The sequence below is a fragment of the Chelon labrosus genome (genome assembly GCF_963514085.1).
Source record: "Chelon labrosus genome assembly, chromosome: 15".
NCBI classification, from domain to species: Eukaryota; Metazoa; Chordata; class Actinopteri; order Mugiliformes; family Mugilidae; genus Chelon; species Chelon labrosus.
The window spans coordinates 11,850,607-11,994,785 of record NC_140348.1 but is presented as its reverse complement, the minus strand read 5'-3'; the positions used below and the strand labels follow the sequence as shown (position 1 = coordinate 11,994,785).

General features: G+C 40.3%; 4 protein-coding genes and 1 long non-coding RNA gene across 6 annotated transcripts; 1 reads left to right on the top strand and 4 right to left on the bottom strand.

Annotated features, from left to right (window-relative positions):
* Positions 1 to 69,483: 69,483 nt before the first annotated feature.
* hmx2 (H6 family homeobox 2) lies at positions 69,484 to 71,511 on the bottom strand. The gene is made up of 2 exons (XM_084562362.1): positions 71,036 to 71,511; positions 69,484 to 70,440 (listed from the first exon to the last, which is right to left on the bottom strand). The coding sequence occupies exons 1-2, from the start codon at positions 71,307 to 71,309 to the stop codon at positions 69,893 to 69,895; spliced, it is 822 nt and encodes a 273-aa protein (XP_084418488.1). The 5' UTR covers positions 71,310 to 71,511; the 3' UTR covers positions 69,484 to 69,892.
* A 5,239-nt stretch (positions 71,512 to 76,750) lies between these two features.
* hmx3a (H6 family homeobox 3a) lies at positions 76,751 to 80,230 on the bottom strand. Its single transcript, XM_084561515.1, has 2 exons — positions 79,324 to 80,230; positions 76,751 to 78,433 (listed from the first exon to the last, which is right to left on the bottom strand). Exons 1-2 carry the CDS (start codon positions 79,610 to 79,612, stop codon positions 77,811 to 77,813), a joined length of 912 nt encoding a protein of 303 aa, XP_084417641.1. The 5' UTR covers positions 79,613 to 80,230; the 3' UTR covers positions 76,751 to 77,810.
* A 9,034-nt stretch (positions 80,231 to 89,264) lies between these two features.
* LOC311500238 lies at positions 89,265 to 98,634 on the bottom strand. Its single transcript, XR_014699481.1, has 5 exons — positions 98,520 to 98,634; positions 97,511 to 97,554; positions 90,862 to 90,925; positions 89,567 to 89,617; positions 89,265 to 89,452 (listed from the first exon to the last, which is right to left on the bottom strand). It is a non-coding gene; the product is annotated as an uncharacterized lncRNA (long non-coding RNA).
* A 169-nt stretch (positions 98,635 to 98,803) lies between these two features.
* On the top strand, positions 98,804 to 116,818 carry ikzf5 (IKAROS family zinc finger 5). 2 transcript variants are annotated; one of them, XR_014699476.1, is made up of 5 exons: positions 98,804 to 99,225; positions 99,413 to 99,572; positions 99,869 to 100,042; positions 100,135 to 101,299; positions 116,697 to 116,818. XR_014699476.1 is itself a non-coding variant. In XM_084561283.1 (4 exons), exons 2-4 carry the CDS (start codon positions 99,440 to 99,442, stop codon positions 101,097 to 101,099), a joined length of 1,272 nt encoding a protein of 423 aa, XP_084417409.1. In that variant the 5' UTR covers positions 98,804 to 99,225; positions 99,413 to 99,439; the 3' UTR covers positions 101,100 to 102,802. The 2 variants fall into 2 exon arrangements, 1 of the variants encoding a protein (XP_084417409.1); XM_084561283.1 differs by lacking the exon at positions 116,697 to 116,818 and having other exon boundaries at positions 100,135 to 102,802.
* Positions 116,819 to 118,417: 1,599 nt separating this feature from the next.
* Positions 118,418 to 119,724, bottom strand: LOC311500488 (CUB and zona pellucida-like domain-containing protein 1; the record flags this gene model as incomplete). The annotated part of the gene is made up of 4 exons (XM_084561921.1): positions 119,189 to 119,724; positions 118,941 to 119,101; positions 118,552 to 118,796; positions 118,418 to 118,464 (listed from the first exon to the last, which is right to left on the bottom strand). Exons 1-4 carry the CDS (start codon positions 119,312 to 119,314, stop codon positions 118,418 to 118,420), a joined length of 579 nt encoding a protein of 192 aa, XP_084418047.1. The 5' UTR covers positions 119,315 to 119,724.
* Between the last annotated feature and the right edge of the window lie 24,455 nt (positions 119,725 to 144,179).

The following is a 144,179-nucleotide window of genomic DNA, read 5'->3' as shown; positions in this document are numbered from 1 at the left end:
AGGTTACTATTTACTTTAGACAGTGTGTCAGTTAATTGTATGACTCACGTGACCACCCTATGTAAATGGTTTTCCAACACGGTTCATGTTGAAAATATTTGCAACTGATGTTTATTTTCATGCCGATGCAATGCTCATTAGGAACAGCACAGTGAATCTTCTGTCTCTTTGCCAGTAACTGGTGTTGTTTACAGTATGATCAGTACACAAATAGACACGAACAAACCATTTTTTCAAGAACCTCATTTGTTACTTTACAGTGTGGTATGCTGCTTTAGCTGGCGTCCAAGATCCTGACTCGTTTGTTAGGTTTCTCTCTGAGTGAGTAAAATCCCCGTGGTTTTGTAGAACCCCGACTCCAGGTGAAGTAACTACTGTGCCTCTTGACATCTTTCTTGTTAGAGTCTCCTAGCACTCTCCTGGAACAGCTTCTGATACTGCTACCTATGTCCTAATTCTGCTCAGCTTCTTTAATCTTGCTCCCTGAAAAAATCTGAAAAATGTCCCAGACACAGGAGCTCGGCCTCCAAACACCCAGGTTCATGCTGATCACGGACCCACAATGACAGCCATGTCACTTTAAGAATGCTAGGTCTGACCAATTTTCTGATTTTTGTTTGTTTTTCTCAGCTACTCGGTTTTCAGCAAAAGGTCAACTCTTCTGACCTGCAGTCAATTGGTCCAGCAGTCCATCCTTCCTCCTCAGTGTGCACCATCACATTACCTCATTGGGCACTGGATTTGTTCTCCAGTACTTTTTCAGGTTCAGCCACGCAGACAGGCAGATCTGTTTGTGGAGCTCTTTACTTAGTGCCACAAATGTGACTGCTAAGATACTGGAGGAAAGCTACTGTTGCATTACTGTCTACTGTCTAACACCCAGACATGTCTAACTTGGAAATGGTGAATTAAAATATGTCAAATAACATAATAAATTTAATATTAATAACAAACAACGGAAAAGAAGAAGAATCAAGTCCACATAAATCCAAACAAACACTTTCTCAGCTGTGTTTTATGAGTTTGGTCACACATATAAAACTTTCATCGTCTTGACCCTCATCAAGCGCCACCCCAACTCATCCCCACCGAACCGAACATCAAGAGATTCCTGCGTTAAAAGCGGAGTCGCTCGCCATCAGAGAGCCACCATTTAATTACAACACACAGGAAATTATCCCTAGAATGGGCCCAGTGCTGATAAGAGGCCCAGGCCCTCTGGATGACAGCTCTAGAAACCTGAGAGAACTTATCACCAAAGTGGGGGGTGGGGGTGCACGACTGGGTGCCTGACAATCTGATTGGACTGTCATCCCCAGGTCATAATTAATATATTTATCAAATAATAACTGAAAGGAAAATCTCGGCATCATTGGCGCTATTGTAAAAAGAGGCTTGCCCCTGCCCCGTAGGTGAACAGTGGCCAAATTCATGTGCCGGCTGGTTTCCCTTGCGGCTAATAAGGCTGCTGTCAGTATAATGGGGCAGACGGGTGAGGGGAGGAGGGGCAAAGTGAGCTACTTCTTTTGGAAGCCATGACAGATAAATTGCCTTCCCCTGCGCAGAATGAAACAGAATTTAGAGGGAGAAAAGAAATATGTTACTGTCTGCTGACAACCACAGTCTTTGCAAATGAATACTTGTTATTGTGTAGAAAGCAATACAAAATATGCACTCGACATCACAACATAAAAAGTGACTTGATTTTTCTTTGTGACGTTGCTTGTATTTGCATTGTACACTGTTGAAATCGATCATAAAATGACAGGAATTTATTGTTAGAATATTACAATTCTGTGAATCGGTCCTTGTGGAGAGCCTGGAGAAAGTGGCATGACCATTCATACCAGATTTTCTCTTCTGCTTGCTAGTTAATTGTAAAATAACAGCTAAATGTTAACAGTTCTCGTTCACCAAAGGCAACATACCTGCACACACACACACACACATATATATATATAAGTGTGTGTGTGTGTAAAAACTATTGACATCTATTGTACCAGTATGATGACAGATTTGACTAAACTCCATATGTTTTGTTATCTGGATGAACAGATCTTTAACCTAGAATAAGCGATGGATGGAAGAGCGTAATACACCAAGCCAACAGTTGTTGGCCAGTGTTGGGCCGTCAGTGAGCGTCTGTGGTCCTAGTTTTTGCAGTGAGTCCCGCATTGTCGCCACTAGTCAGATGAACATGTTGGCTCGCAAGTGTGTCAGTGAGAGAGGTCACCCCTCACGCTTAGCCAACCAGTTTCCAAGAAAGGAAATGGATGTTTAATAAAATAAGCAAATGATGATGTCAAGAGGGCAAACACAGCAGTCTATTTTCATATGCTCTGTCTACTGTCTCCATCTGATCTGAATATTCAAATAAATATTTTTTAACACGATCGACGTGATCATGGAGAACAAATAAAATGTAGATCACATGAACAGCAAGGTCCAGGAGAGTCCAGCACTCTACTACTCTTCCTGGAGTCCTAGCCTCTTAGATAATAGAAGCTTTTCTGGTTTCCCCTTTTAAATAACGAATACAGACTAGTGTCACCTGCTGGTATGAAGTGTTATTTCCTTTCATGGAGGCACAGAATGTACGTGGCAGCAAGCCATTTGCTTCAGGAAAGTGCAACTTTTTGGTCAGGACACTGTCGACCTTTTCATGCCGGCATTTCTTTGATGTCAGTTTAGTTTGTCCGGATCTTAAGGGACAGCAAAGACGAGCTGTGAACCAAAACAGCAAAGTTGCAGGTAATTAGACCAAAACTGTGAGCTGAAAGTCAGCACAGCTCCAAAGACAAGTGAGTAACACAGGCAGGTAATAGTCCTGTGTGTTTAAAGAGCAGTGAACGACCCAAAGAGTAGTCATGTGATGAACTGTTATTAGAACAATACAGAATGTTTGATTGGTGTTACAACAAATTTGCCATGTTTGTCACTGTTTTCACACCTTTGTTTGCTTCCAAATCATTTTTTATGTCATTAATCGCCCTGACCTCTTAACATTTGTTGCAGAATCTACCCTACATTGATTGCCCGTGGGGCTGCGTCTTAATTCTGACCCCATTCCACTGCCATACCCTCTCCTGTGCAGGTGGAAAGGCACGGTGGGGATACTTTTATCGGGCATTCCAAGGGTACAAAACAGGAAGGAGGGGAAGCCGAATTGTAAAGGTAACACAATCAGCCGCTAAAGTAGTCACAGGAGTATCAGTTTCTTTAAGCTGCGCTGAGCGCGGCACAAGATTAAGATGTGGATTACTGAACATTTACTTCATGTCACACAGACCAAGGCATGTGGTTGGTTCTATAAAGTGAAACGGCACGCTGACCTTCTTGCAATCCTGTCACGTGATATAATTATCCAAAAGGAGTCTGTTTTTTGTTTTTTTTTTATTCTATTTTTTCTTCAGAGCATATAGTTAACAATAATCCACTAAAAGCCACCTCTGAAATGTCACATCTTGCTTATGCACACTGACTACAAAATGTTCAGTATTTCCCCACAGACTGGAATCTAATCCTTTGGGGCAGACTTCACCTTTGACTCTTGTACTTGACCCTGTACCTTGGGAATGAGTTTGTGGAAGTCAGACATGCTCGGACTTTGCTTGACCGTTTTGGGAATGATATAGGAGATGCAGCTGGAGAGAGGAAGCAGTAGAAGTGCGGGTGTGATGAAAAAACACTGACACAGGTTTGTGAGACACAAAATACGATATACTCGGTCATTTAATCTGGATTTTATCTGGCTCTTGAATCATCATCCTCTAACAAACTCCACAACGTAGCTGTTGAACTTAACTGAATCAAACCCGCACATGCAAATCAATAAGTGGTCTGTAAGTTGAACCTGCTATGTGTCATATGTCAGTCACCTTTTGTTCTGTTTCCTTGGAGTTCAACCATTCCCACTCTCCTTCAGTCACCGAATTTACTGCCGCTCCGTGTAAGTGAGTGGTTTGCACAGGTGCACACTGGCGCACAGTTACACAGACCCCCCTCATGTCCTGTGTGCATTGTGTCTGTTTTCTTTCGGCCCATGCTCCATAGGGGGCAACAATATGTGCATTTCAAAAAGGCCTTTGAGATCCTACCCTCTGCCCACCTGCCCTATTTCTTGTTCCAAACAAATGTACAGCTTTCCACCAACCTGGGGAAAATGTGGGTGAAGATATAAAGTGAGCAACAGAGTGCGGGTGAGGAGGGGTTGGGCCCCCCCCCCCCCCCCCCCCCCAACCCACATCCCCTACGTACAAACCGACCCTACAGACTTTCTTTCTGGTTCTTGGTGTACAGAGAGGCCGGCCGGCTGTCCCAAAGCGTTTCGCTTCGGTGAGCACGCACAAGATGTCCATTCATGCCCCATGGCCCTACAACTTTGCTGCTCCCCCTTTCCTCCCTCCCTCCTCTCCCTTCAACTCCAGCTGAGGCAATTCAACTCGGGCCAAAAGCAGGGACCTTTAATCTAACAGAATGTAGCAGGCACCTGAACTACTTAACCGCTGTGCTTGTTCAAGGGGGTGGGCACAGAGGCTAAGGTAACTGGCGTGTAACAAAAAGCCCCGAACTTTATCCCTGGCCAGGATGAGTACATTTCCTTTCTGTTGTTCCCAACAAAGGCCAGCAGGCACAAATGGTCTGCTATCTGTGTCACCGGGAAGTGGAGAGCAATTTGTTTCTATTAAACAGGACCGTCTTCATCTTCCCCAACCAACCCCACTCCCTCCCCTCCCATATTGATTCAGCTTTTGTGCTGCAGGTAAAACGGTACCAGTCCGTGGGTTTCATTTGAGCTCACCTTGACCAGGTGGAGACCTTGTGGTCGTTGCTGGGAGGGGGGGGGGCTGAAGAGAGTGAAGAGGACTCCTTCATTTTGTTGTACAGGTTAATGAGAGAATTTATGGGGGACACATTGGGCTGCTGGTAAAAAGGTCGGGGGAGAACAAAAACTTGACTGCAGCGTTCATACAAAAGTTGTACTGCTACACTAGCTGCTGCTGTCTCAGTGACGTACAGTAATTCTGCGCTCCACATACACAAAGCACACACACATTCACTCCACAGCATAACCCATCCCTTTGCTTCCTTACTACATCATATTACTGGCAACTTGACCTCTTTGATTTATCCACAATCCTGCAGAGGGCAGAAATACAACGGCGAGCCACTGTATTTCACCCACATTGGTACCAGCAGCACACAGACTCATTCCCTGACTCTGACAGAGCCAAGATGGCTGCTTTCATAAGAGGGTGTTTCTCTTTTTTATTTAAACCTCAGCCTCAGCCCATTCATCCAGTCCTCGCTACGGATACGAAACCTTTTGAGTATGATTGTATATCAGCCGCGATACCACAAATCAAGCCAGAGGAAACCGTACTATGATTTTTGTGTTGTGTAAATGTGTACCCAGCGTGTGAAACAAAGCAATGGGGTTATAGGTGGATGTCTAAAGGAAATCCCATAACAAAAATAACTTTACAGCAATTATGATTTCGAAATGTTTAGGTGGAATAAATATAAAATAAATAAGTAATGCTAGTAAAGAGGTCAAAAACGTTAAGAACTGTCTTTAATTTCTTTTCCTTTCCTTTCCTTAATTAGGAATTAGCCACATATGCATCAATTCATTTAACTAATGGACATCTTTAAATGATTAAGGCGAGACACTCCTCTCTTTCTCTTTATCCGTCTTTCCATTTCTTCATTTCTTCCTCCCTCATCCCTTTTTATTTTGCTGCCTCCCTCCCTTCCTTTGTATTGACGCCCTGGGACCCCATCTGGGCCCTTTGGAGGCGTGAAATGCACAGTAATTATTAGTAATCATCACACACCATCAGAAACGGATCCTAGTGCTGTAATTACATGATAAATGTCTGCCTAACACATGCCCTCTATTTAGCAGCCCCCTGGAGACCGTGGATAATAGACAGCTAACAGGGATCCGCAGAATGGGCCTTTCAGCGCTGGCCGGGGCTCATTGTCTACGCGCCAATACACCCTCACCCCCGTTTGGCAACAACGCAGACCCCGATCAATCCCCTGCACTGCCCCCCTCCCCAGCCTACTGACCCCTCCTCATACACACATATCCCTCGTCACTGCTAAGTAGACAGCGACGTCAATCACTGGCATTGCACTGCATTGCTAATGGCTGCCAAACAATTTTGCAGGGGAGAAAAGAGTTTTGTTCAGCCATTTATCAGGTAATGGTGACTTTGTTTAATGCTGTTGCCGCTGACCCCTGAGCAAAATGTGATAATTGCCGCTATCATTATCACCGTGTCTTTTGTTGCTTTTTCACGTATCGTTCTGATCAGAACGCAGCCGACATTTGACTGTTTTTGATTGGCGCCGCCGTTGCCTACCTAAGTGTTGCATCTCTGTGACGCAGACAGCTCCAAGGAGTGCAATAAGCTCAGTTCATGTTATTGGACATGCAATCCTGGCATGCAATCCTTGTATGCTAGATAAGTATCTTAAATCTTCAAACATTCGACCTCATTCCAGTTCTCTGAATGTATATATCATCTTCTACGAGCATATTTACATCGACAGACATGCATGCAATAAAACCCAAAACATGACAGGACTTGACTTGGCCCCACATTGTCACTCTAGTAAAGGTAAACTAAAGTGGCAAATGTAAGTTTTGTGGTTACAGGTGTGGGTCTTGCTTACTTACACATTCTAAATTATTAATATATACTCCACACTGCCATCACAACATGACTTATCACTTTCGGAAAGTGGCCACGCTGCATAAAAAGCTTTTGATACAGAATATGGGCTACAAAATATTCAGAAACACATGTTTAAAAGATAAAAAAATATATATTTAAAACCATTAATGTTTGTTGTTGTACTTCCATGTGACTTTTAGAAAATGTTAGGATCCCATTGCTGAGATCCAAACATGCAAAGTCTCCGACAGGTTGGGTGTGACACTGAAAGCAGCAGTCAGAGCTGACAGTGACAGTTAGGAGAATGAAAGAGAGGGGCCACCAAGCCTAAAGGAAACTCTGTCTCTTTGCAGTTTTTAATGCAAATAAGGCCTAGGAGCGTAAATAGACATGTGCGGTGCTACTTTCACACAACGCTTTTATATTCGTTCTTCATCGACTCCCTCTGTATTTGCGATGGAGGTCATCGCAGTTTGAATCTACATATGGAATGATCAGATATGCATGCAAAGAGGTCCGCTCTTATCTAAATGCATAGAGTGAAATGAGGAATCATGTTTGTGAACAACAAGGGGAATTTGCCTGAGATTTGCCTAGCTGGCTCTAAACAACGGTCGGCTCTTTGGGCATATTTTATTTATTAGCCAGGCAAGGCCACAAGGGTGTTGGCTGTTAAACAAATTTTATATACTGTCTTACACCTCGTCAGAACATTAACCGAGTGATTGCTTTAGATTTTGGCATACGCGCTGTTTATTTCTTGTTCCTGTTAATTCATGAATACGTGAAATAACTGATTTACTGGTCGAGGGGTGTCAGTTGGTGCCATGGAAAGGCCAGTTCACCTCCAACGACAGTTGAAATGGTCTCTTACTGGGAAAGGGTTGTGTTTTAATAAAACAAAGGCAGTTTGAGTTCAAAACAAATGCAACCACAGATGCTCACGGTTTGCCATGCTGCTGAAGACTTTTATCAGCAGATTCTGACAATACTTCTTTTTACCTCCAGATGGCAACAATTTTCCCTTTAGCTGTTTATGAGATGTGGCCAAAACAAATAAGACACAGTTTCACATTTTAATATTTTATCTAATAGTTTAAATTACTCTGGCTTACTAATCAATGTTTATCATTTTACTCTTCATGCCCATGACTACAATGCCAAGACCACACACACACAAAACTACAAATGTAACAGCTCTGCCTGAGCACAAAACCAGAAGCAGACGCTGAATGGAAAGCAAAGCAATCTCAAACAGAGTCTGACAATAACAGACATATCAACTATCCCCTAATTGATACAGCTAGGCGGTCAGTCACTCACTTAATGAATTGCTAATAGCCCTCAGCAATGCTATGAGTGACAGGGGCCAAGCATTCCACCTGGTGAAGGCTGCCTGGGGACTGCGGCGGATGGGGATGCTTCTCATTAACGGAGGCAGGATGCCTGGCGATTGTTCAGTCTTGTGTGGAGAGGCCTCTTCCACGCCGAGGCCACGCTTCTCCCTCGGCTAGCCCCCTTAGCGTCAAACGGCCAAGCTTCACAGAGTCACAGATAATGAAGACCTGATCAAAGAGACACAGCATTCCATCGGGCCTGGCTGAGCAACCAAACAGGACGAGAGAACGGGGCAGAGAGAGGGACTGAAAGAAAGACGTGCAAAGAAAGGAATAGAAAGGCAGGGGTGGTGATTTGAAGAAAAAGGTTATACTCCACTCTGCATAGTAATGCTGCAATTAGAGAGTTTTTGAAGCATACTTCTGCTAGCAAAGGAGCAGGCATTGATCTAGAAGCCTAACCAATGAGATTGGGAATGGGTCATCAGAATGGTTGGTGTGATGGTCAGTCAGTTGGTTTGAAGGAGTATGAACTATATGTGCATTTAAGTATGTGTATATGCTGTTTTTATTTGTTTATTTGTCTGTTCCACCGAGTCCAAAGGTGAGACAAAGTGCGTCTTTAAGGGTTACAACATTTTAAAAACACAAATTTTCATATATCAAAGCAATAAACATTTACAATCTTAGAATAAAAGTTGTCATAACATATTATGGGTAGAATTAGAGGTCCGCGTGCTGCTCATTCATTTGCTGTGCTTGCCACAAGCTGCAGTGTTATTTATCTTAATGCATATAACTGCGAGCCCTTCAACTGACCCATAATTTCCTACTAATAACTGCTGTGGGCAGAGTGATTATAGCTTTTCATTAGCGCCGGCAGCTTTTACTAGTGCTATCCCAGCTAAAGGGCCCTTGCCGTAATTGTTATCCATTATAAATATAGTGCGTTGAAAGTATAGGGGGGCCAGTGACGCCTCTTTGTTAACTGCTGATGATTGAGCAATTAAACTTTGGCAACTTAATTACCTCTCCACAGCAACATGGCTATGAGGCATTAAGACTTACATTATGGTAAACATTGTTGTCAGAGAGAGCAACGGCCTTGAACCGGATGATGTAGGGTCAGTGTTTATCGCCAGCAGAGGCATATGCTGGGAGGTGTCAGGTGAAAACCAACACAGTGAAGTTATTTTTTAAATGTTTTATTACTTATCTTTTTTAGTTAAGCTAAAAAATCTTGCTCATTATTGTAACATCTACAGCTGTAATTATGTTGCAGTATTAAAAGTAGAGTAGAGCAGTGGGAGTAGTGGTATTTTGTATTTGTATGAGCAGCGTTATTGCATTATTGATTCATACCTGACCACCAGCCTATTAATTAACTGCCTACTTATTGCAAAATACGGAGGGAGAAAAATCAGGACCCACAATCACAGCCGCGGCTAGTTTGCAGCATAGAAAGGCTAACAGATGTTGTACGGAGCAAAACAAAAACCACCTGAATAAAAACCAACATCCATCCATCAGCCCAAGTAGGAATCACACTATGCAAGCTCCTCATTAAGTGGCATTAAAACTGTGAAGGTCTATAATTATCGAATAAATCCTTTCCCACATGAATGAATTCATCTGCGTGCCATAATTCTTCCCCACACAGAGCAGCTCTGGCGGTGAATGAGCCTTTTGTGCACCACTGTGGGAAGGCTTTTGTGAAATTACACTACCGCATAATGATGCTAATCATAAATTAGCATTTCAAAATGGAGCAGCATGTTTGTGTGTGGGTGTGTGTGTGCATGTGTACACATCTGAAAAAGAAAATTTAAACAATCTCATTTCTTTTTCTTTTCTTTTTTTTTGTTTCATTACCAGTTTGCAGAATATCACAAGAAAATATTATAGCCTTTTTTCTTAATTTTTGTTCTGGCTGGGCCACGTTCTTGGGTGATATTACTACAATTAATCCACATATTTTGTTGAGTAAATATTATCACTGACTCTGTCAACCATAAAATAAAATAAAAAATCCCAGGGAAATTAAGCTCAGAGTTTGCTTCATGTCTTGGTAAATGTTATGTTCCTGTAGCTGTGGGCCGTAGAGGACACACTGCAGACTGTGCTAGAAGTTAAACTGAGTGCTGACTTCTTTGCTTGGATGTAAGTTTACTCCTTCCTTTCCTTTTGCTCTTTTATCCCTCTTTCACGATATACATCTTCTTTGTCTTAAAAGCTGCAGCAGCGATAGAAGGAAAGGCGTGCACCCTGCAACATAAACACAAAACACAGGCATTGTAAACCCTAATAGAAGCCGCATGACTGTGATATTAGATTCAAGTTTCTATTCAGTGCCTGAGAGTAGCAGGTGTGTGTTTCATTACCCACCAAAGAAAACACGACTCCAGTGTGGGCTTCTTAATGTAGGGGCTTGACCCACTAATGAAAGCAGACAAAGAGACCAATCTAGAGGCAGCGCCCACTCCGTGTCCACTTAGCACCAAGCTAGAACCTTTGTCAATTAGGACCTGTTTTTTTGATGTGACAATTAACAAGGAGACGCTTGGTCATTAATCCCAATATGGTTTCACTCTGCCTACTATTAAGATGTTACAAACATGCAGAGTAGAGGGGGAAAAACAAACGGACAAATGCAGTTTTAGGTTAGTTTGCATAGTGGTATATTTTGTGTGTATGGCTATTTGGATTACTCATTTTCACAAACGTTTACAGCCTCAAAATGATAGATAGCTAGTTTTATTAATGGCTGGCTCTGAAAAGTAGGTGTGTTAGCCCTGTTAAGACAGAACTTGTCAGTCATAAATGATAATCCAAACTTAGCTTGGTCATAGGCTATTGTTTACCCACAGACTCAAAAATTTTGCTTTCAATTACTCGAACAATGCCTGTAGATACCGTATGCGTCGGGCTTATACTGAACTCATTTGCATGAAAAAGATATTTGAACCTCAGAATAAGGAGAACATGTAAATGATAACTGATGCTGCATGTGGCCTAACAAAAGGATACTGATAGACATCCACATTTAAATTTCAAAACTATTTACCTAACCACAGCCTTTCTCTGGAAGGGAATTATTATGAAACACATTGTTGTGCACAAGTTATCAGTTGTTTTCGTCTTTGTTGTTTTGCAGTGGCCTTATTTTGGAGTCGCCATGACCACAGTGCTTTGCATCTTTCTTAGCTCAGCCAAACAGACGGGGTTTGTATATGCAAAGCGTTTGGCTTTTCAAAGATAGAACTTGACACAAACAAAGACTTCAGTCGTGTTCCTCAACACCACCGCCGCTCCTGCAGTGTTTTCTAATCTGATTATTGAACAGAGTTTGACAGGCACCTGGAATCCCTCCTGTGTTTTTGATGTTCACTGAAGCAAAAGCAACGAGGCATGTGCACACCTGAGCACGCGGAGCTATCTTAACCACCCGGGAAAGGGTTGACAAAAACGAAAAGGTCTTCATTTTACCCCAGACACGTTGCATCTGGGGTCTTAATTTTACCCCAGATGCAAAGTGTGACCGTTGAAGTAGCTTGTATGTTTGAATGCTAAAGATACTGTGTGTAAAAATGTGTTCGGCCACAAAGGTCTGAGTGGATGGAAAGACGTCTTGACGCTGTAGCGGTGACTGTGCACTAGGTGGTGCCCCATCTCTTCACCAAGATCAGCGCATATTCTAATAGGTTTCTGCTAAAGCTGTAATGACAGTGCCGTGCATGTGAGCAGAGGGATGAAGTTTGAGCTATAAATGACAAGTCGCCAACACCAATAGAAAGACGTTGTTTACCAGCCTGTTTGTTTTAATTCATTATTCAGACTAGATTAAAATTTACAGTCGGTTGTTTAAACTATAAAGCAATAAGGTGCCAGTCCGTGAGCGTATGTGAACATTTGCAAATGCACTAACACATACTTTTATACCTCTCATATACACACACAGCTCGATACACAGTGCATACATTTCCCTTTCTTTCCCTGTCTTTCCTTTTTTCTGTAATAATACGATCAGCAGAGAGAAAACCAGTGCTGGCTGATTAAAAGGGATTCAGGTGATGAACGCTACAGTACTGCTGCTGCCGAGGGCCTATAGTTTCAGGCTGGCCCTAGGCAGCAGCTGGAAGCGTAATTACACGGGCTGATTTATACGTCATTAAGGCCTCCATATAAGTCACCCCTTTTGATAAGAGCAGTTAAGCTACTTACACTTTTCACAAAACAGCGGCAATTCTGTATAAAATGAATGTATGCCGTTCTTCTGAAAGCATATGGTATATTTCTCACCTATTAATAATTCAAGTTGAATGAGCAAAAATTAGTTGGCTCGGTTACCGCTGCGTTTGTCCCACATTAATTTCACCGACGTTTTGTAAATGGGGCTATTACGCTAAAAACAAAGCAAAAGTGAATGACCACGGTTTGCCGTACTTAGGAAAAGAGAGGGCCTCATTCGTACACCTGTCATTTTCAAAGAAGGCACCATTGTGGTTTGCAGGGGGGGTGGTATCACACCTTTCATTGTGGCCGCGTCCTTTCTGTGGAGAAGCAGCAGCCTTGATATTGTGAAAATCTGTCAGGGAAAGCTATTTGTAATCCAGAGATTTGCTTTTCGCTTCGGAGTCTGTCAAATGACTGTGTGTTGGTTGGCGTTTCAAAATAAAAAAATGCAAATAATTAGCATTTCTACTGAGGTAATTACAAAGCCTCTGTGTGCTTTACTCTTCATTTCCTTTCATTCTACACAATGCACACTCTGAGTTTGTCCTAAACTCTTAAACTTATAACTAGGGTTTGATTGAAATCAAACGAGGCTCTCTGTATTTGGGTAGCTGCAGAATACACAAGTGAACAGGTGTTCTTTTAGATATATCAGAGCATATACATTTGAACAACCCTTGACACCTTACACACACACTTATTTTGAGATGCGCACACACACTCACGTACACATTCACCGTCAGCACAGAAGGAGCAGCTCAATGGGGCTGAGCACATTGTTGCTTTAACCTTCTGCGCCAGTTATCCCTCTCAGAGCTCCAAGCCTTGGCAGCTAACTCTATTGGCTTTTTGTCATGGAGCCTTGGCTTGTACAGTGGCTGGGGGTGGATAGCGAGGGGGGAGAGATCAGGGAGAACAAAACGGCAAGAAAAAAAAAAAATCTTTTCTTTCACATTATTTCTGGAGTGAAGTGAGTGTGAGCAGGGGCTGGAGGAGTCCTAGTCGAGGCTCGTAGAGGGCCCGTCATCTTGGGGTCATTATGCTCAGCAGATCATTAGGCTCTGAAGAGGAGGCACAAGACGTGGCCCCACCCCCACATCCCCTCACCTGACCCCTCCACTCCTCACTAAGGCTGAACGGTGAGTAAATGAACTGACCCGTGGCAAGCCCCCTCTGCTAAATACTTGTATTTGGGTATCTATATGGCTGTTTGATGCTGAGATGAATGAAGGAAGGCTGGCTTTATTTCTAATCCCCAGGATAGCATAAGGTGCAAAATGGGATTAGAAGTGGGGGCACACATTTACTTTTGTCCCCTTTATTCTCAACTTTGGTGACCTTCCTCACTGAGTGGTTGGAAAGGGTTTTTTTGTTAAGGGCGAGGGTTCCCCAGTTGGGTCAAGTGAGCTAACGCGGAAGTAGACTCTGCAGTTCAAGATTCACACGAGAATGCTGAGCGTGTTTGTGTCATTGTGATATTTTACATGATGAATTCTGTCCTTAATGGACCCATTAGTGTGCAGGAAGAAACCAGTCACACAGAGGTCATACCTCAAATGGTTCCCGCTCATAAATAAAAGGGCAGCGACAATTGAGGAAGTGTTAGATTCGTATTGGCTGATACATTTACAAACTCGGCCCTCTCTCTGCCACTCTCCTCCTTCCTGCCTTTGCTATCTCTTCCTCCTTTGCTTGAATGTCACCACTCTGAGGGAGGATTTAACGTTGCTTTTAACCCTCGCTGCCTCATAATTACCTTGACATTTACCCTGCATTCAATCAAGTTTTTAACAGCGGATTTATTGCAATGACTTTTTTGTATTGCAGAAGGCAGCAGTAATTATGCAGGTTATTAGGAGTCTCCGTGTTAATGCAGTTTCACATCTGTAATATTCGCCACTCTCTGTTTTCCTGTGTGGAGGAGCGCAGTGTCAGCTTCCTTAAGACAGAGTGACACAGGAAAGGACAGAAATACTATTAGATGAAGTATCAGATGACTTGGGGTATGAGGAGTGGAACCGGGTAGCACTGCCTATCCCTCCTTTATTGCTCAGGTTATTATCACAACTGCTGGGGAATTGTCGAGACGGGAAGATAGGAGTGGCAACGATCCATCCGGGACTCGTTCATCACTACGCGCCGCAGCCCCCCGAATAGAAATTACATCTGCATCTGAATTAGTAACATTATTCGCCAATTTGGCTCAGAGTGAACATTGTTCCATTGAAGGTGGAATTAAATTAGAAAATGAGTGAGTCTTTAATTTTCAGATTATAAATCAGAGAATATAATTCACCTCCCTGTACCTTAAGGGCAATCACATTATCCTAAGCGACATTTTATCCTGAGCCCCGCCAAGTGATCTCATCACGGTACACAGTCACACACCAATCATGGTTCCCGGGGAAGCAGGAAATACATCTTCTCCTCCAGAATTAGACATAAAATATGAGTGTCCTCTGCTGCATGAGAGCTTATTTTACATCATACTTGACGGTCCTCCTGAACCCACAAACACCATAAAGATTTACATGGTTAAAATGATACGGTGTCCCCTTTTATCGCTTCAATTTGATCATTTTGTTAGTTGAACATCAGGTAAACGCGCACAACCCTTTTTATTTATATTATTTGGCATGTGAAGAGTTTTACAAAAGGTACTTTGCTTTTTGCTACAGTAGTATTTTTTTTAACACTGCACTACCCTTCTAGAGATCCCAACAGGAAGCAAAATTGCTTCTGCAGAAGCCACACTGCTTCATCCCTTTTCTAAACAGTCCTGTAATGTGACAATGAAATGCTGCTTGGCTGTAATAAACAACTTAGCATCTTAGAGCTGATCACAACCTGGTCAAATTAGAAAGAATAGACCGACCTTTTACTGCCAGTCTTTCCTAGCCTGTGTCCCAAAACTCGCTGGCCGTTCATTTCATTCTGGCCAATGCCCAGACCTCATTAAAAATGAATGCACTCCTTAAACCCCAACACTAGGCCTTTTCCATTAGGGAGAGAGATATGAGGGTGATAAACATTATTTGTGATCGGATATGAATCGTGCGAGGATTGGCTGCAATATTGGAAGCCACATTGAAAAGTGATTGTGCTTGAATTCCCCCATGCAGTTTCATGCCATATCACAGCTCTTGTAATTTGATTCCTATTCACTTCGTCCATTGTTGTGTATTATATTGAAAGCTCTATCAAGCTGATCTAGACCAACCAATTTGGATTTTTGTTATTTTGTCCCACTTGGTTGATTTTAAACTGATCAGGATATTTGCTTGGCACAGTCTTGGGCATTCTGAATGGCCTTATCTTCCATTTAATTACCATACAGCCTTTGTTGAAGCAGAATTCATCTATTTTGGTGTGCAGTGGTGGGGTGTTTTTTCTGCCTGCGTGCATTAAAGCGCGAGGTGGGGGTGGGGGGTTTGGGGGCAGTGTTTGGTTGTCTTCACTTTCTGTCTGTCAGCCTCTTTGATATACTGTACAGGTGTATTTACATGGAAACTGTACGATGGTGGTTCACCCATAAAAGGCAATAAAGCCAAGACAGGCTGTTGGAGATTCACCCCTGAGCGCTCCACTGACAACCTCCCAGACATATACATCTAATATTCCATTGATTGATTGATTTTATGAGTCATGGTTAACATCATCATCAATACTGCCCTCAGGACAATGACACCAACATATTCTGGAAATATTTGTCATATGTTGTACATCTGGTAAACATCCAGAGGGATTTTATTTACATATATGGCATACCGTTTGATGCGACTGTACAATTAGGGAAGCATGTGTGTTGGTAAACCGGAATGTGTACGTGTGCAGGCCTTAATCGTGCATCCGTGAAAGGATGCATTTAATACAAAATTGCTGTACAAATAGATGGAAGAAACCCAAGCACATATTAGAATATCCTCCCCACTGCAGGTGGTTTGAGCTGTATTAGCCTGACTGTTTGACCCCAGCACAGTAGTCAACGTGCCTATCTTACTTTCCTCCGGGTTCACTGACAGTCAGAACAGGATGATAATGGCCGCCCTTGGACACTCTGCACCACAGGGCAGGGATGTGATGGGCTACAGCTCAGGCACATATTAATATTAATACGTATAAAAGCCAGCCGACTGGCACAGAGTCATCAGCTGTGGACACGCAGGCACACACCAGCATGCATAAAGACACACACTCTCAGACAGACATCTGCGTGCTTGATACAGAGATACACGCATATACACAAACAAGTAAAAGGCCCATTATGGATGTAACAGCGCAGCGTTTGTGGATGGACCGCTTCCCGAGGTCAGTTTGAAACATTTGCCAGCAGGAAACCTACACAAAGTGCTGGTTGTTCACACCGTTTGGGGAAAACACACATTATGTAAATGATTCGTCTTTTGGAATGAAATGCACACAACTAGAAACAGTGTGCTAATGGCTACCGTGTCAGGCAAAGCTAAGGGTTGTTAGGTGTGTTGGATGATGTGTGCACTGTACTACATACGTTTTGTAAATACACTATATTGCCAAAAGTATTCACTCACTCATCCAAATAATTGAATTCAGGTGTTCCAATTGCTTTCATGGCTACAGGTGTATAAAATCAAGCACCTAGGCATGCAGACTGCTTCTACAAACATTTGTGAAAGAATGGGTCGCTCTCAGGAGCTCAGTGAATTCCAGCATGGTACTGTGATAGGATGCCACCTGTGCAACAACTCCAGTCGTGAAATTTCCTCACTACTAAATATTCCACAGTCAACTGTCAGAGGTATTATAACAAAGTGGAAGCGATTGGGAATGACAGCAACTCAGCCAGGCCACATAAAATGACAGAGCGGGATCAGCGGATGCTGCAGTGCATAGTGCACAGAAGTCGTCAACTTTCTGCAGAGTCAATTTCTACAGAGGGTAGAATATAGTGGATGGATGCTTAATGTACTTGCTCACAAACTCTTTATCCATGAACGGATGATGAAACTGTAGCGTGGAAAGAGGCAAAACGCTGGCAACAAGGAAAAAGTTTGTTGCTTTACATATTTTGGTTAATTCACAATAGCAGTTTGTCAAAAGAGGCAGGGAGAGCAGAACCGCCTTCAGAGGGAAAAACACAGCTTTTATTCAGGGACAAGAACGGTGACAAAGGTGTACAATGTCACCCCTGTCTCTCAACCAACAGAAGGCTCTGTAAGTACTCAAATTCTATTTGCATACTTTTATATTGGCGGAATAGTTTGGTATCAACAGCATCTACAAACAGTCTAAAGTAATGGTGCATACAGACAGTTCATTTGGAATAAATTAAAGGAAATATTTCATATGAGAGCACTGGGATTATACCTTTTCTATATTTGGGAAGAGGCCATGACATTCAAACACAAGGGCAACAAGGAAATAAAACTGATATGATCTGGAAATGAAGTTACTGATGGGTATCTGACTCGCTGACATGTACAGTGAACTGAAAAGCAGTTTTCAATGTCAATAAGCAAATCGAGGAGCCAGTGTCTTGTTTTCCTCGACGCTTCGAACAGAGATGTAACCGCTGAAAGGGAAAATTAAAAAGCAGATTATAAAGCATTCTCTGTGATATCTGAGAGGAGTAAGTGTGCAGGGGCATATAATGTTCATCCCATGTCACTGAACTGCTTGGCTGAAGTTTATTAAATTCTATTAAATCTCTCTAATCCGTACTCAAACAAAAATGAGTGCTGGAATATTTAGTAAGGCTTTGTTGAATCACAAAGGGATTTAAGAAAAAAAAATGCTGCTCTCTTGACTAGAAATAGAAATTGAGGTACAGTTTCAAGAACAGGGGCCTTTGAATTTGACCCCACCTGGATGTTATTGAGTCCTCCTTTTCATTTGTGACTTCTGAAGATCAACATGGGGTGTAAAGAAAAGAATGGACACTATTATTAGTTTAATACCTTGTCTGTAGGGAGGCACACTATAGTCATATATGAGTACAGACCACCTAAGAACACTTTTTATTGGGGGAAATTAAACTATGGCTACCTGGGGCTTCCAACATAAGCATGCTTGATTCTGTCACTCCAGCTAAACAAAGACACACCGAGACCTGTGATTAACCCAGAAGATGACGCCTTGTGACAGTGCAAGTGAAATGAAAATAACAGAATTAAAAGAGGAACTGCACCTTCGCAGCTCTCTCTGCGTCTGTTCTGATTTAGACTGAAAAATAAATGGAACAGCGGCTGTAAACTGTTGTTTTACCTTTAGACTAAAGAAAACTCTGGTCCTCTCCAAAGCAGGGGGGTGTTGGACTGGGACGGGTCGTTTTTCACTGTCAGACTGACTTGCCCTAACAATGTGACAGTCGGTGACAAATAACCTGGCTCATGATTGAAATCTGACAAAAATAACACTGTGTTTTATAATAGCGTCCCCAAGCAGAAATATGGCAGCCGCAAACTAAACAGTGCTTCATCACCTCCATGCCAGTCCCAGCGGTTCTCCATTAAGGGCCAGATCATTGTGTTTTGCCCCCCCCCCAACCCCCCACCCCCCTTCGTCCCAGCTGACCGCCGAAGTGACAGCCCCGGCTTGCTGCCGTGACATTGAAAAATATTTGTACTGACAAGGCCACAAATCACATGCCGACAAGTTTTAAAACTCAATGTTCACTCAATGTGCATCTGCTATATTCTCGTTAAAAGTGTAATATGGTAGTCTCTCCCCTCCGCGTTCTTTTATTATTACGGTATTGACAGCGACTATAATAAAGTTGTGCTGCTTTGATGCCAGGGAGGGAAGCGCGGGAGATGGAGAGATTGAAGGAAAGGGTGGAAGAGATGAAGAGAATAGCTGAGATGGTTGAATGCTCGCATGGCACTGTAACAAAAGTGCTCCATTTTCATGACAGAACTTCATCTGACGTGTTTAGTTTGATGGTCTACCTCAATAAGTCCAAAGACCTGCATCATGCTGCATGTCCAAACATAACTTTTCAAGCATCAAATGTAATATCTCGCCTGATGTATGCATCTAAATCACTCTTTAACCCTATTTGCACCGCCGCTGCCTTTCATTCTGCATACTGTAGTTGCGTGGAGTACAATCAGTATAGCCTACCCTTTGCCTCCTCTAGACCGCTATGCTCTATTATACTAGTGCTATCGAGCCAATGGTTACTCTAATATCCCCTTAGTTTGAAGCCTTGTCGACCATGTAGGCCCTAATGTGTGCCCAGTGCACACGAGTAAGTGTGCTTTAGGCTCATTGTTAACATAAGGCCAAATCTGTAATATAGCACGGACAATTAAGTGCACAATTTTTGTATAAATGCAAAATCCCTCACTGTGAATTATTTAATCCCCTCTCTACAGTTCATTTAATAGAGCCCTTTTGGCGGGCGGTTTGAGTCACAGAAAACTAATTTGATTCTGCTCCTTGATTTAATTAGATTTTATGATGTATGGTATTGCTAATTCGGTGGCTCACCATGCGTTGTCGGCGCCTGTCCCTTGCACTGGCGGTGAGCTGTCAGAGCCCCATTTTTAACAGTATTGAAAAATTCAAGCTTTATTATTGCCCCCTCACTCATTTTCCCCCATCAGAGGGAAAGTAATGAGCTTTTAGTCTCTCCTCTTTTACTCGTCTCCCTCTCCTCTTTCTTTTTTTTTTCCTTTTCTCTATCTTCATCTCTTTATGGCTCTTTCCTTTTTTTCCCCTTTTCTTTCACCCTCCTTGAAAACAATAAGAGTGGAAAAGGAGTTAGGGCGAGCACGGGGAAAGAACCGTAAGAGCACGGAGGCAGGAGGTAGAAATGATGGCACCAACAAGTGCAATACAATAGGGGAACACGGAATGAAGAAAAAAAAAAGTGAAATGAACAAATAAGATAGCAGGGCAAGGGACGGATGGTCGTGGAAAAGAGTGAGAGAAAAGAATATATGTGTCAGGGAGAAGTGGAATGTGAAGATAGCAGTAATAGTGTATATGAGAGCAAAGTAGCAGTTAGAGAGGGAGAAGGAGAGAGAAAGAGGGGAGTTACTGAAGAAAATGTAGATCAGAGAAGCAAGAGGGACGGAGAGTGGAAGAGGAGGGGGGCAATGGAGGCTGTGCTGTACGCTTACAGCGCTCCAGGCTTGCTGCTCCGGCATTAGCACACTGATTCATGAGTTAAGTTTCCCCAACTGCCCACGGCTATTAGCTTTCAGTTCCTTCGGCTGTCATTTAGACTCCAAAGAGTCTTTTGGTTAATGCACTGTTTTAATGAGAGTGCACCACTCGCTAATATATTTGACTGTATGAAAGGTCACAACAGGAAGCTAAACAGATTGAAAAAGAGGGAGCACAGTGGCGGCGGCGCTGTCAAGAGGCAAGACAGGTTTCCGTGCAAACGGATTGGAGCGGGGCGGGGGTGTTCAGGGTGGGTTAGTGTTAACCTGTGAGGCAGCCTGCTATGGTGCAGCCATTCCACGCCTCATACCCCTTCTACCCAGCATCCAGCTGTGCATAATACGCCTCGGAACTGATGGGTTACTGCTCCCTCTAGTTACGCCCCATCCATCAAGGGCTTTAACCAGAGACAGAAAGAAAAGTTGGGGAACGAGATGGAAAGAGACAAGCAATGGAAGGGGCAGACACCACGAGGAGGCACATGTTTCATTACCCATATAATCACCAGTCTGATTGCCACACAAGCAATATAAGAGTGTCTTACAGCAGCCCCAAGACATTTATAGCTGTCTCACTATGAGATTCCCACCTACCCATTAAAGATCTCTGGTACACTGAGCTGGTATGAGGGCATGGTTCCAGAAATCTTCAAACTTTTATTGAGTCTTATGCCAAATAAGAATGACTGCTAAATGTTTCTATATAAAACCACTTTTTGTTTTCTATTTCTGTTTAAGCCCACTCAAATCTCCAGATACAATATCTCAATACCATGAGATAACTTTTAAATGGCAGTTGTTGAAGTTTGAAGAGAGAGGCAGCGACAGCGCTATAAAACATTTTGACAACTCTGCATAAACAAGCCTGGCCTCTGCCCTCCCCCTTTCCAGCTCTTTGTCAACACGCTGCCACTGTTTTGTCGCAGGACACCCGTAAGGGACTGCCCCAGAGCCGCAGAGCTGTGTCTAGGTTTGGGTCCCAAACCCGATAATCTAACAGTAATCCATTCAAAACTAATCAAACATTTACAAAGGTGCCATGATGTGGGGAGACTTCCATTCATCAGCCTCCTCCATCACCAAAACACAGGCCGACCTCGTTACGCTTGCGGCGTCTCAATCTACCTATGCAAATGAGACAGAGGCGCACGGGGTGAGCGGGGGGACTGACAACCAGACTTGTGTACAGAAATTATAAACAAATATCCATCCATTATGGGTGGAGTTGCGTGTGCCGGGAAGTGCCTGGCAGTGAGGCTGCATACAAACTCTTCTTCTGCTGAACAATTATTCATTGCGCAGGAAGTGACAGTGTTGTCAAGGTGAATTAGCAGCATATGTCAAGCTTTTGTTATAAATCCTGGCCTACTGTAACCCTTATTTCCCCCCTCCACGATGTATGGGCTCGGCTGATGATATATCAACACTGCTCCGAGATTTATAATTCAGCAAGGGTGATTCCACAGGGGGAGTTGTGGCGAGACGTGGGACAGGTCTTGTTGTGAGGGTTGAGGGGTTTTGGGGGGTGAAAAGTGGGCTCCCTTCCCTGTAATCCTCTCCCGGCGCCTGTAGGCCCCGGCCCCTTTCCCCCCTATTACCCAAACCATTTGTTTATTGTGCAGTAATTACAAACCTTCAAGCCTAAAGGCAAACAGGCAGAGAGGCAATGTAATGATGGAGACATTTATAACATTAGATCATAACAGCAGTGGACTCAAACAATGAATTCATGTCACGGGGTATCAATATCAATGCACGACAAAACAACCAGGTGGTTACTACTTCACAGTGAGTCAGGGCTTGTTGGAATATGCACTTGTTAAGGTGGACTACTATTGATCTGTAATGAGCTTCATTCCCCTTAAAGGCTCAAGTGTTAGCAGGGTAATACGTCGCATTTTATTTAGCAATTTCATGCATGTTTGCTTCACAAGGTTAAAACCCACAATCTGTTCTGAGACAAAAAGGAAAAAAAGAGAGAGAAAATTTTCTCATTTTCAGCACTCCAGAAGCCATTTAATGCTCCCTGTGTTAGAGTGGCAATCCCTATTACCGCTGGATAAAGTGTACCCTTTTTTATTTGAAATGAAAATGTCAGTAATTTCTTTTGAGATTGATGACTCCTTACACGCAGGCCCAATAAATGAAAAATTGATGAGGCTCAGTTCTCTCTTTTAATATTTAAGGCAATATTAAAGTCTCTCTTACATCTCATGGAAATAGTTTTATTTAAAAGGAATAAGACCATTGGGCATTGTTTACTGAACACCTCATGCATGTTTTATAAAGCCAGTGCCTCTTGGAGGAATTCAGAGGCCCTTGAAATCGTTACTGTTTTGCAGTAAGTATAAAACGACTTAAGAGGAAGTCGAATGGCATCGGCATTGTTGTGTAGCTGCTCCCTTGTTGTTGGATGTGGGCTGCAATGATGAGGGTTCCAGTGGCGGATAGCAGTGCCAGAAAAAAGGGAGGAGGGCGCCGCGCAATAAATGGCTGGGATTTTATTTCTTGTATTGGGTCGTAATGTGTGCTCGGTGAGGAAATTGATGTTTAACGTGGCTGAGCGGACGAACGGGATGAATTGCCATTTAAAACAAAGACCCATGGGTTGAAAGCGAGGGAGGAGGAGGGAAAAAGAGGGGATGTTAGAAGTAGGACAAGGAGAGGAAGCTGCTTGAATTGTTCTGATAGTTTAAAACAAGCCAGAGGCAAGGAGAGTCCCATGCAAAGGAGGAAAAAGATACCCAGGTATTACCGGCTAAATTGTCTCGGTTCAAATAGTTTTTCAAATGGGCTGAAACAGGGAGCTCGTATATGAAAATACACAAAGGACCAAATTGAGCAAAGGAGTTCATGCCGCAGAACAAAGCTTGACCTGTGATGACTTTCATGGCTTTTATATACAGCTAAATAATGCCGAATAAAGCTTTCGCCTCCAGTTAAATTGCTGACCCCAAAATATTTTCAAGGCAGATGGTGGGAACTTCAAGGAAACAAAACCCTGAAAGGATCATTTATGGCACATTTCTGAAGCTATTATCACGACCACGTGTTTGTTCGCTGTGAAACATTTGACCGAGGCCCGCGTTACGTGGGTCTAAATTTTTTATAACCAATGTTGTCTGCAAGCACGCGCGCACAAACTCAGACGCTGAATGCCTGCGCATGTACGCGCGCGCACACACTCAAACACACTCGGCAGAAAACACCATATAGTGGAAAACCTCCTATACCAGCAGGACACAATCAGCAGCTCCAAGTTGAGGAGCCCATTACATTGTAGTGGTGGTTAACAGGGACATTCGAACTGAGAACCAAGATACTCCAGCTCCCATTTAGACAAATTAAATCAAGTCCCATAATGCTTTATGTATCTGTTGCCTGGGTTACACATCCCAGCACACCAGGCCCCTTGATGGAGGGCAGAATAAAGCCTTTTATATCAGATGCTTCGACAACAGGGGGTGACTACTACCTGCCAACTATTATCAAAGGCACTGGTTTCATAGCCCTGCCATATTTTTTGATTGATCTAAATTACACGTCAGTGAGTGCTGCAGTAACATGATCTATAAAGAGATAGCGACTACTTGTACATTATTAAACTCCCTGAGCGGCTGCTCTGCTTTTGGATTGCTGTAATTATCTGTGCTGGAGGCACAACAAGTGGCCCAAACACAGCTGTTAGCCTGCCTGCGCACCCGAACACTGGTTGGCATTAATTGTTTCTGAACGGAAGCTACATTTGGCAGAGGTTAACATTAAGAGGAGGGGTTGAAACATGCCTTCAAGCCTGTATAGAGATAGGACGCATGTGTACATGTTTGTTGTTTTGGATTTTATTTAACACGAGTAAGTTATCACAGTGGAACAAAATCTTGTAGTTTTGGTAAAAGTACTGTAGCAGCACAGTGACCCCAAAATTTATAACACAGTAGCCTATGCCTAAGCTTAATCAGCCACTGGTACTTTATATCTTTTAAAAGCAGAAATTCCAGTAATTCCTCCTCACTTGCAATTGTCTGTGGCCTTTTGACATCCCATATAGCCTATCGAGTAAGAGCGAGAGAAAGCGAGAGAGAGTCATATGGAGAGGATGGCATTCTGGGAGACCTCAGGGACCTCTGTGGGACTCTGGTGAGGGTCATGTGACCCGTGGTGTCCGACACTGTGGCACCAGCCAGGGTTTGTGGCCAAATGCTGGTGTTGTGGTGACAGGGACGGTAAACAGGACGTATCGGTTTTACCGCAGCTCCTTTCTTTACCTCAGAACACATCTCTGTGTTGTGAGCGCGTGCTGTACATTGCTCTGCGACTGTAGGCTGAGACGGCGCATGAAAAAGTGAAAACCCACCACTCGGCCTGCAGATAGAAGTAATAATAGCTCTATTAAAATCATGGGAATTCCAATTACCTTCCATGAGGTTGTTCTGTTACAGTTTCACGTAAAAAGCAGAACATGTGTGTAAACAGATTTTTTATTAAAGGGAATCCATATACACATAATGTGTTTGTCTTGGTTTACATCATCACACGGCATCAATGCCTTTTGCTTGCAAGCCTTATTTTATACGGTTCACCTTTTACGAGGACTGCTTGGGAGTGGAACAGCAGATGCAGACATTGAATTCGAATTCATACAAGGCAGACATAATATCAGGCAATATAGAGGCAGACAGAGAGGCTATTGAAATGCAAATAGACTGTTGGGGCCGCGGCAGCAGGGAAAAGAAATTGGCCAGGATGACAATGCAAGTAAACCACTCCAGTTTGTCAAGAAGGCCACGCTTTGTCACAAAACTGGGAATGGATTTCAGTACAAGTGCTGCTAGAGCACTAAAAAGAATAATATTCAGAAATAGGAGGAAAGGAGGAATAAAATAGTTGCCCGCTGCACAACTCTCATGTTAAGATTGAGAAATGCCTTTAAAGTTGACGTTTTTCACGTTATTGCTGTGTGTTTTCCGAGGGACCCTCTTATGTGTGCTGGTTTATGGTGGACCATGAATGCGAGCAATGTGGAGAGCAAGAAGATACAGTGTGCACGCGTGTGCACACGCTGGTGCTAGTGTGCACACTTCCTTCATGTTTCATTCTCCTCATGAGTGGCCTTCCACTTCATGGCGTGTTTTGTTTGTCAGGTCGGCACGCTCCATCAGGAGGAGGGACACAGAACTGGGAGGCCTCACCGGACCCTCAGCCATAATAAATTACCTACAAGTGCTGCAGAACAATAACACAAAAAAGTGCGAGCCATCCATTTCGCCACCATTTACAAGAAATCAATATCAATACTTAATGCAATGCGGATGAAAAATGAGCAGAGATACAGGGGCATAATGCAAGCTCAAATGAAAGACCTCGGAGTGCTGCTTCCCAAGGGTTTGGGGGATGAGGAGGGAGGCAAGACGTAGGGGGAAAAAAAAAATAACTGTAAGAAAGATTGCATTGTACCTTTTGTTTTTGTCCCTCATCTATTTTTGCAGTTTAAGTTCCATAATAATCTTTTCTCAGCTTGGTTGTTTAATTGTTAATCAATGTGCAATTTTGGCTCGCCAACAACCCGAGACAGAACGCATACAAACATCTATTTAAAATATTCCACCTTCAGAAATGAATAACAGTTAATGCTGAATTTTGTACTCTTTTAAAAATTACCATAGCAGCAGGAGGTGACCATCCAACGACTGCCCGGCTAAGTAGATCACTTGAACGCACGGATATTTCCGTAGCAGTCAGTGGAGATCTCTTTACGATGTCACAAATGAATCATCTGTTAAAGATAAACATGATCTATATTTGTCCTTGAGGCATGCTGCATGATGTCATCTCAGCCTTAATGTCCCATTTCATTGTGGCGGTTGGTGATGTATTGCAGATCTTTGCACGCTGCAAAAAACTCTTGAGCCGTTTTGACTGAAGGATTGAGAGGTAAGACGAGGTGCACGAAAGAAAAGAAGATCTAAATGTGTTTACTAAAGTAATATCACTTTCTCTCTGTGTGTGTATATATATATGTATTTTTTTGTGCACATTTATATATGTTGTACGTTGCATGGACAGATCATGAATTGTCTCGGGGGCCATCACTTGACTGACGGGCTACTTTTTACTGCCAGGTGCGTCACCGGCCTCCATTAGACAGTAAAGGATTATTTAAAATGGTGTCTTTGTGTTGAGGTCCCTCATATCTTGTGGTTTGGTGAAGTTTACTCATCTAACTCCCTGGAGGGCTACCTAGCAGTTTAGTCAAAGTTTATATCCTTTTGTCATTCTCCTGTCTCCCCCGCAACCCTCTACTTTATAGTCCCTGATGGCATATGCAGTGTTCAGCATGCGAACAACCATGAGGTTGCGGGGGTGAGATTTAGTTTCGCCCACACAACTCTAAAATTACATCTTTGCTTTTGAAATACACATGCTTTCCGAGGGGTAGTTTTTTTATGGAGGTTAAAAAAGCCAGATACAAATGTGAAACAGTGACATCTGAAAGCAGCTCATATTAATATGAGTCTTTCAGCTGATTCTACTGCTGTTCTTATCCACTACTGCTTCCCAAGTCTGCTCGCCTCAGCCCTGGCATCTATCACCAGTAGATGGCACTGCAGCCAAGTTGTCAGGCTACACAGCCACCAATTTCACCTGCCAGCTCTGGCTGCCAAAGAAAAAAGTGCAAATGTATTTGTTTCACCCTCGCTCTGAGGGCTTTTTCAGCCGTTGTGTTCAGAGGCCAGATGCAGTGTGTGTGACACAGAGAGAGAATATCAATAACCAATATGCTCACAGGCCAGTGGACGACTGTTCCAAGTCCTTTAAGCACACAGCGGCGATTCCCCTTTTAAAGTCTGTCCCTATTCAAATTACACTCTTGTTGCCCTGAAAACAAATGGTCGCGGCTTTGGTAATAAGCGACCAAAAAACGTAGCATTTTTGTTGTTTCTGCCTCTTTGTACTCCAGTTGCTCATGTTACGGGCCATCAAAAGCAGTCCGTATATTCTTTACTATTACGTCTGCCTACCTCTGACTTATCAAAAGGCGAATAACATCAATTAGTCTTTGGAGGATAGAGTATTTTTGTATTGTTAAAGGTCTGGTGTCGAGTTCTGAAGGGAGCCATTGTCCCTTCTTGAGCTTGAGTCCTTTAGAGCGCATAAGTGTTTATTGAACTCAATAGAAAGTGCCGGGACAAAGGGACCTGATATTCCTTACTCACTTGCTGCATAGTTTGTATCATAATTTCACTATAAGCTGTTGCGATCAGCGCATTGTGAGGAATTTTGGCAGCCTTTCAGTGTGGCTCTTTGAACCCAAGCTCGTATTGTGGGTTTCACCCGCGTACTCTTTAAGACTAATATAAACCAAACAATGATGCCGACTATGAGGATATTTGGGATTTCAGGTGTAGAATTAGGTTGTCTGGTGTGGTTGTGACAGGGTTGGCAGAGTGTGGTGAGCACTGAATGCATTGTGGTTTGACATGACATGCAAAGGCTGTCCATTGTTGTGGTGTGGAGCTCCAGGCTAAGGAGAAGAGAGTTCTTGGATTTCTTAAAAAGTCAAATATTCTTAAAAAGTGAAAAAGTATCTTCACTAGCGAGATTTATAGCTGGAACATCTGTGTAATGCATGCCTTCATTCATAATATAATGCAATAAAAGCATCCCAAACAAACTAAACCAGGAAAAAAAAAAATACACAGGCTGTCAAGACAGATTTATATCAAAGAATTACATGCTGGAAAAAAATCATGTTCATTTGCAATCTACTACAAAACTTGAATTGTGCATGTATCTTATTGTCAGGACTCATATTCTCATATTAGGAATACACCTGGAATCAAACATGGCTTTTTATTACCCTCCCAGACGGATGAGTAAGTGATAGTGCAGAGCTGAGTGTGACAAAGTTCACTTTGTTGTCCCCCACGTTGCCCCGGGCTGGATGAGCTCATGGCTGTGCAGCGTGGAATCAAAGAAAAGTGTTTGGTTGAACTGAGGGTGGACCTCGGTGTCGCAGTGTCAGTGCTAACATCAGTGAAATGCACACACCAGTCACTCGCCATTGTCTTTTGAATGGCTGTATCGGGTCATGTAAAACACACCGTTCGGAGCACAGGCCCTCAGCACTCTGTGGTAACCGTTGTTGATTTGTTTTGTAAAACTTTCCTTTTATATTTTATACATATAGATATATGTTAAATACAGCATGAAACTGGCAAACACCTAGCTTGGCTATGCAAAATAAAAACACCTCCATCCCTCTGAAGCTCATTTATTAACGTATTTCACAATTCAAGTAAGGCAATAAAAGTCTTTTTAAAAATGTCAAGCTGTTCCTTTAAGAAGTAGACTGAAGCTTCTTTAATTTTCATCACGTTGATCTTAAACTTATTTCAGTACCATGTGCATTTGTTTGTACTCCGATTTGAGATTAAGTGTTAAGGTTCAGCATGTTTGCTCATTTTGAAGTAGTCGGTGCAGCGTATTGCAGCTTAATTGCAAAAATGTAGCTTCGCATTGAGTGATATTAATTTTTCTGGTGCTGAAATTCGGGGTCATCAAACCAAAAATTCAATGACTACACCCACTCAGCTATTTCATACTGCCCTTTTCCCATTAATATACTAAATTCTGAAGCTTCCCTTCTGCGCCACCTACCCCTGATCTCTTCCTTCTTTCCTACCCTCTCTCCCTTCCCTCCTCCTCTTCCTCCTCCTCCTCCTCATCTCCCCCGTCTCTCCTCTCTAGTGATGATTTTTTAGATCACTTCCATTAACACTGGCATGCTGAGCTCTAATTACTCACTCACTCAGCGTTCTGGGCTGCCCGCCGCTCGTTTGGGTAAGCAATGTGGCCCGTTAGCAAGATGCTTGTTAACTGAATGCACTTAATTATATAAGAAGATAATTACATGTAAATGTTGCATCTAAAAGCAGCTATCCAGCCCCGCTTGCTGATTTAATAGGTGCACGTTGAGGATCCCTGTTTTGTTTATTTTAGAATGAGGTGATTAATTGCTTGCTCTGATGAATCTGCTGGATATTGTCTCCATGGTGGCACAGGCACAGTTGCACAAGGAAATACATTTACTTTCTTGGCTTTATTTCTACTGCATTAAAATGAAATGTTCACAACACAGACTGTGGTGAACTGTGCCACCAATTAAAATGATTCAAGTATATTATTCTCAGAGGGTGACGACTAACGTGTATGCTACAGTACAATCATTTATAATAAAAAATGGACTAGATGTCCATCGTTGGTGGACACGGGAGGCATCTGCAAAATAATTGTGCACCTAAATTGAACATCAGTTAGCAAAATAATCTGCTCAGAAGAACTTTCATATTCTTCCTTCTCTCTCTTAAAAAAAAAAAACAAACTAGCACGACGATAGCTCATTTGTCAATATTCTATTGTCCGCGGTAAACGATGCGGCTCTATGCTGAATTTCATTCAAGCTCCTGTCAAATGAAGGATTATTTAGTGTGTTTTAAGAAGGTGGAGTGCAGGGTGGAGATAGGGGTCAGAGTTGGAGGGCTCCCTAGGGGAGGTCCTGAGGGTCTCTGGGACATCAGTCGTCCATTATGAGCTAATCAGGAGGGGGGAGTGTGTGTTTCAGTGTGTGTATCGGGAAGGGGGAGGAAAGGATGGAGAGAAAGAGAGCCACCACGTGTTGTGTGTACAATGTGGTGGCAGGTGTGTGTGTGTGTGTGTGTGTGTGTGTGTGTGAGATGGGAAGAGGAGGCCTTGAATGTGTCTCTTAAAGCAGCAGAAGGCCGGATCCCCCAGGATGTTATCCATGGTGGCTCTCCACTCATAAACATGGGACAGACACCTTCGGCCTCCAGATGCTTGCAGTTCGATACAGGCCCCCAAGACTGACATCCACCCATAGTCTCTCAGGGATCTTTGCACAACCCTGGGGACCTGCTGTGTTAAGAACATGATATAGTATTTACAAAAAAATATTTGTAAATGGAAGCCGTTCGGCTGTCTTTAATGGGCCTGTCCATTCTGCCGTTTCCCTCCCTGCTGTCTGAGATGTATGCCCGAGACGCTTGGCCCGGATTGCTCCTATCTCATCCAGTCAGCCAACGCGTCTGCTCCGCGACTTTAAATCACTCAGCTAGACACAAGCTAACAGATCCTTCACTTACTCCCGCAGAAATCAACTTTGATGACTGAAAGAACATCAGAAGCATTAAGTCATATTTCATTTCACACAGCTTGTGGGAGCAACGCTGCAGCGGATGTGAGTCTGTGAAATTTCCAGTAAAAACTGCCTTTTTTTTTTTTTTTTTTTTCTCGAACAAGCACTTTCAGATAATAAATTGACGTTTCTATTAGATGGGCTTTATTTGTGACCACTCAGGAAACAAATACACCACAAGAAACAAAATATTGCAAGAGAAAACTCAACAGAAAACCTCCATTGATTTTCTTTTTTTTCTTCTTCATAGAATGAGAGGAAAACTCCATCGCTATGATGCACTAAAAGCACTAATAGAGCTGCGTATGATAAACTGATATGCCCTGTTTGTGTTACTCTTACAGTAGAAAGTTTAAAATGTCATAGCTGGTAAACCCGGAAATTTTCCAGGTTCAGTTGATTTTGCATTATTTAGGGTTGCTGGTTGAGAACTTAAGGCAAGATTTTAAATGACAGGCATGCAACTTCCCCTCCAGCCAACTAACAGCTGTGACGACCGGGGAGCCATTTTTAAGATTACTTGGAAAGATAACAGTTTATTCCTGAGAACACTTAATTACACTGCTTGTTTGCAGTGTTCATTTGGAGGATACATGGATTGGTAGCCTGTAAGTAGAAGCTGCTCAGGGAGGATTGGGTGTATCAGAGACACCTGATCCATCCCCAGGCGCACTTTTACAGCCTCTGAAATGAGACGCATCTTTGATTTGCTTGCCCTGTAAACAGACAGAGACATGAAGGAGCTCTGGTCTCAGCCTCGCTCCGAGCTGCCAAGGATTCACTGCCTGAAAAATGGACACAGTCACCCTCCTGACTCTGACACTTTTTTTACACTACACCGCAATATTAGATGGCCATTGAAATGTTGTTTTGCTAGTGTTGGTGTAATTGGAAACTTTGTTAACACACTCATTGTTAAGGAGGAAATATTTTCATAACCGACAGTTCAGATGTTCTTCTTCTCCCCCCCCCCCCCCCCCCCCCCACATTTTGTAAACACACACACCCAGACGAGACTCTTAGACAGCATAGATTCTTGTTGTTTGGGTTCCCTCATACCCTGGAGCCTCCTCTTGGCCTGTCAGCATGGAGGTTGCGGCAGGTCCATGAACTGGCTGGCAGCCTATCGCTGCCGGGCCGCCAGTGGAAGCCTGATTAGATTGTACAACATATTTAGAGGGAAGATAAAACCGCTATGGGAAAATAGTTAGCTTTAGATGGGGCGATAGCGAGGTGTCAGTGGTATGTTGTAATCTAGAAAGGTTACAGATTTGCTGTCTGAGCGAAGGATCTAATAACTTTTACAGTTGGTGCCTTGAGCAGACCGAACAGGTTCTTCAGCGCGAACGAGATGTCATATAGATTAAAGCTTTGTGAGGGCTGCTTTGTACTTTGATGGTACATTTAAATTTTTTCCAGAAATGTAGGGGAAATACACAGCGGAGTCAAAGAAACCCACACACTACCCACACTATTAGTATGTGGCATTTGCATGGATTATGCTATTACATAAATTGTATGTTAAATTTATTATTTACCGCTAATGTAATGTAACCCCAGCGATAATAAATGGCAGCATATAAGTAGAGTTTAAAAGAGATTAATATTGCAGTTAATTAATAACAAAGAAGTAGGCTAGCTGCAGTTAATTAATATTAATTAAGGTAATTAATATTAATTAAAGAATTAACTATATTTAAGGATACCTCTTTTGTAAAATATAGGAGTCACACTTAGATCAATTATTGCTCAGAACCGTCCCCGTAATATATGAATATTAATTTATAACTTCATAAAACATTTGGTCTGCGCAGTGGAACTCTAAAATTATAATATTCAGGCTTTGAAACAAAAATCTCGTTCACGACTAAAAGGGCAGTAGTGTAAATCGTGACCAACAAGACGAAAAGTGTAAATGTTGGCTGCTGAAAACAAATATAGGGCCAGTTTTATTGTTGCAGTTTAAACAGACAGCTTACCAAATGAATGCCATCTAGACAGATGAATCACGACTTAATTGGCTGTAATGAGCTCAGTTGTTTTTAATAAACTATTTCCAGAAAAAGTGAATGGCAAAGTGGTGGGAGGTTCAGGACTGAGTAGGAAAATCATGTTTTTACCCAAACACTGCGTCATCTTTTCCCCATGTAAAAGGGCTGCCTTGCGTTTTTTTGCTTTCATTTCCAGAGTAGTATTACATACATCTTTGTATGTGAATTTGACAAACAAGCCTATAAACCAAGGCAGAAAGTTCAGCTTGGCCGTGTGATTTTTGGTCTGCTGTGACCTTTCCTGTTGTCCCTGCTGCTGTGGGCTAAGAGTCAGAGCGGCAGTGATGAGTCAGGAAGGAGGATGGAGGGATGGTGAGAGTTGCTCCTCCTCCAGACAGTCTGCCTCCACTCTGTGAACATGAAGCGGTGCGGTCGGCTAATGTGGCTGGGGAGAGAGCGGCAGAGCTAAGATGTCATGTCTGTCTGTTGGCTAACAATTAAATGTGGCACCTCAAGCAGATCAATTTGACTTTGAGGCTTCGGGTTTTAACTCCTCGCTCATCTCTCACTCCCCCCCCCCATTTCCCTCAAGCTTTCTTCTTTTCTCTTGCATTTTTCAGTCTCCCTTTTGGCGCATTAACACCTCTAATTTCCTCTAATGCCCCTCATGCTAAATCATCTTCCTCCCCTTCAGTCTTTTGCTGGTTCTCCCTCCTTATTTGACATGTTATCTCTCTTTTAAAATGACACTCAGCTGTAAGCTCAGAACTTCGGGCCCATTCAGAATAGAAACAGAACTAAAAAAGCACAAACTAGCACACGCGCCAGACAGACTCCTACTCCAGGACGGAGACGAGCGATGCTGCGGGGAAACACAACACCAGCACAAACCAGCACTTGAAATATCAACGCTCCAGCCTTCTAATTAAAGCCAAGACTAATGGGTCCTAATTGCATCGCTAAAATGTACCAGTTCTCTTCTCTCTAGTGTAACTTGACTACACTTTCCCCCATATGGATTAATGGGGACCGGAGCTGCAAACTAAAAAGCAGTTAATTTATCGGAAGATCTGTTAGGGAGGATGAAAAGAGGGGGGAAGGAAGGAAAAACAGAGATGGAGGAAGGGGGTTGGCAGAGAGAGAGAGAGAGTGAGCGAGAGAGAGAGAGAGAGAGAGAGAGAGAGAGTGAGCGAGAGAGAGAGAAGTACATTATCAGGCTCTTGTTGTTGAAGATGCATTTCATATGCGTCTCCAAGGGTTTGCGTTAACATTAAGCTTGTTAATTTTACTTACCAGTTACATTTGTCACATTGGCTAGTACCCAAACCCAAAAGACAGGCGTACAGTTAAATAACCACTCGTGCTTGTAATTATATAACAAGGGGTAGTTAGTTAGTGGAGAGAAAAGAGCGACAAGGAAAATGCATTACTCCAAGCTTGTTGATGGTGTCTTTTATAGATATAATGCCGGGCTTTAAAATGTTTTTCTTCCTTTGTGTGGTCCTTTTTGTGTGTCGAGTAAAAACAAGAAGGCCAAAGCTATTTTTTTTGTGCCAAACAAGACAAAATGTACTCAATAAGAGCACAATATACGTGTTTAAATTACTCTTTCCACCAGGTGGAAAACCATTAAACTTGGAACACCAATCAGTTTTTTGTTTTTTTTTGTTCCCTCGTTTTCTCTCTTTGTTGTTGGTTTACTCTTCATAATAGGTTTTTTATCAAATCTTGCTATTAATCCATTAGAGGGTGATATTCGGTTGGGGTAATTTCCGTGCACAGCTCAGGCATAGGAGGCATGAGCACGAAGCGTGTGCACTGCATTTAAACTAATGTGCCTTCAATTCTCAGTAATGCCCATTACAATACAGTACACAGGTTGCTGTGCTGAGAAATGTGTTTTTAATATCGGCCTTGTTAACATGCCAGTTGACTAAATGGGGTGGGGGTGGGGCATGAAAGCACTCTAAGTAAGTATCTTCTACATGCGCACTTTATCACTTTTTGTCCAAGCAGAGAAAAATAAAAACAAAAGGCAGTATTTGACTGCAGTTGTGTAACATCTGTACTTTAGAACTTTTCAATGAGTCTCTGATCACTTATTTGGGATTACAGATGAGGGTACTTCCAACAAGTTTTCCTGATTAAATCCATTTAATTGTCTTGTGATCTGTTGCACCGATCAACAGTATTTGTCACTGCCTCCAAAAACGTCAAAAAATCTTCTTCCTGATATTGTGTTAAGGTTACAAATGACTTTCCAGTTTGGGCGAAGAGATGAAGAGATCACTACCTTAAGACACGTTGTCGTTATGGTTTAAAATAATAACTGCTTTGTTATTCGCGGCCCGATCATGTTAGACCGGAAAACACAGTGACTGTTAGTAGGAAATGGAAAGTCCAATTTTTTTTTTTTTTTTTTGGACTCATACCATCAACCTCTTCCCTATGCATAATTTGTGGCTGTATAACAACATTATACTACTTCCTCCTTTGCTTTTGATGGACAAGAGTTGCAATTATCACCTGAAGATAAGGATGTATCTCAGATCAAACTGGGGTAGTCAAGGTTTTTTTTTTTTTTTTTACTAATTGTACCACATGTTCAAGATGGAGATAAAGAAATGTGTTCTAAACTAGAAACCTATCAATAAAACAGAAAGTTACTGTGCGTGGTGTTCATTTGCATATATGTAAGAGTGATTTGCATATCCAAATATGCCAGGAGAATATTTCGATGACATGTCAATGACAGTAATACAAGCTTTACTTGGAGTCGTGGCATTTGCACATTTACAGCGCTGAAACGATTTTTACATATTAGCTGCTATGAAACAGTTACTGTAAGTGTTTATTTTGGCCAGCGTAGCATCCAGGTGCGTACCGGTTGGAAGTCTGGTAAACAAATTAGCGTGTTCATATATTTATAATTAAAGCAAACGGCTTGTGAAGCCATTTGCCTTGTTGAGCCATTTTGAACTGGTATTCACCGTGTTGGACATCTGATGAAAGAAATAGGATATGTGTGTTGGCTGGTTGAGAAAGAAGGACTTAACAGGAAAACCCAAAACAACTGTTGTTGCAAATTAGGGGTCTTGTTCACAGGAAACTAATTCTGACTGTTAATGTCATTGAATTTGCTTCATTGCCAAGTTTAAATGAAAACAGAGTTGACAACAACCAGTTTAGTAGTTTAGCAAAAGTGGTATTGCTTTTTGGAGGGCTTATAAACACAAATTCACACTGTGTGGATTCGGTGGCTTGTTTGAAGCAATATAATCTAATTAATCCGTTTATTTAAATAATATCTTCCCAGTCGTCTCTGAGCTCGAGCAAATTCCTCAGATCAGTGCACACTTTCGGTTTTATTACCATAAAAAGCTTATTTATTTCTGACAAAATAACAAAATTAAAGCCCGAAGTTCACTGTGACACCCGCCTTGCTGTTCTTTCAAGTCATGCTGACACAAGTGCCTACCTGCTGATGTCTGAGGGGCTGTCATCTGGAAGCAAGCGAAAGGTAGAGAAAGCAATGTTTTCCTGAAAGAAATGGAGAAAATAGGACATAATTCAATACTTACTGTGCAGAGAAATATACGTTTTGTCATTTGGAACATCGCATTTTATATTGAAAACATAGCTGAGAACAAAAAAGATTAAAGCTTGTTAACTCCTTTTAATAAATAGACAATATGATTTCATAATAACCAACATAACTGTATGCAGTTCTGACACTGACACAAGCTTCGTCTGTTCTTTCCAAACATATGATGGAAAAATAAATTAGCTACTCAACACATAGTTCATTCTGAAAACTAGAAATGAAAAATGTCTTTATGTCTAAACTTTGACAAAGGTTGCAGAGAATGTGACGTGTCAGGTAGTTTAATATATGAGTCTATGCGACCAACATTGCGATCAGTAACAGTCGCGACAAATTACGTCAAATTAAATGCATGGTATAGTAAGAATACAACAGCCACAAGTTATCTCCAGCTGTGATTCTCATCAATTGACAGTTTGACTCTGCCTTTCTGCCTGACCAAACCTTTTATCTTTAATTGTGTCCACATTGGACTTCCAATCAGACCAATTTTGCCTTTAGCAATAGCTCAATCTGGCTAATTGGTTACTGCATTTTTTTAAATTGCAAGGTATTGATCACACAAGGTCAACTCTGTTTCACAAATAAGAGAATGTGCTTTGGTTTTGTTTGGAAACTTGTACGGCTGTCACACTTTCAGACCTATGGGGAGAGAGATGGCCGTTCTGCTCATTAGCCTAGAGACCAGCGGGGCCGTGAATTACAGGCGCACACGTACGCAGCAAACATACAAGAGTGTGAGGGACACGGGCACACCCACACACACACACCCACACACACACACACACACACACACACACACACGATACTACCCCTGCATGTGCTCGGAGCAGTCAGCTCTTGTTTTTTTAATTAAACAGTCCGGCACAATGTACAACCCGGATGAGAAGAGCTGCACTTTTAACTTTCATTTATCTCAGGCCTGTGGATGTTATAGGGAGACCAATAGCAAATAAAGGGAGAATCAATGGGCCTTCATTAAAAGCAGCAGGCAGTCTTTTGCCTGGACACAGCTTAATTACAGTTTCACTGACGTTTGCTTTAATTGTGGGAAATAAAGGGAGTGAAGTGGAGTGAATGGAGGGTATTAGCATATCCATCACTGGGAGAGGTCACGAGGGCTTGTCCAACCTGCGGCTATACACCTCACCTCTAATCCCATCAGATCCACACACACAGAACCACACATTTTTTTCTTCTTCCATTTTTTCGTCTCCTTCTGATACCTTACTGTAAATACACTGAAATACACATGCCCATTTACTATTTACTGGTGTCTGGCACTCAGACTTATTGGAAAGAGGTAGTGTTTCAGGAAACAGAGTCAGAAACACTGCATTTGAAAGTTATTTACAGGCAGCCAGCAGAATATGTTATAATCATATTTTCTGATGCAACCTAGATGTGTGCAGTGGTATATTAAGTTTTTTGTTTTGTTTTGTTTTTCCAAAAGAGGACACAAGGAGTCAGTCAGAAGTGACAGCACGTGACTTTTTATTAAAATCTGACACTAAATATCGACAAAACTGATATCATGATAAAACTGATGTATTTTCATGTTTTTTAATAGTTCTTACAGGAAAACCTTCTGAGCTACAGATGCCAAAAGTACTACACCGTAGCTTTCTCTAGAAATTTTGATGTATCCTAAGGATTATATGGCAAATGAAATTACACAATGCATGCAAATAATTTCCATGTGGAAGATGCATATATATATATATGTATATATATATATATATATATATATATATACACACATATATATGTATATATATATATATATATATATACATATATATATACACATATATATATATATACGTATATATATACATATATATGTGTGTATATATATATATATACATATATACACACATATATATATACATATATATGTGTGTATATATATATATATATATGCATCTTCCACAAGGAGACAAACAAGGTAGTCGGATTTACCTTTTTATGGAAATATTCTGCACATTACTATTAAAAGCTTTCACCTGACTGACAAGCAAGTCTCCACTTTCTGTTGCGCCTTATGTTATATATTGTGCTACTGAGTCGTGCTATTGGAGAGAATGAGAAACATGTGTTTCACACAGAGAATGAGAAACATGTGTTTCTCATTCTCTGTGAGAATGTGTTTCTCAGTCAACTTTGATGAGTTCCTCAATTATTTATTGGTGCTGCAAACAACTTTACACACTGCAAACACTGCAAGCATTATTTCACAAAACATTTTGTAAAAAGCATTCATTAAGATCTCATCTGTGCGTGGACGTGAACCCTCTCCATCCTACAGTCCTATTTCTGACAATGACTGATAGCTAGCCGGGATCAAACCCTCCTTAGCGGCGCGTTGGTGACAGGTGAGCGGAGACAGTTTGAGTCCCATTCTCTCCCCCAGCAGTTAATAACAATTTGAAAAAGGGTTCAGGGTTAATAACACAATCATTACCTGGATGAGGACGGGCGACAGCTGTAAGCATGTATGCAGATGGACGGCCGTCATTAGTCCTTGTCAAACAAGCTGAATTAGCGGGATCCAAGAGAGCACTTCAATTTTTTTTTGTCATGAATGAATAACAGCTGAGAAAGGTCCAGCATTCAGCTTGTTTTGAGATCATCTTCAATAACGCGAGCGTGTTATTTTTGTCCTTGTTCGCACAAAGTCAAATCAGGATCTGCTTTTATTAGCTGTTTTATTCATCAGTAAAAATTTTCAGCAGAAAAGGTTCCCTATAAACTGCACATGTTGTGTTGCTTCATATAACAATAGACGTGACCGAGTGAGCACACTGTAAGGTCCTTCATTATTGAAAAGATTGATCTGTAATTGGTAGTGTTCCCATCTGTCCTAGTTACGCAAAATTATGGCTAAACCAGTTAGTAAACACTTTGCCCCATTGTCTGTTGTTTTGATAATCACCCATAATAGCATCCAGCATCAGTATGGTCTTTAAACCTGATTTAGGAGTTAATGGAATAAGAGGGAGAGGCAGTCAGTATATGCACTGGGCCTAATGTCATTAGAAATGTTTGCGGAGGCTAAATTAAATCAGTCGTAAATTGTGCTCTCAAGTAAGCCAGAAAAACCCTGCCTCGTCGAAGAGAGGAGGGGGCGGCGGGGATTCATATTTTAACCTTGCGTAGAAAATGCACTTAAACAGATTAAAATAAAATAGGGACCGTGTGGATGGATGGGAATGGTAATTGCTGGTGCTTTAATGGTTTCCTGTTAGCCAAGTCGTGCTGAAGGCAGAGCTATTTTAAAGTTGGAAACGGTGATTGAGGTCGTAACTTTGCAAATCTGGTGATTAAGCCAAAGGGTGCATGTCACCAAACAGCACGTTACACATCTAATGGGGCTTTCGCTGAAAACAGATGTTTGTGGAGGGGTTTGCAGTGCTCTACATGCTAGGCCGTGCTGCAGAGCAGGTGTGGGTTGGAGTGGATGGCTTTTTACCAAACAATGCAGCAGAATGCAGACTGCAGGCTGCCAAAATGTAGAAATCTGCGTGTGCGCGAATGCACATAAAGCCCACCCATGTGTGTGCCTCATTCATTTCCCTTAATGCTGTCAGTGCAGGCATACTGTTTGTCTGGTTGCATCAGGTAGCTCATCACACAATGCAGCCCAGACGGTAATGATAGCCATAAATACTCTGGGAATTCCCAAACGCGGATTAAATTAAGACAGTGTCTTTCCCAAAATCTGAGAAAGGGACGGGAAAAAACAACGCAGTGTCCATATCGTGCAACATAATGCATTTATATATACATGATGACATTATAGTGATAAAGCATTGTGGATATACGATGCACATTTCTGGTAACTCCAGAGTCTCCCTTTTCTGCGACATCCCTCTACCTGTTCATTTGCATCCTGATACTGTTTCTGTTCACCACATATTTTAAGTATTATAAAACACAGACCGAAGTACACGTTTCCTTCCTTGAACTCTTGGGCCTTGCAGGTTTGGCTTTACCTTTCTATCCTGGGTTCACTTGTAACTCGGCACTGTTGGCTCCAGGTAAAACGGCGGCCCCATGCATGCTCATGTTCAGCTATTGTGTAAATTAACAAGAAAAAAGCTGTGCGGATTGAATGGCAAACATGCGGGTGATGACACATCCTCGGCACACACAAAGTATGTGTCATTAGTCAATGCCAGTTAAATAGTCAGACGAATAACTGTCTTTGATATTGCACCAAAAACTTTGCCTTTCTCACGTCTTTCTTTCTTTCTTAAACCTCACTACCGCACGATCAGATCAGGGTAACCGCTGTTAAGAAGCATTTAAGAAATTACACCACAGGCCCAATGATGAATTTGTTTGGGTGTGGAGGACGCAAATAATGTGAAGGATTACCCATGCGCGAAACTTTATGCATATGGGTTCAGTTTCAGGTCCCGACCTCTTATCGCCATATCTCCAGAGACTATTGTATTGTCCATTGCCGCAATTGAAACTAATTTCAGAGAAGAAGAAAGTGACACCGCCACCCACAACCCCTTCAGGAAAATTAGGAAACATCTTTCCTTTAAAGGCTTGCTTCATTCACCATGGCAGCTCTTGTTAGCGTCATTCATAAAATACCAATAATAAATATACTAATCCAACTTGGTGGAGGAACGTCTCTATGGAAAGTCTCTTGCATACTTGCAGTCACTCTGTAAATTGAAACCTGGACTAGGCTGTCAGAGTGCCAAAGGTTGATGTCACTAAGTAGCGCAGGGTGACAGAGACAGAGAGTACAAGTGTTGAAAAAGCGGGACAGGAGCATGTGTAGAATCACCTGTGTTGTTCCCTTTGTGCTTCACGCTGCGGGGCACATAGCTCACTGGGTCACAAGTGTGAGCTAAAACTCTTTTGTCTCATGTCTGCGCCCTGAGGGTCCCAGTCTCCAAGCGGAGAAAGATATCGGAATGTGGCTTTTTTTTCTTAATGCTTTATTTAATCTCCATATTACCCGTAGCTGCAGTGTGATACACTAGAGAAATGTTTGTAACACTTCAGACTTCAAGGATCTGGTAACATTGAATGTTTTCTGAATTGATCCTATTGATAAATAATGTCTGTGAAGCTTATTAATGCCTATTTTAATGAGCACAGGCACAGCATTTCATTTTAAATTGACCTTTAATGCACCACAGTGCTGCTGACTAGTGCACCTAATGTGCCTTTTTAAAAAAATAATTTCTGCAGCACTGAAGAAGATGTTTCCATCTCATAGATAATAAGATATTTCACCTGTGTGTATGGAACTTTTTTGTTTTGTTATGTGTAGTCCTTCCTGCATGCATTAGTTTCATTGCATGGCCAATGCTAGCTACAACTTTCTCTTATTTTTCTTCTGTAGATGGCGAATGCAACTGGTTTACTTTCTTCCTCTTCAAAGTTTATCTTGTAATCAGAAACTCTTCTCTGTTTATAAGTAACATTTCACACTTGACTACGTGCTAATGACACTATGCAGCCTCCAAACAAGTTGTGCGACATTTCAAAAGCTCAACCCCAATGCTTTAGTAGCTATACAAAATCACCACATAAACTTAGCACTTTTGAAAAGGGACGGAAAATGTCTTGCCCTTTAACAGAACAGGTGAAATCTGACTCCACAGTGTGGCATAAGTCTGTCTGCAGATCTCTAACTAACCTCTGAGCCATTTGTCGACCACCGCCACCAAATTCACTTTCTGCTTCCAGCTTTTACACAATGCTACGTTTGGTGTTTGTGAGTCAATAATCTCTCTCAGGTGGCTCATGCTTCACAAACACCTCATTCAGTAACAGCAGCTGTGATTGAAGGCATGGGGAAATCCAAGGGTAAGAGTAGTCAGCCATCTAGTTCACGTCCCTTGGAACCCACCCAGACAATGTTTAGGCACACAGTCAACAACTCCTGCCCTTGCTTATCTCAAGAATGTAAACCTCTATAAGCAAGCGCTTCATCTGTAATTCTATTGTGAGTTGGCCGGTTGTCTCAAAGTGTCTGAATAATCTAATGTAATGCAAAACCAGCTTTGTCTGCGACACCAAATCCTCGCTTCAGCACAGGCGTCTCGACTGTTGGCCTGCTCTGTACGGAATCCACTGGCAGACAGGATGACTAGACCACACCAAAACCTGCCAGTTACATTCTTTGCGTGATTCAGACGTATCTCTTTCCCCCACTGGGACCGAATTGAGAGGTCTGATCAAAAGACCCGTCATCCCAAGGAGCTGAGATCTGGATGCAAGGTTGGAAAAAGGAGGGACAGCGAACTCTTGGTTGTTGTGTTGTTTTGTGTTATTATTTCCATTTGTTGGGGAGAAGAGAGATGAATGGAGGAATAAATGGCTGATGGGTGGGTGGTGGGGAGGAGGGAAAATTCCCTTGTCTGGGTGGAATTGGATGGCGAGCTTGGGGATGGATGGAGGGAGGAATGGGAGGGGGTGCACCTGATGTAGAGGGTGCTGTCAGGCCCAAGACAGCGGGGTCTTTGTCTTCTCAATAATCACTTGCTGTACCTCTTCTTTCCATTCCTTTTCTCCCCACTGCCATTCTACCTTTACTTTTCCAATTCTCATTGCAACTTTGCCTCATAGGTCAACTGTCCTCAGTCCACAAAAAATGAGAAGGAATCCAAAGTAAAGCACGAAACATGAAAATCTCCTCAGCGTTAATCTTGAAGGCGATTAAACAACATTCTCACGTCTGACTACGTTCACATGAGAGCCGCGACAGCACTCTCATTAGTTCATGCCAACGTCTCCGTATCACTTTCAACATGGCTCAAATCTGCAAGTGATTGCTGTCAGATTCATGCAGGAGATGCACAGCAGCGGCGCAAGGTGAAACATGCACAGAGAGAAAACCCCTATACGTGCCTCTGGTGCTGATGTCTGAGATCGCTGTAATAAATATGTTATCTCAGTCTTCGTCTCCTCAAAATCAGTTTAATAAACTCTGAAATGCTGTGACACAGTTAAAAAAAATTGGAAAGATAAGACTTAAAATAATTTTAATATGTCTTCCTTCGTCTCTTCTAACATTTTTAGTTTTCAGGCAATTGATTGGATAAATAAAACAATATACTGCAAAACACTCCAAATCATTTGCTGCTGGACCATCTTAAGAAGATGCCACTAAATCAACAGTCTGAGTCCAAATCTAAGTTCCTTAAAAATGTCCCTTTGGTCTTTGAAGGTAAAGACGATACATCTTCTATCAGGTCACTTTATCCAGGTGAATTCATAGCTAGAAGCCTGGATAACCTTACACTGTAGTTTCCATCCCAGACATGCTCGGTACCATCAGACACAACAAAAGAAAATGTGCTCATTCGTGCCAAGGACAGGACCATAAGATGCAAGTCTTTGAAATGACAGCCAAATATTATTATGAATCCATATGTTTGGTTGTTACAACTTTAGTTTCCAAGGCGTGAATGGTTTTAAGGGTTGAATATTACATATCATTTAATATCAGGGTGGTTTTTAGCTGTACGGAGACGTTGTCGCACATCTACAGACATTTCTGGAATGTACGTGTAGATGAGGTGTTCGGTGGACGGCAGTAGTTAAAATAATCATACTGCCATTATCGCACAACCCACAGGAGCCTAGAGACGTAATTCATAACCCACAAGAGCCGTGGAGGTGACAGGTGTGTCTCCTTCCTCAGTGAGAAGACTTGTGTTTGATTGACTAATTCCTTTTGGTTTTGTGTGCCAAATAACTTGACGTTTATCTCTGAGACAGCTCTTCCTATCTGTAATGATAGCAGTGGTTAGATGTCCTTGTGAAGGCATTCATATTCGTGGTGACTGAGGTGTTTGTGATGCAGTCTTCACTTTCAGGGTAATACCTGGGATATTAACATGCACTGTTTTGTTTAGCGTATCCTGGTGCCACAAGCTTCTGACAAAGTGACTTTTCAGACTTTGTCATAATGATGAAGGTTCCCTCTCGCTCTTATGCTTTTTGTTTATTCTAGTTCTTTGTAAAAGCAACTTCTGAGCTGCTACCACACCAGGACCAATTCACCTGACCCAATCAATTCACCTCAAGCCTCTCTCTGAGTCAATCGTAAATCATGAAAAAAATGGCTGCAAAGATGACAACAGTGACAGTAAATAAATGTTTGTTGTTCCTTTTCCTTCCTTGTTTCCCACCCTCTTTCTTTCTCTACTCCTTGTAATGGATGGGATACTGTTGGTGCTGCCCTCTGGGCAGGGAGAGTTGTTTACTTGGGTGTAAAGTCCCCCATCCACCAAGGGTCTCTGTAGGGGATGTTCCTGCAGCAGCCTCACTCCTAACCTCCCTATAGCTCCAAAAGTTAATAGCATGGAGGAGATGTGATTTATATCTGCCTAGGCGCCACCACCAACAGACTGCCTTCTTTGTGCTCATGGCCTGTTCAACCAGCTCCGTTCATCAATAAAGATCACATTTAGAATTCACTCCAAACTCGGTAGATGGTGATTTAATTTCTGGAGAGTTTTTTCTTAATAAATAGTCACCCACGTTTTGGAAGCAGCTTCAGGCAATAGGGCTGAATTTTCACTGTTCCCGGTGAAGAACTTTTGGAAGAGAGGATGCAACATCAAAATGTTTGAGCTCAGCTAAATATCATTTCGGTCTATTCAGGTTTTAGATTTTGGCGATTCACGTATGAAAAGACAGGATTATGTTGTGTCCTTTTAGCAAAAGTTTCCATTTGTTTTTACGCTGTGTTACCAACCATAAAGTGAGCCCTTTCAACTGCCCATTAACACAGGAGGTCATTTTCATGTGGACTTTCACATAATGCTGTTCAGCTGAAGTACTGCCTGTGTGTTTCACCTGTACGACGCCCCTCGTTCAGAGCTCTGTGATTTTACAAAGCTTTCAATTCCATTCAAATCATGAACACAGAGGACATGCTTTGAAAGAAATTACCCTTTATGTAAAATTTCTGTATAATTACGCATGTTACTTGTAGCCACAACAATCATTACATCTGATACTGAAGGCTGTGTATGAACAGAGATTATTCACTTGGTCATATAAACATTGCCCCTCAATAAACAAATTAGCAAATCATAGGCCTCTCACATTAAGGTGGCGTTTGCTTATCTATTGTGACTGTACTCCACTTGTTCCAACAGGCCTTTTAACTGGATATCTGGAGTTGAGATTACAAGGTGTCATGTTTTGGAATGAAAAATGAGGAGTTCATGGTTCTTGGCAGCAACAGTTTTCATTAGGGTTTTCGAAAGAAAGGCCTCTGCACTGACACTAATCCCTGTTGTGTCAGCCTGTGGTTGCCAAATGATAGTATATTATCTCCCTGTACGTGTGTGTGTGTGGGGGGGTGTGTGTGTGTGCGTGTGTTTGCGCGTCTCCATGTGCGAGTGCATTCTTTTCATTTTGGAATATGCCAGCTAATTTTGTCACTGTAACACAAGCTTTACCATAGAGAGACATGGCAGGGCCGCAAGATTCAATTTAACCACAACTGTTTACAGCTGTCAATATAGAGACCAACACCACAATAAATGCATTAAATTGCATCTGGCCTCATGTCACTGAAAATAAGGTGAGTGGACAGGCTGTGTAGGTGATGCTGGCTCTCACTATTATTACACGGCTGTGTCTTAAGGGTTGTCTGGGCTGCTGTCCATTGGATTTAATCAGCCTCTATTACCTGCTACCCTTTTCACAGTTAAAATAATCACCCACAATTACTGACATAAAGGGGAGAGCTGACAGGAGAGTCAGAGGCAGAGAAATCACACACAAAGTAATTTCTCTCCACCTTGGTTGCTTACGTGGCTTTTGATGTTTCGGGGTATATAATAAAAGGATTGAGGGGTGTCTGACACAACACTCCTCCTCTGTAGTAGATATGGAAATACCCTTTAAAACACATGCACTCATAAAAGTGCCCGATACGGACAGAAAAACGCATGGTATCACACAAACATGCACACTCTGTCGTATTTACAGTATACACAAAACATTAAGGTCCACAAAATCACGTGTACAAATGCGAGCGTGCACACACGAACACGCAGACACCCACTGCCACCGCCATTAACTAAAGAGGTCCGTACAATTTATTGTGTGTTCCAGATGAAAGAAAAAGTGAAAATAATTTAATAATTCGCCACCTCTAAAATGAAGAAAATAGAACCACGAGAAAAGGGGCATTGTGATCTACTGTACTTTAATCCTCAGCACGCTGCTGAAAAATAAGAGACACCATTAAATGTACCTTTGAAATAAATGGGCCCAATTACCGAGATGGCTGGGACTCTCTAATGAAGCTTTTGTCAAGGCAGACAAACATGGTGGAGACACTCAAAACTGGGTGAAGAGCAGGGGGTAGAGACAGGCGAAATCATTCAAAAAAAATGATCTTTCACATGGAAGTTAAATTCACATAAAATGTTAATGGCAGCGAAGTTGTGTATGCGGGGTCCAGAGAAAACACAACATAAATTTGCCTATTTGACAAGATAAAGAGTGAATGATAGCAGTCACAGTCGCGTAAGAGCAGCGAGGAAAAAAAAAAAAAATGACCCGCACAATTAAAAAAAAAAAAAAACATGCTAAATGTAGACAATATGAACATTAGTCGCAATCATTACCAAGAGGGTTGCTCTGTTACATTAGCTGTTATGTGTTCAGGAAGTAAGTTGTGTTAAATGGGTTTAGGAGAGTTGTTTTGATAATAGCGTTTTGTTGAATCTCTCCTTTTTAATTATCAGGTCAGAGGGGAGCAGCTCAAACTCCCTCTCTTTCATACCTCTTCACCACAGTGAGTGCTGCCGACCCTTCCCACAGCAATGCAGAACACGCCGTACTGCTGGTGTAAAACATAGCCTCAATTACTTTCGCTGAAGCGCTTTCCTGAGCGGAATCTGAAGAAAGAAACGCAACAATTGTATTAAAAACATATAAATCGGAAGGTACTAGTTGCGACTGTCTGTTTCTCAACCAACGGCTTGGAAGAACCCATTGAAAAGCTGATGAAAGCTCCCAATGAGAAGGAAAGAAGAAATAATAGGATCTGTGATACCGCATATCATCTGATGACCTCTATACGATGATGACCTTGTTCTTTCCTCTGAAAAGTTCACGAGCTCTCGGGTTCGATCGATCCAGGGAAGAACCAGACCATAGACATGGATCTTGTAGATGATTTTGGACACAACAGCTTGTCAGAGGGTAAAGGTTAAGGCCACGAGTGTCTGCTGAGGCCCAGACACAGGTCAGGAGGTCAGGGTCAGGGCCCCAGGTGACCCCAAGTCTGCACTCATGTCTCAGTGTATGATGCAGTAACTTTGACTAGTGCTTCCAGTCTTTGTTGGAAAAGGAGAGTCACATCATATGACAGCTTTTAAGGATATTAACCTTCATTAATGACTTTTACTAAAGTTTCAAGAATTGCTTACAAATGTGAAGTGTCTTGGACGTTTGCTACAAAAAATCTGTCATAGAGACATCTGCATAACATGTATTGGACCTTTAGTGGATGTTCTATAAAAGTATATGACCCTCCAAAATCTAGTAAAACAAAAGGATTATTTGATCATATATAACCCATGTAATATATAATATGAAATGTTGTCAGAAAGTTACAACTTCATCAGATTTCCTAATAACATAAACTTGGTTTAAATAAGAAGGAATGTAAAAAAATGTATAGAAAAAAATGTTAATTTTATGATTATTGCGTTCATAATTAGGAATTAAAGCCCATATCAACAAAGCATACAAGAAATCACTGCATGAGCATGAGGAATCACTTAACAGGTTAACAAGCGAAATGTAAGATGAACACATCATCTGCAAGGCAGCCATTTCAGCCTGCACTGGTGCGTTAAACATAACAGAGTGTAATGTGTACTGCCACCCTACTGTACTATTCATTTCTTCATTACTATTTTATATATGCGTATGATTAACACTCATTGCATGGCTCAGCTCCCAATCTCTCTGTCGGAGGCCTCCACTAAAGACAGCTCAAGCTTGAGAGATTTTTTTTTTTTCACTCATTTAAATTTTTACACTTCCATTTACCCGCCTTTTAATTTAGCGTATAATGATGCCATTAGAACAAAATCCATCTGGAAGTTCTGTTGGGAGCGGTTAATGTTCCATGGCTTTTTGCTGCTAATGCCATTGCGCCTGCATTGGCAACAGATGCTCTGAAAGCAACAGATACATTCTCTCCCAACATCATTACAATCATGCTCATGTCCAGGATAAATGTTGCTGCTTGTGCAGGACTATCACACCTGCAATGGGACTGTAAAACACAAAGGATATACGGCAAGCTAAATCACTGCAGATGAATTCCAATTTTTCACAAGCTTGGGGTGTGAGAGCGTATCTCTTATCCCACACAAAGGGGAAAGGCAGTAAGCCTCGGAAACTAAGGGCATGGAATGAGGAAAAGTACGCAAGCATGTAATTACACTGAGCAATGTTTAGCTTAAACACTGTACATACAGTAGACACAGAAATATCCAAGCTCAGATTCTTTTGCTCCTATTGCAGCCATTTAAGCGACCCCTCTCCCACCCACCAACGAACACCCTTGGACAGTTCATCTTCCGTGACATGAAAGCTAGAGAAAAAGGCAAAAGTGTTTTCACTTGCAATTTAGGTGATTAAGTACAGTGGATAATTAATTGGAATAACAAACAATTTCCTCCATGCAGTATTACTGATTAGCCGCGCTCCCTTACGCTGCCATGGCCTTTTTATCCTCTCTGCTTCAATTATGTTAATGCAAACTTTCTCTCCCAGAAATTATTGTGATTAATTTTGTCTTGTTTTGAATTACAATTGCACTGGCTGCTAGCACTTTAAAGCATTCATTAATTCCCAATTAGATTGGTGGGCTCATTTGCTCCAGTGCTGCTCGGTTCTGTAGCGCTTTGTGTTTAATGTGCTAATTGGGTGAGATTAAAAACAACTAACCTCTTATGAGAGGAGAAAAGTTATTCAACGGCCACATTAGCATAATTTATCCTGGGATGCTTAATTAACCATTGCCGCAATAATCATGACAACTGACTAACAACTGTTGTCAGCAGTTGGACACTAAAACTGAAGTGAGTTCAGGGTCCAGTTTAATGGATGTAGCGCATGTTGGCTTTCTTCAGTTCTGAGCGTCTTGCTAATGTGTTGTCTGTATTTATCTCCAATCATCCAACATGTCTAAGACAGTATGGTGTTTTTTTCGATTTCTGCATTTTATGTCTCTTCAGTGCTTTGTTACAACCACTCGAGCAGCATTAACAGCTCACTACTCCATTTACCCAAGACTTGGATTGTCTCTAACTCATTTACCACCATCAGAGGATCGACGCTTCGGGCAAACATGAGTGGGGTTGGATATAAGAAAAAAAGAATGCTTTCATGTCCCGATGTGATCTCTTCAAATGGGACCTGGAACCTGGGAGTGAAATATTGTTTAGCTGTGTGTACCGCACAAGCTTTTTCATCATAAGATGAGAGATACTGGTGAGTGTAAGCACAGGAACTGGTCTTGAGAGGTTTGGTAAAGAACTGGGGTTGTGCAGATCAAAGGAATATAAACCTTGATCATTGCATCTATCAGAACTCTAGGTTTCTGAAATCTGAACTTTTATTTTTTTCAGATTTCACCAATACTTATTCTGTATTTTCCTTGTGAATGAGTAATTTCGCCATGGAAATTTAAACCAAGATTTTTGGTTAAATGGATGCCTCCTTTGAATGTTTACACTACCTGAATATTTCAGGGGAACAAATCCTCCAAATTCAAAATGTGTGTTTTTTTTTTGTAACTGCCCTTTAAAGCAACCAATAGTGTCGTCAGAGTGTTAAAGTTACACATGGCATCAATTTCATAATCAGTGAAGGTACAAAAGCCTTTGCAATTTCGTAAAATAATTTGTAAAATAATTACAACTGTACACGTAGCGGTGGTGTGCACTAGGAAGAAAAATTGAGGCTTGGTCAACAATTGTTAACTCGCAGTCGGAAATTAGAAACAAACAGCAGATCCTTGTGATTCTTGGATCAGTCCAATGTTTTGTTGACCCATCCACCCACCCTCTATCTGTAGATTTTGTGGCTGTGGCATTACAAAAACCTTTATGGGAGTAAAAAAAAATTCAGTGGCTTGTGCCTCTTTTGAAAAACAGTTAACGTGCTCCCAATAGTTAACTGGACATGGAAACATATTTTCCTTATAAGTGCTGACGTGTCAAACATTTAACTCCTAAGACCAATCGGGTGTTCCAGCTTTCGGAGTAAAGTAAGAGGTTCTCCCATGTTTATGGTGCCAGTTGTCGTTGTATAATCTTTGCAGCATGTATTAGAATCATGGCATTTTGCTTCCTTGCTCTCCAGATAGTATGAAAAAGGCCAAATACTACCTGTCATTAAAATATAATTACAACATGACTAATCATTAAAAGAAAATATTGAGGTTTTATTTTTGGTTCCTCAACTTCAACTTGTATTGGTCTGATTAGCCATGTGTAACGTAACCTCTACTTGTCTTATTCACTTTGTCAGTTCATCATCAGTAATAAAGTTAGTTGTTTTAGGTTGTTTCCACTTCTTTAAAATTTACACTGAGTCTCACAGATTCTTCTCAGTAAAAATAAACAGTCTATGTAGTTTTACAAAATGCTTTATCCAGAATGCAATCTACATTGCTCATATAATACCACAAGAACCAAAAGGAATTGGACACACTCACAAGTGTGGACAAGTGCGTATAATGACATCTGGTATAAATAAGAATGAAGAGGGGTACCGTCATCTCGGTTCCCATGTTGCTTTAACCTCTTTCATGTCTCAAGTGCTCGGACACTGTCAAAATCTATTAGCACCCTTTTAGAATTACAATGCACTGAATATCATCCTATCTAGTGTTTTGTTCAAGTAATTCATAGAGCACTTCGAACAATACCAAAGCATCAAGATGAAAACCATTGTGTCTTGTGTACAAATGGACACTTGCTTATTTCATTGCACACATTTCATCTATATGGAAATGAAATGATGCACTCTCAAGCCTTGTTTGCTTGTTTGTGTTGTCCAGCAGGGACAATGAATGGAAAATAAGAATTGCTCGTGTGCTGGGAACTTCTGTAGAGGAAACTCTCATGGCATAATTTCAGGCCAAGAGGAAAGGAAAGCTGGATAAAAGAGATGTCCAATGCCCCAGGCAGCCCAAATTCTCATTTTGGAGAAAAGTAGTTTTTTAGAGCGTGATTGCATTGTTACCACTCATATGTGCTTTCTATCTTGGAGATAAAATAACAATTAGCCTATATAACCCTTCCGTGTTGTTAATTTAAATTATCTTCATAGCTTTATACTGTTTAAGGGAAAGGGAAAATCAAGGGACAAATGAGTAGTACATCATTTTGAATTTTTTAATTATTGAAGGCAGCAACTATAGAATTCAAATCAAGAATTAAAGAATTACAGAGGAAAGAAATGATCAAGATATTGTTCCTTTTAATAGACGGCAATGAATTAACAATAAAGGAACATCAGAGAGATATAGGGATTAAAAAAGGAGACAGATGATTGTGGGAGTACTTAGGACAAACACAAGTGAGTCACTTAAATGTGACGTCGGGAGATTGAAAGAACAAAAATTCGACATTGACTTCCGTGATCACGTTTACAATGGCATGCCTTCAAAAATATTTCAAGTGTTATTTTTAAGTCCTTACGCTCGCATCTTTAGAGCTTTCAGGAGCTATCTCTTCAACTTCTAACTCCATCTCTTCTATTTCCTGCCTCACAGAGGGGACAAAGAGACCTTTGTCTGCTGGTCGTGTCCACTACCATTGGGAAGTTAAGGCGGAGAGAATTAGGAAGGGGCAGGAACAGGGCTCCCAACTACAAGGTAACAAGGGAAAACCAATCCCACCTGGAATTATCATGATACTGGAGACACTGGGCTCACCAGACAGTGGATCAATGGGTCTCTCTGGGAGGAGAAGGAAGGAGGAGGGGTCCAGAGCAGGATATTGCCCCAAAGAAAGTGTGCCACGCTGTGTCCAAATTACCCCCAAAGTTGTGAGGGATCCAGTTACGTGTTCAGATGTTTTAGTTTGAATGTTCGCTTGTCTGTTTTGGCTTTATGCCCATGCTACACCTACGAAGGACCTGGCTTCGAGACTAGTGTTACAGATTACAATGACACAAAAGTGTTGAACAAGCTTCATTCTGTTGAGGTCTACCACAACGTACAACACATGTTAAGCTCACATTTAAAAAAAAATAAAATAAAAACGTCTCTGGATTTACTATGGGCGTTTGAGAGGAAAACTGGCACTCAGTTGCAGTTTCTTTAACAGAAGGCAAGTTTTGAAACAGGTTTATCGCAATCACCAAGCATCACCAACAGACAGCTGAGCACCGTAATACTGGGCCTGACTGGAGGCTATTTTTAATTGCTGATGAATTTTATATCCATGAGAAAAACCCTAAAAAACACCCTCATTGCTTGGTTCCATTATGACAGTCAACAGAGGCCAAATTCAGACCAACATTCACTCAACTTATCTCAACCGTCCTGTCTACTGTATATTATTGCGTCTATGATGCATACGTTTTCCATCTGACACCCAATATATATATCCTTCAATTCACAGTAAGCAACTTGTGGTTTCATGATATATTTAGCAACACGGTTCGGCATATGAAGAAATCTTATTCTCTTATTCAGACTTTCTCTAGCACATTTCCTCTGCAGAGGCTGTTTACCTTCCAGTACAACCAGATTCATTAACACCAAGCCTCTCTTGTCTTCCTTTATCCACGAGCACACATTGCTCTTCCCCTCGCCTGTTGTTTGCCTTCATGAAAGCATTAGGTATCCTCTTTGAGCCAACACTCATTGGAAATGAAAGAGCACAACACTCTTGGTCCTCGCCCTCCCAGTCACCACCACCATCCCAGCCCTACAATGCACTCTTGTCTAGTGCCATGTTTGGAGCGGATGTCATCATCCAACATCTATGAATGAGCAGCGCGCGCCTCGTCACATATTGATCCATTCCCTTTGTGTGGCCTTCCAACCTTGTGATAATTAGCATCGTCCATTAGCGACTTTGCCGAGCTAACATGCCCATTAAGAGTCAAAGCTTCTGTTCTTCTCTGTGAACATTCATTTGGCCTGGATTTTCTTCTTTAAAGAGCATAATAAGGGAATGGTAAAATACGTTGTGGACAGATGAAAAGTGGAAAATATAAAGTGGGTGTTTAAATGCATTAAAAGGCATCTAGATTTAATTAACACCCTAGATAGCTGGCAGCTTTGTTCGTGTGCTGTAAATGATCATCTTGGCAAAGAAGAGGGCTATAATTTTGAGTATGTTTTTAAAAGGTGCTTTGCAGAGGCCTTCTTTTCACAGCCCAAATGCATAACTTCTCTTTGCCCACTTTAACGGTAAAAGTAACCTATTAGAGTCCAACGCAATAGCATGTCTTTACTCATCCCCTGTTTGTGTAATTTGCCTTTATTAGTGTGACAAATATGTGTATCCTCTGGGATTTGTTAGCACCAAGAACATGGCTTCCTGACTCTGTTGAAGATATTAATTTGCACAACAATACGTAAAACAGGACATAGATGGGTTTGCTATTAACGTTGCTATACTTTGGCAAGAATAGGGTTTGGATATAGTATGGAGATCCAACTATGCAGAGCAGAACAGAACATGTTGACACTTCATGGAATTGTTCCTTCGACGGTCCAAACAGAAGTATTGCTTGCAGCACAAGAGGTTCACATCTACCTGTTTACTTTCTCTGTTTATTGTTTGCATTCCTCTGGCAGGCAAAGATATTATTTCTCTGTTGAGGACCCTAGAAAAGTGGCCACCCTCAGCTCAGTGTTCGACCCCGGCATCCACTGTAGCACCACTGATATAATGACAGACTACAGAGAGAAACTACCAGTGCCAGTAGAGGCTCTTGGTGAGGCATCCAAACAGCAGCTTTCGCGCTCACCTGTATGGATGGCGTTCTGGGATGCATGCATGTCATGTTGACCTTACTGGCCGTCAGCTGGCTAAGAGGGGAAATGAGGCGCAGGGTATGAGAAGGAGGGAGTGCCAAAGTAGAGTGCTCACCCTGAGCCATTATGATTAACCATCAGCAGTTTTTGTGTAATCATCGGCAATGTGCACGCCGCAGAATCCTGTATGGAAAGGGCTGCAGAGAAAAATCAATCACATTATATTACTGTGGACATGCTTTATTGACCTCTGTTGGTGTTCACACATTTCATACTTGATTTGTATCTACTGGCGGGCATTTAGAACAATGCGGGCAATTTAGGCAATGAGGAAAAACAGGGCAGCTTTTCCAAGCCCGGAGCCCATGCTTATAGATTGAGTGCTACTTCACGAAAAAGAGCGACCTATTTAGATGCACTTCCTGCATACATTTCATAAAATACCCAGAACCGTTGGATGGAACTGTGCCCTCATTCAGGACTATCAGAGAACATTTGAAGTTTGCAATAGTGTATATATATACACCGTATATAGATAGGTATATATATGACTGCATAATGGTAACACACACACACATACACGCATACAACAATGCAGGAAATCTCCTGCTCAGATAGACAACAGTAAATAAGAGTTGGATATCTCATTATCTGAACACCAAACTGTGACGGCTGCATTCATCCAAAATGCATTGTATCTAAAGGTTAAGAGTAGTTATGAGGAAAGTAATGTATTATTAAAATACCTTTCGGAGTGAAGTACCTTCTGATATATTTTCCTTGGTAATGAAAGTAGGATTCGATGGAAATGTAGTAATTTGGATGCCCATTTCTTCAAGCCTTTATTCGCCCTCTCCCTCTTCAACAATTTATCCGGGGAGAGTGAAGAGCTCACAGCTAGTGAACAGACAGTAAACATTTTGTTATAGTCAGAACCATCTCTTATTACTGGTTTTTCATTAAAAAAAGAAAGCCTTTCGAAGCATTCAAAGCATTTCGGCGGATGAAGATGCTTCACAATTTTCTCCCTCTCACCCTCTTTCTCTCCTCACTATACCTGAATCCTTTCTCTTTTTGATGCTGTTAAGGGAGTAATTGAGTGCAGAAAATGGCTTGGCTTATTTGGACTGAGCCTGATCCAGAAATGATTAAAGCTAAAGGGGTTTGAGGTATTCAAAGAGAGAGAATGACAGAAAGAATATGGTTAATGCTTTTTTCTTTTTCCATTTTGTGAGGAGAGAAGGAGATGGGAGGGGTGGTCAGGCTGAGCACCGAGCAGCCAGACAGGTTGGTGTTCAAGGGAGGGGGTTTGGGGGGTTGTGGGCGCACAGAATAGCCCCTACTCATACCCCTATTAAAAGCATCAGGGTTGTCAGAGACGGTAAAAAGACAGGAAATCACTGTAAGAAATGAAGCTTCTTTTACCAATTACTGAATACCGAGTGCACACCTTGGAGCTCTTTGTCCTGTGTAGCACCAGTTCCCTGTCTCTCAGCCCCTTTCTCTCTCTTTTTCTTTATTCCCGCCTTTCTCTCTCTCTCTTTCTCTCGCTGGCTTACAGCCTTTGAGTCAGATGCATTAGCACCAAGGCCTGGAGAAGAGGCAGCGCTTTCAAAGCCCAGTTGGACTCACTTCTAGCCTGTCGTTGTGGCTCCTTTTCAGGCTTTTATTCACAGACAGCAGGGGCAGGTCTGAAAGAGACGCCCTCAACCTCTCCACTCAAACATTTATCTCTCCCTTTTTCCCTTGCTACACCAGAGATGATTAGCAAAGGGAGCCATTTACTGATTCGCAGCGCCTTTCCGCGCGGCGTGTTAAAAAATAAAAAAGGGGAGAACATTCAGCGCGTCTGATTAACACACACCCACACAGCCGCGCACATTCATACTCTCAAACAAACATGCAGCGTTCACGGGCGCAGTCAAGCACACAAAGAGGCACATCATTCAAATTGTGCGCCGTGGTTATGGGTGACAGCAGTATTTTTTTTATTTTATTTTTTTGAAAAAAATAAAGTCTCTTTTATATCATCAATAATTGATATGAGTGTGAGCCTTTAGTGGAGAATCTGTCAGGTCATTGGGTTTGGATAGATGAGCTCTGCCGTGCCCTCTCACCTCAGCCATGACTCTTGAGACCTATAAACACCTCGCAGACTGGCTCTCCATCCCATCTATTGACCAAGTCAGTTAATTACTTCCCAGTTAAAACAATACCAGATAGCTAATGCAGTCTGTAGAGACTATTTAATGCCTTTGGTTATATGTAGTCTGTTCATGTGTGTAGCAGCACAGCAGCTCTCTGATATGAGTCAGTGGGAGCCATCTTAATATGTTTTCACATTGTGGATTTTGTGAGGATTGTTGCTGTGGATGCGGTTATGGTGATAGCCACTGGTAATGGTGTCGTTAAAGAAGATATAGCTCCTAAATTAGAGGTTCACAGAGCATATTTGCCATGGGTATAGCTGCTTTCAGGATCCATAACGTTGTTAGTGAGTTTTCATAGACCGTGCTGACGGATGCTGTCGGCTTGTTCCGGGTTTGCTCTTATCAAGACACATGAGGATATTATTATGTAAGATTACTCATTGTGAAGGGATTTAACACGGCGTCTGTACCGTCACGGCCGCTCCAAACGCCCCAACCCCACCCGTGCTCCACACCAATCCCTTTTACATCGTCCTCACCTCATCTGTCATCCGCGCCAGCAGACAGCAGGAGACACTTTTCAAATCACCCAGCGTTTTGCCACGAGCACTGCTGTGATGCTAATAGGATTTTCATTTATTTGGAAATGTATTACTTCATTCTAGCACCCTGCAAAGAGTACAGGTATTTTTAATGGTTTGAGATTTTAGGCATGGTGTTAATGTCAACCATCAGGAAGTTGCCAGAGTTGACAGTGAATGTGTGCGGTGTGAGGCATTGCTGCTCTCTGGCAGCCATTTGCAAGGTTAATGTTGTAGAAAACAACATCCATCTCTCCGCTCCCCCACTCTGAAAACAGTTTCATTAGTCCCAGTGCTCTGACCCCTCTTCTTATAGTGTTGTCAAATGTGACATGCATCATATTATCAGCGAGTGTTGCAATCAATAAAATTTCAAAGTCCGTTGCTGCTGCCAAGTTGCCCAGCCAGTGTGCATATTTTAAAAACACAGGGTCAAATTGGCATTGTATACGCTGCCTGGCTGTCTCCCATTCATCCCCAGTTGGCTAATGAATAAGACATGCTGAAGGCACCGACTATCAATAACAATAACAGAGCGAGTTTAGTTTGAGACCTTATGATGAACGAAGCCTCCGCGCCTTTGTACAGCTTTGTTTGGCGCTGTCATTGGCGGTCTGAGCGAGTACGCCTCAGACAAATTGTCTGATTCGGAGAATTACATTAAACAAATATCCAACTTCTCTCTATTTGTCCATCTGCATGGTTCAGTTTGAAGAATGTAAATGACAAACAGCCGTGTATAGCTATATTCACCCAACCTGCGTAAAGAAAATCCTCTTAGGTTTCCATTACAGCTAGAAAATACTAAAAGCAGGAGGTAAGATGATTTCATTTATGAGCAAAAGATCTGAACAAGTTTCAAGAAATTGTAACCTGAGGTGAATTTTTATTTCTTGGTATAGTCTTTCTGTTTTCTTAGAGACAGGGACATGTCTTTGACTGTTTGTTTGATACGTGATCGGAAGACTGTTTGGATTGGTAGATACTGGCCATAAAACCTATACACTAAATATACAGCAAAATATGAAATCTTAAAACAAAGTCACAGCTCACCAAAATACTTTCCTTTGAAAATTTATCACAAATAGGCAATTTATTCAATGTCCATTAGTGATTATTTACTTTAAACTTTCACTGGATGTTTTTGTCATTATTCTCATCAGTTGCATATATTTTTATTGTACCAGTTTGTATCTATTAATGAGAAAAAAATCTTGTTATAGTCACACGCACAGTTCTTGCAATTATATCATAACTTAAAATCACAACTTGTTGAAAATGTGGAATAAAGGTGTGCAAATAAAAACAGATCACGTACGTACTTCATCATAACATCGGTCATTTTAAAAGCCCTCACAGACAGCTAACGCTTTTCAGACCGTGGACTGATCATTGTTATTTCCTGCGCGGACACGGCCAGAGAGATTTCCGTGTTTTCTGTGAGTGTGTCAAATGTATTTTTTTTTAAGTGGACACAACAATGAAGAGAAGGTCTCATGTTCAACCAAAGTTAGAGTCTGACACATTTATGAAATGACCTGCGGATAATCAGTAAGTAAAATATTCTTAAGCCTGAGCCAACAGAAATGGACAAAGAAGCACTGATAAATTGCTGTGCTCATTGTGAATTCCATACTCAATTGTGGCATTTTCCAGGGTAAATGGAATTGTACATTAAAGTCTGAATATGCCTGACTTTGTGGGAGTGATACATTTTATTTTCCCTTTTTTCCCACAGATGTGGCCTGTGGAAGCCACAGTATTGCGGTGCTTTCAGTGAAAAGGCCATCTTTAGGACCTCTTGATCAATCTGTGACCTTTAAGTACGTAGCCATCTCGTAAATAGGAGGGTGCGCTTACAGAGACTTCAAAAGCAAGGGGACCCGATAATTTCAAAATGGAGCGGTGTGGAGTGGCGCTGGTGGGGAGTCCATAAAAGCCTGCCTTGTTCTCCACACACCTCCTCTTTGCTCCACAACAGCCAGTTAGGGTAATAGCTCAAGGGAGAAAGGGGAAGAGAGAGAGAGGGAGAGGAGGAGGAGGAGGGATGGATGGAGGGAGAGAAAAACAGGTAATTACTTGTAATCATTGGTTGAGGAAGAGCTGATGATCCTACAGTATAACAGATTGTACTGTTCCCTGTTGAAAAACACTGAGGACACCGGATGTGGTGCTGTCGGCTCGTAACGACGGGGAAATTAGTCGGTAACCTTAAACCCCCCTCGCAATCACAGAGAAATACTCTTTCCCTCTTTCACTCCTTTTCTCTCTCATTGAGAGGAGTTATATAAATCTCAATGTTCCACTCAACAAGTACTGCATAAGTAGGGACTACGGGTCCTTTATTATATTACAATCTTTTTTATTTAGATTGGGCATCAAGTAGAGGGAAGTAGCTTTGGTTCAACAAGGAGTTACAGCGATACAGATAGACAGAAGCACTTGGAGTTGTACCTCAGTCTTAAAATACATTCCTCTAAAACCTGTCCGTTTAAACAATTAGGCTTTGATTTAAACTAAAGTGCGGAGTCAAATTCAGACGGTGTCCACTAGGCACTAAAACTGTATTGTGATTATTTTTTTATCCATATGCTGCAACAAGATTCGCCTGCAAATAGCCTCGGTTTTCTGAACCTAGCCGCCCGGCAGCATTACCAATTTTCTGCTAAAACCGTGTACATCAAACACAGGCTACAACATTAATTAAATGAAACTGCCTCTAACCATTTGGTAGAATGTGCCGTAACCTTTCCCAGAAATTACTGTCCATTGATTGCAGCCGCTATTACTTATTTTAACAGAACATTTTAGATGCTTAACAGATGGGAGAACTGCAATGTAGCTCAGGTAAATCGAACAAGAGACATATTAGTAAAAAAATAAATAAATAAAAGGAGTGAAAAGCCAGGTATAGACAGTGATCATTTCCACCAGTTCAGAATAAAGCCTGCTTTCTAAACTATATTTGTGGCACTTTGGTTTCAGATCGCTTGAAAACAACTTGTGCAATTAATATCATCAATGAAGCTGCACCGTGGCACTGAGTATCAATTGTCTTTGAATGATTTCTCACACTTTCACAGTGATGGGCTACTAGAAGTGTGGACTTTAGAAGAGCCAGTGACACAGGAGGACTTATTGATTTTGAGCAGTGTCTCTTCTTGGGCTCTAGGCGACTAGACAGTGGCCTCATCACAGTGGGAGTCTTTAGTGGATCAATTGGGAGCACTTGTGCTGCTTGTACCTGTCTGTAACTGATAAGAATACACTTCAGAGAACTGATAATGATTAGCTGAGGATAAACACACCAAATCAACATACTCCGGAGGAGAAGAAAAATATGGAAAATAATTAGTCCGGAGCACTGACCGTCCAGCGTTTTTGCAACATAAATTAATCAGATTGGACGTGTACATTTTTAACTGCAGACAAAGAATTACAACCAACAAAAAACTGAATCCCCGAGCATTTTCTTGGAACTGCGTGACAAGGCCTACTAAGTGGCCATTTTGTTGTGTCACTTAAGACTCATGAGATCATTGTTGCTTCCTCCATATCCCATAATGGTGACACCGAGAGCCCATATCCTGATCCTGCCCCAGTTGAAAAGGGAGGCATGACATCATTCCATCTTGACCTAAATGCTAAAGAGCATACCGGAGACTACCATATATTAAAATTTAAAACAAATCCAAATAACACTTGAAGAAAGGCAGCAGTTTACTAGTTAAGAAAAACGGATGTTTGTGAAAGACAGGGGCATAAAATATGAATGAGCGAGTGACGTTTGAGGGCAGATGCCTCTTGTGTTGACATGTGACAGCGCTAACTGTTGTCATGGGAAGCCCATCACTTAAAACAGGTCAGATCAAAATGTGCCGCTGGGAGTTATGCCTTCCGTCAGCGCTGCCAAACAATGCCACACCAGTGCAGGCGTAATTCTCACTCTCAGTTTGTTTGCAGAATTACAGTATCAGTAGCACATTATCCACACCCATGAAGTATCCTGTTTTTTTGAAGTCCGCCTTAGCTGTTGCATAGTATTTGTCATGGCCATTCAAAAGGAATTACCAATAACACAGCTAATAATAAAAGGCCTGTAATGGATACATAGGGGGTTTGTCGTCTCGCTACAGTTTAATCTGGCCTGCAGGTACTCCGGCAGTGGAGGACAGGTAACGTGAGACTCAAAGATTCGCTGCATTAGTTCTGCTTAGCTAACCGTGAATGCTAATTGCAGGAAGAACAAACTGCTACTCTCCCCTCCTTTTCCTCTCTCCTCCCCCTTGGCCGACAGTAGCGCCTGCTGAGAAACCTACAGAGAGTCTTACAACTTTGCCTGGAGAGGGAACAAAGAAGGATGTTCTGCAAGCGAGATTAAATATGTAGGTGGAAAACACAGTTGAACATGCATCCCCTGATTTCCCCCATCAGCCATCATGTTCTCTTTTCATGGGCACAGTAAAAGTCTGCAGGGTGAGGGTTTACTCTCCAGACTAACTATGCACTGATCTTCAGGAATCAGTGTAAACTGGACACTGTTGATTTATTTGTTCTGCTTAAGAGAACAAATAGATGAAATACCTGCTAAGCATTCAACTCTTATGGACCATAAGTTTAAAAAGTTTAAAACTATCACCCAGCATTGGTGAGACGCCAAACCAAACACTACCACTTTGAAAGAATCAAACTATTACTTTATGAGCAGAGGTCAGAATGCATCATCAAAACAACCACAAACAAAGTAGAACTACAAAGTAGAAAACTAAAGTCCTAATGTTCTCTATTGAGAGGAACCCAACTATGATGTGTCCTCATGAGAAAACAAGACAAAAAAAAGTACTAGGACTAAGAATCCAGTCCTAGTACTGATACTGATACTGATACTAATCTGTGGGCAAGGTCAAAGACCCAGTTACACACCAGAGGCTATAAAGGCTTGGAGGTGCTGGTCAGCCTGAGCCGCCAAACCTGTGATCACTCTCTGAGCTTCTGAACTGAGCAAATGAGAGGCCACTTCCCTGGTGGCAAATACTGTCTCATATCAGTCTCCCAGACATCTATAGAGTACCTGCAGGCCCTCAGGAAAGAGCTATCATATGGCCACTGTACCAAGCACCCCTGCCTTTACCTTGCAGTGGAGATTTATTGTAATTAGAAGATTCCTTTACAAAAGCTTGGGATCAGCGTTTCTCCAAGGATCTCTGTGAGATCCCAAGGGGGACACCCTTTGATCCCGACCTCCGAACCCTAAGGGTTAAGCCTTCCCTTTGCAAATGAGTTTGACATGACGGACCACTTCCTAATTGGCCAATTGCTCAGTGCCATTTCTGGGTCCTGCTGGTTTAACAAGTGTATGTTTTCCTTAACAATCTCCAGTGCCTTACCACATCAGTGCTGATGGCTTTGAAGCAAGTCTTCTTGAGCCACCGAACTCATCCATATGCTTTGCTGCTAGCGGGTCATCATAGATGGAAAAAGTTCAAATTTCAAAGAATTTACAATATAAGGTACAAGTACTTTGGGCTTCCTTTATAATATATATGAAAAGAGAAAATGTGCCATGATACAATTAGACCTTTAAAATGTGTTAGAATCAGTGCTGTTTGTGTATGCTGTTCAGAGTCCTACATGTTTTCCCTTTTCTCTTTTGTCTCTTTCACAGGCCTCCTACTGCGCGTTAGACTGATCATGCTGAAGGCTACAGAAGCTCCTTAACTATCAGAGACACTGGAATAGAAGCGGTGTCGAGTCCCACCCTGCAGCATGTGGTTTGTAAGTTTCTGCCCCTCCCCACTTCCATCTTTTTCCCCAATCTGATTAGTTTGTCTAATAGTGAGAGGAAAGGTTATTGCCAGCGGGCCCTGCAGGCTTGGAAGAACAGGTGGCCAAGTGCTGAAATGGTTTCTCTGTGCTGATCTGAAAAATTATGTTGATGGAAGCCCGCATTCATGTTCAGATTTTAGATGACCAACAACTGAAAGAGTTTGCAATTATATAATATTACAGTATCAATTAGCTCTTGAATAGTGCAAAAATTTTAAATTAAATTCTTAATTAAATTAGCCATGAACGTGGTTTGCATCAGTGTAAGTGGTTTCCTTCATTTTGTAGCAGAATGAAAAATTAGACTTGACTTTTGCTTTACAATGCCTTAAAATCTCTTTACCTATAACTGTACCTGTTTTATGGGACACCTTTCACATCTACCTGCACACCGTTGTTTAGATGGATTACCCAGTAACCTTTCCCGATGACCTCTGTAAGGTTTGTTCACCTGAAGGACCATGGGAATCTCCCCAGCTAAAAGACCACCTCCCCAGTACGCCGAGAACGTGCCTCACCAGCCGCCTAGCACCGAGACGGATTGTTTAGGGGTGCAGAATTAGTCAGGTCAGGGAATCCTTGGCCTCAGGCTCAGCTAATTCCTTTCTAATGTGACGACGATTCTTTTGAAGAACTGTTTTCTCGCTGACCAAATCTCTTTAAAAGCATCTTGGGGGTGCAAAAGGGTCCGAGAGGGAGTGCGCTGTGGCAGGCCACACCAGGGCCAGAGGGGGGGCTCGAGTTACACCCTGCCTGCCGTGATGCATTGTTGGTGGGACGCCTAGGCTCCACTGCTCCCCCCTCCTCTTCCCCAACCACCACCTCCATCCTCCTCCTCCTCCTCCTCCTCCTCCTCCTCCTCCTCCTCCTCTCAGCAGTGTCCCTCCACGAAAGGCTGCGGCAGAGCCTCACAGAAACTCTGACACCAGTCCAGAGGATGCACTCTGCACATGAAACCTTACACTCAACTAATGGTTACAAATGTGTTTTCAAAGAAATCCCAGGTCTCTCGTATAAACTATAGACTCACACTCTTGGCTGTGCATATGTACGCACATGCTCACTGCAACAAATACAGGCACACTGGCAGACAAAACTGGGGACAATTGGTGTTGCTGAACCGGGACATTTAAAAAAAGGACTGTATTAATGTGAAGTCCTTAGCCTTTTACACCACTGATAACCAAACATATAAGCAAGCCCACTCTTCAAGGAATTGCCTTTAGATATTGCAGGTGGCTTGTGGCTTTGACTGACACTTCACACGGATTTCAGTGACCTCTTGCTTTCTTTCTCTCACTCCCTCAAAGACAATGTATTCCCTTCCAGGGGAGTGATCCCTAATTAGCTGTCAGGTGATAGCGCTGCTTTCATTGTGCTCCCTGCTGCTGTGCTGCAGGCTATGTGGTCAGCAGTCAGTCTTAGACTGAAGTGACAGATCATCTCTCTATGCACCAGACCCCTGCAGCTGAAAGAGACCACTTGGTTCTTACAAAGAGATCCCAACTCTCCGTATTAAGAAGACCTCAATATCAGATCTCATAACAAACAGATCACTGAACCAGCAAAGACAAGAGGATCACTTGAGAATCTGTCTGTGCTCTCACAAATAAAAACAATAACCAGTGATATGTTTATCTCCCCCCAATAGATGACTGATGACTGGGTTTGGTTCTGAATTATTTAGTGGCCTTTGTGTTTGTCAGTTTGTTCAATGCAGGTGATTTCAATGGAGAGATACTTGTCATATCATGTTCCAGCATTCAGTGAATCTGACAAAAGCTTTTTGGAAAATCACATTTTGCCATATACGTGCAAAAATAACTATCCTTTCCTGTATATTCCAATAAAAGCCATATCTTCTCTCCTCCCAGGATATAGCAGACAGGTCATTCCTGATATAAAAGATATGATTTCTTCCTGTCTGTCTGTTAGGGCCACTGCAGGTCTCCTCCAGACAGTTCCAGTATCCACCCAGGCAGCAGAGGGACCTTGTTTGAAGGTCATGTCAGCACCAGGGCGTAAACGTTAGACCTTTTTGTGGTCAGGGTAAATGTACGAGGCTGCCCTGTGGGAGCACTCCTTCCCTCTCTTTAATCGGCGTGTAACAGGCCCTTGTAGAGCCAAACTGTCTGCGACACATCAGCACTTAGAAATAAAAACCCCTCAGCCAACCCTGCAACGGCTGCGGTTTGAGTACGGCAGCTGGATCATTTCAGAGGGACAACACAGACAGGTCTGCTCGCTGAGGGGGAACAGGAAAGACGAAATCCATTCAAAGCTTGAGTTCTGCATTTTAAAACCATCGCATTTGAACGTTGAAATATAAAATATTTATTTAGAAACCCTAAAATAAACATGACTTGCATATCTTCCTTGATGATATTATCAAGATGAAAATTATGGAAATACGCCTCTGATGTTGTTGACACAGTGGCAGTGCAGGTGTCTGTTACGGCACACTTGTCTGTCAGCACTACGACCGATGAACCTAACCGGCACTGTGTCACTCCAGTGTTTACTTCTTTGCAAAACAACTTAATAACCCTGAATGAGAGTTTTAGCTCTCGGGTTTTACAATTGTGCCTTTAAAATTGAAGCAAGAATAAATCATTTAAAATCAAGGAGTGTATGAATTTGTAAATGTTCGGTTCAAAACCGTCCCCATTTTTCTTAATCCTCCAATATTCAGCTCTAACAGTGACTGTATGCTCTGTAAATAAAACGTCTACAAGGTTATTGAGACAAAGCACAGAATATGCAGCCGTCCCCCTGCCAGTGAAGCCAATCATTTGAAGGAGCCGAGAAAGCAAACTTAACAGTTCTAATGCTCCAGCCGAGAAAACTTAATTTACCAATTTGCAGGAAGACAAGATGGCAGGAAACAAGCCAATTTGCCACGTGTGCAGCGCACAACAAACCCCAGCCTTGCTCTCCGGCCTCATGAGAGGTAATTATCCCTAAAAAAGAATGCCATGCTGTATTAAGATGTGGCCGCATCAAAACGAGGGAGACGGCCTCATTACAAGTAATTATGAGGGAATTAGAAACATCATTTAACTAAACGAGCAAATAATGTCCAGGATATTGAAGAAGCTGCCTGCACTTCTGCCGAGCACTGCAAGTCCCATTACAAAAATTGTAGGTCTTTAATAGAATAATGACATGCTTTATCTTCCCTGCCTCTATCCGAGAGGGTCTTGGAGCAGAGGGAAGGGTTGAGGGAGCGAGGGGAGGATGTGAAAACAACTGTTGCAGAGCTCTCTGTCTCTGGGGTCTCATACTTGAGTGTGTAGCATAAGGCCTTCAAGATAATCCCCCTATTATCCTTACAAATACAAAATGGAGAGCAGAAAATTGTATCTCACATCCATTATTGTGTCAAAAGTAATGCTAATGGGCTTATCTCTAAAGTAATAGCCGAATTCTCTACGCGCACTGCAGCCTATAATAGTTTGATGCATACTGGACAGCGAATGGCACTTCAAAACAGGCAGTTCAAGAAATGGTTGGTAATTTAACAATGAAGCATAATGCATTTCGCCATTAAAGCCCTAATCCACATTTTTGGTTAAATATTGTTCTTGGGTGGTTTAACTTGGAGATGGAGAGGTTTTTCATCGAGGATTCAAATAAAAGAGCAGCTTGTATTTGACCTTGAGTTCTGAACATGTCAAAATATGTCGTATTAATGCTGTCAGTCAGAGTATTGGGAGTTAAGTAAACTTAACATTTTGGGTTTTGTCTTGAACGCACGACAGACTATTCAAAAGCTCGATATGGACGCTCTCGTTCACCGTGTTCATTTGGATTTTATTCTGGATCTTTAAAGTGCTGCAAATGATTTCTGAAGGTATTATTTTGCCGTACTTCATTTAATTTACTTACCCAATGTATTGCATTTGCCATGCCCCTTCGCCTGGTAGCATATTCCTCTCTTGTTAAAGGGACAGGTTAGGGGCTGCAGAGGGGCGGGGGGTTGGGGGGAGGGGGGACAAACACAATTTCCCTTCAGCTCCTTCATTTCCAGTTGATATAAAACAGAATCATGAAAAATCACTTCTGCTCCAAGCTCTCCTTTTTAACCATTAACCCATAAATACAGAAGCTGGTTAAAGCCAGCGGATGACAGGGCCTGCCTCAAAAACCTTGTTACGTTCCCCTCAAATTCATTTAGGGAGCAAACAGGTCTTGAGAGTTGTCTGGCTTAATGCATTGCGATCGCTTTTAAAACTCTTGTCTTGAGGCAGACCCGAGGCTCTGCGTCTGCTCGCGGCGTTATACTTCATAACCTTTCACTCTAATATGAAGCCACACGTACCCTCTTTAAATCAAATGGCTGTAAATATGTTGGGAGGTTGCTGGAAAGCTTTCATTCTAATAAATAATGAAAGGATGGAATATGTAAAAAATAACAATAAGATCTTCAGATATTAGAGAACATTAGAAATATAAAAGGAAAGTGGGAGATAATGCTGTTGCAGCCCGTTTAAATTTAATGGGGTCTCGATTAAGTTAGTTTTGATCTACATGATTTTATCTCGAGATGTAAAAGAGGTGATATCTGGGGGTTTTAGTATAATTCATTATGATCTTGTAAATACGCTCTAAAAACTATCCTGAGAATCAATTTGCCCGGTGCACTCTGTCTTTGCCGCTCCCTCTCCACACCGCGTGTAGCCCACAGTTTCCATTACTCCCATCATAAATTATACCACAGAGTGAATTACACTTGCTTTTCACCTTACCAGGCAGGTTTGATGAATCCTAAGGCACAACATATCATCTCAACAAATCTTCATCACCATGCCAGTCGCTGTCTCTTTGCCGTTTAAACCACTTCAAATCATTTTCATTGCCTTGCTATTAAAATTTGTAATTCACGCCTGCCATTGCGGTGATACATAGTTACATTGAACCCCCTCCTCGGCCTCCCACCTATTCCTCCCTTGCACTTTGGCTCTTCTTCTCTCCTTTGCTCCTCACAGCGTCTCCACACACATCTCTCTCTCTCTCTCTCTCTCTCTCTCTCTCTCTCCCTGTCTTGTAAATCAAACAACCTCAGGTGACAGGTCATGCAGATTTCCCTCAAGTCAGTGGGGTGCAAACATCCATCCAAAAGAGCGGCACATCGCCGTCACACCTGATGACATAATGACCACTTGGAAACTAATAAACAGCTTCATTCAGCCAAAGCTATTGCTCCTTTTCATAAGCGTTGCCGTCCCCGGATCCCCCTCTCTGTCTCTCTTTTCTCTCTCTCTCTCTCCAATCTGTCACAAATTCATCCTCCTGCACCTCACCTCGTCGCCGGTGCTGGAGTTACCCATAAATCACTGATGTTGTCTAACGCTATCCATTTTCCCAGAAACACGGGGCGGCTGTTGCAGAAATTGGGTCAGGCATAATCTGCAGGGCAACAGAGCCTGGCTAGTCATGATTCTGCTAGGTAATGTAGCCATTAGCACACAGTGAGAGATTGGTGGGATGGGTAGAGGAGGTGGGATGGGTAAGGGGGGGTGGGGGGGTCCCTTGTACATGATGTGACACCCAAGAAAAGCTGGCAAATGACACAGGTTTATCGTCCCCATCAACCACGGGACATCTGTGTGTGTGTGCACTTGGGGGTAAGTAAGTGTGTGTGATTATGTTCATGTTTTTCATGACCTGGACTCCTTAAAAATCCAAACTAGCTTCTGAAGTAACAATAACTTGATCCTGCAAGGTTGTGTTGCTTATTACTGCTGTATGCAGTGCCCAGAATTCAACGGTAATCCATTACACAGATGGAGAAAAGAGAACAGCTTAATGACGGCCCGAGTCTTGAACTTTTACAATATGCCCTCTTTATTAGGTTTCCCCTTACAAGGCCTGATGCTTGAGAGCCACAGGAGGCAGACTTCAAATGAGAGAAGATCCCACCCAGAGGCATGATTGGCTAGTGATAGTGTGCATCTCTTTTTTCCAGCCCAGCTTCATCTACCTCATGAAGTGGCACCTTGCTCAGATCATCCAACTTTTCATTTAAAGCAAAGTCATGTGGTAACTTGTACGCTTTAATAATATAAAAATGAGCCTGAAAATATGATCGGAATGAAAACATCATTTCTTTTGAGCTGAGACTGACATTTTACTAAAAAAAATAAAAAATAAAATAAAAGCCACACTATGAGCCTTGCAGGAGAATAACTGCATTACATTTCACACCCATACCCTTATTTCCATTCCACGGATTAAAATGCACCAATGCAACATTTGATATAATTATATGAGGTAAGAAGTAAGATGTGTGAGCCAACAGAAATGTACTGTAAGCAGTATGTTAATTTACACCGTCTTAAAACACATTTATTAGTTTAAAACAAGCTAAGTAAAACAGTTAAATTGCTGTGATAATTCCTATAATAAACATATGCCTTAAAAATAAAATTGTGCGCGCAGTTTGTACGCTCCTCAGGAATTTAACATCAACCTACACTGGTTTAAATGTTTGCCTCTTGCCAAAAAAAAAAGAAAGAAAAAGAAACGGTTGAAAACTGCATAAAATAAAATAAAACCAAGCGAGCCCGATTTTCACTGAAATAGAAAATTTATTGAATGAGAAGGTTATTATTACTGAAGGTCTAAATCACAATAGAAACAATGATATTTTCTCCTTAAATGGAAGAATTGTGTGTTTCCTGTCAGTGTTGTGTCACGTGAAATAAAATGACTGATCCTTTATAATATGTCTGACAAACCAAGTGTGAGTAAAAACTTGGAAAAGCAGGTGTGTTTTTTTTTTTTTTTGGGTCAAGTCTTCTTGAAGGTGATATGATGGTTTAACTGCAATATTTTATCAGGGAAATAAAAGTACAAAATTGTTATAATTAATTATACACATGGTGTATTTTATACATATAGGGAAGCTTGATTGCTTTTTTGTGAGACATACAGTTACTGCATAATAAGAAAATTTCTTAACAAATAAAGTGATACCATTAATATAATACAGGGCTTATGTGGAGACACTAGAAGAACGTTGTTTTGTAATGCGTTTTTTTTTTTTTTTTTTTCTTTTACGTGGGCTGCAGTGGTGAACATACAGTAGAGTCAATCAATACTCGATTTTGTTATACAGGTTGTATAAAGGTAATGCTGGCAGGTTGCTCCCCGGGTAATACAGGGGCGTCGGAAAGGCGATAGACCGGGGAACTGGTACGCGCAGTAAGGAGTTATCTCTGAAAACCAGCGGCATCCCCACTAGTGTCTGTGCGGAGGCGTGGGCCATGTTGGCCGCCTCCAGTTCAGCTGAGAGCTGCCGTTTCCATTTGTTCCTCCTGTTCTGAAACCACGTCTTGACCTGAGTCTCCGTCAGCTGCAGGCTGGACGCTAAGCAGGCCCGCTCCGAGCTGCTCAGGTAGCGCTTCATGTCGAAGGTGGACTCCAGCTGGTACACCTGACTCCGGGAGAAAACCGTGCGCGTCTTCTTCTTGGCCGAGTTGCCCTGCTTGTCCGCACCGTCCGTCTGTCTCTCCTCCGACAGAGGTGACATTTGATGGCACGGTCTCTCCTGCTCCTCCTTGTAATCCTGCAGCAGAGGCTGTGACAGGTGCGGCCGCCGAGCGAGCCCGTCGTTTCCGGACAGAAGTCCTTTAGCGGGACCTAGGCGCAGCAGGAGGAAAAGGAGGCGATCAGTATCACAGCCGAAAAAACGCATCGATGTTTTAAGCGTGATTTTTAAACGACAGTGCGAGGTGGGGAAAAAAATAAATGACAGTTTTTCAGACATGCTCAGTTTGAGAGTGTGTCAAGTGTGAACTTTGACTCTCTAAATCGACTGCCGGATAAGCCTGTGACTTTTTAAATAAACAGCGTTGAGTATGCTCGGCGTACAGTAAGCTATTAATTAAATCCTGCTCTATTTAACGCTCAATTGACGACGTGTAGTGCAGCCATTTTGGAAGCATGTTTCATCAATTAGCAGGCTCAATTAAATTTGAAATGAGAGGAAAGACAGACGGCTAATTATTCGACCTTCCACTCTTCCGCTGCTGCTGCACACAACAAACAAGTGGAAGTGGACGGGCTGCATGTCAGTGTCACAGTCACAGACACACGCCAACAAAAACATTTAACAGCATGTCTGCTCCATTTGTAAATAAACTGGAAGGTGCTCAAATATTTAAATTATTTCAGTTCTTACAATAATAATAATCATAATCATAATAATGGTAATCTTATTAATAATAATACTCACCTAAACAGAAGTTATGGGCTTGGTGCTGGGTGCACGGATCGCTGTGACCCGTGTCGGAGCAGAAGCAGTCTGCCGAGTCCTCCCCGCCGCTGCACTCCTCCTCGGAGGACACCGAGAGCGAGCGCCTCCGTGGCGGCGGCGGCGGTGGCCCCTTGGAGAGCTCCTTGGTCCCGGAGCGAGGCTCATCGGAAGGCGTGCCTAAAATAGACTGGATGGTAAAGCTGGAAATCGGGCCCGACGAGCACTTGCTCCCGCTGTCTTCTGCGCTACTCATTCTCGCTTCATAACAGTATTGAAGTATTGACTGAATCGGTCTGTCCCCTTGTATTCCGTTATTGCTTTCTACACGGTTGGTGCGTAAAAAAAAATAAAAAAAAAATACGAAAGCGTCTTTTGTCCGCTTATTTCCCCCCCTCTAGCCTGTTTAATTGTGGAGTTTTCACATTGAAGTGAGTTGGAGGTGTTTTTTCTAGAGCTCGGGGAACGTGAATGTATTCCTGGTCCTCCTCCTCACGCTCTGGATCGGAGGCAGCAAGGTTGCGTTGCTTCATTTGCATGTAGGTAAGCTCCTCCTGGGCCAATCGCAGCCTCCGACATAAGCCCGGAAATTTCAAACTCCTGTCAAGGTTTTGAGACTAGACGAGAGCGACGGAGCCGAAGAAGAGGAGTACGCATTCGCCACTTCGGCACCTACAGGTAGCCTAATATGCATGGACTTTGAAAACAGTCACCTGTTAACTTTTCTAAATTTTATATTTGACAGCACGGCGTCTTCACAACAAATATATTATATATTATATTTAAGATAAAACAAAGAAGGTGTGTGTGTAGCTCTATATTATGCATACAAGGATAATATCAATTTAATTAAATGAAATTCTTTTTGCACAAAACTGACACATTTGCACAAAATATAAAGAGATATTTGAGAATTATTATTTTTTTTAAATAAAAGAATGAAGAAAAGAAGATGGTCTATGTTCAAAAAATGTTGTTTATGTAAATATATATTATCCTATCCAACCTGTAAAAGGCTCAGTCAGCTGGAGATGACCAACAACTGTCATGGGGATGTTTTCTATTATCCAATGCAAGTTAGGCTCACAGGATTTTAACTAAGACAAAGGCCTAACTCATTTTTCCTGAAAATAATAAACTCATTCCGCGTCCATTATCTGCGATTAAGAATTAATTTGATCATTACTGAGCTAATCTGCCTCGTGATGACCGCGCGTGGAGTGGAGGCCGGCTAATTGATTGACTAATTGATTGGAGTTGGTGGGGGCTGAGTGTGCGCACACGTGTTTGCGGTGTAAGGGGGGGCGCTTCCCACCACCGCCCTCCTCCCACCTTCACCATCCGTGCTCTGTCTGTGTGTGTGTGTGTGTTTGTGTGTCTCTGTGGTTGTGTCTGGCTGCGGGACAGCTGCGGGGCTTGAGCTGGAGGTTCGGGGACATTATCCCCCTCTTTTTTACTGCTTTGTAAGGAAGCCCCAGACACATTACAAATGGTCAGCTTTAATCATCATGTCAGCGCCCTTCCCGGTAGCAACACAACCGACATTCGGCGTTAAGACAGCCTGGAAAGGGGAGAAGACAACTATGGACGTGATACTGCTGCTGCCGCTCATCATGATGATGATGATGCTGACAGCAGATTCTGCCGTCATCCTCATCATCATCAGTCAGACAGATGCATCTGGATCCACGCGTAAATATCCTCAACTGGCAGTGGGGCCAGCAGCTGCTAAACGATCTTACTAAAACGCTTACGCAGGGGAGGCTTTACCGAAGGAAGGGGGGTGGGGGGGCAAATATATGAGGGCGGATGCTGGATTTATGGTGGTTACACATAAGGCGTGAAATCTGCAATGACAGTTAAATGGGTTTATTTTATACGCTGCTCTTTTCAAACAAAGACCTTTGTCAGTGTAGCCGCCTTCATCACTTTCAGACGACTTTTTGCAAAGTGAGATTAGTTCATCACGGAGATAGCGGGCTTACATAACAGGCTGCTATTGTGCAGCAGAGAATAAATTACACATGCTGCTTTTATGTCAGAGTTGGCGTTTATAGGCCGGCCCTATAGTGGCCGAGCGGTGCCTTCTATTAGTATGGAAATGTTCCTCCCTTACCAGTGTTTCTGCGTTTCGAGGCCTGGCGAGGCCCCAGCAGAAAGTACCGGGCCTAAGTTCGTGCTCTATCACAATGATAGGTGGCGTATGGCCGCCCTACCGCAATAGCAGAACAAGATCTTTAGCAGGAGAGAAAGGTCTGAGAAAGACAGATGAAGTTATGAGGCGCTTTGATCTGGGAATCAAGCTTCGATAAATATTAAACAAAGACCCTTTAGACGTGTGTATTATGATGTATGGCGTGTCCAGGTCTAGAATAAGGAAATTACCAGAGAAAATGATATCAATAAATTTTGTAAGTATAAACGTTGATTATGTTTCGATTTTCATTCAAGAAAGCGGGGCCTGCTCTTTTTTCAGGGGGCGTTTTGCGCGTTCGTGCGCGCACATTTGTGTGTGTATGCGTGTACGTGAGTGTGAGGTTGGGAGAGAGAGAGAGGGGGACAGGGAGAGGGAGAGAGTTGTAAACGCAAGCAGAGCACCCGAGCCCTGGAGGTGTACAATTTATGTAATCTGAGTGTGGAAATGAACTGGGTAATTTATTGGAAAACACAAAGTCAGGAAGATTGGATCAGTACAGCCTATCCAAGGGCTCCTATCCATCAAGTTCCAATTAACAACCTAACCATTGAGTTTTAATGGCTTTCCAATCTACTGCCCTGATAGACTCATCAATTCCTCGGGGAGAAATTAAGAAAATCGACCGCCCCTCGGCGTTTCAGTGTCATTCTTCACAGCAACTATATGTCAAATTAAAAACACAATTAAAATTTAAACTGTTCCAATCAGACGGTGCCCCGCAACCTATGTTTCACTTAATAGAACTTTGATGAAAATCTGATGTCCGCATTCAATCAGGAAAGCAAATGGGATGGGTTTAAAACAAGCTTTCCTCCCCGAGAAATGTCAAAAAAGAGTTGTTCAAACACATGGTATTTGACGCGTCACAGCAGGGACGTGAGGCGCTGGTATCACTTTTGTTTAGCCTGTGATTGTGGAAATGTACCTGCAGTTTGGAGTATCTATAACGGATGCAGTGAAAGTTGCTTGTGGGGAGAGCTTGTGTTTACACACAGTCAGGTCTGAACCAATTTGACCAAAAAGAGTATGTTTATTGTTTGTCATCATTTGTAAGACATTGGAAGCTTTAAGGTGAGGGTGGATGATGTTCACGTGATTCCTGTCTTGGTTATGAACCTACCGACCACCCAAGGACCCCAAGAGAACCTCATCTCTTCCAGAAAGGTATTCTGCCATATCGAAACACCTTTTAGTTGTTGAAATAAATGCTCTAATCTCTCCATGCAACCTTTAACAAACTTTGCCAGTCCAACACTTGTGTGAGCAGATGCCAGCAGCAGCAGCAAAGAAGAGGCTAGCATTATGCAAGGTGGCCGGGCCACTTGTGTGTTTCCAAAACTGCCACTAAAACCTACGATAGGGATTAAAATTACCCATTCAGCTCTCCATTTTAATGCAATACAACGTGCGCGGTCCCCGGTCACGTCCGCTTGTCCCAGTTCCTGCAAATGTACTTTATCTGATTTTGGCCCCGCTCCCTTTTCTCCTTTACATAAAGATGTCGCACAAATGGAAATTATCGAGTGGTAATTTTTTCAATTTATGCGCGCAAATCAAGGTCATAAGCAGAGGCGAAGCGGCGTGTGAACGTTGCTTACTTGACGCAATATGCAGCAGACGTTTACAGATCGATATGTGCCAGAGGAATAATGCCATACTAATCTATTAATTTGCAGTAATGGGACCGTGTTGAGTGTGCATGGTAGGTACGTCAATACTTGGGTTATCTGACGATATTTGAACGAACCCTTTGTCTCTTGATGAGGTCATCATACAGAGACTGATTCATTTCCAATAACTGTATCAGCCCGCACACGGAAACGGAACATGGCCTTTGAGGCTGAAGTTGTTCTGACGGAGAAATACGCGTGCTTCCAAATCTGGATTTTACGCATTATCTCATCTTTACGGTAATATTTCCAAAGTTTGTGGAATGCAAATGCAAGAGAGAGTAGGTCATTTTTAAGGTATTTTTATACAGAACACTGCGGGCTAAATCGACAGACTCCTAAAGCTGCCCTCTCACTATGGAAAGAGTTTCACAGCCTGCATCAAATACTCTCAAGATCGGATCAACCCTTGTTGAGAGTTGATGTTTTTGGAAAGGTAGACTTTAGTTTCCGGATCCTGCATCCTCGATTCTGTCACCTGACCACAGTCCAGAGATGTATTCTGCCCATATTCAAATGTACAAAAACAGTTTTTACCCTTGTTGAATCAAAATATTGCATAATTCATTTAATTTTGCAATTCATACTGACCATAGCTCTGGTCCGAGTTGTTCCCAACTCAACTCAGGTTGAACGGAATGTTTCCTCCCTCCCCTCAAAGCATCAACCACTTCGATCTCCTTTGCGGTAACAGCAAGATACATTCAGATTTCTTAAAAAATAAATAAATAAATAAATAAATAAAATAAACAAATAAAATAAAGTAAACTAAAAATTGTTTATGTGCAGTAACTGCCAAAATCTCAGGCTCTGGTTCAGTTCTGACAGTCTCTGCAGGATGTCTAACCTGGATCTTGTAAAAAAATAAAAATAAAAAATATATATATAAATCCTTGTCAAAATGTGATTCCGAATATATGCCGAATCTCTTTTATTACTAATTTTCTCAAATCATAATCATCTTAAATCCTGCTTGAATGCCATTCATATCTCTGGGTCATGAGTTCCTTGTTCAACAAAAACAGTAATAAGATTGTTTTGGGTGACAACAAATCAGGATCACCTCACACTCACAAATGTAAAATCTGTAACCCTTTCATGTGTTTGTTGAGACATTCGCAACGAGTGTCCAGTGACACCTGTAGGATCATGTGTTACAAAATACCAGTTTAATAATTTAATTAGAAATTGTACACCTCTTTAACAATTTCTGTCCAGTAATTTGGACCATATCAGAGACTACTGTGGAATAGATGGTATGAGATTGTATCTGCATGGCGCGTTTTATATATAAACAATTTGCGCATTGCCCTCCCTCCTTGCTTAAATATAAGATGAGTGGCTGACGGAACACTCCTTGTAAAGGACGAATTTTCCTCATGAAGGAGTCAGAAAAAAAAAAAATTACTTTCGAACATGTGAAGAGTGCAAATCTTAAATAAAAAAAAATGAATACAAATCTAGTGATAGTTCAACAGTAAAGGCGACTGCGACTGCAAATTAATCAGGTGGAGATACTGGTCATACACAAACACACGGCCACGGTAGAAAGAGAGAAAAAAAAAGACAGCAGCTCATATTTAGAGAGTAATTTCCTCTTGTGAATACATTACCCATAATTTTGGCAAGATGGTGGCAATTACGCATCTAATTGACCGAGCCACTTTTTATGTAAAATAACGTTTTTCAGTGCATAGCGCTAAGGTGATTACAGAAACCCACCTGCCCATGCTCAAAGCGCGTGTGTTGTTTTGCGTTTTTCTGGATCATCTATTTTTACATAATGTTGAATTAAATATAAAACATATTAATTAAAAATCTCTCCGCACAACCTCCTGATATTTTCTAATCGCTTACAGAAAATAAGTCAAAGCAAAATGTCCTAAAATGTAAGGAATATTCTCCATTTATTTCACAACATGGTTCAGCAGTACAATATCAAAACGTTGTTTTTACTGTACAAATGAGAAGCCGTTATGAGGAATCCCCCTCTCCCCGCGCCTCATTAAATATATACATTTACATACTTTGTACACCAGTGTAGTCGATATTTTTGCCGTCGCCCCCCTGTTCCAAAGACACAAAGTAAATTAGGAGACTCACACTTGTGCTTGAAAGACGTGTCCATGTGGGGAGGAACAAGAGTGAGGATTACTAAAACTAAACATAAAGCTACATGGGTATTTTTTACAGGTAAGAGTGTCTTGATTGTCCCTCGTCAAGCGGTTAAAAAGAAAAAAGAAAAAAAAGAGACAAAAACAGAAAAAGCTGACAAAATAATAATAATAAAAATAATAATTCTACCAGAGCCTCATCAAGAGCAGATGACATGTATGTTTCCTGTTTAGTAGTGGGTTCACTCATTCACAGCACACCGTCAGTGTATTGCACATCATCGTATTATCACTTCTGGAAATGAAAATTAAATCAAATTAGTGTGATAAGTAGGGCCGCCAGTTTTTTTTGTAATCAAGGTCTCTTTTTTTTTTTTTTCCCCCTTTCTTTTTTAACATCACACAGAGTTGGCCTGTCCAGCAACAGTCACGGTATAAAAACAGGGAAAAAACAAAATAAAAAGACAATCATCAGGCAGTGAGAGCAGGTGGACTCCTGAGGTGATAATCACACATAATAATAATAATAATAATAATAATAATGTGATTTAACGTGTCAGATCATGTGTAAACGGTACCCTTATGGAAAATGACACAATATACCTGCCATAGCTATAGGCTCTAGGTCCATGTAGGCCTGACAGTGGCAGTCTCTTTTTTTTTTCTTCATTCACGCAGTTGTATAAAAATATTGTCTTTTTAATTTTTTTTTTTTTTAACTTTTTTTAAATTAATGTGTTGATTAAGGAAATAAACAACGAGCTGTGCCACAAAACTCAAACCGGTCTGAGCAGCGGCACAGACGTGACGATGGGATGGGAGTAGTAGACGCCGGGGTGCGGGAAGGTGAGCAGTGGCTGGCTCACGGGCACGTTGGCACCGGCGCCTCCGCTCTCCGAGGCCGAGTTCTCGTGGTAGAGGATGGGCACCCGGACTATCCTCTGCGCCGCGGCGTGACTCAAGTTGGCGGCCTCCAGTTCCGCGGCCAGCTGCCTTTTCCACTTGTTCCTCCTGTTCTGAAACCAGATCTTCACTTGGGTCTCGGTCAGATGGAGGGACGCGGCGAGGCCGGCGCGCTCCGAGCTGCTCAGGTACCGCTTCATGTCGAAGGTGGACTCCAGCTGGAACACCTGGCTCCGGGAGAAAACCGTGCGCGTCTTCTTCTTGCGGCACGGTTTCTTGTCATCGTCCCTCTTCTTCCACTCCTCCAGCTCGTCTTTTTTGGCTTCTTCCGTATCGCTCTCCTCCAGGATGATCTCGTCGCTGCTTCTGTTGTTGTTGTGCTCATCGTCCTCGTCGTCGTCTTTGGTGTCTGGCTCGGATTTGAGCACCAGGTCGGGAGAGTCTCTGTCGGTGCCGGAGGTTGGAGAGGAGTCTCTGGCTCCTGGTTTCTCGGTGACTGAAATGGGGACACATGGAGGGAGACGTGGTCATAAACACTGTGGTCTGTTTTTTATTACAGCCTGTTGATGCTGGACAGTCATGGAGCTTTGGGAAAACTAAAATGGTAATAAATAGTTCCAGGTAAAAAGGCTTAAACATAAACCATGTTACAAGTTATGACTGGTGGCGCCGCGTTCAAGCATTCAAATTGTCAATTGTACCCCAATAAATGTGATCACATTTTAGCATCTCAAATAAAATATTCAAATATGTAGACCCACTCCACTTTTATTTCGTCAATGCATGTTTCTACGTCACTGTCCTGACTAAACGAGCATAAAAACAAAACTTTCTTTGCACTAAGGTATGACAGCAGCGTCATTCTTATCATTTTAAATCCCACGTGAATAAATCAGGAAAACCGGCAGGTAAAAAAAAAAAGGTCGTCACTGTCCAAGCCTCAGGGGTAAGATGTCAAATCAAAAGCAGGCTGCGCATCGTCACGCTCATCCAATGATTTGATGATGTCTACTTCATTTTATGCACAGTGTGTTACTTTATTGATCTATTATCCCACGTCGTGGCATAACAAAATAGGCCTCCATAGGCGGCGAGGTGTTAAATCATAACCCGCTCTGTGGTGAGACTATGCCTGTAATGTTCCCATCACAAATACGCACAAAATCCACTTTTATATAGGATGAATCTCTGATGAGGAAGTTCAGTGACAGGTTGCTGTGAGGATATTACAAAGTATCACAAAACACACGGAGTTCTTGGCCCTGGAAGGTCCTATGCTCTGATTGCCATTTTTTAAAAGTATATAAATCACAATGTGGTCGCTATCTATTAGGAATTTAAAAGTAATTCAAAAGTCTAAAAGTGAGAGAGTTTCTTGCTCCTTACCTTCGGTTCTGTGTAGATGGGCGGCTGAGGTCAGGGTGTAAGGGTACCACCACGCCGAGGCGCGCTCCAAGTAGTGAGCCGGCAGACTGAACCTCTGTGCGGGCAGGTCAAAGCGCGGAAAGTTGAATTCCCCGACGTGGGAAAGAGAAAATCCTCCCTCCAAGGCCGCCTTCGTGGCTGCCAGCACGGGCTTGGGCTTAGACGGTTTGCTATCACAGTTCAGCAGGTTCTTAATGAAGAAAGGAGAGTCCTTGGCCGAAGCGCACGTCTCTTGCGTTGTCTCTGGCATCGCTGTGGCTGTGGTCTGAGCGCAGGCGACCACGGAAGCAGGAATTTAAAAAAATCAAAACGCAAAGCTGACTTACGGACCCGTCGATATCCTGCCTGCGAAGAGTTGCTGTTTTATTCTACTCGGAAACTCGATTTCACACCCGGCGAGCACGTAAATATACACGTCTTCCTAGGCTAGAAAATTAATAAAATAAAGCGCTGGAGTGTTAAAAAAAATGTACAAACATGGAGATGTCTCATCCCGGACTCTTCCGTCAAAACGCAAACCGTGTCCACCGTGTCAGTCAGTCTGGCGTCTGATGCTAATGATGAAATAAAAATGTCATCCAAGTTAAATGCGGAAAGTATAGGCGATTGGGCATGTACAATGGCAAATGGGATTAAGGGAGAGACGGTGAAGGGAGAGAGAGGGAGAGCGAGCGAGCGAGAGTGAGAAAGAGAGAGAGAGAGTCCTCCCCTCGCTGTGCGCTCTGGCTGCAGGCTGTGTGCGCTCGCCTGTTATTGGTCTCATAGTCCAATTAGCGACAAATGAACACAAGGCTGTTAGCGCCAAAAAAAGAGGAGGGTTTGCACCAGAACAAGACGCTCCTCACACAACTAACAGATCGACATCATGGAGTTGTTTTAATTTAATGGCACATTTTCAACCCCTTTTTTTAATATCTGGTAGGCTAGATATTATTTTTAACTGTGCACTCATATTTTTGGAGATGTTAGGTCATTTTTAACGTGTAAAATGATCACCTAAAATGCTCCCTATATAATTGAAAGAAATAATAATAATAAAAAAGAAGCCTGTGGGCCTTTACTTAAATCTTTCATCAGACATTTTTATTTACCGAGTCGTTTCATACGGATTACGTTGAATAAAATTCTAATTATGTAAAGATAAATCCTGCAATCAGAGAGTGTGAGGTCTAATAACAACACAATGCTTCTAATGTCATGCAAACCCATTTAATTGAACTTAAATTGTGCAAAGTTTCAGAAATGGAAAAAAAAAAGTCAATAAAATGAATCCCTGCTACGGCAGAATCGTAAATATTGTCATCCTGCCTTCACAAAACAAAATTAAATATCACCATAACAGTGTATAGTGACAACGCCAGCGCTCTAATCGTTAAGCAGTCCCCGATTTTTGCTTCTCAGACTCCCAATATGAAAAAAGGCCCGAGATCCGGCTGCAGCTACTCAACGTGTCACCAATGGGCGATTAGATTCATATTTCTAATTCATTGATTTTCAGCGAGGGCCACTTCCACAATGTCTGCGGGTCGCACAGTCATTTTTTCCCTCCCTAATCGATTTCGTTAATTCTTCCCTCAGATTGCACTCTTTGTAAATGTGCTATGTATATTCACTCATTGATATTAATTGACTTGTTTAAAAAAAAAAAAAATAAAAATGGTTGGAAGCTGGTGCAGAAGAACGGAGAGACAGCGACCTCTGTGGGTCGTGAGGAGAAAATGCATGTGGAGAGAATTAGTCTTTTGAATTGTGGCGACAACAACGTCATCACAGTGTCACCTCATAGGAACTCCCGTCTATAAAACAAGATAACACAATTTTGAATTTAGAGTAAATACTAGACTTGTCATTAAGGTTAGGTGCTGGTATATAGTTATTTTGGTCCACTTTAAAATAAGTCTCCAGGGAATAAACACAAGCCAGAGCACTTTCTTCCAAAGTGACCAAAACAAGTTTGAGTAGATCTCTGTTACGTTGTACTGTTTTGAGTATCACACAGTCAGTGTGTGTCATCACCTTCTTCCTGAAGACATTAATTAATCATGTGATGTGAAGACATAAGGAAGGGAGTGAGTGACAAGGTAAAGGTGTTGCACTGGGTACCATTGTTGTTGTTTTGTTTTTTTTTTCCACCAGCAGTAGAGTACACGCACTGCCACGTCCGTGTAATTAACACGTGTTATTCATTTAGCGAGCTGCTCAAGTGGAGATATCCCGTTACGGTCATGTAATTACAGCATTTCCTTACCTGGCCATAATTGCAGGTGTTTGACTGTACTCTCAGGAGGAGGTGCAAAATGCCTATCAATTACAACAGAAGTCACATCATTTCAGTGTGATTCAGTTAGTATGTAGTCTGTCTTTTGATGTAAGGTAGACAAATTATAAATCTTTATATTCGTGCTTTTACATAACTAACTTGCAGTAGTTATTTGTTTTTATCATTTTACAGTAGCACTGAATGGGTACCAGTTATGTTCATATCCATAAAGATGATTTGGATGTTGTGCATTGAAGCTCTGATCCCAATGAACCGGCATTAAAGGTAAACAAAGGTCCTGGAAACTCTTTTACTTTATGGCGTTGACATTGTAAAATTCATGGTCAGTTTACTATTTCCTTACTATCATCTTTCATTCATTATGCACATATTGTATTCACCTGTAATATAACAACTATCGTTACAGAGTTTACTGCCTCTGTGCTCCTATTTATACTTACAACAGTATCTTTATGAGCACACTGTAAACGCACTAAACTTTGAACTCTGGCTCTATCCCTTCTTTATATTGTTGATGATCAGTCTCCCACATACCACGCACCACCCAGAATCATATACTCTTGTTTGTATCATACTGAATAATGCTGTACATACTGTATGTTTTACTGAGACGTGTAAGAATTTATCTGCTTACTTCTGCTCCTCTCCTTTCTCTTCTGACCCACCTCCCTCTTTTTCTCCCTCTCTCTTTTCGGTCAGCCTCAAGCAGATGTGTCCCCCCTTATGAGCTGGGTTCTCCTCAAGGTTTCTTGCTTTGAGGGTTTCCCGGCTCTGGGTTCTGGTTATCTGTTTCAAGACAATGGGACGTTATTTACGCTATATAAATAAAACTGCAAATTGAATTAACAACTTAGCAATGATCTAACCAATAATAATCCCATAAAAACGATATTTGTCAGTAAAGTAGAACTGAGACTCTTGTCAAAGTACAGATGATCCATTATTATTTTAAGGACCTGGATAGCATTTATCATTTCATGGCCCAGTAATGTTTACAGCACTAATAATGGTCTCCTATACTACAACAGCTTCGAAAGAGCACTGTGTGAAAAGAAGAGAGTACAAACTAAGATCCTCTAGTCTTCGCTGTAATATTATGCATTGATTACAAACATGCAGTAGACATTGCCCAGAGGCTAAAAAGGCCTTCTGAATGCTCCATAAGTCTATTTTTGTTGCTCCTCGGGTAGGTTACTATGACTTTTATATTATTTATTTCAAAGCGCCCAGATATTGATTATTTCACAAGGAAAAATGACAAATGGCAGGAGGGAATGACACGGTCAGCAGGTTCTATTAGAGAAATGATAGTGTTGCTCGTGGTTTGTTAAAAGGTCCAGTTTAGATACTTTATAGGTTTACATCCATCATCGTCTAATGACCTATTTGATGAAAAACACGCGCTCTGGTGACAACAGCCCTGTGCAGCCAACTTTGCTTTGTAATTGCTCCCATATTAAATATAGATTTTTGTTTTGATATCTTGTGAGAATTCCTTTCTGTGGGTCAAAATTGTGATAAAGGACATGGATGCAATGGCAAGAGCTCAGTGGGAGAAAACTGGAAAGAGAACGGGGGAAAATGGGTGGGTAAGGGATGTTGACAGTGGAACTGTGGGTTTGTTATTTCGAGTAGTGGTGGGGGGAAAAAAATCTAAATATCACAATTATAAATAAAATCTGCCACTATTGGTGTCACTGCAGTACAAGTATAAATAAGTAAAATGAACTTTAAGCATAAAAAGTATATCATATTGTATTTTTTTTCATATTTTCCAAATTCAAAATAATGACCATTTTACCATTGTAGCTTGTTGAGATGAATACAATTTTAATACTCAAATGTGTACATTTTTATAACCGGTGTCAACCCCCTCAATGTAAAAATCTTAAAGGTAAAAACTGTCTGATGAACGTAGTCAGTGATAGAAAAAGTATACAAATCTTTTACTTAAGTTACGGAGCTGATCTACTGTATTAATATGTGATGGTAGAAATATACCATTGCAAGTAAAGGTACTGAAAAGGATAGCAAAAACATAAGTATTATTGGGAAAATGTACTTATAGTATGTATTACAAAGTATAAAAGCAAGAATTATACTGTTGTGAAAAAAAAATACAGAAGTTTCATCTTAATGAGTGTATGACATTGTAAACATATCACATGTTTTGTATATGAAACTGTAATCTGAAAAGTTAATACTTACTTAAGTTGTGAAATAAATCTTGTGGAGTAAAAAAGTACATCTTTCTCCGATTTGTCAGAGACCAGTTATGAGTTTGTGTACTTGTACAGGATTATTATTAGTATTAGTATTAGTATTAGTAGTAGTATATAGAGCCTGTTATGACAAACTAATCGCAGACCAATAGTAAAAATGCCTCCCTTAAGTGAACACAGATGTTAGTTGATGAAACACTGTCCATGCATGTAACCTTTATTAACATACTGTTTTTTTTTTTTGGTATGAGGAACAGAAAAAGAGTTTACCACAGAATGTTGTCGGGCGAGATCCTGGTGTCAAACTGCGTCCACACAGACGGCAGCATTCATCACTTAAACCCGTCCACCCTGCGTCCTTCTTGCACTTTTAACTGTTGGAACGAGCCATTAAACAAACGAAGGCCACTGCGAGAGATTGCTTAGATTTAAGTATTGCATTTAACTTGTAAAGGAATTGCTGGCCGTCCGCTGACCCGGCAAGCTTTAATTGGGATTGTGCAGGTATTGATTGTAAGTGGCCAGGCGAGTCTTGAGTTACAGCCTGATTAGCTTTTACTCGGCCCCTTGCACTAGCCAGTCGAAGGAGCTCGATGTCATTCAGCTGCCATTTGACTGGGAGGAATCTTGTTACTTCCTGTGTAAACAGGAAACAACATGTATTTAAGATGAGGATGACAGCTCTTCTGGCAAATATAACTGGCACGCGAGGTTGTAATATTCGATACATGTCCACTCTGTTTTAGAAATAATCAGAAAGCATGTTGCTTAGAATGTACCATACAAGAAGATGTGGGCATAGAGCAGATATATTCTCCTTTTTATCTCTCCTCCTCTTGTTTTATCTACATCTTATCCCCCTTTCTCTTTCTTTATTGTTTCTCAGCAGAGATGATGACCTCTGTAAGGTTTAGATGGAAACAGTCACAGGAGTGATGTAGCCCTTTTTCTCCATTATGAGCAGCTTCAGCCGAGCCCTCCAGGCATTCTCACGTCCATCCTCGGTACCTACAAAAAACTCTGCCCTGGATTGTCAGCTTTTACCCAGCCTGCCTGTATGTGTCATTACAACTCAGTAATCTGGAGAGGGTAGCAGAAAAGTTCTCATCAGTGTCAGCCTGAGATATAGATATGGGCTGGGTAACAAATGGCCAAATGCACAGGCAGCAGAGCAGACCATCAATAAAGCAATTTCTTGTGTCATAACAGCCACGCTTTTCCTAAAGCCAACCTTTCAAAACTTTTCCCTCTGCAAATCGCTGCAGCCCTACCATTAGAGTCCTGCCTTGTGAATTTAATGGATTCCGTACAAATAATATTCCACCATAATGGAAAAGGTTGAAGTCAGTGAAGACAGATGAAGTCATAAACACGTATAATTGAGAATCAAAGACCGATAAATTTTAAACTGCTATCCATTTTCTCTTTTTAGATGATGATCTATGTCAGTGCGGCTGCAGGAAAATGGAAGAGATTATGGGGGAAAATTATAACAATAAATTTTCTAAACATACACCTTGATTATGCTTCGATTTTTTGGAAGGGTAGAGGGTGAGGGAGGGGGGGTTAGAAAGAAAGCTGGGATTGCTGAAAGCTTGCCGGCTAAATGGCACCATAAAATAGGTTCCCTGCTCTTTTGCCTGCAGAGCGTAGGCATGCCTGGAGGTGTGATTTTCCCCCCTCTAAATGGGGGAAATGAATTGTGTAATTTATTGCAAACGTGCACACAGTGAGATTAGATCAGCATATCCCATCAAAGGAACAACAATCAATCAGCCTCTAGTTAACAGCTTGAAACACATAAACCAGGGCACCTAATGGCTTTCCAATTTAACAGATTGATAGACTTATCCGGTCCTAAGGGATGAATTAAGAAAACCGGGTACTTTCACACAGGCACTGGCACTTTTGACAGGACCTTTTCCCACCCTCTAGCTTACTTGCCATCTTTACTTCTGAATATAGAGATAAGGTTAACCTGGAAATAAAGAGAAAGTCGGTTTTCCTCTCTTTTCTTTTTTTCCCCCCCCCATTCAGTTTGAGAAAGCAGCTCAGCAGCTGATTTGTTATTCAGATGAGGCAGGAGTGGAAGTGTGTCAGATGTGGAGAATGGGCTCATTTTAATGACCTGATTATCGCGGGTCATTTGGAACTGTGAAATCAGGGGAGCTATTCAAAGCCACTTAACAATATCTAAATGTGACCCGGGCGACCCATTCAACCAAGAATGTAGTTTAAAAAAAAAAAAAAAAAGGGACTTGTTTGTTTCATATCTTATTAATCACATAATGAACTGATGCAAATTCATCAGCAAAAAACAGTCAAGGACTAGTTTGAGATTTTAGAAAATGTGCTTATTTCCCTTCTTGCTGAGAGTAAAATGAGATTTACTCCAATCTGCAAGTAGTTAGTTAAGTTAGCTTAGCATGAAGACTGAAAATGGAAAAGTAACTGGCTCTGTCCAAAGACAAAAAATGGCACATTTAATGCTGACAAAATAACTACATGCAAAAAGGATTTGGGTAAAATAATAAAGCGTAAATATGTCCATTTGCCATTTTAAAGGAGCTCAAATTTCAGGACAAATTATTTGTCAACAAACAGCAGATACTCCAGATATACTGCTTCCTGACAATCAATATCTGACAAAACAATATCTGTAACTGCAATTTTTTATTTATTTTTTTTTACACCGGGATTTTGTTACAAATTACGTGTGTTAACTACCAAGATTTAGGTGCTGGAAAGCATATTTTGTAGCTTTTCAACTGGTCTCCAACAAGGAAAAGCCACACCAATCGCAATTATTTGAGTTTGCGACACTTTTTTTTAGACTTTGTAACTTTTCTGTTTCAGCGTGAACTAAACTAAGAGGCTTTTTAGCAGTGGAGCTCCATTTGATTACAGTGTGGGAAAAATCCACATGCTGATGATTATGATAGGCAACTAACATCAGTAACTGTTCCTGCGTGTGTTTATATGTTATACATATAAAAAAAATTTACCACTTTGAGTGAATGTAAAAGTGAAAGTGAAAAGAAAAACAAAAAAAAAAAAATAACAGCCAAACATTATATAGTAGTTTTAAGTGCAATAATACATTTTCTTACTAGTGTGCACTGGAGTGCATGTGGACAGTGATCATTTAATTCAGCACCTTCATTCAAAATGTCTGCCTCAACACTGAGCAGCAGATAAAGATATTCAAAGATATTGCTAAACACATACCAAATTTTCTGACTGTGTAATAGATTTAAGACATTACAAATGTTTTAATGCAAGGATGAGAACCTCAATCTAGTGCTTTCTAACTTTCACTGCTCTTCAACAAGGAAAAGCCACACCAGTCGCAATTATTTCAGTTTTCGACACTTTATATAAAAAAGAATGTCAGCACTGGGAAGACAAATTGTAGAATCCAAAACCTTGCACCCACATACAACATCAACAACTCAAGACTACTGTCTTTCTTAAAACGACAGAGATATTTTTGTAAATGTGCTATATATGTGTGTGTGTGTGTGTGTGTGTGTGTGTGCGTGTGTGCGTGCGCATATCACGCCTGCAAGCCAAGAAAGTGTGGACACCCCTGCCCTATAGGTTAATTTTAACTCATTACCAGCGTAGGTCAATTCATAGAACCATAGTTACATTCATAACTTTTGTTTTTCCGCCATAGTTGCCTGTAGCTTACGCTTTCTTTGTCATTAGAGTTTCCTCCTTTCAAAGCAATTGTTGCATAGCCTAATCACCAGTGTGTGAGCTTATATATAACTGAAGTAATAATGATTTAAAAATGGTTATACACTGGATGAGATCCACGCCAAGCACATAACGCACAAGCACTTTGGTCATGCACTAGCATCTATTGTATGGTTTTAACATGTGTTTTATGTCATGTTTTTAATCTATGTTTATACTGTCTGTCTATATGTTTTATGTAACATGTTGTTAACCATGATCTACAGTTTGTTTTATTTGTTCTATACTGTATGTTTCATGGTTTGTGTGATGTATGTCATGTGGTGGTCTATAAGTGTAAAGGATGTCCTGCCTCTTAGACTGTAAACCTAGTTTACCTATGGGTACCAATAAAGTAACCTGAACCTGAACCTGAGTTCTAAATGGCAGCTTTGTCTTTTGCATCATTTCAAACTGTGATTTAAATTTGAAATTGACAAGTTGTTCAGCCCTATTCAGACACACATTCAACAAAGGTTAACTGTTTGCAGTGTTTTAAAGAGCTTGGCTACAAACCCAGAGCCCTGACCCAGAGAACTTGTGTAATGCACACTCAGCGTCACTATATTATCTTGTCCTCTTTCACAGAGACAGCTGATCTGTGTCACTGCATAATTGAGGAGCTGTTGGTATCAAGGTTGTGATCCTGAGAGGGATGAGAAAGTGTTACCCTAGAACCCTACAAGAAGACCTGAGGAACGGACCTGAACGAGCAGCAGCGCCACAGACAGGCTGCATCCATAGGCCAGAGATGGCGGACAGCCTGACCATAGGTTCAATCCCTCAGGCAGCCTCTGAAGCCAGAGGCCCGTCACACATACATGTAACTGATGTGTGCGCTCCACTGTAACGTGACAGAATTCCACATTAAAGAGTCACCAGATCTCCTCGTCAGAATGAAGTATGTGCAGGGCCGGGGTCAATTTCGTCTCGTCTCGGACACTTCAGAAAATGGATTGAGATTCAGCTCATGGCTTGGGAATAGGGCAGAATTGATTACTGATAGATCAATAAATTGGGCAACGAATAAGAGCCCATTACTAACCAATCAAAACTAATAGCACTTTAACTGGCTCTTTGTTTTCAGCTTTTCCATCAGCTTAGAGGGAAACCTGCTGCTACCTAGCATGTAGCAGGATCAATGCTCCAAAACTGAGGAGGAAAACCGAGTAGTAAAAAAAGTAAACACAGAACAGGAACAAGACTATTAAACTAAACTAGAATCTCTCCAGGTCAAAGAGCAAAAAATGTGTTTTCCTACTTGACACTAATTCTCATATCCTCCCTGTGGACACAACTTTGGCGAACCTCTTGTTTGGTCTGTGAGGAGCACATGATCACAAAGAGCGCCCAAACACAACTGCCTCCCTTCTCCTCATGACAGACAGTAATTGGTGTTTGTTTGCTCTCTTTTCTCCCTCTCTTGTGTCGTGGGGTGGTAAAGAGTGCTATTACTGTCAGCTGATTAGTATGGCCCCTGTGCCTCTTCCAGCAGCTGTCAGGACTGCCTAATAAGAGGAAATTTGAGCAGAGACAAATTAGGCCCACACACGCAGACACACACACACACACACAGACATGGATTTAACCATACAGAGTGAATGTGCAAGAGAAACACTTAACATTTATGTGCTTTTGATTTAAATTTATTTGTCATATATTTAGTCGTATAACTAAAGACAAAAATATGGCGACGGCCAACTTTGAAACAGCAGATTGAGGAAAGCTCTACATTGTTATATGCGCCCTCTCCGCAAGCCCATCCGACAACAGTGGGATGAACTGGAACACAGGTTGTGAGCCAGACACTGCTCTTTAGCTCTTGTGGCTTTATGGGAACAAATTCCTGCAGCCAAGTACCAAAATCTTGTTCAGCACATACAAGTATAGGTGTAACGTTCAGAGCATACATGTAACCAGACTCTTTCCTTGCATGTAACGAAGTTGTCATGCTACTTACTCCCAGAAATGACCCAAGAGTCTACACCATTCTTCTTTTTACTCAGTTATTCTGCAAAGATATATTTATATATATTTAGTTCTTAATTTGTGTGAATAAAGTAGAAATTTCAATTTCTGTATTAAAGTGTGTGCTAAATTGGTAAAAATCCCCTAAAATGGAAAAAAAGAGAAAAGCAAACTAGACAAGGAAAAATGCTGCTCAGTGAGTTACATCAAGTGAAAAAGTAACCTGACAAACGGAAGACAAATGAAAGATTAACTTAACACGTTTTTATTTAAAACTGTGATTGTGAAATTTGCAAAGTAGGCATAGAAGGTAAAGTAAATACGTTCATGGTTTATATAAAAAAGAAATATGCATATACAAAAACTTATAGATCCTTTATATGGACCTCAAAAACTATAGACTATCAAATGCTCCCACACAAAATTAAACACAACTCCCCTGTCACATCATTATTTTCCATCCCGTTAACTAAAAATGGGATACATGAGGGACCAGCACCAATCCTTAATGGCTCTCTCAAAATTGCTCTTTTAATACATCAAGCATTCACAGCAACCCCTTGACAACTCTATCTTCCTCACATCTTAACGCACCCCAAAGTCCTCAGGGCACCCAGGAAAATTAACCATTTAATAGCAATAAATAACTGAGTCTGACTCAAGGGGACTTCAAATCACTCTCTCTCTCCCTCACAGACACACAAACAAAGGGTAGCCTCACATACTGTATCTGCCCAACACCTAACAGTCCAATCAAATGTTTTATGACCAAGTTAGTACACCACGTGAAACGCACATTGTTTCTCCATTTACTTAAAAACCAACAAAAATTCAGGTTCTTCAGAAGAAATAATAAGTAATTAATGGAAATAAACTAAAAGCTGAGACATTAATATAACTGGGTGACCATAAGTTCACACATTTGACACGTTAACGTATGCATTGTTGTATATTAAAATATATATAAACAAAATGTGTGAAATGCATCACTGGTGCATTATGCAACATAAAACAGTAATACACAGGGAGTGTTTTTTTTTTTTTTTTTTTGCTTTATGAACAGTTTTAAGTAAGAATAATTCTCTCACTTTTACATAATAACAATAGGCCATTCCTGCAATGCTGTATTTGTATATTGCAGTATTACTACTTATACTTCAGTGAATTATTTGATGCTTTGACCACTTTTTACCTAAAGGAATTTATATGCTGATTCTGTGCCATTTTAGGCTTTTGCCCAGGTCTCGTGGCATTTATCTTTTCTGTCAATGACATTTTCATTAATACCTTTTACTTCTTTCCTTGTTTTCTCCTTTTTCCTCCACTTTGACAGCGTATACGATCGCCAGACCTAGTATTAGTCAAAATGGAACATTGATTATTTGTAAAAACATAAGTGCAAATCAAATCAACATTGCATTGCATTGCATGGGGACAGATGAGAGCTGCCTACCTGTGCACATGCAGGAAAAGGAGGCAGTTATTGACCAATTGATTTGATGTGAAGGAGGGGCATTCTTTTTCCCCGCAGTGGAAAGACCTTGACTGTAAGGCTAGCAATCACTCCACCACCTTACCTCCAACTACAACTCCCGCTAATACCCAACTGTGTCCTCAATCTCCACTCCAACGGGCCCAAGTATGCAACTTTTCCGTCAGCACCGTTATGTATTTGGCTTTCTATTTCACTTTAATAGGGGAGAAATTGGCAACATATTCTTTTACAGCCCCCTGGCACCATTAGAAAGCCTGCTGTCATTTGGATTATTTATGAAAAACTATTTCATGCTTACTTACATTTGCCGCTTATTTTCCCCCAGTGTGACCTGCAGCAGATTTAGTTCCATTTTGAAAGCCTTAAAGCCAATTCTTTATGTCTGCAGGTCAGCCTTCTCGATTGAGTCGAGATTGAAATACCAGGGTGTAGTGGGAAAGGTATGGCAAGAGGAAACCAATAGTCTTTTATTGTGTAGGGAGCTACGGTAAAGAGAAAGGGAAGGGGGGATACTGAAAGAGGTGAAACGATAGACGAGTAAGAGAAGGGGGAAAGGGGGTTAGGTTGGAGACACCTGCAGAAAAACAGGCAGCAACAAAAGTGGAGGAATGAATGGCACACAAACATCCAGCTGCTCGGGAGCCGCAAAGACAACAAAGAGCTGAGAAGAACTGAGTCAGCAAATTGGCATAGAAAGTAAAAACACAAAAGACATAAAAAAAAGAAAGTGGTCTTAAATCTGCAAGATTTTATATTTCATCCAAAAACATGTCAAGTACCATTCCTCGCACAGTGTTTTACAAGGACTACAATGATAAACTCTGCCGGGGTGTTTTGTTTGTGATTTTTTTCCCCCCTGTTTCCAGAATCTATACTCATACTGTTGTCTGTAGAAGAAAATTGGTAATCTCTGTCGTTCAACATATCAAATAAATCTAAATAAACTTCCCCACTAAGGAGCTTGACAGGCCAGGACAAAGCAGTCACACTCCCCTTGAAGCACGCATCTATACTCATAATCACATACTGTGTGAGATAGGGTCTTTCACTCCCCATTGAACACACAGACACACAAGCTCACTTTTGATCTGGGTTTGGCCTGGGCTTTATACAGTGACCTTAATAAACTGCGGCGTGGTCGGGCAGGTTTGTCACTGTCACAGGTAAATGATGTAATTAATGAGGGTGTAGTGGAGTGGATGGGAGCTGGGGTGTTAGCTTTTAAACACCTCTCCAGCTGACTGGGTTTGGGGAGGCCCAGCTGGACAAAGCCAGAGGATCGATGAAGGGTCAGGGGTCAGTCAACCCTCCCATTATGGCCGAAGTAGCTCCCATCATCGTCTGGCTAACGATCCCTGCAGGAGGGCTAGCGATGGAGCCTCTGCAGGGAGCGGAAGCAGCTTCTGATGATTCAAGCTGGGGATGGTGTGGTATCTTGAGCTGAACCCAGGTTGTTTGACACTGCATATTCTATTAGTGAGAAATGTTGGTCAGGTTATTGGATCACATAGGTGATAATGTCCATCTTGTCACAGCTAGGAAAAAGATTTCTCACAGTGTTCAAATGGAGCTCAGCGCAGAGCTCATGTGTTGGCATTATTGCCCGTCAAAATCCACCCATAAATTAAGAAACAAAACTGTATCTGTAGTGATGGTCTCTAGCTAATTGTTACTGAATTGTTACTGAACTGTTACAGCAAGGGAGCGTAGCAAATAGTTCCTGTTCAGAAAGGTTTGATCAGTAACTGTAAGCCTATTGATTGAACTCATTATGTTACACTTTTTGTAATGATGGACCCTTAATTTATCACCTCTATCTATTGAAACAAAGCCGTTCAAAATCTCTGGTACCCTCTTACAGAGTTCTTTATCGTTTGTTCTACTGTAAATTACAACTACAGTAAAAATACCATGAAATTGGCTTATTTTCTCACTTTTATTAAGTGTTCCTTTGAACCATCATAATGTTTGCCCAGTAATGCACTGTTAACAGCCATAAAAGTAACACCAAATAACTCCTTTTAGCTTTTCTTTTGCCCATTAATTCATACTTCACATGCACAATAAATAAAAACAGAATCCGTTTAATATTTCCAACTCCAAAACAAAGTTTCCTAGCATTAGGTATTTTTTTTCCACCTTGGCAATCTTTTTTAGTCTTGACTGAAGAAATCCATATTTATTTTGTGATACGAAGAATAAAAATTTTAAGAGTCGGCCAAGAGACGGGCTGAAGCCTCATTAATCTAAACCTTCTTTCCCATTAGCACTGTCCATTTCAGACCACTCCACTATGCAGACTCAATAGCCACTCCAGCAGATCAATACAGAACTAAAAACTCAACACATAATTTCAACTGTCCCTCACATTTCTTGATGCGAGATTTGAGGTTTTTTTTTTTTTTTTTTTTTTATCTGATAGACGCCCCAAGGAATACTGTGGCCAGTTTTGTTCACGATGTTGATACATTATTAATATTACAGCAGGGGGGCATGGGAAATCGTTCCTGGCCAGATTGCGTTTGATCAATATCCTCAAAGGGCAGAAGCCTCATTAATCTAAAACTTCCCTCACATTAGCACGAACGTCCAATTCAGACCGCTCTTTACTCAGACTCAATAGCCACTCCAACAGATCAGATCAAGGAATACTGGGACCATTTTTTTTTAATGACATAGACGCATTCTGATTATTATAAGGGTCTTAATTTGTTTTAGAAAACATCCCCATGTTGTTTTACACTTAAAATCACGAAAGACACCAATTTTCGCAGGATTTTGCGTCTTTTTCTTCATTACACAGAATCACTTAGTGTCCTAATTTAGTCAATGTATTTAAAGTTCATTCATCCACTGTGGCACCATTCAACAAGGCAGTGCAAAATGCTTTACATGAGGCGCAATGCCTAAGACACAATGAAGACAAGAAAAATGCACATGAACTGTATTTTAAATTGATAACAGAAAAAAAAAAGTGTTTATTTTTACTGATGTAAATTTTGGGTGATACTGGTAAAATGGAGAGTAAATAAAACTTTCAGCTGAAATGATTTGTTTATTAATTAATCAGTCAAGAAAAAAAAAAAAAAATCTGAAACTATTAATAATTGAAGCAAAAAAAATCCCAAACGTGCAGGATCTGCTGCAAGTCCATGTGATGGCTAACCAGCTGCATGTTACCTGGCAGGATACGAAAATGTAGATTTTTGATTACATAGATTACGTTGTTAGAACAAATTGGTGCACATAAGCTGCAGACATAAAATTAAAGGTCCCCGGTTTTGTTTTAGTTAGAGCTATGAAAACGATGGCTAAGATCATGTGAGCAGTGAGGCAAACATTTTAAGAGTATATACTCCACATGTTACCCATTGCTGTTTAAGGATGTGCCAGTGGATGCACTATATTATCTCGCTATGGACAGGCTAATCCATTACGAGCCTTCTTGCGGCACGAGTGAAATGCTCGTATTAGGGCAACTGTGCGTTCAGAGGCATCATTCAGGACGATGAGCTATAGCCAGAGAGTGACAAGCTAGAAAAATGTCCCCACTTTTCAGGCTGTACAAATGACGTTTGGCCACTATAACTCACAACTGGACACTTCATTTCAAGATGGGAGCTAGCCGGCCAGTCAAAAGCTATTATACCATCTTCTTTATTTGTGGCCCATGGTTTTGGTAGTGGGACCATCAAATAAATACTGCTAAAATGCCACTTCAGTCAAAAATATTGGCCAATTCTTTCTTTGTCGTGACTGGGTCCGGATGGCAACCTGTTTCTGATGGCATAAACCTTTAAGAGTCAGGTGGCCGCACGGTCGGCATCCATCAGGCCCAACAACACCATGAGTTAGTGTTGGATACATATGCAAGTGAATGACCAATGCTGCCGAACCCCTTCAGCCATTTTCAAATAGTCAAATGAATTGATTACCAATTTATCACTGGGGAATTGCTTGCTTAGAGGAATAATCACTCACCGATATAGAAAAAATGGCTATGAATACATTTCAAGGATGACAATCTTTGAGGAGTAATAGAATAATTTGTCACATGTGACAGTCTATTTGATTGTTCTCGATATTTCAGCCTGGTGGAATATTGGACAGAATCAGTGCAGGTTGTCAGAGCCAGGCTGAGGTGTGTGTGTGAATTCGTTGAGTGGTGCTTGAATGCGGTAATAAGGCAGTCAGAAGAACACACTTAGACTTCCTGAGGTGACAGCAGCTTTATTGCGCATCGCCTCATAAAGTCCCATCATATCTGTTCGCCACGATTATCAAATGGGTGTTTGGTGTGTTTCTGTGTGTGTGTGTGTGGGGGGGGGGGGGGGGGGGGGGGTTAAAGAGAATGAGTGAACAACCTCACTTGTGTCTGTGTGTGTTCAGTGAAATGACATCAGAGCACAAAAAATAAAAATAAAAAATCAGCTTGAAAAGTGAACAGATCCCAGTTGATGGTAGAAATTGTGCAGGATCACAAAGATTTGAGCTTTTTATAAGAAAAATAAGCCCATCCTCCCACAGTGAAGTGAACCATTTCTCTTTTTGTTCCTATTCCCTCCTGAAGCTCAGGCAGCTGTGGTCAAACTTAGGTCAATAAAATGTCTGTCTGTCCATTGAGTTGCCACATCTATCAAAAGATGAAAGTTTGTCTTTAAAGGAGAGATAGAATTCAGCGAGGAGAGAGAGGGACCTTTCTGTGAGGCACGCAGGAAATTAATCAAGGAAATGGGTTTTTTGGTGTGCCTATATCACATCTAATCTATCCTTTGTCCACATGTAGCCGGCTCCAAGCCTCACCAATCAAGAGCGACACGCTGGTTTTATGAAAAGCCACTTGTTCCCTGCATAATTGGGGGGTCTCACTACTGAGTTAAATGGGAGGAGGACGTAGAGGGAGGGGCAGTCTTGTTTGCCCATGTAAAGTGTGATCCAGATAATAGCATTCTCATCAAAGGCGGCAATTACATTCATTACAACGGCGCAAGGCGCGCCTGCAAGGAAATTAAGTGGTGAGAGGAAAGAAAAGCTTAATATATACCTCCTTTATCCTATCCCCCACCTCTCAGTTCTTTTTCAAATGCTCCACGTGGAGCGGGGAGACCTCAAGAAAGAAACAGTCTCAGTCGAAGAAGAATAAATCTCGTCAAAGTCCCCCTTCACCTTTCTGCCTCCGAGAGGCTCCCGTCTACCGTTACTATGGCTGCACTTGTCTAGGATTAAAAAGCTTTTCCACAAGGGTGATCTCCAATGCAGCTTTTACACAAGCCCAACAAATGACACCACGTCTTAAAAACCTGCTTAAGACCTTCTGTAAATTAAATTCCAATTTCATTCAGGAAAGGAAGAGCAAATTAATTGTCTTGTGTGGCGTTAAACCACAAACAGCCCGTAAATCAAGCGGTTAAGAGGAGAAGGGAACCTTTTCATTCAGGCCTTTTAAATGCGAATCAGAGCAAGTGGATAACACTGCAACCTTCTCAAAGGCAGGTGTTGTCCCAAAGCCCATTCTGCATGCGGCGGTGTGTATATTCAAACTCACTCATATAATTTAGATAAGTCTTGAAAAGGTTTGGAGTTCAAGTCAGACCTTTAGAAAATCTTAAGTATGGGCAACAAAATAAAAGTTTTGGATGATTACGTGTGTAAATGATACTGTGTAAATACATATCACGGCTGAAATAACTTTCAATGCCGTTTTTTACATTAACTGGAGAAGGTCACACACCAAGTGTAAATGCAAGCCCAAATAAGCTGCATTAGAATATTACCAGCTGTCAGTAACATTAATGCTCCTCCACCATTTCACACGTCGTCATAAAAGAAAAATTACATTCGACATTATTTTCCTGGAGTATTTTTAGGCTATTTTTAGACGGGCTTGTTCCAACTCCAAGAAATACAACATAAGATTACTGTTCCACTAATCCACATGGCAGGAATATAAAAGAAAACTACTGAAACAAATGAGAGCGCAAAGAAGTGCACACTTTGTCGTTTCGTGCCGACAAATCATTGTAGCTGCATGTAAATTATTCAACAGGATCAGGCCCCAGTGGAAACCTGAGCATAATTAAATTGCAATAAAATAACATTAGTGTGGACAGGCTGTTAGAAGGTGATGTAATTGGCTGCTCTGGTGGTCATGGTTCAACTGATGAGGTTGACTGTCATGTCCTCCACTGGTCCAGGGACAGGATGCTGACAGGACTCACTAGCACTGCACTGTGAGCTTTTCATGTCTGTACACCATGATCTGTTTTATCTTGACAAGTAAATCTTGATGACTTTGAACAATGCCAGCCTACATATTTTTAAATTGTATCCTGTGTCATTTACAGTTGTGTCTCAAAACTGCATGTGGCTGATTAGAAAGTACCCATTTCACAACTGAGGCATGTGCGCCATCTAGTGTCTAAATTGTTAAACTGTACTTACATGATGCCAGGCAGGAGCAGGTGTACATGCAGGACCACTTGAACCTGTGAAGAAATATTAAAACAAAACATTAAAATACTCCTAAATGTCGGCCAAAATCCTCATCTGCAAGCCCAGCTACTGTAATCATTGTAGAGATAGGTCTTGCTAACTGAGTGTCTCGTGTTACAAAGTAAAGAGTTCATTAGCAACAGGTTTACATTACTGCTGTAATACTGTTGTCCTGTCAGTAGCAGTTGTAATTCAGTAAAGGGATACAGTGGTCTCACTCTACTTGGCCATTTATCTTCTTCTCTTCAGTGGCTTTCCTGCAACTTTGACACAAATGGGGCCATGCGATCTTCACCGAGCACTTACTGGTAAATTATTGATTGTGATAAAACATGAATGAGTCAATAGCTTTTGAAAGTATTACAATTGTTGTGGCTCATTTGCCACTTGAGCATAATTGAAAGATGCATGTCTGAAAGTGTGCCGTGTCATGGACGTGAATGGGCAGGCTATCGATTAACTTCATTAGCTTGTGGCATGAGATGGGTGTTTAAATAAATGTATTTTACAAATTAGGAAACAATGACAGTATTATTTTCCAATTGCTAATCTAGTCTAAGATGCTTTAAATATAGATGTTAGCTTTTATCGTCCAGTGCCGACACAAGCATTCACTGGTAGGCCCTACAAAAGCCTATAAAACTGTTCACTAATCAGACCTTAAGAAACACGTTAAATCAAACATGTAAAAATCAATAAATAAATAAACATTTTAAAGCCACTTGCATATGCTGACAAAAGTGTATTTTCAATGCTTTATGAGCTAGCTAAATAAAGTTTGTTGGGAAATGTTTGAAAAGCACCGCTTACCAAATTTAAATTATTTTTAAAACATGAATTTTAAATCCAAACGGCCTTGCTCCTGTGGCAACAGATAGTTGGTCATGAACTGGCGGAGGTTTACACATACATTTGTATTTGTAAATATAATACGTTAGCTGTGATAAACCTATCTTACCTCATCCTGAGCAGCGTATTTAGGCCTGGTCTGCCCTCAAAACCGATATTTTCGGTCTTCAGGGACATTAAAACCGCAAGCAGATGAGTTGCCAGGTCATATTGTACTTTACAAATGTCGTGTTTTACTGGTTTCAGGCAGTTGGCAGTTGTTTTAATTTGTATTTTGACTAAATTTGTTACTACAACCGTTTCAGCCCAGCTGGTGGGAACCTTAACTTTTTCGAGGGAAAATTGTTGTTGCACTGGGACGGTTTTTATCGGCGCACAGGCAGTGAACTTTAACCCCTTATACTGGTTTACTGTTTTGATTAGTCGGGCGCTGTTTTTTTCTTGTATTATTGCTAGTTTATCAAAAGAAATACGTATTTAAAAGTTACAGTACTCCTGGGGATCTACATAGACCCAAATAATGACAGTTTTGAACAAACTCAAGCGTTGCTGTTGACAAAGATGCTTTTCTCCAAGATAAGCTAAGGTTAGCTGCCCGGCTAACATACGTAGCTTTGGTAACAACATGACGATGATGAGGAGCTGTGTGTAGGAGCGACCGGGCAGACATCGGATCGCGCCGATTTCCCCCCTTGTTTGACAGTCATTGTTTCTAGGAGTGACCCGTCTTTGTGTCTGGGAAGCCACAAAACTGCGTTTTAAAGCAAACCAACCATAGCTGGTTACATTTAACCGGCATTTTTATCTTCTGATTGGTAGGTGTGAATCTTTGAAAACCAGCTAGCTAGCCCTAACGACACTGTGATACTTTTTTGAACGTGTTTTATTCGTTCTTAATGTTTTAATCTTACTTGATTAATATTCTGACTGCATGGCGAATATCTATTTACGACCCCGTATTTGTGGTCACTATAGTAACACGTGTCAACATGTCGTTTTCAGTGTTTGCATCACTATCACATTATTTCAATGGGGGAGGAAAAGCCGGACACGCTGGACTTTGTGAAGGATTTCCAGGAGTATCTGAGCCAGCAGACTCAACATGTCAACATGATATCAGGTTCCGTAAGCGGCGTCAAGGAGGCGGACGAGCTACCAGCAGGTAACCAGCTGTTTGTCCATTACTGTAAATTCAGCCTGTTTGTACCCCGTGGGATTGGTGCAGTTAGACAGGTTTTGCTCCTATTACAGTTTTATAGATGTGTTGCATGGTACCACTGTGAAGTTCGACTCAAGTGCAACTAAAGTGCACATTTCTTATCAACTTGAAAGTCTGTTAAAAGACATTTACTATATACAGTTACAATATCCATGTATATTAGTTATTATGTAGGAATTATTTGCCTCCCTAGATAGTAAGTTCTAGTTCTAGTTTGTGTGTTGTTTTTGTGTAAACAGACTGTAGTCAGAATGGACTGGATCATCCCTCAGTGGATATGTCACTGGAGGACAACTCAGGTATCTTGGTGGATGGTTTTGAGAGGACCTATGATGGCAAGCTCAAGTGCCGCTACTGCAACTATGCCACCAGAGGCACCGCACGACTCATTGAGCACATCCGAATCCACACAGGTAAGTCTTAATTACATGTTTTTCAGGGTTCGTCCTCATTGGATAACACTGACCAGATTTTGATATTAAGCTTGTTTTGTTTAATTAAACAGGAGAGAAACCTCACCGCTGCCACCTCTGCCCATTTGCATCGGCCTACGAGCGTCATCTGGAGGCCCACATGCGATCGCACACAGGGGAGAAGCCTTACAAATGTGAGCTGTGCTCGTTCCGCTGCAGTGATCGTAGCAACTTGTCGCACCATCGTCGCAGACGACACAAACTCCTGCCGATGAAAGGTGCTCGCTCACTTTCCCATAAGAAGATGCTGAGTGTTTTACAGAAAAAAGCCAGCTCACTGGGTTATGGACGCCGGCTCCTCATCAACTTCAGCCCCCCCTCCATGGTGGTGCATAAGGCTGACAATGTGAACGACTTCTCCCATGAGCTGCCCCATTTACGTCAAGAAACCTTTGATAACCAGAGTCGAGCTGTGGAAGACGGGCTTTCTACCAATCAAAATCACCATCACCATGACATGATCATGGATAACCCCCTCAACCAACTGTCCACACTGGCAGGCCAGTTGGCCAGCCTCCCCTCAGAGTCACAGGCCCAGTCTCAGCCTCCCATGTCTCCAGGAGCAGAGTCGGTCGTCGATGAGAAGCCCTTCCTCATCCAGCAGCCACACCCTGCCACAGCCCCTGTGGCTGTCACAGCCAGCATGGGTCATGCTTCTTCCTCTTCCCCAATCACCCCAGAGCCCCGTGGTCCTCCACACAGTAATTGTAGTCCTGGAGGGGGACCCTGCAGCGATCACAGTGGGCGCACCAGCACTCCTAGTATCTCCAACAGCCAACCCAGTACACCCGCCCCAGGCCTGTCCGCTCCTCTTCAGGACCCCCACATGCTGCATCACTGCCAGCACTGTGACATCTACTTCCCCGATAACATCCTGTACACCATCCACATGGGCTGCCACGGCTACGAGAACCCATTCCAGTGCAACATCTGTGGCTACAAGTGCAAGAGCAAGTACGACTTTGCCTGCCACTTTGCACGTGGCCAGCACAAGTAATAGACTTTTAATGGACAGCTTGGTTTTATCAGATCCATAATGATTTTATTTATTGGTCTTTCACATGGCCTTTATGTAGCCTAGTTTTTGAAACTTGTTCTTAACACAGGAAAATGTCAACATTAAGATGGTTTTTATTTTCTATAACTAAAGGTGCCCATTCAAGTGTATTATAAAGGGATGATCAGTGTTTTTGACAGGTTGAGAATTGGACGCAATCACGCACACGTACTGTTATAGGTTACCAAATTCACAATATTGGTTGAAGGAAAAAAACAAATTGCACAAACGTGGAATGCTGTCCATATGTTGGATTTTGCCTTAAATACATGAAATATACTCATTGGTAAACTTCTCAGATATAAAAAAGTACGGCACTTAGTAATTGTAAAATTCAGGTGCATGGCTATTTTCTATAGGTAAACTGACGTGCCTGAAAACTGTGGCTAATGTTGTGTACGTGATTGGAGTAGTTTGGCTGAAACATAGACAAGGCGCAGTTGGTCCTTTTCAGTCTTTCCATGCAAAGACTACATATTTTTGGGAATACCGCACACATGCAGTTGCTAATTGCGATGCTTTTATTGACTTAGGTAACTTTTTTGCAGATCAAATCAGAGTGAGCCACACAAATAAATTCTCAACACTCCTGGAGCTATAGATGATTATTACTATTGGTGATTTTACTTAAGCCTTTTTGTAATAATTTCAGTGCTTGGTGCATAATTACTATTTCTTTGCAGTGCCTGACATAGTCACATTCTTATGTGTCAAAGATAGAGGACTGTTACTTTGGAGACTAGTAGATATTATTATTACAATATCCTTTTCCTACTTTATGGACAGACAAGAACCTGGGGGGGGGGGGGAGTCTGGCCATTGTAGTTTTTTATGGTAGCCATGTTTTTTTGCCAAAATTTTGTTCCATGAATGCTGCTAAGAAACTTAAGATAAAATGCCAGCTCTACTATATGGATGGCATTTACAGTGAAAACTGGGTAAACTTTGTATAAGTGCTCCTTGGTCAGCCAGCGAAGTTGTTGAACTAGATTTTGTTGAAGTTGTGTTGTTTTGGAGTTCCTCAATACAGTGCCCTTCTTTGACTACAATCATAGTACCTTCACTCACTTTGTTAAAAGGGTTTTACATATCCTTTTAACGACATCATGTCACATTCCGATCTTTTGATATTGTATGAGGTCAATTTGAATATCCAGTATCTCTGTGTTTAGGACAGACGTCTTGTGTCTTATGTGTACACTTTACCTGAATCGCCACGTTTTAGCCTTTGTGATAACGCACACACAGATTTCCCATTCATCATACGGATCCCAGTGCTTTTCTGAATATTTACTGAGTATTGTATTCTGAATGGTTGGATAGATGTTCAGTGTCAAAAAGCAAAATCGTGTCGCAGCAAGACTGCTACTTCAGCAAGGTTGTCCTGTGTCTTGGGTACTGTTGTCAGTTGCTTAGCAACATGTGTGGAGAACATAGTTAACTGTTTTAGGACCACCTGTTCACAAGTAACGGGGACATCCAGTAACGACTGCCTTATGTTCTCTCGGTGTGTTGTAGGTTCATAGGTAATGGTGAATGTTAAAGCCTTTGGGCGATCACTTTCTCCCTCTGGGATAGCGAATCATTTTATTGTGAAATGGATTAATTGAACTAATTTATAAGTAAAGTGTTTTCTAACTGAATGTTTTCCGAGTCTTGTCTTTTCCTCCACATTTGTTTATTCAAGAACACTAATATTAGATATATTATTATTATGGGATGTTACAATTTCATGCTCATTAGGTTTGACATAATGAAATACACAGTCATAGACATAGTAATTTGATGATGCTTTTAATGAGGTAATGTGAGTAAGAGAGAATGAAAGGTGAGTATAATAAGGCAATAGGAATGAACAAAGAGTTGTTAAAAGTTGATTGGAGTAGGTTACTGCAGGTTAGGCCTTGCTCTGCTCGTTAGTCCCTTCTTGCTGTTTCTCAGGGTCTGTGAAAAAGAATAGTAAAAAGTCTTATTGCAGTGACTTCTTTCTTGTATCCTAAACATTTTTCACAGGTGCCATTTCACACAAACCTTTGAGTTTAATGGGACCCAGAACCAGAGTTTGGCTTTCATGTTGTGACCCCAGGTCTCTGGCAACACGATTGTTGCAGCCACGGCGGCAGCGGGAGTTGTAGTCAGAGGCTTGGCATATCAGGACTTTACACTGGAGGAAGACTGACTCACTAGCTCGGAGGAACTGGAAGGCCTTAAATTTGAAACGGGCATAGGTGCGGGTGCCAGAAATGTAGGAATAGTAGGTGTTATCTATAGGACATCTAAAAGTGAAACAAAGACAGTGTTACTGGAAAGTTCAGATATTTAGTATTTTAAAAAATGTACGTGGGAAGTCACAAGCCCAAAAAAGACTGAATCATTGGTTTAATTATAATGTGGTATAATGTAAAATCTTAAAATGTAGCTGTAAAATAGTGGGGTAAGAGTACAATATTTCTTTTTCTGAAATGCAGTGGTATAAAATTATTCAGACTTTTATGCCAATGTACAGCATTCCCATCACAAATCCTCTGGTTCTCGTAAACTAAACAGGCACAATAAATCAGTCCACATAGACTGTGTAGGGAAATAAGTAAAGCACGCTTGTATCTTACCCGTTACGGACCAAGTAGTAACGTCTGGTCTCAAAATCATAGGGTGATGGTGAAGCCACGCAAGTATCAAGAAAGATGACCAGGGAGCTGTCTCCCACCTCTAGGTTCACTTGGACATACAAGTTCTGATTGAGTGTTACCTCGTAAGGATCTTGAGTCACCTGATAGACATTGAAAGCAAAATATCAGCATCATGTGTTTCCAGTAGGGATTTCCTTCACAGTCATTCCTTAACTACCAAAACATACCCTATAGTAGTAGCTGCTGGATGTGTAGAAGGCCATGCTGGTGTTGAATCTGCCCGCGCCTATAATGCTGCTGTTGCCAGGATTTTGAACAACATACATAATCTGAGAAACCGAGTCCTGATCCATTAGACAGCTGACGTTCAGCTTGAAGTGAGAGTGTCGTGTGATCTCTCCGGAGCTATTGTCGCCAGCACGGATAGCATTTGTGTACACGACTTTGCCGTTGTGAAACTTTTAAAAAGGAGAAGACATTGGAAAATAAAATTCTTCCGAAACTTGAGGGACAATTATAAGAAACAATAAAGCATAATGTTGGTGTTCTTCAGAAGGTGATGCATTTCTTACCGTCTTAACATTGCCACAACTGTTGATGGGAAATTTGAAGACCACCTGGTAACTGGAAATCTGAGGTCTGCAGGACGGGTCATTCAGATAGAGACTGTTGCCATTATAGCCCAGAGTGTCCAGGTAACTGTCCTTAATCACAATGGTCATGTAGTCTGAGGAGCAGTCCACTTGACCTGACATAAGGCGATGTTCACAAGACAGTTACAACAGCTTCAGTTACTTTCAGGATAGCTAGTAAAATGACACCATGTTGTATATTCTCAGCCACTCTAGTGATGTGACTCTTGGGTTGATAGGTCGTCAACTTGCTCCAGACGGAGATTTTTCAAAACGCCTTTAATGGATAACCAAAGAATATTTTGACAGGCATTTGAAGCCATCTGACTTTGGCTATTCTCTGAATTTTTCTGTAGTGCCACTGTAAGGTTTGTATCCTTGTTTTCAGTGAAACTGCTAAATGAACTGGCATAAGAACTGACACAGATGTTCACAATGATGATGAACTGTGGTAACTGGTGATCGTCTTTTCATTTTGCTAGAAATTAAACCGACTTTGACCAGTCTACAACAAACCTCTAACACACACATATTAAGATTTGAATTATCCATTATTATTTCCACTGTAACTGTACCTGAGCTTGGTGTCAGAGTGCTGAAGAACTCAGCGTTGAACCCTCGAGCGACAACAGATCCATCAGTGCGGAAGACCACAGTCAAGTAGTTGGAAGAGGAGTGGAAAGTGTTCAGGCTGCTGTTGCAGACCTTCCCCAAATATGGTGCATAAACAGAAGACCCATCGTAGACTGCAATGTAGTCACAGTTGCAGCAATTCTCCAGTCTTTAAGAAGAAAAAAAAACAGTAAAAGTCATAAATTATTATGATTGTTGACTTGATTGTTGAGCAATAGCTGAAAAATGATTACAGATTTAGAGACAAATTAGTTTTTTTTACATGTAATGTCTGTTCCCCACTTGTGATAGAATAATAATACTGCTCTTTCATGCTATCCTTTACTCACTGCAGGTATGTGAATGCCAGGAAGATTCTTTGGTCATACAAAGTCCTCAGCTGCCAGACACAGTAGGTGTTGTCCTGGTAGTGGTTGGGATGGTTGGGGCTGGAGAAAGTGCCAGAGCTAAACAACGAGCCTCCACAAGAGCCCACTGAAGGTGGATATGGGCCCACTGAGGGTGGATATGGTAGACATCATTGCAGTGAACTATAATTGCAGCAGGCTATTTTTACACACTGAGGGTCTTACCTGTGGTTGGTGGGTAAGTTGTAACTGGGCAATAGTCTATTTGAAGAAAAGAAAATGTTTCAGAAATCCTGGGGGGGAAAACACTGATGGAAGTGTATTGTGCTTTGCTTGACATGATACCTACCATAGAAGTCATAGCAACAGTTGCCATTGTACTGACAAGAGCTTGAGCAGGAGCAACTTCCCAGGTGTCTGCCACAGTTGTAACGACATGAGAGCCGAGCTAAGTTACACAGGAAAGATTTCAGTGAGCTTTCCTGCTGACCCAATACATGATGCGGTATGTGTAATTTACATATTTCTTTAGGATGTTGAGATTTTCATACCTGTGGTCGTTGGACTGACAGTAGTTGAGCCGCAGTAATCTAAGAGAGGAGTACAAAATGATTCCAGTCTTTTTTATTGAACTGAACAAAAATATCCTGTCCATATTGTCATCCAGTCAGGAGGACACTGCAGTAGTTGTAAACAGGGCCTTGGACACATTTTGTGAGATCCACTTGTGACCACATTGTGTGAATGCACATTTGTCCTGGCCACCCAACTGACGTCCTCTGTGTAAGTGTAGCTTTGCCTCATTCATTCAGGGAAAACATAGCCGCTATTTCCAATGTTTGTCTTTGTAGTATGTATGAAATAATAATTATATAATACATCCAAACAAGAATAAATCAACAAATGACATTATTGAATATTAGTATGCTGTGTGTAACTACATACAATGTTTATACTGTATATTAATTTTAATAACATGCAGTTAATTTCATATGAACTTTAGAGTGAATTTATTTATGAAGGTCTTGCTTACAGAATAATGCTGGAGTAGAGCATTTTAGTGTGATGCAAGCTGCTTTTCCAAAGAAGCTGTGATCATACAGTGTCCTCTGCTGTGCTTTGGACAAAATACTCACAGTAGTAGTCAAAGCAACAGTTGCCATCGTATTGACAATAGTATGAGCAGGAGCAGCTTCCCAGGTAACCGCCACAGTTGTAACGACATGAGGGTTCTGGAAAACACAGGAGGATAATGTCTCACCAGAGTATTGAAAATCCTCAATAAGGAAAGATGAATTTAATAGAGTTTTTGCTTTAAAAAGGTTGGTCAAACAAACATTTAAATACCTGGAGTTGTTGTGTACGGGTAAGCTGAAAGAAAAATCAGGAAAACAGAAGTAAAACTGTCAGTTTTCACTCTTGCTCTACTTGTCATCAGTGGTAAAGACCTGAGGGCTGAGCTTTATTTTTATACACTGACTTTGCTGCCGAAATAAGATAGGACTTTATTTATCCCCGTGGGGAAATTTGGGTGTCACAGCGGCAGGGAACAACAGTGCAAAATACAAAAAGATACAAAAAATAGAATAAGGTAGACAAGAGAAACTATATAAAAGTAAATACATTATGGTAGGCTACAAAAAATATTTACATATTGCATCAGGTTTTAAGTAGCTAACCAGAAGCTGAAATAACCAATTACTGTAAATTGATGGTTGAGGTGGTAAGGAGGCTGAATATACATATTGACAATCATGAATATCATGAATAAAACAAACTTCAATAGGAGTTGCACCAAATAATTTATTACAGTCATTTTCAGTTTTAAATGATTGGTCAAACAAACATTAAATACCTGGAGTTGTTGTGTACGGGTAAGCTGAAAGAAAAATCAGGAAAACAGAAGTAAAACTGTCAGTTTTCACTCCTGCCCTACTTCGACAGTGGTAAAGACCTGAGGGCTGAGCTTTACTTTTATACATTGACTTTGTTGCAGAACTAATTTTTTAAAATCATCTTTGCTTTAATGGACTTGGTCAAACAAATATTTAAATACTTGTGGGTCTAGGAGTCCATGTTGGCGTTGTTGTCGGGGCAGCTGAAAGAAAATTCAGGAAAACAGAAGTAACACTGTCAGTTTTCACTCCTGCTCTACTTGTCAACAGTGGTAGAGACCAGAGGGCTGAGCTTTACTTTTATACATGGACTTTGTTGCAGACATACTGTAATTTATTACAGTCATTTTTGTTTTTAAATGATTGGTCAAACAAACATTTAAATACCTGTGGTCCAAGCAGTTGATGGGCAGTAATCTATATGACAGAAAGACAAGATTAAAGTGGTCATTACATGCTGCATAATAAATGATTAAACACTAACTTTTAGTTTTGAGTTCTTTAACTAAAAGAGATATTGTCATGTTTCATACTCTGCACAGCATTACACTGGAATTTGACAAACTGATTGTTCCTACAAGAGACGACTGGAGAACCCATTGATACTGTTCATTTGTTGGACTTACAGGTGTAGTCTTGGCAACAGTTGCCATAGTACTGACAAGAGTATGAGCAGGAGCAGCTTCCCATGTAACTGCCACAGTTGTAACGACATGAGGGTGCTGGAAAACACAGGAGGATAATGTCTCACCAGAGTATTGAAAATCCTCAATAAGGAGAGATGAATTTAATAGAGTTGTTGCTTTAAAAAGGTTGGTCAAACAAACATTTAAATACCTGGAGTTGTTGTTGCTGGAACAGCTGAAAGAAAAATCAGGAAAATAGAAATAAAACTGTCAGTTTTTACTCCTGCTCTACGTATCACAGTTATAAATACCTGAGGGGTTTACTTTTTTACATGGACTTTGCAGAACGTCTTTTTTTAAAATAATTGCTGCTTTAATAGACTTGGTCAAACAAGCATTTAAATACCTGTTGTTGTGTACGGGTAAGCTGAAAGAAAAATCAGGAAAACAGAAGTAAAACTGTCAGTTTTCACTCTTGCTCTACTTGTCAACAGTGGTAAAGACCTGAGGGCTGAGCTTTACTTTTTTACATTGACTTTGTAGCAGAACTATTTTTTTTTAAAATCATTTTTGCTTTAATAGACTTGGTCAATCAAATATTTAAATACCAGTGGTTGTAGGGGGCCATGTTGTTGTGTACGGATAAGCTGAAAGAAAAATCAGGAAAACAGAAATAAAACTGTCAGTTTTCACTCCTGCTCTACTTGTCAACAGTGGTAAAGACCTGAGGGCTGAGCTTTACTTTTATACATGGACTTTGTAGCAGACATAATTTATTACAGTCATTTTAGTTTTTAAATGATTGGTCAAACAAACATTTAAATACCTGTGGTCCAAGCAGTTGATGGGCAGTAATCTATTTGACAGAAAGACAAGATTAAAGTGGTCATTACATGCTGCATAATCAATGAATAAACACTGACTTTTAGTTTTGAGTTCTTAAACTAAAAGAGATATTGTCATGTTTCATACACTTCACAGCATTACACTGGAATTTGACAAACTGATTGTTCCTACAAGAGACGACTGGAGAACCCATTGTTGGACTTACAGGTGTAGTCATAGCAACAGTTGCCATAGTATTGACAATCGTGTGAGCAGGAGCAGCCTCCCAGGTAACTGCCACAGTTGTAACGACATGAGGGTGCTGGAAAACACAGGAGGATAATGTCTCACCAGAGTATTGAAAATCCTCAATAAGGAGAGATGAATTTAATCGAGTTGTTGCTTTAAAAAGTTTGATCAAACAAACATTTAAATACCTGTAGTTGTTGTGTACGGGTAAGCTGAAAGAAAAATCAGGAAAACAGAAATAAAACTGTCAGTTTTTACTTCTGCTCTACTTGTCAACAGTGGTAAAGACCTGAGGGCTGAGCTTTACTTTTATACATTGACTTTGTTGCAGAAATAAGATAAGATAAGACTTTATTTATCCCCGTGGGGAAATAAGGATATTACAGTGGCAGGGAACAACAGTGCAAGATACAAAAAGATACAAGAAATAGAATCAGGTAGACAAGAGAAACTATATAAAAGTAAATACATTATGGTACAAAAAAATATTTACATATTGCATCAGGTTTTAAGTAGCTAGCCAGAAGTTGAAATAACCAACAAGTGTAAATTGATGGTTGAGGTGTTAAGGAGGCTGAATATACATATTGACAATCATGAATATCATGAATAAAACAAACTTCAATAGGAGTTGCACCAAATAATATATTACAGTCATTTTCATCTTTAAATGATTGGTCAAACAAACATTTAAATACCTGTTGTTGTTTCCGGGGCAGCTGAAAGAAAAATCAGGAAAACAGACGTAAAACTGTCAGTTTTCATTCCTGCTCTACTTGTCAACAGTGGTAAAGAACTAAGGGCTGAGCTTTACTTTTTTACAATGACTTTGTTTCAGACATAATTTATTACAGTCATTTTCATTGTTAAATGATTGATCAAACAAACATTTAAATACCTGTGGTCCAAGCAGTTGATGGGCAGTAATCTATTTGACAGAAAGAGAAGATTAAAGTGGTCATTACATGCTGCATAACAAATGAATAAACACTAACTTTTAGTTTTGAGTTCTTAAACTAAAAGAGATATTGTCATGTTTCATACTCTGAACAGCATTACACTGGAATTTGACAAACTGATTGTTCCCACAAGAGACGACTGGAGAACCCATTGATACTGTTCATTTGTTGGACTTACAGGTGTAGTCATAGCAACAGTTGCCATAGTATTGACAAGAGCTTGAGCAGGAGCAGCTTCCCATGTAACTGCCACAGTTGTAACGACATGAGGGTTCTGGAAAATACAGGAGGATAATGTCTCACCAGAGTATTGAAAATCCTCAATAAGGAGAGATGAATTTAATAGAGTTGTTGCTTTAAAAAGGTTGGTCAAACAAACATTTAAATACCTGGAGTTTCTGTGTACGGGTAAGCTGAAAGAAAAATCAGGAAAACAGAAGTAAAACTGTCAGTTTTCACTCCTGCCCTACTTCGACAGTGGTAAAGACCTGAGGGCTGAGCTTTACTTTTATACATTGACTTTGTTGCAGAACTAATTTTTTTTTAAATCATTTTTGCTTTAATAGACTTGGTCAAACAAATATTTAAATACTTGTGGGTGTAGGAGTCCATGTTGGCGTTGTTGTCGGGGCAGCTGAAAGAAAATTCAGGAAAACAGAAGTAACACTGTCAGTTTTCATTCCTGCTCTACTTGTCAACAGTGGTAGAGACCAGAGGGCTGAGCTTTACTTTTATACATGGACTTTGTTGCAGACATACTGTAATTTATTACAGTCATTTTTGTTTTTAAATGATTGGTCAAACAAACATTTAAATACCTGTGGTCCAAGCAGTTGATGGGCAGTAATCTATATGACAGAAAGAGAAGATTAAAGTGGTCATTACATGCTGCATAATAAATGATTAAACACTAACTTTTAGTTTTGAGTTCTTAAACTAAAAGAGATATTGTCATGTTTCATACTCTGCACAGCATTACACTGGAATTTGACAAACTGATTGTTCCCACAAGAGACGACTGGAGAACCCATTGATACTGTTCATTTATTGGACTTACAGGTGTAGTCATAGCAACAGTTGCCATAGTATTGACAAGAGCTTGAGCAGGAGCAGCTTCCCAGGTGTCTGCCACAGTTGTAAAGACATGAGGGTGCTGGAAAACACAGGAGGATAATGTCTCACCAGAGTATTGAAAATCCTCAATAAGGAGAGATGAATTTAATAGAGTTGTTGCTTTAAAAAGTTTGGTCAAACAAACATTTAAATACCTGTAGTTTCTGGGTATGGGTAAGCTGAAAGAAAAATCAGGAAAACAGAAGTAAAACTGTCAGTTTTCACTCCTGCCCTACTTCAACAGTGGTAAAGACCTGAGGGCTGAGCTTTACTTTTATACATTGACTTTGTTGCAGAACTAATTTTTTAAAATCATCTTTGCTTTAATAGACTTGGTCAAACAAATATTTAAATACTTGTGGGTCTAGGAGTCCATGTTGGCGTTGTTGTCGGCGCAGCTGAAAGAAAATTCAGGAAAACAGAAGTAACACTGTCAGTTTTCACTCCTGCTCTGGCCTACTTGTCAACAGTGGTAGAGACCAGAGGGCTGAGCTTTACTTTTATACATGGACTTTGTTGCAGACATACTGTAATTTATTACAGTCATTTTTTTTTTTTAAATGATTGGTCAAACAAACATTTAAATACCTGTGGTCCAAGCAGTTGATGGGCAGTAATCTATATGACAGAAAGAGAAGATTAAAGTGGTCATTACATGCTGCATAATAAATGATTAAACACTGACTTTTAGTTTTGAGTTCTTAAACTAAAAGAGATATTGTCATGTTTCATACTCTGCACAGCATTACACTGGAATTTGACAAACTGATTGTTCCCACAAGAGACGACTGGAGAACCCATTGATACTGTTCATTTGTTGGACTTACAGGTGTAGTCATAGCAACAGTTGCCATAGTATTGACAAGAGCTTGAGCAGGAGCAGCTTCCCAGGTGTCTGCCACAGTTGTAAAGACATGAGGGTGCTGGAAAACACAGGAGGATAATGTCTCACCAGAGTATTGAAAATCCTCAATAAGGAGAGATGAATTTAATAGAGTTGTTGCTTTAAAAAGTTTGGTCAAACAAACATTTAAATACCTGTAGTTTCTGGGTACGGGTAAGCTGAAAGAAAAATCAGGAAAACAGAAGTAAAACTGTCAGTTTTCACTCCTGCCCTACTTCAACAGTGGTAAAGACCTGAGGGCTGAGTTTTACTTTTATACATTGACTTTGTTGCAGAACTAATTTTTTAAAATCATCTTTGCTTTAATAGACTTGGTCAAACAAATATTTAAATACTTGTGGGTCTAGGAGTCCATGTTGGCGTTGTTGTCGGGGCAGCTGAAAGAAAATTCAGGAAAACAGAAGTAACACTGTCAGTTTTCACTCCTGCTCTACTTGTCAACAGTGGTAGAGACCAGAGGGCTGAGCTTTACTTTTATACATGGACTTTGTTGCAGACATACTGTAATTTATTACAGTCATTTTTGTTTTTAAATGATTGGTCAAACAAACATTTAAATACCTGTGGTCCAAGCAGTTGATGGGCAGTAATCTATATGACAGAAAGACAAGATTAAAGTGGTCATTACATGCTGCATAATAAATGATTAAACACTAACTTTTAGTTTTGAGTTCTTAAACTAAAAGAGATATTGTCATGTTTCATACTCTGCACAGCATTACACTGGAATTTGACAAACTGATTGTTCCCACAAGAGACGACTGCAGAACCCATTGATACTGTTCATTTGTTGGACTTACAGGTGTAGTCATAGCAACAGTTGCCATAGTATTGACAATCATGTGAGCAGGAGCAGCTTCCCAGGTAACCGCCACAGTTGTAACGACATGAGGGTACTGGAAAACACAGGAGGATAATGTCTCACCAGAGTATTGAAAATCCTCAAGGAAAGATGAATTTAGTAGAGCTGTTGCTTCAAAAAGGTTGGTCAAACAAACATTTAAATACCTGGAGTTGTTGTTGCTGGGACAGCTGAAAGAAAAATCAGGAAAATAGAAATAAAACTGTCAGTTTTTACTCCTGCTCTACTTATCACAGTTATAAATACCTGAGAGGTTTACTTTTTTACATGGACTTTGTTGCAGAACATCTTTTTTTAAATAATTGCTGCTTTAATAGACTTGGTCAAACAAGCATTTAAATACCTGTTGTTGTGTACGGGTAAGCTGAAAGAAAAATCAGGAAAACAGAAGTAAAACTGCCAGTTTTCACTCTTGCTCTACTTGTCAACAGTGGTAAAGACCTGAGGGCTGAGCTTTACTTTTTTACATTGACTTTGTAGCAGAACTATTTTTTTTTTAAATCATTTTTGTTTTAATAGACTTGGTCAATCAAATATTTAAATACCAGTGGTTGTAGGGGGCCATGTTGTTGTGTACGGATAAGCTGAAAGAAAAATCAGGAAAACAGAAATAAAACTGTCAGTTTTCACTCCTGCTCTACTTGTCAACAGTGGTAAAGACCTGAGGGCTGAGTTTTATTTTTATACACTGACTTTGTAGCAGACATAATTCATTACAGTCATTTTTGTTTTTAAATGATTGGTCAAACAAACATTTAAATACCTGTGGTCCAAGCAGTTGATGGGCAGTAATCTATTTGACAGAAAGAGAAGATTAAAGTGGTCATTACATGCTGCATAATAAATGATTAAACACTGACTTTTAGTTTTGAGTTCTTAAACTAAAAGAGATATTGTCATGTTTCATACTCTGCACAGCATTACACTGGAATTTGACAAACTGATTGTTCCTACAAGAGACGACTGGAGAACCCATTGATACTGTTCATTTGTTGGACTTACAGGTGTAGTCATAGCAACAGTTGCCATAGTATTGACAGTCGTGTGAGCAAGAGCAGCTTCCCAGGTAACTGCCACAGTTGTAACGACATGAGTGTGCTGGAAAACACAGGAGGATAATGTCTCACCAGAGTATTGAAAATCCTCAATAAGGAAAGATGAATTTAGTAGAGTTGTTGCTTTAAAAACATTGGTCAAACAAACACTTAAATACCTGTAGTTGTTGTGTACGGGTAAGCTGAAAGAAAAATCAGGAAAACAGAAGTAAAACTGTCAGTTTTCACTCCTGCTCTACTTGTCATCAGTGGTAAAGACCTGAGGGCTGAGCTTTACTTTTATACATTGACTTTGTTGCAGAAATAAGATAAGACTTTATTTATCCCCGTGGGGAAATAAGGATATTACAGCGGCAGGGAACAACAGTGCAAGATACAAAAAGATACAAGAAATAGAATGAGGTAGACAAGAGAAACTATATAAAAGTAAATACGTTATGGTACAAAAAATATTTACATATTGCATCAGGTTTTAAGTAGCTAGCCAGAAGCTGAAATAACCAACTAGTGTAAATTGATGGTTGAGGTGGTAAAGAGGCTGAATATACATATTGACAATCATGAAAACCTAAATAAAACAAACTCCAATAGGAGTTGCACCAAATCATTTATTACAGTCATTTTCATCCTTAAATGATTGGTCAAACAAACATTTAAATACCTATTGTGTGGGGAGCTGAAAGAAACATCAGGAAAACGGAAGTAAAACTGTCAGTTTTCACTCCTGCTCTACTTGTCAACAGTGGTAAAGACCTGACGGCTGAGCTGAGGATAATGTCTCACCAGAGTATTGAAAATCCTCAATAACGAAAGATGAATTTAATAGAGTTGTTGCTTTAAAAGGGTTGGTCAAACAAACATTTAAATACCTGGAGTTTCTGTGTACGGGTAACCTGAAAGAAAAATCAGGAAAAGAGAAGTAAAACTGTCAGTTTTCACTCCTGCTCTTCTTGTCAACAGTGGTAAAGACCTGAGGGCTGGTCTTTACTTCTTCACACTGACTCTGTTGCGGAACTAATTCATTTTAAATTATTTTTGCTTTAATAGATTTTGTCAAACAAACATTTAAATAGTCGTGGATGTGTACACTTCCTAAAAGAAGAAAAAACAGAAGTAAAACTGAAATTTTAAGAATTCAGAAATAATTAATGACATCAGACAAATAAAAACGTTCTTCATTTTTCACATGCATTGATACTTTTCGGTGGACAACTGTCAGTCCAAGGTTATTGCTAATCTCTACTTAGAAATGATACGTGTTTGCAAGAATATTAAGGCCTACACACAGGCAGCAAAAAAACAGACATATACTGTATGTATCAACACTTGTGGCCACTTGAGTTATACGTTAGATCAAATACAGACATTAGTTATCCTAATAATATTTTGTACTGTCATATGCTTAGTTGATGGAGCCATTTAGTCTCAAACTGCTTGCTAAAATGAACTGAAAGAAACACACAGTCACTGCTAAGGCAACCAAAAGGCAATAGTATTATATCAATTATGTTTGTACCTGTGGTATACGAAACAGCACCTAAAGGATGATGGGACAAACAGGTAAGAAGACAGAAATGTTAACATGAGGACTAAATATAAAAATGATACTTTACATTACAACAGAAGAAAGTGTACAGTACCTTGGGGCCCATGTGTGATGAGCACACTCAGAAACAAGAGAGTCCACATGGTGAATTCGTTCACCTACCAACCTGCTGAAGGTGCTGAACATGGGAGCTTATATACTCAGCAGCCACCATAGAGACGTCATTATAGCACCCATAAAGGTATTGATATCACAGGGTGCCAAACTGACAGATTACACAGAGTGCATGAGTGCATGAGAAACGCACACTTGGTTAACTATCATAAAATACATGCAAAGACTGTCCACCTCTGCTTTCAGGATGTGTTTTTAAGGTGTTTGCTCACACACTAGTTGGGGTAATGATGCAGTAAACAGATCTGCTAATATCAGCGTGCTAGCATGCCAGTTAGCATATAATATATGAATGATTATTACCAGTAATGATGAACAGTATGAGTGTCATCTGGTATAAAATGTGCTTCCTTAGCACATAACTTTGAAATATGATCATAATCAAAAAAAAATTGTTAGGTAGTTTTTCTATAATATTGGACAATATCCAATAATGGAAAAACCTGTTTACATTTAATAATGACATTAATATTTACATAAAATATTTTTCAGTGGCGTCAACAGTGGGACCTAATATGTAGATATTATTCTGGTGCTACATAGGGTTTGTTCAGTGGTTTTAGTGTTCAGATTGGTTTGATAAATATAGTTGCAATACCTAAATAACAGTAGGCTATCGGTACAAAAACTAAATTAAAGTTTCACTTTTTCATTATTGACCCTTTGCTTTCTGTTATCAGTTATTATTACTGTAATAATGTTTGTTAAAGATAAAATCGGGACTGTAAAACACGCCACATTCTTTTACTGGTGAGAAAATCCAACGTAGCCTGTCCTGTTGAATCAGGTGTTACAGCAGGATGTTTCTCATTATAATCACAGATGTATAGTTTAATATAGCTACAGGACCAGAGTACATTGCTTTATTGGTATGAACATTTCAAAAGTGTTTGCTCTTTTCTCACAACACGCTGGGTTGTTTGTACATCTGAACCTATTCATAACACCCTCATTAAGATATAAAACTTTAATTGTTCAGACACCTTCGGAACATTATTCTAAATGTCAACATTAATATGGTTTTTATTTTTTATAACTAAAGGTGCCCATTCAAGTGTATTAAAGGGATGATCAGTGTTTTTGACAGGTTGAGAATTTATTTATGGTGGACGCAATCACGTACACATACTGTTATAGTAGGTTACCAAATTCACAATATTGGTTCAAGGAAAAACAAAAAATGCAGAAACGTGGAATGCTGTCCATATGTTGGGTTTTACCTTAAATACATGAAATATACTGATTGGTAAACTTCTCAGAAATGTAAGGCAACTAGCAATTGTAAAATTCAGGTGCATGGCTATTTTCTATAGGTGAACTGACGTGCCTGAAAACCAGCGGCTAATGTTGTATACGTGATTGGAGTAGTTTGGCTGAAACAGAGAGAAGGCGCAGTTGGTACTTTACAATCTTTCCATGCAAAGAATACATATTTTTGGGAAAACCGCACACATGCAGTTGCTAATTGCGATGCTTTTATTGACTTAAATAACCTGTGTTTTTTGCAGGCCAAATCAGAACGAGCCACACAAATAAATTCTCAACACTCCTGGAGCTATAGATGATTATTACTATTGATGATGCTAACTCAACAGTGACACTGTTGGCCTTGAGTGATCTTACTTAAGCCTTTTTGTGATAATGTCAGTGCTTGGTGCATAATTACTATTTCTTTGCAGTGCCTGACATAGTCACATTCTTATGTGTCTAAGATAGAGGACTTGGGGGTGGGGGGGTCTGGCCATTGCAGTTTTCTATGGTAGCCATGTTTTTTTGCCAACAGTTTGATCCATGAATGCTGCTGAGAAACTTAAGATAAAATGCCAGCTCTACTATATGGATGGCATTTACAGTGAAACCTGGGTAAACTTTGTATAAGTGGTTCTTTGTATAAGTTGTTGAACTAGATTTTGTTGAAGTTGTGTTGTTTTGGAGTTCCTCAATACAGTGCCCTTCTTTGACTACAATCATAGTACCTTCACTCACGTTGTTAAAAGTTTTTCCATATCCTTTTAACGACATTATGTCACATTCTGATCTTTTGATATTGTAAGAGGTCAATTTGAGTATCCAGTATCTCTGTGTTTAGGACAGACGTCTTGCAACTTATGTGTACACTTTATCTGAATCACCACGTTTTAGCCTTTGTGATAACGCACACAGAGATTTTCCATTCATCATATGGATCCCAGTGTTTTTCAGAATATTTACTGAGTATTGTATTCTGAATGGTTGGATAGATGTTCAGTGTCAAAAAGCAAAAAATCGTGTCGCAGCAAGACTGCTACTTCAGCAAGGTTGTCCTGTGTCTTGGGTACTGTTGTCTGTTGCTTAGCGACATGTGTAGAGAACATAGTTAACTGTTTTAGGACCACCTGTTCACAAGTAACGGGAACATCCAGTAACGACTGCCTAATGTTCTCTCGGTGTGTTGTAGGTTCATAGGTAATGGTGAATGTTAAAGCCTTTGGGCGATCACTTTCTCCCTCTGGGATAGCGAATCATTTTATTGTGAGATGGATTAATCGAACTAATTTATAAGTAAAGTGTTTTCTAACTGAATGTTTTCCGAGTCTTGTCTTTTCATTTGTTTAATCAAGAACACTAATATTAGATATATTATTATTATGGGATGTTACTATTTCATGCTCATTAGGTTTGACATAATGAAATACACAGACTGTCTTTTGATGATGCTTTTAATCAGGTAATGTGAGTAAGAGAGAATGAAAGGTGAGTATAATAAGGCAATAAGAATGAACAAAGAGTTGTTAAAAGTTGATTGGAGTAGGTTACTGCAGTGTCAAGTTAGGCCTTGCGCTGCTTGTTAGTCCCTTCTTGCTGTTTCTCAGGGTCTGTGAAAAAGAATAGTAAAAAGTCTTATTGCAGTAACTTCTTTTTTGTATCCTAAACATTTTTCACAGGTGCCATTTCACACAAACCTTTGAGTTTAATGGGACCCAGAACCAGAGTTTGGCTTTCATGTTGTGACCCCAGGTCTCTGGCAACACGATTGTTGCAGCCACGACGGCAGCGGGAGTTGCTGTCAGAGGCTTGGCATATCAGGACTTTGCACTGGAGGAAGACCGACTCACTAGCTCGGAGGAACTGGAAGGCCTTAAATTTGAAACGGGCATAGGTGCAGTTGCCAGAAATGTAGGATTCATAGGTGTTATCTATAGGACATCTAAAAGTGAAACAAAGACAGTGTTACTGGAAAGTCCAGATATTTAGTATTTTAAAAAATGTACGTGGGAAGTCACAAGCCCAAAAAAGACTGAATCGTTGGATTAATTATAATTATAATTATAAAAGCACGCTTTTATCTTACCCGTTACGGACCAAGTAGTAACGTCTGGTCTCAAAATCATAGGGTGATGGTGAAGCCACGCAAGTATCAAGAAAGATGACCATGGAGCTGTCTCCCATCCTCAGGTCCACTTGGACATACAAGTCCTGATTGGGTGCTACCTCGTAAGGACTTTGAGTCACCTGATAGACATTGAAAGCAAAATATCAGCATCATGTGTTTCCAGCAGGGATTTCCTTCACAGTCACTTCTTAACTACCAAAACACACCCTATCATTGTAGCTGCTGGATGTGTAGAAGGCCATGCTGGTGTTGAATCTGCCCGCGCCTATAATGCTGCTGTTGCCAGGATGTTGGACAGCATACATAATCTGGGAAACCGAGTCCTGATCCATTAGACAGCTGACGTTCAGCTTGAACTGAGATCGTCGTGTGATCTCTCCAGAGGTGTCGCCGGCATGGATAGCATTTGTGTACAAGACTCTGCCGTTGTGAAACTTTTAAAAAGGAGAAGACATTGGAAAATAAAAATCTTGTGAAACTTGTGGGAGAAATATAAGACACAAAAAAGCATAATGTTAGTGTTCTTCAGAAGGTGATGCATTTCTTACCGTCTTAACATTGCCACAACTGTTGATGGGAAATTTGAAGACCACCTGGTAACTGGAAATCTGAGGTCTGCAGGACGGGTCATTCAGATAGAGACTGCTGCCATTATAGCCCAGAGTGTCCAGGTAACTGTTCTTAATCACAATGGTCATGTTGTCTGAGGAGCAGTCCACTTGACCTGACATAAGGCGATGTTCACAAGACAATTACAACAGCTTCAATTACTTTTAAAATAGCTAGTAAAATGACACAGTATGTACATTTTTAGCCACTCTAGTGATGGGGCTCTTGGGTCAACTGGTTGTCAACTTACTCCCGCCAGAGATTTTTCAAAACGCCTTTAATGGATAACCAAAGAATTTTTTGACAGGCGTTTGAAGCCATCTAACTTATTCGCTGAATTTTCCTGTAGTGCCACTGTGAGGTTTGTATCCTTGTTTTCAGTGAAACTACTGAATGAAGTGGCATAAGAACTGGTACAGATATTCACAACACCCCAAAGATGAACTGTGGTAACTGGTGATCATCTTTTCATTTTGCTAGAAATGAAACCAACTTTGACCAGTCTACAACCAACTTCTAACACACATATATTAAGATTTGAATCATCCATTATTATTTCCACTGTAACTGTACCTGAGCTTGGTCTCAGAGTGCTGAAGAACTCAGCGTTGAACCCTCGAGCGACAACAGATCCATCAGTGCGGAAGACCACAGTCAAGTAGTTGGAAGAGGAGTGGAAAGAGTTCAGGCTGCTGTTGCAGACCTTCCCCAAATATGGTGAATTAACAGACGCCCCATCGTAGACTGCAACGTAGTCACAGTTGCAGCAATTATCCAGTCTTTAAGAAGAAAAAAAAACAGTAAAAGTCATAAATTATTATGATTGTTGACTTGATTGTTGAGCAATAGCTGAAAAATGATTACAGATTTAGAGACAAATTAGTTTTTTTACATGTAATGTCTGTTCCTCACTTGTGACAGAATAATAATACTGCTCTTTTATGCTATCCTTTACTCACTGCAGGTATGTGAATGCCAGTAAGATTCTTTGGTCATGCAAAGTCCTTAGCTGCCAGACACAGTTGGTGTTGTCCTCGTAGTGGGAGGGGTGGTTGGGGCTGGAGAAAGTGCCAGAGCTAAACAACGAGCCTCCACAAGAGCCCACTGAAGGTGGATATGGGCCCACTGAAGGTGGATATGGTAGACGTCATTGCAGTGAACTATAATTGCAGCAGGCTATTTTTACACACTGAGGGTCTTACCTGTGGTTGGTGGGACAGTTGTCACTGGGCAATAGTCTATTTGAAGAAAAGAAAATGTTTCAGAAATCCTGGGGGGAAAAACACTGATGGAAGTGTATTGAGCTTTGCCTGACATGAAACATCCTGTCCATATTGTCATCCAGTCAGGAGGACACTGCAGTAGTTGTAAACAGGCCCTTGGACACATTCTGTGAGATCCAATAACTCAGTCTACATTTGGCGTTCTGGGCCACTTGTAACCACATTGTGTGAATGCACATGTGTCCTGGACACTCAACTGAAGTCCTCTGTGTAAGTGTAGGGAAAACACAGCCGCTATTTTGAATGTTTGTCCTTGTAGTATGTATAAAATAACCATTATGTAATACATCCAAACGACAATAAATCAACAAATGACATTATTAAATATTAGTATGCTGTGCGTAATATTTATACTGTATATTTTAATAACATGCAGTTAATTTCATGTGAACTTCAGGGTGAATTCTTTTATGAAGGTCATGCTTGCAGAATAATGCTGGAGTAGTGCATTTTAGTGTGATGCAAGCTGCTTTTCCACAGAAGCTGTGATCATACTGTGTCCTCTGCTGTGCTTTGGACAAAATACTTACAGTAGTAGTCAGAGCAACAGCTGCCATTGTACTGACAAGAGCTTGAGCAGGAGCAGCTTCCCATGTAACTGCCACATTTGGAACGACATGAGGGTGCTGGAAAACACAGGAGGATAATGTCTCACCAGAGAATAAAAAATACTCAATAATAAAGATGAATTTAATAGTTGTTGCTTTAAAAAGGTTGGTCAAACAAACATTTAAATACCTGGTGGTGTTATTCCCAGGGAAGCCAAAGTTAAAATCAGGAAAACAGAAGTAAAACTGTCAGTTTTCACTCTTGCTCTACTTGTCAACAGTGGTGAAGACCTGAGGGCTGAGCTTTACTTTTTAGGGGTCCATGCAAACAAAGGTGCATGATCCCTATTGATTTTGTTGCGATTTTTCTTTTTCTTATAACAACGATTTACCCTTTTCTGCATAGCTAAAGTGCAGTGATGGGAATGTTCATGCATTCATTCATTCATTCATTCATTTATTCATTCATTCATCTTCTATACTCGCTTATTCCTGTTAAGGGTCTCGGGGGTCTCCTGGAGCCTATCCCAGCTGTCATCGGGCGAGAGGCGGGGGTACACCCTGGACAGGTTGCCAGTTCATCGCAGGTGATGGGAATAACGGCGTTAAAATAAACGGCGTTAAAATAAATGCTGTTACAAATGGCGTTATTTTTTTCAGTAACGAGTAATCTAACTAATTACTATTTTCTCCGTTACAACGCCGTTGCCGTTACCGATAGTTAGGTGCCTTATGTTGCGCTGTCAGCCGGCGTAGGGTAAGATTTCATGGGAAGCCAATCAGCAGCTTACAGTTTACAGAGTTCGAAGCATTCAGAGGTAAAGTTGCCGTTTTCAAGGTGGAAGTATAGGCACTCCTTTAACCTTATTGAGGTAAAAGGCAAGAACGTACACATAAAGTGTACATTACGCTCAGAAAAAAATTCTAATTCTTAGACGTATTTAAACATAAGTTTTTTTTTAAAGTAACGCAATAGTTACTTTCCCAGGTTTCTTCTACAGTGGAGTAATTCAGTTACTACTTTTTGGGATAAGTAACTAATAACTATAACTAATTACTTTTTAAACGTAACGTGCCCAACACTGCTAAAATGTCTGCCCAGGACAAACTGCAAGGGCGAAAGGTATCAAACCTGGTAACTTACGAGAAATCCTAGCATGTCACTTTGCCAAGGTCTCAATACACATGCATGCAGCTAGGTGGAACTCCTGCTCTGCTTGTCAACAGTGGTAAAGACCTGAGGGCTGAGCTTTACTTTCTTACACTGACTTTGTTGCAGAATAATTGCTGCTTTAATAGACTTGGTCAAACAAATATTTGAATACCTGTTGTTGTTGTTGTTGTCGGGGCAGCTGAAAAAAATCCGAATAACGATAGTTAAACGGTCAGTGTTCAATCCAGCTCTACTTGTTACAGTTATAAATACCTGAGGTATTTACTTTTTTACATGGACTTTGTTGCAGAACGTCTTTTTTGAAATAACTAGAAAACTGTCAGTTTTCACTCCTGCTCTACTTCTCATAGTTATAAATATCTGAGGGGTTTATTTTTTTACATGGACTTTGTTGCAGAACTACATATATATTTTTTTAAATAATTGCTGCTTTAATAGACTTGGTTAAACAATTATGTAAGTACCTGTTGTTGTCGGGACAGCTGAAAGAAAAATCAAGAAAATAGAAATAAAACTGTCAGTTTTCACTCCTGCTTACTTGTCACAGTTATAAATACCTGAGGGCTGAGCTTTACTTTATTACATTGACTTTGTTGCAGAACTAGTTATTTTAAAATAAATGCTGCTTTAACAGACTTGGTAAAAAAATATTCAAATACTTGTGGTTGTAGGGGCCGGTGCTGTTGTTGTTGTCGGGGCAGCTGAAAGAAAAATCAAGAAAACAGAATAATAAAACTGTCAGTTTTCACTCCTGCTCTACTTGTCACAGTTATAAATACCTGCAGGCTGAGCTTTACTTTTTTAAATTGACTTTGTTGCAGAACTAATTTTTTTTTTAAATAATTGCTGCTTCAATAGACTTGGTCAAACAAATATGTAAGTACCTGTTGTTGTCGGGACAGCTGAAAGAAAAATCAAGAAAACAGAATAATAAAACTGTCAGTTTTCACTCCTGCTCTACTTGTCACAGTTATATATACCCTAGGGGTTTACTTTTTGTACATGGACTTTTTTGCAGAATGACTTTTTTTTAAATAATTGCTGCTTTAATAGACTTGGTCAAACAAATATTTAAATACCTGTTGTTGTCAATCCCGGGTAAGCTGAAAGAAAAATCAGGAAAACAGAAATAACACTGTCAGTTTTCACTCCTGCTCTGCTCGTCACAGTTATAAATACCTGATGGCTGAGCTTTATTTTTCTACATTGACTTTGTTGCAGAACTAGTTATTTTAAAATAATTGCTGCTTTAACAGACTTGGTAAAAAAATATTCAAATACTTGTGGTTGTAGGGGCCGGTGCTGTTGTTGTTGTCGGGGCAGCTGAAAGAAAAATCAAGAAAACAGAATAATAAAACTGTCAGTTTTTACTCCTGCTCTACTTGTCACAGTTATAAATACCTGCGGGCTGAACTTTACTTTTTTAAATTGACTTTGTTGCAGAACTATTTTGTTTTTTAAATAACTGCTGCTTTAATAGACTTGGTCAAACAAATATGTAAGTACCTGTTGTTGTCGGGACAGCTGAAAGAAAAATCAAGAAAACAGAATAATAAAACTGTCAGTTTTCACTCCTGCTCTACTTGTCACAGTTATAAATACCTGAGGGCTGAGCTTTACTTTTTAACATTGACTTTGTTGCAGAACTAGTTATTTTAAAATAATTGCTGCTTTAACAGACTTGGTAAAAAAAATATTGAAATACTTGTGGTTGTATGGTCCGGTGTTGTTGTTGTTGTCGGGGCAGCTGAAAGAACAATCAGGAAAATAGAAATAAAACTGTCAGTTTTCACTCCTGCTCTACTTGTCACAGTTATAAATACCTGCAGGCTGAGCTTTACTTTTTTAAATTGACTTTGTTGCAGAACTAATTTTTTTTTTAAATAATTGCTGCTTCAATAGACTTGGTCAAACAAATATGTAAGTACCTGTTGTTGTCGGGACAGCTGAAAGAAAAATCAAGAAAACAGAATAATAAAACTGTCAGTTTTCACTCCTGCTCTACTTGTCACAGTTATATATACCCTAGGGGTTTACTTTTTGTACATGGACTTTTTTGCAGAATGACTTTTTTTTAAATAATTGCTGCTTTAATAGACTTGGTCAAACAAATATTTAAATACCTGTTGTTGTCAATCCCGGGTAAGCTGAAAGAAAAATCAGGAAAACAGAAATAACACTGTCAGTTTTCACTCCTGCTCTGCTCGTCACAGTTATAAATACCTGATGGCTGAGCTTTATTTTTCTACATTGACTTTGTTGCAGAACTAGTTATTTTAAAATAATTGCTGCTTTAACAGACTTGGTAAAAAAATATTCAAATACGTGTGGTTGTAGGGGCCGGTGCTGTTGTTGTTGTCGGGGCAGCTGAAAGAAAAATCAAGAAAACAGAATAATAAAACTGTCAGTTTTTACTCCTGCTCTACTTGTCACAGTTATAAATACCTGCGGGCTGAACTTTACTTTTTTAAATTGACTTTGTTGCAGAACTATTTTGTTTTTTAAATAACTGCTGCTTTAATAGACTTGGTCAAACAAATATGTAAGTACCTGTTGTTGTCGGGACAGCTGAAAGAAAAATCAAGAAAACAGAAAAAAAAATTTGTCAGTTTTCACTCCTGCTCTACTTGACACAGTTATATATACCCTAGGGATTTACTTTTTGTACATGGACTTTATTGCAGAATGTCTTTTTTTAAATAATTGCTGCTTCAATAGACTTGGTCAAACAAATATTTAAATACCTGTTGTTGTCAATCCCGGGTAAGCTGAAAGAAAAATCAGGAAAACAGAAATAACACTGTCAGTTTCCACTCCTGCTCTACTCGTCACAGTTATAAATACCTGATGGCTGAGCTTTAATTTTTTAAATTGACTTTGTTGCAGAACTATTTTTTTTTAAATAATTGCTGCTTTAATAGACTTGGACAAACAAATAGGTAAGTACATGTTGTTGTTGTTGTCGGGACAGTTGAAAGAAAAATCAGGAAAACAGAAAAAAAACTGTCAGTTTTCACTCCTGCTCTACTTCTCACAGTTATGAATACTGGAGGGGTTTCCTTTTTTACATTGACTTTGTTGTAGAACTATTGCTTTAAAATAATTGCTGCTTTAATAGACTTGGTCAAAAGAATATTGAAATACTTGTGGTTGTAGGGGTCGGTGTTGTTGTCGGGGCTGCTGAAAGAACAATCACGAAAACAGAAATAAAACTGTCAGTTTTCACTCCTACCCTACTTGTCACAGTTATAAATACCTGCGGGCTGAACTTTACTTTTATAAATTGACTTTGTTGCAGAACTATTTTTTTTTTTAAATAGTTGCTGCTTTAATAGACTTGGTCAAACAAATATGTACATACCTGTTGTTGTCGGGACAGCTGAAAGAAAAATCAAGAAAGTAGAAATAAAACTGTCAGTTTTCACTCCTGCTTACTTGTCACAGTTATAAATACCTGAGGGCTGAGCTTTACTTTTTTACATTGACTTTGTTGCAGAACTATTTTTTTTTTTTTTTAAATAATTGCTGCTTTAATAGACTTGGTCAAACAAATATGTACATACCTGTTGTTGTCGGGACAGCTGAAAGAAAAATCAAGAAAACAGAAAAAAAACCTGTCAGTTTTCACTCCTGCTCCACTTGTCACAGTTATATATACACTCGGGGTTTACTTTTTGTACATGGACTTTTTTGCAGAATGTCTTTTTTAAAATAATTGCTGCTTTAATAGACTTGGTCAAACAAATATTTAAATACCTGTTGTTGTCAATCCCGGGTAAGCTGAAAGAAAAATCAGGAAAACAGAATAATAAAAGTGTCAGTTTTCACTCCTGCTCTACTTGTCACAGTTATAAATACCTGAGGGCTGAGCTTTACTTTTTTAAATTGACTTTGTTGCAGAACTAATTTTTTTCTTAAATAATTGCTGCTTCAATAGACTTGGTCAAACAAATATGTAAGTACCTGTTGTTGTCGGGACAGCTGAAAGAACAATCAAGAAAACAGAATAATAAAACTGTCAGTTTTCACTCCTGCTCTACTTGTCACAGTTATAAATACCTGAGGGCTGAGCTTTACTTTTTAACATTGACTTTGTTGCAGAACTAGTTATTTTAAAATAATTGCTGCTTTAACAGACTTGGTAAAAAAAATATTGAAATACTTGTGGTTGTATGGTCCGGTGTTGTTGTTGTTGTCGGGGCAGCTGAAAGAACAATCAGGAAAATAGAAATAAAACTGTCAGTTTTCACTCCTGCTCTACTTGTCACAGTTATAAATACCTGCAGGCTGAGCTTTACTTTTTTAAATTGACTTTGTTGCAGAACTAATTTTTTTTTTAAATAATTGCTGCTTCAATAGACTTGGTCAAACAAATATGTCAGTACCTGTTGTTGTCGGGACAGCTGAAAGAAAAATCAAGAAAACAGAATAATAAAACTGTCAGTTTTCACTCCTGCTCTACTTGACACAGTTATATATACCCTAGGGATTTACTTTTTGTACATGGACTTTATTGCAGAATGACTTTTTTTAAATAATTGCTGCTTTAATAGACTTGGTCAAACAAATATTTAAATACCTGTTGTTGTCAATCCCGGGTAAGCTGAAAGAAAAATCAGGAAAACAGAAATAACACTGTCAGTTTTCACTCCTGCTCTACTTGTCACAGTTATAAATACCTGAGGGCTGAGCTTTACTTTTTTAAATTGACTTTGTTGCAGATATAATTTTTTTTTTTTAAATAATTGCTGCTTCAATAGACTTGGTCAAACAAATATGTAAGTACCTGTTGTTGTCGGGACAGCTGAAAGAAAAATCAAGAAAACAGAATAATAAAACTGTCAGTTTTCACTCCTGCTCTACTTGTCACAGTTATAAATACCTGATGGCTCAGCTTTAATTTTTTACATTGACTTTGTTGCAGAACTAGTTATTTTAAAATAATTGCTGCTTTAACAGACTTGGTAAAAAAAATATTGAAATACTTGTGGTTGTATGGTCCGGTGTTGTTGTTGTTGTCGGGGCAGCTGAAAGAACAATCAAGAAAACAGAATAATAAAACTGTCAGTTTTCACTCCTGCTCTACTTGTCACAGTTATAAATACCTGCAGGCTGAGCTTTACTTTTTTAAATTGACTTTGTTGCAGAACTAATTTTTTTTTTAAATAATTGCTGCTTCAATAGACTTGGTCAAACAAATATGTCAGTACCTGTTGTTGTCGGGACAGCTGAAAGAAAAATCAAGAAAACAGAATAATAAAACTGTCAGTTTTCACTCCTGCTCTACTTGTCACAGTTATAAATACCTGAGGGCTGAGCTTTACTTTTTAACATTGACTTTGTTGCAGAACTAGTTATTTTAAAATAATTGCTGCTTTAACAGACTTGGTAAAAAAAATATTGAAATACTTGTGGTTGTATGGTCCGGTGTTGTTGTTGTTGTCGGGGCAGCTGAAAGAACAATCAGGAAAATAGAAATAAAACTGTCAGTTTTCACTCCTGCTCTACTTGTCACAGTTATAAATACCTGCAGGCTGAGCTTTACTTTTTTAAATTGACTTTGTTGCAGAACTAATTTTTTTTTTAAATAATTGCTGCTTCAATAGACTTGGTCAAACAAATATGTCAGTACCTGTTGTTGTCGGGACAGCTGAAAGAAAAATCAAGAAAACAGAATAATAAAACTGTCAGTTTTCACTCCTGCTCTACTTGACACAGTTATATATACCCTAGGGATTTACTTTTTGTACATGGACTTTATTGCAGAATGACTTTTTTTAAATAATTGCTGCTTTAATAGACTTGGTCAAACAAATATTTAAATACCTGTTGTTGTCAATCCCGGGTAAGCTGAAAGAAAAATCAGGAAAACAGAAATAACACTGTCAGTTTTCACTCCTGCTCTGCTCGTCACAGTTATAAATACCTGATGGCTGAGCTTTATTTTTCTACATTGACTCTGTTGCAGAACTAGTTATTTTAAAATAATTGCTGCTTTAACAGACTTGGTAAAAAAATATTCAAATACTTGTGGTTGTAGGGGCTGGTGCTGTTGTTGTTGTCGGGGCAGCTGAAAGAAAAATCAAGAAAACAGAATAATAAAACTGTCAGTTTTTACTGCTGCTCTACTTGTCACAGTTATAAATACCTGCGGGCTGAACTTTACTTTTTTAAATTGACTTTGTTGCAGAACTATTTTGTTTTTTAAATAACTGCTGCTTTAATAGACTTGGTCAAACAAATATGTAAGTACCTGTTGTTGTCGGGACAGCTGAAAGAAAAATCAAGAAAACAGAAAAAAAAAATTGTCAGTTTTCACTCCTGCTCTACTTGACACAGTTATATATACCCTAGGGGTTTACTTTTTGGACATGGACTTTATTGCAGAATGTCTTTTTTTAAATAATTGCTGCTTTAATAGACTTGGTCAAACATATATTTAAATACCTGTTGTTGTCAATCCCGGGTAAGCTGAAAGAAAAATCAGGAAAACAGAAATAACACTGTCAGTTTTCACTCCTGCTCTACTTGTCACAGTTATAAATACCTGATGGCTGAGCTTTAATTTTTTAAATTGACTTTGTTGCAGAACTATTTTTTTTTAAATAATTGCTGCTTTAATAGACTTGGACAAACAAATAGGTAAGTACATGTTGTTGTTGTTGTCGGGACAGTTGAAAGAAAAATCAGGAAAACAGAAAAAAAACTGTCAGTTTTCACTCCTGCTCTACTTCTCACAGTTATGAATACTGGAGGGGTTTCCTTTTTTACATTGACTTTGTTGTAGAACTATTGTTTTAAAATAATTGCTGCTTTAATAGACTTGGTCAAAAGAATATTGAAATACTTGTGGTTGTAGGGGTCGGTGTTGTTGTCGGGGCAGCTGAAAGAACAATCACGAAAACAGAAATAAAACTGTCAGTTTTCACTCCTACTCTACTTGTCACAGTTATAAATACCTGCGGGCTGAACTTTACTTTTATAAATTGACTTTGTTGCAGAACTATTTTTTTTTTTAAATAGTTGCTGCTTTAATAGACTTGGTCAAACAAATATGTAGGTACCTGTTGTTGTCGGGACAGCTGAAAGAAAAATCAAGAAAGTAGAAATAAAACTGTCAGTTTTCACTCCTGCTTACTTGTCACAGTTATAAATACCTGAGGGCTGAGCTTTACTTTTTTACATTGACTTTGTTGCAGAACTATTTTTTTTTTTTTTTAAATAATTGCTGCTTTAATAGACTTGGTCAAACAAATATGTACATACCTGTTGTTGTCGGGACAGCTGAAAGAAAAATCAAGAAAACAGAAAAAAAACCTGTCAGTTTTCACTCCTGCTCCACTTGTCACAGTTATATATACACTCGGGGTTTACTTTTTGTACATGGACTTTTTTGCAGAATGTCTTTTTTAAAATAATTGCTGCTTTAATAGACTTGGTCAAACAAATATTTAAATACCTGTTGTTGTGAATCCCGGGTAAGCTGAAAGAAAAATCAGGAAAACAGAAATAACACTGTCAGTTTTCACTCCTGCTCTACTTGTCACAGTTATAAATACCTGAGGGCTGAGCTTTACTTTTTTAAATTGACTTTGTTGCAGAACTAATTTTTTTTTTTTAAATAATTGCTGCTTCAATAGACTTGGTCAAACAAATATGTAAGTACCTGTTGTTGTCGGGACAGGTGAAAGAAAAATCAAGAAAACAGAATAATAAAACTGTCAGTTTTCACTCCTGCTCTACTTGTCACAGTTATAAATACCTGATGGCTCAGCTTTAATTTTTTTAATTGACTTTGTTGCAGAACTATTTTTTTTTAAATAATTGCTGCTTTAATAGACTTCGACAAACAAATAGGTAAGTACATGTTGTTGTTGTTGTCGGGACAGTTGAAAGAAAAATCAGGAAAACAGAAAAAAAACTGTCAGTTTTCACTCCTGCTCTACTTCTCACAGTTATGAATACTGGAGGGGTTTCCTTTTTTACATTGACTTTGTTGTAGAACTATTGTTTTAAAATAATTGCTGCTTTAATAGACTTGGTCAAAAGAATATTGAAATACTTGTGGTTGTAGGGGTCGGTGTTGTTGTCGGGGCAGCTGAAAGAACAATCACGAAAACAGAAATAAAACTGTCAGTTTTCACTCCTACTCTACTTGTCACAGTTATAAATACCTGCGGGCTGAACTTTACTTTTATAAATTGACTTTGTTGCAGAACTATTTTTTTTTTTTTTAAATAATTGCGGCTTTAATAGACTTGGTCAAACAAATATGTACATACCTGTTGTTGTCGGGACAGCTGAAAGAAAAATCAAGAAAACAGAAAAAAAACTTGTCAGTTTTCACTCCTGCTCCACTTGTCACAGTTATATATACACTCGGGGTTTACTTTTTGTACATGGACTTTTTTGCAGAATGTCTTTTTTAAAATAATTGCTGCTTTAATAGACTTGGTCAAACAAATATGTAAGTACCTGTTGTTGTCGGGACAGCTGAAAGAAAAATCAAGAAAGTAGAAATAAAACTGTCAGTTTTCACTCCTGCTTACTTGTCACAGTTATAAATACCTGAGGGCTGAGCTTTACTTTTTTACATTGACTTTGTTGCAGAACTGTTTTTTTTTTTTTTTAAATAATTGCTGCTTTAATCGACTTGGTCAAACAAATATGTACATACCTGTTGTTGTCGGGACAGCTGAAAGAAAAATCAAGAAAACAGAAAAAAAACTTGTCAGTTTTCACTCCTGCTCCACTTGTCACAGTTATATATACACTCGGGGTTTACTTTTTGTACATGGACTTTTTTGCAGAATGTCTTTTTTAAAATAATTGCTGCTTTAATAGACTTGGTCAAACAAATATTTAAATACCTGTTGTTGTGAATCCCGGGTAAGCTGAAAGAAAAATCAGGAAAACAGAAATAACACTGTCAGTTTTCACTCCTGCTCTACTTGTCACAGTTATAAATACCTGAGGGCTGAGCTTTACTTTTTTAAATTGACTTTGTTGCAGAACTAATTTTTTTTTTTTTAAATAATTGCTGCTTCAATAGACTTGGTCAAACAAATATATAAGTACCTGTTGTTGTCGGGACAGCTGAAAGAAAAATCAAGAAAACAGAAAAAAAAAACTGTCAGTTTTTACTCCTGCTCTACTTGTCACAGTTATATATACCCTAGGAGTTTACTTTTTGTACATGGACTTTTTTGCAGAATGTCTTTTTTAAAATAATTGCTGCTTTAACAGACTTGGTCAAACAAATATTTAAATACCTGTAGTTGTCAATCCCGGGTAAGCTGAAAGAAAAATCAGGAAAACAAATAACACTGTCAGTTTTCACTCCTGCTCTACTTGTCACAGTTATAAATACCTGATGGCTGAGCTTTAATTTTTTTAATTGACTTTGTTGCAGAACTATTTTTTTTTAAATAATTGCTGCTTTAATAGACTTGGTCAAACAAATAGGTAAGTACATGTTGTTGTCGGGACAGTTGAAAGAAAAATCAGGAAAACAGAAAAAAAAATGTCGGTTTTCACTCCTGCTCTACTTGTCACAGTTATGAATACTGGAGGGGTTTACTTTTTTACATGGACTTTGTTGCAGAACTATTGTTTTAAAATAATTCCTGCTTTGACAGACTTGGTCAAACAAATATTTAAATACTTGTGGTTGTAGGGGTCGGTGTTGTTGTCGGGGCAGCTGAAAGAACAATCAGGAAAACAGAAATAAAACTGTCAGTTTTCACTCCTGCTCTACTTGTCACAGTTATAAATACCTGCGGGCTGAACTTTACTTTTATAAATTGACTTTGTTGCAGAACTATTTTTTTTTTTAAAATAGTTGCTGCTTTAATAGACTTGGTCAAACAAATATGTAAGTGCCTGTTGTTGTCGGGACAGCTGAAAGAAAAATCAAGAAAGTAGAAATAAAACTGTCAGTTTTCACTCCTGCTTACTTGTCACAGTTATAAATACCTGAGGGCTGAGCTTTACTTTTTAATATTGACTTTGTTGCAGAACTATTTTTTTTTTTTTTTAAATAATTGCTGCTTTAATAGACTTGGTCAAACAAATATGTACATACCTGTTGTTGTCAATCCCGGGTAAGCTGAAAGAAAAATCAGGAAAACAGAAATAACACTGTCAGTTTTCACTCCTGCTCTACTTGTCACAGTTATAAATACCTGATGGCTGAGCTTTAATTTTTTACATTGACTTTGTTGCAGAACTAGTTATTTTAAAATAATTGCTGCTTTAACAGACTTGGTCAAAAAAATATTGAAATACTTGTGGTTGTAGGGGCTGGTGTTGTTGTTGTTGTCGGGGCAGCTGAAAGAACAATCAGGAAAATAGAAATAAAACTGTCAGTTTTCACTCCTGCTCTACTTGTCACAGTTATAAATACCTGCGGGCTGAGCTTTACTTTTTTAAATTGACTTTGTTGCAGAACTATTTATTTTTTTTAAATAATTGCTGCTTTAATAGACTTGGTCAAACAAATAGGTAAGTACATGTTGTTGTTGTTGTTGGAACAGTTGAAAGAAAATTCAGGAAAACAGAAAAAAAACTGTCAGTTTTCACTCCTGCTCTACTTGTCACAGTTATGAATACTGAAGGGGTTTACTTTTTTACATGGAGTTTGTTGCAGAACTATTGTTTTAATATAATTGTTGCTTTCATAGACTTGGTCAAACAAATATTTAAGTACCTGTTGTTGTCAATCCCGGGTATGCTGAAAGAAAAATCAAGAAAACAGAATAATAAAACTGTCAGTTTTCACTCCTGCTCTACTTGTCACAGTTATAAATACCTGATGGCTGAGCTTTACTTTTTTACATTGACTTTGTTGCAGAACTATTTATTTTTTATTTTTTAATAATTGCTGCTTGAATAGATTTGGTCAAATAAATATTTAAATACTTGTGGTTGTAGGGGCCGGTGTTGTTGTTGTTGTTGGGGCAGCTGAAAGAACAATCAGGAAAATAGAAATAAAACTCAGTTTTCACTCCTGCTTACTTGTCTCACTTATAAATACCTGAGGACTGAGCTTTACTTCTTTACATGGACTTTGTTGTAGAATGTCTTTTTTAAAATAACTGCTGCTTTAATAGACTTGGTAAAACAAATATTTAAATACCTGTTGCTGTTGTCGGGGCAGCTGAAAGAAAAATCAGGAGAGCAGAAATAAAAGTGACAGTTTTTACTCCTGCTCTACTTTTCAACAGTGGAAAAGACCTGAGGGCTGAACTTTACTTTTTTACAATTACTTTGTTGCAGAACTTGTATTTTTATTTTTTTGAATGAATGCTGCTTTAATAGACTTGGTCAAACAGATATTTAATCACCTGTTGTTGTTGTTGTCGGGGCAGGTGATAGAAAATTAGGAAAACAGAAATAATGAGCTTTACTTGTTAGAGGTCCATGCAAACGAAGTTGCAGGAACGTTATTGATTTTGTTGCGATTTTTCTTATTATTATTATTATTAATCAAACTTCATATCATTGATAGTAATATGATTCTGTACAAGCACCCCAACTTTTGTGACCTTTGGTCTTTAGGGGGAACTACACGATCAACATTTCAATATTTCAAAAACTGCAATATGACATTTGGCATACACAGTCAGTAACATATTGTGTAGACGCCCATCAAGTTGCGTGACATTACATCTACAGGGGGTTCTACAGGTGATACGGGAACATTTCATAAGACTTTAAGGCCTAAAACTTTTGAAGTATTCACCCAATCCTTATGAAACTTAGTGACCGTCACTGTAATATGCTTGCTTACAATCATGCCAAGGTTTGTGAAATTCGACAAGTATTATTATTATAATAATAACTAGATATAATATATAACTTATGATAATAATAACTAGATGATCTGTGGATCACTCCTTACAAGACCACCAAGTTTCATGCAATACGGTCTATAGGGGGCGGTACTGGTGGCTTATAACTCTGCGTTCCACTCTGGGATGACTTGGCCACGACATGGTTGCTTGCAATAATCTTAGGCATTACTGCCCCCTATAGAGTGTATTGCACGAAACTTGGTGGGCTTGTAAGGAGCCACAGATTATTATTGTCAAATTTCAAGCAGTTTACTGTGGTGGTTTGTGAGATATAAACATGTAGTCGTTACAGCGCCCCCTAAAGCCAGAATTTCACGAAACTTGGCATGATTGTACGCAAACATAATGATGGTTGCTAAGTTTCATAAGGATTGGGTGAATACTTCACAAGTTATAGGCCTTAAAGTCGTATGAAATGTTTCTGTGTCACCTGTAGCCCCCCCTGGCAGAAATGGGTGTGGCCTAGTCTATTAGAACCAGTGCTATATAAGGAATCAGAGGGAGAAAGAATTTTGTTTGTAAGGCACACGGTTCTCGAGATATTAGCCAAAATGTAAATTGGCTTATTATAGCGCGACCTAGCTTCAGGCATGTGTATTGACACTATGGCAAAGTGACATGCTAGGACTTCTACCAAGTTACCAACTGATGCCTTTGGCCTTTGCAGTTTGTCCTGAGCAGACACTTTTAGGGAAAAAGAAAACACCCAAGGCGAAGGCGAAGGCGAAGAATAATACTAAAAATCGCAACAAAATCAATAGGGATCCTGCAACTTCCTTTGCATGGACCCCTAATAACAGTGCTGTTCTCTGCTGCTTTTGACGTTCACTGATACTTGATCAGTTTGGGATCTAGTGAATTTGGACGCCAGCTCAACACCTTGTGCTGTTCTTCATGTTTTTTGAGTTGTTCCGAAACCGTTTTTGTGTGTGTGTCTGTGTCGGGCTGCATCCTGCTGAGGATGGCTGCTGCCCTCAAGGAGTGTCATTGCTATGGGGTGGAGGTGCCTGGTCTGGTTTAGGTGGTACAAGTAACACCCACACAAATGCCATATCCAAACATTTCCTAGCAGAACATTGCATTGTCAAAGTGATTATTATTTTGATTGCGCAGGGAAAATGTTTATTTAGTTTGAATCAGATAATACAGCATCTTTGGCAAATGTGTACGAATGAGAGGTATGCTTCTATGTGTATATAATTCATATCCAGTACAGCTGCCACTCGACTTGTACTGCCTTTGATATAAACATACCAGTGTAAACCTACCATAGCAGCCCAGGACTCCATTCTGGACTTTACACTCGAGCAGTGGGGGGCACTCAGAGTCCACACACGTGACAGAGTGATTTTCACACCTACATTTCAGCTTACAGTCCTCCACATAAAACTCGTCTCCAGGCTGAGACACACAAAGCACAACTCAGTTCAGTTAAGTAGCATGCTGGGCACAGTGTTTTCCCTGTGCAAATTTACGTTATAAGGATTCAAAACGCCCTGCAAAATGTGTAGAGGACAAGCACAGTTTTCCCTTATCCATATCTAGGGTCTAAATAAGAGAGTGTGAAAGGTGGATCATTTCCAGCTGGCTGTTAGACCCATTTCACTGTACCTCATAATATTGCCCGTTTGTGTGTTTGCAGCCACAAGAAGTGTTCTTGACGCAGATGCCATTACTTAGGACATAGTTAGGGTCACACACACAGTCCTCAGAGCAGGGCCCACCACAGAATGGAGGTTTTCCAGCACACGTCTCTTGACAGGGGTTTGCACAGGACTCATAGTGGCTGTTGGGGGGACATTTTAGGGCTAGAGAGAGGACAAGAGGTTAAAATTAGTGAAATGGCTCAGATAGAAGCACGTACCTTACCTTATTTTACCATTTAGGAGTCTTCCTAACATTATATTACCTGACATTAAAGGTTTCTAGGCAAGTAATTCAAGTGGAGATGGTTAGGGACTGTTTTACTTAGGTAATGAGAACGAACTAAGAAACGTTTCAGGTCAAATTTGTTGCTGTGGATGACATCATCGCTCATGAACTGCATGCTTTATTGATAACTGGCCAGATTTCAGCGAATGTGAAATGAAGATTAACCAGTATATTAGATAGATGAATTTGTTACATACAAGAAAGTAAGATGCTGTAGTTCCACTGAACTCTGCAGTTATCCGCTAAATCTATTTAATCCAGTATCCTATGATACTGATTTGTGTAAAGTTCTTGATGACCTGATTTAAACTTATTCTAGGTGTTCCTTGAATATGTTATGCTTTCTCTGTTGCTGCTCCCAAATTATGGAACGATCTACCACTGCACGTCAGACAAGCCCCCCTCACTGTCCATTTTTAAAATTTGTCTTAAAACGCATTTTCATTCATTGGCTTTTAACCCAGCATGAGACCCTGCTCTTGTTTAGTGTTTTTAGTGTTTTTTGTTTTATAAAACAATATTCCAAAAATAAAAACCTGTGGTCAATTAACGGGTCTCACATAATGGCTGTGGTCGTTACAGACAAACAAGGAATTTATGTATGCCAGTTGAGCATAATATACATACGTACGTATAAACAGCACATCAGTGCATTTCTACAGTTTTCATTTCAGCCAAGCTATTTTCAGCACTTTGTCATACCAGTGACTGGTTTAGAAACATCAGGTACCATAGTCACTGATGAACAGAAAAAAAGAAAAACCCAACAATGCCCCCTTGAAGAAGCACTGCTTGATGGTGAGGAGAACAAAAAAAATCCTTCTTTAATCCTTTATGGCTGTTGTTGCTGGCAGATGTTTCACAAAAACAGCAAGTTTAAGAAATGAGGGGTTATGGTCTATATACCATACTACTACTAGAAGGTTTTTCAGTTTGAAACTGTCACAAAAAGGTTTGAGTTTGTATTAAGAGCACAAGTCATTAATCATTATTACGGGCTGTGTACTAAACTAAATATGACAGACTATTATTATAGTTAGAAAAGAGAAGGAATTAGAAATACAAACCTCCATCTGATCTGAGGCAAATAAGAAAAAGACTGGTCATTAGGACTAGTCTGGTGTATGAGGGAATACGGTGTATTACACATGCACACGTCTGCACAACTCTGTGTGCTGCACCACTGGACTTTGTCATGCCAAAAGGCATAGTCTTGAGAGCCACCTCTTTTTCTGCTTCTGTCTTTTCCATCCCACCGTTCTCGTGGTAATATTTCTCTATTCATTCATTCACCCAACACTCACGGCAGAAGGTTTCATTCCTCCATGATCCAACGAAGACCCCATAGTCCTGGCATTCATTGTTATAGGCTTCAATGGCTTCACACAGAATGATCTTGGCTCCATCCATCACACATAAGTCAAAGACGCATTCGCTGAAGTATTGCTGCAGACATACAGTTAATATGTTAAGTCAGTATGCATCCTCTCCCTCTTTTTGCCCTCTTTCATGTTACTCATTCCTCTTATCTCCAAACCACCTATTAAGGTTCTTTACCCATATCTAACTTGTCTAGCTACAAGGAAATTTTTACAAAGTTTTATGCAGGAGCATCCTTTTTGTGTGTGTGCGTGCATGAATGTGCATATATGTACATTGGGGGTGATTTCTGGGTGGCACGCAGCAAAAGGACCATTTTTATCCAGAAGGATGCCACAGTATCCAGAGCTCTCATACAGTTCCGTGTCATCTTCATCACACTCAGCGATGGTGGTGTTGGGGTTATAATTACACCTGTCAAGACAAACATTCATTCAAATAAGCTTTGTGTTACTAAGGTAGTGTCCCTGGTAACTATCCTTATTAAAAATCTTGTTTAAAATACATATAGATAAATAACAATATGTAAAAACTTTGAAAGAAGAATTGTATTGTCTTTGTTTTCTAGGAATTTGTCTTCTGCAATTAACCCATCTTTGACAACATTCTTCCTGCCTATATTCACAATGAGTTTAAATTTGAAACATAAATAGTGATAAAAATCTTTTAATGTATGTTGTTTTTTCCAAAAGGTTTATTCATTTTGCACAGTATACATGCAATACTCACTCTGGATCAGTGTTCCAGCTGTGCCCAAACTCATTAACATTGCTAGTCAAGTTTCCATCTGGTTTACGGAAGTCATTGGTAGCGTTTCCATCATAGTCTCCACACAGTCCACACAGTATGTTCTGATAGCTGCACATTACAAGAAAATGAGAAATAGTTTTGCAGACGGGAGAACAACAGTTGAGCCTGAGCTACATTTTGCTATTCTCTGCCACACCACCATGTCCAAGAGTTGGCGACTTGCTATTATTTTTACAAAGCACTATCTCTCAGTGTAGTATTTTGACAAAACCTTCACCAAAAAGGAGTTTCTATGGGGTGGGGTGAGGACAGTTGAGGTGACAGGTTGTATTTGGTCTTGACTTACTCTTTGATTATTTTGATATCCATGAAGTGGTTTCCATCATAGCGAACAGCTACACCAAATGTCATGGACACAGTGTAATGCATTCCTGACTTGTACAAAGATACATCAGGATCCAGAGTCAGTGGTAGGCTGATGCTGATCCCATTCACCTGTAAAGTGCAAATAACATGAGTGATGAGTGATTACTGAGGACGTAGACTGTATAGTGTTCTTGCCAATTATCTGAGTGTGTTGCAGGTCCTCCCCTTATTTCTTACCTGCACAGTGCCACCTCTGAGAATGGACATCTTCTTCATGTTCACATATACATGTACTGCTTTCACATAAGAGACGGTGGGATTGTCATACCGATTTTCATTCTCGGCATGGACTTCAAAATATGGAAGAGTTGTTTCATTACAGGGTTTAGACATCACATAGCTGCAGTTGCCCATGAAGCTGTAGCTTTGTTTGTCAAAGGAGGTGTAGTGAGGATCGCTAGATGCTCTACACGTAGATGTGTCTAAGGGCACATGAAACAAGAAACTCTGTCTTAGCTGTTATTTGGTACAAATGTTTTTCTCATCTCAGAACCAATTCCCCTACCCCTAAACCACTTCACGAATAATCTGAAGGACGAAAAAACAGGAAAAATTCAATGAATAGTAAGCTACAAAGACAAAAGAAAAACACAAAAAGAAAACTATTTGAGTTACGTACCAATTTTAACTAACTGGTGGGAATTTTCACTTATCTGAGAACAATTTCAAAATCTTACAGTACCATCCTTGTCCAAACTAGATTGTTCTGAGCTGCTAGTGTAAGTACTTTTACAAATTCTTTGACAAGTGATCAAACATTATTACCTTTGGGATAACATCTTGCATCACCATTTACCTCTCGACACTCTTCAGTGGGGCCACAGGAGTTATCAACACATTCAATTTTGTAATTGCCTTCACAGCGACACACCTTTGTGCAGCTCTCAGATACAATCTGTCCAGTCTGTAAGAAAGTTGAACAAATGAGCAACAGTGTGCACAATATATCATTAAAGCTATTTATTCTTTATTGTCTTGTAATATCTATGTACTAAACAGGAATTTCTGCATGCGGTAATACTAACAGAATAATACTTATTCTGGTCATCCAGACAGCCACATCGCTCCAGAGGCACACACCGATGTCCGTTGAGAACAAACCCGGGTTTGCACAAGCAGCCACTAATACAGAGGCCAGAACAGTTTGTGTGGGGTTCCCTACAAGTCGGGATACAGGCTGAACCACAGTCTATATAAACTGCATCAGGAGGACATATTTCTGTAGAGATCATTCAGAAAATGATGGGAGAGTAAATAGCAGAGAAAATTAAAGAATGAAATCAAAATTGACTTCTCCTAGCCTGTTCATCCAATTCTCGCCAAACTTGGCATGTATCATTTATGGACTAAGATAATGACAAGTTCTCAAAAGAAGTTTAGCAGGGTTATTGATTACAAAGTTAATGGCTCATTAATTTTTACAGCGTTGCACAGTATAACTCCAAAGCTAATATTTTGTGAAGTATATATCCAACCTTAATCAAACTTCATATGATTGATAATAATATGATTCTGTACAAGCACCCCAACTTTTGTGACCCTTGGTCTCTGGGGGGCGCTACACAAGCAACATTTCAATATCTCAAAAACTGCAATAGCGAACTTCATGAAATTTGGCATACACAATCAGTAACATATTGTGTAGACGCCCATCAAGTTGCATGGCATCACGCCTACAGGGGGGGCGCGTACAGTCATGGCAAGTTTTGTGAAATTCGGGCTATAGGGGGCGCTACAACCACTACATGTTTATATCTCACAAACCAGCACAGTCACCTGCTTGAAATTTGACAATAATAATCTGTGGATGACTCCTTGCCTTTGGCCTTTGCAGTTTGTCCTGAGCAGACAGTTTTAGGGAAAAAGAAAAAACCGAAGGCGAAGAAGAATAATAAAAATCGCAACAAAATCAATAGGGATCCTGCAACTTCCTTTGCATGGACCCCTAATAACAGTGCTGTTCTCTGCTGCTTTTGACGTTCACTGATACTTGATCAGTTTGGGATCTAGTGAATTTGGACGCCAGCTCAACACCTTGTGCTGTTCTTCATGTTTTTTGAGTTGTTCCTGAAGCGCTTTTGTGTGTGTGTCTCTGTCAGGTTGCAGCCTGCTGGGGATGGCTGCTGCCATCAAGGAGTGTCATTGCTATGGGGTGAAGGTGCCTGGTCTGGTTTAGGTGGTACAAGTAACACCCACACAAATGCCATGTCCAAACATTTCCTAGCAGAACATTGCATTGTCAAAGTGATTATTATTTTGATTGTGCAGGGGAAATGTTTATTTAGTTTGAATCAGATAATAAAGCATCTTTGGCAAATGTGTACTAATGAGAGGTATGCTGCTATGTGTGTATAATTCACATCCAGTTCAGTTGCCACTAGACTTGTACTGCCTTTGATGTAAACCTACCAGTGTAAACCTACCATAGCAGCCCAGGACTCCATTCTGGACTTTACACTCGTGCAGTGGGGGGCACTCAGAGTCCATACACGTGACAGAGTGATTTTCACACCTACATTTCATCTTACAGTCCTCCACATAAAACTCCTTTCCAGGCTGAGACACACAAATGACAACTGTCAAAATGTGTAGAGGACAAGCACAGTTTTCCCTTATCCATATCTAGGGTCTAAGTAAGAGAGTGTGCAAGTTGGATCATTTCCAGCTGGCTGTTAGACCCATTTCACTGTACCTCATAATATTGCCCGTTGGTGTGTTTGCAGCCACAAGAAGTGTTCTTGACGCAGATGCCATTACTTAGGACATAGTTAGGGTCACACACACAGTCCTCAGAGCAGGGCCCACCACAGGATGGAGGTTTTCCAGCACACGTCTCTTGACAGGGGTTTGCACAGGACTCATAGTGGCTGTTGGGGCGGCATTTTAGGGCTAGAGAGAGGACAAGAGGTTAAAATTAGTGAAATGGCTCTGATAGAAGCATGAACCTTACCTTATTTTACCATTTAGGAGTCTTCCTAACATTATATTACCTGACATTAAAGGTTTCTAGGCAAGTAATTCAAGTGGAGATGGTTAGGGACTGTTTTACTTAGGTAATGAGAACGAACTAAGAAACGTTTCAGGTCAAATTTGTTGCTGCAGATGACATCATCGCTCATGAACTGCATGCTTTATTGATAACTGGCCAGATTTCAGCGAATGTGAAATGAAGATTAACCAGTATATTAGATAGATGGATTCGTTACATACAAGAAAGTAAGATGCCATAGTTCCACTGAACTCTGCAGTTATCCACTCCTACCTGAATGCATAAACCTATTTAATCCAGTATGTTATGATACTGATTTGTGTAAAGTTCTTAATGACCTGATTTAAACTTATTCTAGGTGTTCCTTGAATATTTTATGCTTTCTCTGTTGCTGCTCCCAAATTATAGAACGATCTACCACTGCACGTCAGACAAGCCCCCCTCACTGTCCACTTTTTAAAACTTGTCTTAAAATGCATTTTCATTCATTGGCTTTCAACCCAGCATGAGACCCTGCTTTTGTTTAGTGCTTTTAGTGTTTTCTCTTTTATAAAACAATATTCCAAAAATAAAAACCTGTGGTCAGTTAATGGGTCTCACATAATGGCTTTGGTCGTTACAGACAAACAAGGGATTTATGTATGCCAGTTGAGCATAATATACATACGTACGTATAAAAAGCACATCAGTGCATTTCTACAGTTTTCATTTCAGCCAAGCTATTTTCAGCACTTTGTCGTACCATTGACTGGTTTAGAAACATCAGGTACCATAGTCACTGATGAACAGAATAAAAGAAAAACCCAGCAATGTCCCCTTGAAGAAGCACTGCTTGATGGTGAGGAGAACAACAAAAATTTCATTCTTTAATCCCTTACGGCTATTGTTGGCAGATGTTTCACAAAAACAGCAAGTTTAAGAAATGAGGGGTTATGGTCTACATACCATACTACTACTAGAAGGTTTTTCAGTTTGAAACTGTCACAAAAAGGTTTGAGTTTGTATTAAGAGCACAAGTCATTAATCATTATTACAGGCTGTGTACTAAACTAAATATGACTGACTATTATTTTGGTTAGAAAAGAGAAGGAATTAGAAATACAAACCTACATCTGATCTGAGGCAAATAAGAAAAAGACTGGTCATTAGGACTAGTCTGGTGTATGAGGGAATACGGTGTATTACACATGCACACGTCTGCACAACTCTGTGTGCTGCACCACTGGACTTTGTCATGCCAAAAGGCACCATCTTGAGAGCCACCTCTTTTTCTGCTTCTGTCTTTTCCATCCCACCTTTCTCGTGGTATTATTTCTCCATTCATTCATTCACCCAACACTCACGGCAGAAGGTTTCACTCCTCCATGATCCAACAATGACCCCATAGCCCCGGCATTCATTGATATAGGCTTCAATGGCTTCACACAGAATGGACATGGCTCCATCCTTCTCACATAAGTCAGAGACGCATTCGCTGAAGTATTGCTGCAGACATACAGTTAATATGTTAAGTCAATATGCATCCTCTCCCTCTTTTTGCCCTCTTTCATGTTACTCATTCCTCTTATCTACAAACCACCTTGTCTAGCTGGCTAAAAAATTTTATGCAGGAGCATGATTTTTGTGTGTGTGTGTGTGTGTGTGTGTGAATGTGCATATAAGTACTTTGGGGTAGACTTTGGGGTGGCACACAGCAAAAGGACCATTTTTATCCAGAAGGATGCCACAGTATCCAGAGCTCTGATACAGTTCCGTGTCATCTTCATCACACTCAGAGATGGTGGTGTTGGGGTTATAATTACACCTGTCAAGACAAACATTCATTCAAAGAAGCTTTGTGTTACTAAGGTAGTGCCCCTGGTAACTATCCTTATTAAAAAATCTTGTTTAAAATGCATATAGATAAATAACAATATGTAAAAACTTTGAAAGAAGAATTGTATTGTCTTTGTTTTCTGGGAATTTGTCTTCTGCGATTAACCCATCTATAACAACATGACGTTAAATTTGAAACATAAATAGTGATAAAAATCTTTTAATGTATGTTGTTTTTTCCAAAAGGTTTATTCATTCTTGCACAGTATACATGCAATACTCACTCTGGATCAGTGTTCCAGCTGTGCCCAAACTCATAAATATTGCTAGTCAAGGTTCCATCTGGTTTACGGAAGTCATTGGCAGCGTTTCCATCATAGTCTCCACACAGTCCACACAGTATGTTCTGATAGCTGCACATTACAAGAAAATGAGA

What these genes read in the sequence shown, in the direction of transcription:
- ikzf5 (XM_084561283.1), top strand. Translation starts at nt 99,440, where the DNA reads ATGGGGGAGGAAAAGCCGGACACGCTGGACTTTGTGAAGGATTTCCAG. An exon ending in GGCGGACGAGCTACCAGCAG is followed by an intron (nt 99,573 to 99,868) that starts GTAACCAGCTGT and finishes TTGTGTAAACAG; the next exon opens with ACTGTAGTCAGAATGGACTG. An exon ending in GCACATCCGAATCCACACAG is followed by an intron (nt 100,043 to 100,134) that starts GTAAGTCTTAAT and finishes TTAATTAAACAG; the next exon opens with GAGAGAAACCTCACCGCTGC.
- hmx3a (XM_084561515.1), bottom strand. Translation starts at nt 79,612, where the DNA reads ATGCCAGAGACAACGCAAGAGACGTGCGCTTCGGCCAAGGACTCTCCT. An exon ending in CCATCTACACAGAACCGAAG is followed by an intron (nt 78,434 to 79,323) that starts GTAAGGAGCAAG and finishes TCCCCATTTCAG; the next exon opens with TCACCGAGAAACCAGGAGCC.
- hmx2 (XM_084562362.1), bottom strand. Translation starts at nt 71,309, where the DNA reads ATGAGTAGCGCAGAAGACAGCGGGAGCAAGTGCTCGTCGGGCCCGATT. An exon ending in AGCCCATAACTTCTGTTTAG is followed by an intron (nt 70,441 to 71,035) that starts GTGAGTATTATT and finishes TGCTGCGCCTAG; the next exon opens with GTCCCGCTAAAGGACTTCTG.